This window comes from Sphaerodactylus townsendi, linkage group LG11 (genome assembly GCF_021028975.2).
Source record: "Sphaerodactylus townsendi isolate TG3544 linkage group LG11, MPM_Stown_v2.3, whole genome shotgun sequence".
NCBI classification, from domain to species: domain Eukaryota; kingdom Metazoa; phylum Chordata; class Lepidosauria; order Squamata; family Sphaerodactylidae; genus Sphaerodactylus; species Sphaerodactylus townsendi.
In genome coordinates, this window is record NC_059435.1 from 20,454,984 (window position 1) to 20,597,531 (window position 142,548).

At 51.4% G+C, this 142,548-nt stretch overlaps 1 protein-coding gene across 3 annotated transcripts; it reads left to right on the top strand.

Moving 5' to 3' along the window:
- Nucleotides 1-12,714: 12,714 nt before the first annotated feature.
- AMPH (amphiphysin) lies at nt 12,715-85,729 on the top strand. Of its 3 annotated transcripts, XM_048510972.1 has the most exons (21): nt 12,715-12,765; nt 29,204-29,298; nt 34,324-34,419; nt 38,445-38,552; nt 40,031-40,116; nt 40,863-40,938; nt 43,607-43,689; nt 47,403-47,541; nt 51,593-51,721; nt 53,249-53,356; nt 56,644-56,667; nt 60,810-60,833; nt 61,075-61,590; nt 63,291-63,320; nt 66,155-66,205; nt 67,777-67,908; nt 73,021-73,077; nt 77,378-77,536; nt 81,334-81,582; nt 83,221-83,319; nt 84,209-85,729. In XM_048510972.1, the coding sequence occupies exons 2-21, from the start codon at nt 29,206-29,208 to the stop codon at nt 84,314-84,316; spliced, it is 2,367 nt and encodes a 788-aa protein (XP_048366929.1). In that variant the 5' UTR covers nt 12,715-12,765; nt 29,204-29,205; the 3' UTR covers nt 84,317-85,729. The 3 variants fall into 3 exon arrangements, with proteins under 3 accessions (XP_048366929.1, XP_048366930.1, XP_048366931.1); XM_048510973.1 differs by lacking the exon at nt 73,021-73,077; XM_048510974.1 differs by lacking the exon at nt 67,777-67,908.
- The last annotated feature ends 56,819 nt before the right edge of the window (nt 85,730-142,548 follow it).

The following is a 142,548-nucleotide window of genomic DNA, read 5'->3' on the forward strand; positions in this document are numbered from 1 at the left end:
GGGGGGGTTGGGGGGGGGGGGGGTGGGGGGGGGGGGGGGTGGGGGGGGGGGGGGGTGGGGGGGGGGGGGGGTGGGGGGGGGGGGGGGTGGGGGGGGGGGGGGGTGGGGGGGGGGGGGGGTGGGGGGGGGGGGGGGTGGGGGGGGGGGGGGGTGGGGGGGGGGGGGGGTGGGGGGGGGGGGGGGTGGGGGGGGGGGGGGGTGGGGGGGGGGGGGGGTGGGGGGGGGGGGGGGTGGGGGGGGGGGGGGGTGGGGGGGGGGGGGGGTGGGGGGGGGGGGGGGTGGGGGGGGGGGGGGGTGGGGGGGGGGGGGGGTGGGGGGGGGGGGGGGTGGGGGGGGGGGGGGGTGGGGGGGGGGGGGGGTGGGGGGGGGGGGGGGTGGGGGGGGGGGGGGGTGGGGGGGGGGGGGGGTGGGGGGGGGGGGGGGTGGGGGGGGGGGGGGGTGGGGGGGGGGGGGGGTGGGGGGGGGGGGGGGTGGGGGGGGGGGGGGGTGGGGGGGGGGGGGGGTGGGGGGGGGGGGGGGTGGGGGGGGGGGGGGGTGGGGGGGGGGGGGGGTGGGGGGGGGGGGGGGTGGGGGGGGGGGGGGGTGGGGGGGGGGGGGGGTGGGGGGGGGGGGGGGTGGGGGGGGGGGGGGGTGGGGGGGGGGGGGGGTGGGGGGGGGGGGGGGTGGGGGGGGGGGGGGGTGGGGGGGGGGGGGGGTGGGGGGGGGGGGGGGTGGGGGGGGGGGGGGGTGGGGGGGGGGGGGGGTGGGGGGGGGGGGGGGTGGGGGGGGGGGGGGGTGGGGGGGGGGGGGGGTGGGGGGGGGGGGGGGTGGGGGGGGGGGGGGGTGGGGGGGGGGGGGGGTGGGGGGGGGGGGGGGTGGGGGGGGGGGGGGGTGGGGGGGGGGGGGGGTGGGGGGGGGGGGGGGTGGGGGGGGGGGGGGGTGGGGGGGGGGGGGGGTGGGGGGGGGGGGGGGTGGGGGGGGGGGGGGGTGGGGGGGGGGGGGGGTGGGGGGGGGGGGGGGTGGGGGGGGGGGGGGGTGGGGGGGGGGGGGGGTGGGGGGGGGGGGGGGTGGGGGGGGGGGGGGGTGGGGGGGGGGGGGGGTGGGGGGGGGGGGGGGTGGGGGGGGGGGGGGGTGGGGGGGGGGGGGGGTGGGGGGGGGGGGGGGTGGGGGGGGGGGGGGGTGGGGGGGGGGGGGGGTGGGGGGGGGGGGGGGTGGGGGGGGGGGGGGGTGGGGGGGGGGGGGGGTGGGGGGGGGGGGGGGTGGGGGGGGGGGGGGGTGGGGGGGGGGGGGGGTGGGGGGGGGGGGGGGTGGGGGGGGGGGGGGGTGGGGGGGGGGGGGGGTGGGGGGGGGGGGGGGTGGGGGGGGGGGGGGGTGGGGGGGGGGGGGGGTGGGGGGGGGGGGGGGTGGGGGGGGGGGGGGGTGGGGGGGGGGGGGGGTGGGGGGGGGGGGGGGTGGGGGGGGGGGGGGGTGGGGGGGGGGGGGGGTGGGGGGGGGGGGGGGTGGGGGGGGGGGGGGGTGGGGGGGGGGGGGGGTGGGGGGGGGGGGGGGTGGGGGGGGGGGGGGGTGGGGGGGGGGGGGGGTGGGGGGGGGGGGGGGTGGGGGGGGGGGGGGGTGGGGGGGGGGGGGGGTGGGGGGGGGGGGGGGTGGGGGGGGGGGGGGGTGGGGGGGGGGGGGGGTGGGGGGGGGGGGGGGTGGGGGGGGGGGGGGGTGGGGGGGGGGGGGGGTGGGGGGGGGGGGGGGTGGGGGGGGGGGGGGGTGGGGGGGGGGGGGGGTGGGGGGGGGGGGGGGTGGGGGGGGGGGGGGGTGGGGGGGGGGGGGGGTGGGGGGGGGGGGGGGTGGGGGGGGGGGGGGGTGGGGGGGGGGGGGGGTGGGGGGGGGGGGGGGTGGGGGGGGGGGGGGGTGGGGGGGGGGGGGGGTGGGGGGGGGGGGGGGTGGGGGGGGGGGGGGGTGGGGGGGGGGGGGGGTGGGGGGGGGGGGGGGTGGGGGGGGGGGGGGGTGGGGGGGGGGGGGGGTGGGGGGGGGGGGGGGTGGGGGGGGGGGGGGGTGGGGGGGGGGGGGGGTGGGGGGGGGGGGGGGTGGGGGGGGGGGGGGGTGGGGGGGGGGGGGGGTGGGGGGGGGGGGGGGTGGGGGGGGGGGGGGGTGGGGGGGGGGGGGGGTGGGGGGGGGGGGGGGTGGGGGGGGGGGGGGGTGGGGGGGGGGGGGGGTGGGGGGGGGGGGGGGTGGGGGGGGGGGGGGGTGGGGGGGGGGGGGGGTGGGGGGGGGGGGGGGTGGGGGGGGGGGGGGGTGGGGGGGGGGGGGGGTGGGGGGGGGGGGGGGTGGGGGGGGGGGGGGGTGGGGGGGGGGGGGGGTGGGGGGGGGGGGGGGTGGGGGGGGGGGGGGGTGGGGGGGGGGGGGGGTGGGGGGGGGGGGGGGTGGGGGGGGGGGGGGGTGGGGGGGGGGGGGGGTGGGGGGGGGGGGGGGTGGGGGGGGGGGGGGGTGGGGGGGGGGGGGGGTGGGGGGGGGGGGGGGTGGGGGGGGGGGGGGGTGGGGGGGGGGGGGGGTGGGGGGGGGGGGGGGTGGGGGGGGGGGGGGGTGGGGGGGGGGGGGGGTGGGGGGGGGGGGGGGTGGGGGGGGGGGGGGGTGGGGGGGGGGGGGGGTGGGGGGGGGGGGGGGTGGGGGGGGGGGGGGGTGGGGGGGGGGGGGGGTGGGGGGGGGGGGGGGTGGGGGGGGGGGGGGGTGGGGGGGGGGGGGGGTGGGGGGGGGGGGGGGTGGGGGGGGGGGGGGGTGGGGGGGGGGGGGGGTGGGGGGGGGGGGGGGTGGGGGGGGGGGGGGGTGGGGGGGGGGGGGGGTGGGGGGGGGGGGGGGTGGGGGGGGGGGGGGGTGGGGGGGGGGGGGGGTGGGGGGGGGGGGGGGTGGGGGGGGGGGGGGGTGGGGGGGGGGGGGGGTGGGGGGGGGGGGGGGTGGGGGGGGGGGGGGGTGGGGGGGGGGGGGGGTGGGGGGGGGGGGGGGTGGGGGGGGGGGGGGGTGGGGGGGGGGGGGGGTGGGGGGGGGGGGGGGTGGGGGGGGGGGGGGGTGGGGGGGGGGGGGGGTGGGGGGGGGGGGGGGTGGGGGGGGGGGGGGGTGGGGGGGGGGGGGGGTGGGGGGGGGGGGGGGTGGGGGGGGGGGGGGGTGGGGGGGGGGGGGGGTGGGGGGGGGGGGGGGTGGGGGGGGGGGGGGGTGGGGGGGGGGGGGGGTGGGGGGGGGGGGGGGTGGGGGGGGGGGGGGGTGGGGGGGGGGGGGGGTGGGGGGGGGGGGGGGTGGGGGGGGGGGGGGGTGGGGGGGGGGGGGGGTGGGGGGGGGGGGGGGTGGGGGGGGGGGGGGGTGGGGGGGGGGGGGGGTGGGGGGGGGGGGGGGTGGGGGGGGGGGGGGGTGGGGGGGGGGGGGGGTGGGGGGGGGGGGGGGTGGGGGGGGGGGGGGGTGGGGGGGGGGGGGGGTGGGGGGGGGGGGGGGTGGGGGGGGGGGGGGGTGGGGGGGGGGGGGGGTGGGGGGGGGGGGGGGTGGGGGGGGGGGGGGGTGGGGGGGGGGGGGGGTGGGGGGGGGGGGGGGTGGGGGGGGGGGGGGGTGGGGGGGGGGGGGGGTGGGGGGGGGGGGGGGTGGGGGGGGGGGGGGGTGGGGGGGGGGGGGGGTGGGGGGGGGGGGGGGTGGGGGGGGGGGGGGGTGGGGGGGGGGGGGGGTGGGGGGGGGGGGGGGTGGGGGGGGGGGGGGGTGGGGGGGGGGGGGGGTGGGGGGGGGGGGGGGTGGGGGGGGGGGGGGGTGGGGGGGGGGGGGGGTGGGGGGGGGGGGGGGTGGGGGGGGGGGGGGGTGGGGGGGGGGGGGGGTGGGGGGGGGGGGGGGTGGGGGGGGGGGGGGGTGGGGGGGGGGGGGGGTGGGGGGGGGGGGGGGTGGGGGGGGGGGGGGGTGGGGGGGGGGGGGGGTGGGGGGGGGGGGGGGTGGGGGGGGGGGGGGGTGGGGGGGGGGGGGGGTGGGGGGGGGGGGGGGTGGGGGGGGGGGGGGGTGGGGGGGGGGGGGGGTGGGGGGGGGGGGGGGTGGGGGGGGGGGGGGGTGGGGGGGGGGGGGGGTGGGGGGGGGGGGGGGTGGGGGGGGGGGGGGGTGGGGGGGGGGGGGGGTGGGGGGGGGGGGGGGTGGGGGGGGGGGGGGGTGGGGGGGGGGGGGGGTGGGGGGGGGGGGGGGTGGGGGGGGGGGGGGGTGGGGGGGGGGGGGGGTGGGGGGGGGGGGGGGTGGGGGGGGGGGGGGGTGGGGGGGGGGGGGGGTGGGGGGGGGGGGGGGTGGGGGGGGGGGGGGGTGGGGGGGGGGGGGGGTGGGGGGGGGGGGGGGTGGGGGGGGGGGGGGGTGGGGGGGGGGGGGGGTGGGGGGGGGGGGGGGTGGGGGGGGGGGGGGGTGGGGGGGGGGGGGGGTGGGGGGGGGGGGGGGTGGGGGGGGGGGGGGGTGGGGGGGGGGGGGGGTGGGGGGGGGGGGGGGTGGGGGGGGGGGGGGGTGGGGGGGGGGGGGGGTGGGGGGGGGGGGGGGTGGGGGGGGGGGGGGGTGGGGGGGGGGGGGGGTGGGGGGGGGGGGGGGTGGGGGGGGGGGGGGGTGGGGGGGGGGGGGGGTGGGGGGGGGGGGGGGTGGGGGGGGGGGGGGGTGGGGGGGGGGGGGGGTGGGGGGGGGGGGGGGTGGGGGGGGGGGGGGGTGGGGGGGGGGGGGGGTGGGGGGGGGGGGGGGTGGGGGGGGGGGGGGGTGGGGGGGGGGGGGGGTGGGGGGGGGGGGGGGTGGGGGGGGGGGGGGGTGGGGGGGGGGGGGGGTGGGGGGGGGGGGGGGTGGGGGGGGGGGGGGGTGGGGGGGGGGGGGGGTGGGGGGGGGGGGGGGTGGGGGGGGGGGGGGGTGGGGGGGGGGGGGGGTGGGGGGGGGGGGGGGTGGGGGGGGGGGGGGGTGGGGGGGGGGGGGGGTGGGGGGGGGGGGGGGTGGGGGGGGGGGGGGGTGGGGGGGGGGGGGGGTGGGGGGGGGGGGGGGTGGGGGGGGGGGGGGGTGGGGGGGGGGGGGGGTGGGGGGGGGGGGGGGTGGGGGGGGGGGGGGGTGGGGGGGGGGGGGGGTGGGGGGGGGGGGGGGTGGGGGGGGGGGGGGGTGGGGGGGGGGGGGGGTGGGGGGGGGGGGGGGTGGGGGGGGGGGGGGGTGGGGGGGGGGGGGGGTGGGGGGGGGGGGGGGTGGGGGGGGGGGGGGGTGGGGGGGGGGGGGGGTGGGGGGGGGGGGGGGTGGGGGGGGGGGGGGGTGGGGGGGGGGGGGGGTGGGGGGGGGGGGGGGTGGGGGGGGGGGGGGGTGGGGGGGGGGGGGGGTGGGGGGGGGGGGGGGTGGGGGGGGGGGGGGGTGGGGGGGGGGGGGGGTGGGGGGGGGGGGGGGTGGGGGGGGGGGGGGGTGGGGGGGGGGGGGGGTGGGGGGGGGGGGGGGTGGGGGGGGGGGGGGGTGGGGGGGGGGGGGGGTGGGGGGGGGGGGGGGTGGGGGGGGGGGGGGGTGGGGGGGGGGGGGGGTGGGGGGGGGGGGGGGTGGGGGGGGGGGGGGGTGGGGGGGGGGGGGGGTGGGGGGGGGGGGGGGTGGGGGGGGGGGGGGGTGGGGGGGGGGGGGGGTGGGGGGGGGGGGGGGTGGGGGGGGGGGGGGGTGGGGGGGGGGGGGGGTGGGGGGGGGGGGGGGTGGGGGGGGGGGGGGGTGGGGGGGGGGGGGGGTGGGGGGGGGGGGGGGTGGGGGGGGGGGGGGGTGGGGGGGGGGGGGGGTGGGGGGGGGGGGGGGTGGGGGGGGGGGGGGGTGGGGGGGGGGGGGGGTGGGGGGGGGGGGGGGTGGGGGGGGGGGGGGGTGGGGGGGGGGGGGGGTGGGGGGGGGGGGGGGTGGGGGGGGGGGGGGGTGGGGGGGGGGGGGGGTGGGGGGGGGGGGGGGTGGGGGGGGGGGGGGGTGGGGGGGGGGGGGGGTGGGGGGGGGGGGGGGTGGGGGGGGGGGGGGGTGGGGGGGGGGGGGGGTGGGGGGGGGGGGGGGTGGGGGGGGGGGGGGGTGGGGGGGGGGGGGGGTGGGGGGGGGGGGGGGTGGGGGGGGGGGGGGGTGGGGGGGGGGGGGGGTGGGGGGGGGGGGGGGTGGGGGGGGGGGGGGGTGGGGGGGGGGGGGGGTGGGGGGGGGGGGGGGTGGGGGGGGGGGGGGGTGGGGGGGGGGGGGGGTGGGGGGGGGGGGGGGTGGGGGGGGGGGGGGGTGGGGGGGGGGGGGGGTGGGGGGGGGGGGGGGTGGGGGGGGGGGGGGGTGGGGGGGGGGGGGGGTGGGGGGGGGGGGGGGTGGGGGGGGGGGGGGGTGGGGGGGGGGGGGGGTGGGGGGGGGGGGGGGTGGGGGGGGGGGGGGGTGGGGGGGGGGGGGGGTGGGGGGGGGGGGGGGTGGGGGGGGGGGGGGGTGGGGGGGGGGGGGGGTGGGGGGGGGGGGGGGTGGGGGGGGGGGGGGGTGGGGGGGGGGGGGGGTGGGGGGGGGGGGGGGTGGGGGGGGGGGGGGGTGGGGGGGGGGGGGGGTGGGGGGGGGGGGGGGTGGGGGGGGGGGGGGGTGGGGGGGGGGGGGGGTGGGGGGGGGGGGGGGTGGGGGGGGGGGGGGGTGGGGGGGGGGGGGGGTGGGGGGGGGGGGGGGTGGGGGGGGGGGGGGGTGGGGGGGGGGGGGGGTGGGGGGGGGGGGGGGTGGGGGGGGGGGGGGGTGGGGGGGGGGGGGGGTGGGGGGGGGGGGGGGTGGGGGGGGGGGGGGGTGGGGGGGGGGGGGGGTGGGGGGGGGGGGGGGTGGGGGGGGGGGGGGGTGGGGGGGGGGGGGGGTGGGGGGGGGGGGGGGTGGGGGGGGGGGGGGGTGGGGGGGGGGGGGGGTGGGGGGGGGGGGGGGTGGGGGGGGGGGGGGGTGGGGGGGGGGGGGGGTGGGGGGGGGGGGGGGTGGGGGGGGGGGGGGGTGGGGGGGGGGGGGGGTGGGGGGGGGGGGGGGTGGGGGGGGGGGGGGGTGGGGGGGGGGGGGGGTGGGGGGGGGGGGGGGTGGGGGGGGGGGGGGGTGGGGGGGGGGGGGGGTGGGGGGGGGGGGGGGTGGGGGGGGGGGGGGGTGGGGGGGGGGGGGGGTGGGGGGGGGGGGGGGTGGGGGGGGGGGGGGGTGGGGGGGGGGGGGGGTGGGGGGGGGGGGGGGTGGGGGGGGGGGGGGGTGGGGGGGGGGGGGGGTGGGGGGGGGGGGGGGTGGGGGGGGGGGGGGGTGGGGGGGGGGGGGGGTGGGGGGGGGGGGGGGTGGGGGGGGGGGGGGGTGGGGGGGGGGGGGGGTGGGGGGGGGGGGGGGTGGGGGGGGGGGGGGGTGGGGGGGGGGGGGGGTGGGGGGGGGGGGGGGTGGGGGGGGGGGGGGGTGGGGGGGGGGGGGGGTGGGGGGGGGGGGGGGTGGGGGGGGGGGGGGGTGGGGGGGGGGGGGGGTGGGGGGGGGGGGGGGTGGGGGGGGGGGGGGGTGGGGGGGGGGGGGGGTGGGGGGGGGGGGGGGTGGGGGGGGGGGGGGGTGGGGGGGGGGGGGGGTGGGGGGGGGGGGGGGTGGGGGGGGGGGGGGGTGGGGGGGGGGGGGGGTGGGGGGGGGGGGGGGTGGGGGGGGGGGGGGGTGGGGGGGGGGGGGGGTGGGGGGGGGGGGGGGTGGGGGGGGGGGGGGGTGGGGGGGGGGGGGGGTGGGGGGGGGGGGGGGTGGGGGGGGGGGGGGGTGGGGGGGGGGGGGGGTGGGGGGGGGGGGGGGTGGGGGGGGGGGGGGGTGGGGGGGGGGGGGGGTGGGGGGGGGGGGGGGTGGGGGGGGGGGGGGGTGGGGGGGGGGGGGGGTGGGGGGGGGGGGGGGTGGGGGGGGGGGGGGGTGGGGGGGGGGGGGGGTGGGGGGGGGGGGGGGTGGGGGGGGGGGGGGGTGGGGGGGGGGGGGGGTGGGGGGGGGGGGGGGTGGGGGGGGGGGGGGGTGGGGGGGGGGGGGGGTGGGGGGGGGGGGGGGTGGGGGGGGGGGGGGGTGGGGGGGGGGGGGGGTGGGGGGGGGGGGGGGTGGGGGGGGGGGGGGGTGGGGGGGGGGGGGGGTGGGGGGGGGGGGGGGTGGGGGGGGGGGGGGGTGGGGGGGGGGGGGGGTGGGGGGGGGGGGGGGTGGGGGGGGGGGGGGGTGGGGGGGGGGGGGGGTGGGGGGGGGGGGGGGTGGGGGGGGGGGGGGGTGGGGGGGGGGGGGGGTGGGGGGGGGGGGGGGTGGGGGGGGGGGGGGGTGGGGGGGGGGGGGGGTGGGGGGGGGGGGGGGTGGGGGGGGGGGGGGGTGGGGGGGGGGGGGGGTGGGGGGGGGGGGGGGTGGGGGGGGGGGGGGGTGGGGGGGGGGGGGGGTGGGGGGGGGGGGGGGTGGGGGGGGGGGGGGGTGGGGGGGGGGGGGGGTGGGGGGGGGGGGGGGTGGGGGGGGGGGGGGGTGGGGGGGGGGGGGGGTGGGGGGGGGGGGGGGTGGGGGGGGGGGGGGGTGGGGGGGGGGGGGGGTGGGGGGGGGGGGGGGTGGGGGGGGGGGGGGGTGGGGGGGGGGGGGGGTGGGGGGGGGGGGGGGTGGGGGGGGGGGGGGGTGGGGGGGGGGGGGGGTGGGGGGGGGGGGGGGTGGGGGGGGGGGGGGGTGGGGGGGGGGGGGGGTGGGGGGGGGGGGGGGTGGGGGGGGGGGGGGGTGGGGGGGGGGGGGGGTGGGGGGGGGGGGGGGTGGGGGGGGGGGGGGGTGGGGGGGGGGGGGGGTGGGGGGGGGGGGGGGTGGGGGGGGGGGGGGGTGGGGGGGGGGGGGGGTGGGGGGGGGGGGGGGTGGGGGGGGGGGGGGGTGGGGGGGGGGGGGGGTGGGGGGGGGGGGGGGTGGGGGGGGGGGGGGGTGGGGGGGGGGGGGGGTGGGGGGGGGGGGGGGTGGGGGGGGGGGGGGGTGGGGGGGGGGGGGGGTGGGGGGGGGGGGGGGTGGGGGGGGGGGGGGGTGGGGGGGGGGGGGGGTGGGGGGGGGGGGGGGTGGGGGGGGGGGGGGGTGGGGGGGGGGGGGGGTGGGGGGGGGGGGGGGTGGGGGGGGGGGGGGGTGGGGGGGGGGGGGGGTGGGGGGGGGGGGGGGTGGGGGGGGGGGGGGGTGGGGGGGGGGGGGGGTGGGGGGGGGGGGGGGTGGGGGGGGGGGGGGGTGGGGGGGGGGGGGGGTGGGGGGGGGGGGGGGTGGGGGGGGGGGGGGGTGGGGGGGGGGGGGGGTGGGGGGGGGGGGGGGTGGGGGGGGGGGGGGGTGGGGGGGGGGGGGGGTGGGGGGGGGGGGGGGTGGGGGGGGGGGGGGGTGGGGGGGGGGGGGGGTGGGGGGGGGGGGGGGTGGGGGGGGGGGGGGGTGGGGGGGGGGGGGGGTGGGGGGGGGGGGGGGTGGGGGGGGGGGGGGGTGGGGGGGGGGGGGGGTGGGGGGGGGGGGGGGTGGGGGGGGGGGGGGGTGGGGGGGGGGGGGGGTGGGGGGGGGGGGGGGTGGGGGGGGGGGGGGGTGGGGGGGGGGGGGGGTGGGGGGGGGGGGGGGTGGGGGGGGGGGGGGGTGGGGGGGGGGGGGGGTGGGGGGGGGGGGGGGTGGGGGGGGGGGGGGGTGGGGGGGGGGGGGGGTGGGGGGGGGGGGGGGTGGGGGGGGGGGGGGGTGGGGGGGGGGGGGGGTGGGGGGGGGGGGGGGTGGGGGGGGGGGGGGGTGGGGGGGGGGGGGGGTGGGGGGGGGGGGGGGTGGGGGGGGGGGGGGGTGGGGGGGGGGGGGGGTGGGGGGGGGGGGGGGTGGGGGGGGGGGGGGGTGGGGGGGGGGGGGGGTGGGGGGGGGGGGGGGTGGGGGGGGGGGGGGGGGGGGGGGGGGGGGGGTGGGGGGGGGGGGGAAGCCCCTGCCAATTGGCCATGCTGGCAGGGGCTGATGGGAATTGTAGTCCATAACATCTGGAGTGCCAAAGGTTCGCCACCACGGGCTTAGTATCCGTAGAAGCAACAGGAATAAAATTTAGGGCCGTTTCCCATTGCTTTGGAAAAATGGGGCCTTCTAACTCCTTAATCTATTTATTTTTAAGGCTGATTCCGCATGGGCCAAAAACAGCAGTGTGAAAACAGTGTGAAGACGGTATAAACCCTTTTACACTGTTTTAAACCCTTTTACACCACTTTCACACCGTTTTCACACCACTGTTTTTGGCCCATGTGGAATCAGCCTGAGACTTTGTGTATCACATTTATTAATCAACATCAAATAGTTGTAAACAAACATCGTAGGTTTAATTTTCTACATTGATTCAATGAGGGTTTCCAACAGTAAGAAAACTGCTGGAATGTTAGTCAAGGTATTTAGATCCCAACAAATGTTGCAGTTGTTAATATCATCATTCAACTGAAGTTGACAAGTCAAAGCTAGACTTCAGCTGAGGAAATAACAAAAACTCATTGCCATTGTCTATGAATTGGTCCAAAGTGGAAAAAAAAATCCCCTCTCCATCCATGCACGTTTGGAGATGCTCCTTGCATTGCTGTGAGTTAAATTCTCCGTATTTGTAGGAAGTTGTAGTGCACGTTAGAGCATTTGCTGGTCTCTAAAGTGCTGCAGCAAATTCTTGACTGAAGCAATCCTATTGACCATTGTGGAACAACATATGGCACAAAAATGCCTAAAAAACCCATAATACTTGTGTCAAGACCTGTTCCGTTCTTGCCAAACCTTCTGGATGGGATGTGACATCTTTACTACTGGACTGTTATTATAAATGTTTCTGATTTGCGTGTCTGGTTACTTTCACTTTTCACCGCTTTTGCTAGTACTCTAGTATGCTTCAAGGATGGAGAGATAACACAGCTGTTCTCCACTTGGGAACATAGCACAGCTTGAATAATGACTGTATAAGACAGGGGTGTCAAATTCACGGCCCTCCAGATGTTCATGAACTACAATTCCCATCAGTCCCTCCCAATATGAGCATTGGCTAATTGGCAAGGGCTGATGGGAATTGTAGTTCATGAACATCTGGAGGGCCGCAAATTGTGGTATAAGGGGACTGAATTGCATAGCAATGGGAGGGGCCACAGAGCTGTATAGCTGGATGATTTGGGTGTCAGAAAGTAATCTTGTCAAAGATTCTAACTGGGTAGCATTCTTGGGAGCTGTCTTTCAATGAAAGGATTTCTTTATTAATTGATTATTGGACAACCTGGGACCACGACAACTTGCAGCAGAAGGAGCTGTGAACTGCCATTTCATGCTTCTATCATCTTTTAAGTTGTTATTATTATCTGATGATTTTAAAATAAAGCTGAAGGCAATAACTTCAGCTGAAATTCCGAGGGGCGTATTGCAGTATAGAGAGGTGTTGCTTTCCCTGCTGAAAGTCTGGCTCTTCCTGAATCAACTGTAAATTGCATAAGAGATACAAGTTATGTATTCATTGCTTTTTAGATGAGTAAGTGGCAGAATTACATTGATGTCTTCCCCACCCCCACAAAGTTCCTTCATCTTATTTCAGAGCCTTCACAGCTTTGAGAAAAATGTCTGCCCTTAGCCCAGGAGACTGGTCTTTAAGTTTCACAGATGACTCATTCCAGAATGCATCACTCCCTTATTGAAGCTGGTTCTTTGCCATAGCTCAGGATCCTGCTAACAAACAAAAACAACATCTAGATGCAAAAATAGAACCAGAATTTACTTGCATCGAGACTTAGAGCAACAGATTTGGGACTTATAATAACCAATGAATTCATAATTAGTGATGCTGTATCATTAAATGAGGCTTGTATCATCTCTAATTTCATTTCTAAAGAAGAAAATTCCCTGTTAAATTAATTTAACACTGTAAAAGAGACTGCTCTGACCCAGAGAGCCCAGGCCAATTTGATTTGGTCAGATCTCAGAAGCTATGCAGGGTTGGTTTAGGGCTAATACTTGGATGGAAGACCACCAAGGAATACCAGAATAGCTATGGAGAGGAAGAAGGGTCATTAGGCATTTTAGGCACAGTGTCTCGGGCATCCAAAAAATTTAGGACCTACAATAACAGGATTACCTGTCCTTTAAGCTTTCTTTAAGTTATATGAACACAGTGCAGAAGATGTCTCTGTGTTGTCATTCAGCAAAACCAGTCTGAATTGTACTGTTTAAATACTGTTGGTAGGAGCCTTCCAGGTTCTCCACTGAGGCTAGATGGGGAGAGATGCAGTCTCATCTGATTGCTCAAACTTACTTCTGTTTGTGTGACAAAACTATGAAGAAGTAATGGGGGGAGGGAGAAAAGGGGGGGAAAGTATTGTTTGAAAATGTATGAAGAAGGAAATTACTATAAACTGTAAAATTCAAATGATACAATAATTTTTTTAAAAAAAAATACAATCTAGTCATGCATGCATAATCTCCAGTTTACCCCATTTCCTCCACCAACAAATTAAAGAAGCTGTGTAGGCCATACACCATTTACTGACCACTATATACGCCCTGTCTATTTCACTGAATGTAAATATAGATTTGTGTGAAGGAGTCATTTATGTGGAAGTATATATATATTTTTCTGTTAACTGTAGAAGCAAGCTACAGATACATTTCACTCAGGGAGTATCTTGTAAAATGGTGTTTCTTGTTAGCAATAGCACAGCATCACGCTCTTTAAAAACATTAAAGATAAACACTGCTTGTCTATGCAATTATATAAGATGTCGGAAACAGAATTCTATTTTCTGAAGAGGTCGTGTTCATTCTGCTGGATTATAGCAATGCTCTAATGTGTGTTTCAGGCAGAAGGTTCCAGGCTCCAAAAAGAACTCCGGGGATATTTAGCGGCAATCAAAGGTAATAACATTCAAAGTGATCATTTTCTTCATTTTTCTTTGTCATTTTGAAACATTCCCATGAACCAACTGTATTGTGAAGAGCATATTATGCACCCAAGTTGCTTCCAGACAATGGTCAACTGGAGAGAAACCAGTCCCCTTTCTGATTGCTGGAAACCCTCCTAGACCAACAGGATCAGCATAATCGGAAGGGCCATAAACAGTAGCAGAAGCTCAGACTGCCCGCCCCCAAGTTGAAGTATGTCTTTAATAAAGCATTTTCATTCTGTCCAATCTCTTTCTGCTCCTGCTTAGCACCTCACACCATCAAGAAGTATACCCTGCTTACTAGTTTTTCCCCATATGAGCTCTGTAAAAAAAGGGGGAGGCTGTGTTCCCTCTACAAGTTAGAGTTATGTGCAGATTTTAAAAAAAATGTATAACCATATTTAAGGGGATGGTCTTACATTCAGAGTGGAACACTGATTGTGTTTACTGAAAAACAATATCATCAGACTTCGTCTGTTTCTGCATGGCACAATTAAACCGGGTTAGAACCGGGATCTTACATACCAGGTCTCTTTTATCCCAGTTTCTGCATCCGCATGGCTCCCCGCTTCTTCCCAGGAGGCGAGTTAGGACCGGGAGGTAATACTCCATTTTGTTCCACACGAGCACAGGACATTTACATTGCAGGCAGATCTGAGCGTGCCCAGTGTCCCGCATTCTGATTGGCTGTTGATTTTGAGTGGCAGCTTGAATGGATGTCAGGCGGGGAGATCAGGCAGCTGGGTGGGAAAAATAAACTGGGTCTGCTCCTGATTGGTGTTTGCACAGTAGCAGGCACAAGCAGGGTCACATTGGGATTTTAAAAAAGAACCTCCAAACGGGTAATTTCTGAAAATCCTAAGGTAAGGGAAATATTGTGGAGCGACACTGGGGCAGGCCCACTTTAGCACTGGGAACTTGCGGAATTCTTGGCTGAACAGTGATATTTTTCTTGGTCAACCCAGGATATTTTGACTGTGCAAAAATGGCCTCCATCTACATTCTATACAGTGTTGCAAGCCTTAATAATTTTTGCAAATATGCTGGTGAAAAAAAGATTTAGAACCCATCACAAGTGAAAAATTCTGTTACAGCATTTTTCCTGGGTAAAGAATAACCTGAAGAGCACAATTTGCATCTTCCTAAGGGCCAAATTCTGCTTTTTGATGGCACATCACACTGGCCTGGGATTCATCTTGAGCAAGGGGCCAGTTATGAATCTAGTAAAGTTCAGAAAGACTCTTGTTTTGAGAATTTGTGTGACCAGGACTGTAGGCCTTCTTCCTGATGCATCTGCTTCTTTAAATAATGCAGCACACTGTTATACACTTAGAGCCCGCCCGCCCACCCACAAATTAGTTCTGGCCTTGCATTCTTTGTGCATGGACCAGCTCTCCCATTGAAAATGAATGGGTAAGATTGCCTTATGTGCAATCTTGGATTGGATTGGGATATGGGTTTAATGATTATGGATTGGGAGTATGGGTTGAGATATGGGTTTAATGATGATGTACCAAATTAAAATGTCAAAGTTGATTGGGTGCCGCAATTCCAAACTGAAGCAAATATAAAAGACGAAAAGACCATGTTGTGCGCTATGCTGCTATTGATTATCATTGTCCTTAATGTTGTGGGCTGTGATCCATTCATATACGTTGCAACAATGTTATACAATCTCTTACTGTACAGATCAGAACAACGTTCTTCTCTCTAAATGGGATTAGACAGCTTCCTATACTTTTCACGCTTGCTTTGCGCTAGCTTTACATTTAGAGACACTGAGACCTGTAGCTTGTATGCCATATGTTTTTGTTAACAGTAGTATGAATTTCTTCCCCCTCTTTGGCAGATGGGCTTTCCATTGTGTGGGCTAAGTGTTTGATTCTGTGGATTTTGGCGTAATGGCGCTACTTTTCTCCTTCATATTTATTTATTTATTTATTTATTTATGCTTTTTAACTTCTGTGCAGTTTGCACATATGGGCTTTGCTTTAGCAGCTATTCACATAATTACCTTTTGAGTCACTGTGAATTGTTGACAGTCCCCATGTCATGGTGAAAACACAGGCATGAAGGTCACTTTTCAAAAGCTTTATTTAGCAGAAGTTTGGTAAGAGACAAAGAAAGATCTTTTCCACAGATTTCTACACCAGCGTGACTCAAAAGTTTTGCCTCGTCTCATCAGAGCTTGGGAGCTAATCAGGGTCCGCTGTGGTCAGTACATAGATGGGAGACAGTTGAGGAAGACCAAGGCTGGTATGCAGAAGGCAGTGGCAAATCTCCTTTTCCCTCACCTTGGATGGGGTCACCTTGAGTCAGTTGAGACTCAACAGTACCTTCTTAATCAGATACTACTAGCACCAATATTTAACAATGAATTATCTCTGGGGGAATTTGATCCAGATGCGAAAACACAGGCATGAAGGTCACTTTTCAAAAGCTTTATTTAGCAGAAGTTGGGTAAGAGACAAAGAAAGATATTTTCCACAGATTTGTACACCGGCGTGACTCAAAAGTTTTGCCTCATCTCGTCAGAGCTTGGGAGCTAATCAGGGTCCGCTGTGGTCAGTACATAGACGGGAGACAGTTGAAGAAGACCAAGGCTGGTATGCAGAAAGCAATGGCAAATCTCCTTTTCCCTCACCTTGGATGGGGTCACCTTGAGTCAGTTGAGACTCAACAGTACCTTCTTAATCAGATACTACTAGCACCAGCCCAACAATGGTGTATCTGTGGGAAGGGGGGAATTTGATCCAGATGTGAAAACACAGGCATGAAGGTCACTTTTCAAAAGCTTTATTTGGATGGGGTCACCTTGATGGGGTCACCTTGGATGGGGTCACCTTGAGTCAGTTGAGGACGCTCAACAGAACAGCTAACAATCAGATACTACCTTTTCCAGCCCAACAATGGTGTATCTGTGGGAAGGGGGGAATTTGATCCAGATGTGAAAACACAGGCATGAAGGTCACTTTTCAAAAGCTTTATTTGGATGGGGTCACCTTGATGGGGTCACCTTGGATGGGGTCACCTTGAGTCAGTTGAGACTCAACAGAACCTTCTTAATCAGATACTACTAGCACCAGCCCAACAATGGTGTATCTGTGGGAAGGGGGGAATTTGATCCAGATGCCATTCGCCTGGATCACGTGGGGGGCGCATTTTGGCCACCTGCCCTACCCTCCTCCCTCCCTTCCCCACCAGCAGGCCAGGAAGGCCCTCCTGTTGACGGCCCTTTGCAACGCAGCATCTGTCCCCTCCATGGCAGTGGTGGCAGAAATTCCCCAGCCAACTGTTGGGACACTGCTGACGTGTGTCTCTGTGCCACCCCTGGCTGTCTTCCAGAAAAGCAGCTGTGCAGCTGCAGGTAGGGAGCGAAAGAGGAGAAGGAGCAATGGTGGGGAGGAGCGGCTTCTCCTGCATCACAATGGCTGGCAATGGCCTCTCTAAAGACCCTCAGTGGCAGCTCATCCCTCAAAGGACAGCCAGAGCCCCTATGGTGGTGCCAGGAACTGGCTCTACTCCCTCCGACAAGCCTGGTTCAGCACCATGTAGCTGTCCCCTGGCAGGCTGTGCGGCGTGGTGGGCACATCAGTTCCGGGCTCCCCCTCCATGACCAGCAGCAGCAGAAACTCCACTTACCATCTCTTCTTTCTGTGCTAGTGCTCCCACCCACCAGCCTGCCACCTAGGCTACCACTCTTTGCTGCTGCAGGCCACCTGCCAGCCCTGGCATCCTCCATAGCGAGGGGGGCGCCAGCCACCACACCACACGGGGGCACAATTTCACTCCTTGCCCTGTTGGATACACCCCTGCAGCCCAAGCAATGTTGTAATTCTAATAAGGATGATACTGTAAAACAACTTTACAGAGGTGTAGACTTAATCTGATATGGGAAAGATATTCACATATTTACATAAGGAACCTATTGGAAAACAACCCTTGTCCAAATAATAACACAAGTGATTTCTGATCCATATTTTTGTGTGTGAGTTTTGCCTATCTGCCGTATATAGGATTGACAGGTCCCCCCAGCCACCAATGCTGGATGGGGACCTGTTTCACTACATTGAATCATCTGCTCTTCTACAGGAGGAGCAAATTCTGTTCTCCATATTAAGAAGTACCTCCTAGAGGCAGAGCACAGGCTGTGCGTGCGGAAGGTCTTGGGTTGACTCACTGGCCCTTTCCCCACTTACCTTAAGCCCCGCGCTACTCTCCTCAAGTAGCGTGGGGTCCCCCTGCACTCCCCACTACAGGGGCGGCGACAACACAGCCGCCCCGACGCTGCCGCTCTCGCACCCCCTCAGCGCGTGGCATCCCTGGCGCTCCTCAAAACGGCGCCTTTTGATGACCCCGCGCAGAGCGTGGGGTCATGGGGACACCCAGGCACATGCCAGAGAGGCCGCGCGCTGAGAGTAGCGCGCAGCAAAGGGCAGCAAAGGTAAGTGGGGAAATGCCCACTGACTCCTTCAGTTGAAGGAAAACAAAATTGAAAGCTGAAAAACGCTTGCCTGTGCCTGTGATTTTTTGAAGTGTCCCTGCCAGTCAGATTAGGTGGCACAGAAGGGTTAGGTGAACCAATGATAAGCATTGAATTAGAGCATCTTTCTGCCCTACTCTGCTTTTGCTGACTTGTTTCTTTATTTCTGCTTGTTAAATAGAATGATCCCGTTTACTAGCAACTACCAATTTAGTAATTAATGCTGCATTGCTGTTTCATTCATGCATATAATTCCCCCCACCCCCCCACCCAACTTTGGCGGCAATTAGAAGAAACATGAGCAAGGAACCTAATACGAAACATAATTAATTGGCTATGAATTTGATTCCCCCCCTCCTCATTCTGTTGTATAAAAAATACAAGAGAGTGTTCTGTGTTCATTATAAAATCAAGGGTGCATATTAAAGTGATTGCATCTAAGTGATCTTGTACAGATATATGGGGAAAACTGAATTTGTAGAAATAATTTCACAAGACTGACTTAGCATTAAACAACTCCCTTTTGTGTAGGTATATTCCTGTAGTCTCTGGGTAGCCCTCATACACATCTGCCTGTTTGTTCCAAGTCAACAATTTCCAACACTATTGTCTGTAGGATCGCCAGGATCCCCTGGCCACCGGTAGGAGATGGGGGGTAAGATTACCAGATACAAGTTGGGAAACTCCTAGAGATCTGGGGATGGAGTCTGGGGGGACAAGGACCTTAAAAGGGGTACAATACTATACAGACCAACCTTCAAAGCATCAATTTTCTTTAGGGGAACTGATCTATGTTGTCTGTAGATGAACAGGAATTCTGGGAGATCCCCAGGTCACACCTGAACACATCCCTAACTATGGGATCCTGGAAAGCAATTTTTGCAAAATTAATGGCTTTGTGAGGCCATATATAGAGATGTACAATTTTCAGAAATTTTGAAGCCATTGGAGCATGGGGAATTTTTTAAAAGGAAATTTGGGGGAAATGTCAATGCATGTGATATGCAAACCTTAATTTATTGTACTGATTTTACAACATAACACATACATTTACATTTAGCATCTGAGATTGTACTATTTCTGACACGAATTTGTGAAGCACGAGTATCTTAGTTTTTGCTACCTGAGAGGGAGGAACAAACAAAAAGTGAAGGCAGGAAACAAGTTTTGTATTAAAGAAAAGCAAATGTGTTGTTTGGACAGAAGCTCTCTCATAGAATTACAATATGTGGGGCTGCTAGCATATTTGGACATCTCTGTTAAACTTTATAATGTCAAAATCACAGCACTCTTTACTATTGTACTATAATTAAGCCCATTATATCATAGGGGTCCCCAGTCTTTTTGAGCCTGTGGGAACATTTGGAATTCTGACACAGTCTGTTGGGTGCAGGAACAAAATGGCTGCTGCGGGAGGCAGAGCCTGCCACAAAATTATTGCCACAGTTTAACTTCAGCAGCACAGTGCAGCTCCTTCTGCTGTGGTGGCAGCTTCTGCCAAAGCAACATTTTAAAAAAATCTGTTGAGCCAAAATCCTTGTTGGGCAAAAGCTCAACCTGGCCTTGTTCACTTCCTGAAAATACTTGCTTGGTTTCAGAAAAGGTGTTGGCAGGGCACCCTGGCACCCACAGGCACCAGGCTGGGGGTCCCTGTTGTAAAATATCAACTCATATACCAAACTTATTCACATTTAAACAATATTTGTTCACATTTAAAAATCAGTTGTGTGTGTCTACACCAAACTCTGGAATTATGAATATTTAATTCTCCAGATACACTGTAGTCTTGCACCCAGTGGTGGGATCCAAAAATTTTAGTAACAGGTTCCCATGGCGGTGGGATTCAGAAAAGCAATGATTGTTAATGGCCAGTGGGGCTGAAGGCGAGGAGACTGCTTGAGGGGGCTTGGCTGGGCATTATGGGGGTGGGGCATTCCTGGGTAGGGCTGTGGCAAGGACGCAGCCGCTGCATGTGAGAGAATCCTTGGGCCCGAGGAAAGCGAATGCACTTGGCTTGAGCTGCCACGTACGCTGGTGCACCTCCCCTGCTAGTCTACTTCAAGTTCCTGCTTTTCTACTGCTTGCTGAGAGGAGGGGCATAACTAAGGCAAAAATCACGTGGCAAAATCACCAATTAGTAACCCCCTCTCGGCACACACAAATAATTAGTAACCTACTCTCGGGAACCTGTGAGAACCTGCTGGATCCCACCTCTGCTTGCATCATTTTTTTCATACTACACATCTTGAGTATGTCCTTGCTATGGTGGGACCCTTCACCCGCTCAGCTTTCTGAGGCAAACTAAACACACTGTGACTGAGCTAGTCAGATTTTTTGCCTTTTCTCAGCGATTGGGCTGCTTGGGATGGTAGCATGAGGTGATTTAAAATACTATTGCTCAGCCCTTTACAGGAGGTGAAAGAAACCTCTGGCAAAACCCTTTTATCAAGGCAGCAAAGGAGGCAGTTTCAACAAACAGAAGTAAAATTTATTTAACAGATAGGATAGGAGAAAATTAAAATAGATGGAAAGTAGGCAGGAGATAATTAATGTACAATATCAGTTTTGTTTTCAAATTTCAGTTTTCAGATACTGGCACAGATGTTAATTGGGCTTTATATGTTTCAATTGCATAGCTGTTCTAGAAGTTTTCATTTCAGATGCCACAGTTTGATGTTACTGATGTTACTAGTTAATTGATTACCACGGACTTTGGGCCCTAACAGGCTTGTACCTTTTCACAGTATACACACACACCCTTGACTTTGTTAGCGACCCAATTCAAACATAAATCTCATTCTTGAGTTAAAACTTGAAGGAAAACCCTAATACACCAGATAGGGGGCCTTTCCCCACTTCCCTTAAGCCCCGCTCTACTCGAGGAGAGTAGCGCGGGGTCCCTCGGCACTCCCCACTGAGAGGGGCGGCGACAGCGCAGCCGCCCCGAAGCTGCTGCTGTCGTGCCCCTCAGCGCGCAGCATCCCAGGTGCTCTTCTCAACGGTGGCACGATGGCCCAGCGCCAGAGCTGGCGAGTCGATGAAGAACGGACGGTAGCGCCTGGGATGCTGCACGCTGAGAGCAGCGCGCGGCATAGAGGGGAAGGACGAAAGTGGGGAAAGGCCCAGAATCCACCTAATCCCGCACTAACAGGTTCAGGAATTCTCCTATTCCAGAAAATCTATTCCTATCCCTGTTTATATTTATGGCCATTTGTGGAAAATCTGTGCTCTTTCACCTCAACTCTGGTCACTAAATAAAACAACTAGATCTCCTTGTATTGTCAAAGGCTTTCACAGCCAAATTCAACTGGTTGTTGTGGGTTTTCCGGGCAGTGTGGCCATGGTCTGGTAGATCTTATTCCTAACGTATCACCTGCATCAGTGGTTGGCAGATGCACCTCTGAATATGCTCACTCTTAGAATCAAAATCCAAAAGCCTACTAAAACTCTTTCTGACAAAGAGATGAGCTCCTTCCTCTCAGAGTCATCTGGTTGCTGCACCGATCAGAGTGCAGGTTAGTGTATCCAATCAGGGTGTTTCCCCTGTTCCTTGGGGATTTATTTTCCCACCCTGATATGTAAACATCCTGTCTTCAGACAGACTTCCCTTGTAAGCTCTCTTTTACTGAGTAGCCCATCATATTTGTCTAAAAACCTTTTCACTCAGTCCAAAAGGAATTCTTCGCAAGACTTTTTTTAAAATGTGCTTCTCCAAAATTTCCTTTCAAAACCTGCATTTTTCCAAAATTTACCACTTCCCCCCTCCCTGGCCTTCACATCCCTAGCCATACAGCAGGGGTTAGCAACCTATGACTCAAGATACAAATATGGCTCAGTGCAGAACCATATATGTCTCCTTAAAAAAGAGAATAGAATCCTCAAGTTAAGATTTCTCAGACAGTAGGTAGGTGGTAATCAGTATGTGTAAGAATGGCAGGCAAAGGCCAAGGGCCATCTTAAAGATGCTTTACCGAATGGGAAACACTAGAGCAATGGTGGCGAACCTATGGCACGGGTGCCAGAGGTGGCACTCAGAGCCCTCTCCATGGGCACGCGCAAACAGAGTGCCCCCCCCCAGCTGGCCTGGGCCACTGGGCTCGATTATTAGCATTAAACTTAAGACCTAGTTTTTGGGGAAGCAGTGTAGGTAACCCTGTTAAGCACTGTTAAACCCAACTGATTTTCATGCAAAGAACTAAAGCATGATCCTTTACCTGGGAGTAAGCTCAGTTGCTGTCAATGGGGCTTGCTTCTGAGTAAACCCTCCTAGGGTCGTGATTCACCCATTGGAAGAGTTACACGGTTGCTTCAAAGCAAAGCCACCAACTACCACCAAGCTTACTCCTGAGTAACACACGCCTCGGAGCCAACCGTTTTTTCTAAATTAAAACCTCAGTATTCTGGTTAAATTGCCGTGTTGGCACTTTGTGATAAATAAGTGGGTTTCGGGTTGCAATTTGGGCACTCAGCCTCGAAAAGGTTCACCATCACTGCACTAGAGGTTAACGACTGTAAGTAATCCATATGGACCATATACAGATTTATGACACTGCACCAAAACAGTGAATCGGGGTTCTCCTATGTATATTTTGTCTGTACCACTTCCTAATAAGGGACACCCAAGTATTCTTGGGCTGCAGATATTTCATAGATCAACATGTCAGTTGTCACGAATGCAGAGTTGCATCGTTTCAGTTATGTAAATGGATCTTCTTATACTAGCTGCTTGTTGATCTCTTGCTCTGACTGTTGACTTGTTAGGCTGCTTCATTCTGAAACGTGGCCAAGCCCTGACATACAGCCAACAGCCCCCGCTTAATTATCTTTAGGTCTGTTGCGACTGGTGACAGATTTGCTAATTTAGCCAGGATTAAGTCAAGACGTCAGATGTCTTGACTTAATATAGCTGGAAGGCTGGTTATCTGTCCGCTGTTGAGCTGTCAACCAGGAACTCATGGAATCAGCACACCCAGTTGTTGTGATTTGCACAGTCATGACAGCTTGAGAAAGGCCTGATGTCACTGTGCAGTGGTTAGCATGAGCCATGTGATCCATGTGATCATGACTTGATTGTAAACCCATTAGAGGCACCGTTTACTGACAGTGGCCCTGGCATGGGAAGAGGCATGTTGTCTGAAAAATAAATGTGCTGAAATTAATTCAATTTAATTTCTGTGATAGGGAGGGGGGTGTCAAGTAAGGTCACCAGCTGTTGCCTAGCAGTCTTCAGTAGTACGGGGGGCGGGAAGGGTGGATCATTCTGGGATGTTGCTTCTTGTTTTGGAACAGGAAGTGACATGACATTCTGGAAATTCCAAATATTTCTATGGTTTTTACCACAGAGATTTGAAAATTGGTAGAGCATCCTGATATCACTTCAGGCATCTATGCCTTCCCACCACCCCCAGCTTCCACTACTTTACTGAGTGAGGGCAGAGAACGAGGAGCTTTGCCAATCCCCTGCCAGAACAAGGTAATTCACAGTCCTAAAGCCAAGCATACGGCTGAAGAATAGCTTCTAATCAAGTTTTTTTAATGTTTGCAAAGTAGAGGCATAACTAGAATACTGAATAATAAAAAAACAAAAACACCATGTGTATATGGATTCACTCATTCTTTTTTATTTGCCCAGTATCCGAACTGTGATTGAGCTGAATTTTCATTCTGGTGCGATAATGAAAGAAACGCATGTTATGTTGCATATTCAGTATGCTCTGGAGAGAGTTGAGCAACATTGGCTAAGAATAGGACAGGTGTGAGTAGAAATTCCTCTGTAATATGTACATTTTTTAGCCATTGAGCCCTCTGAAGACAATATATTTATGCTCAGTCATGCTTTATTGTCTCTTTTCTTACCATCTGGACAGATTAATTTGTAGCAGTGTGAAATAATAGTTCCCCAGAGCAATACGAAAATCAGCCTCATTTGGGTGTTTGTGGAATCCATAATAGCTGCCACAGCTATTATGGAATCCATAATAGCTGCCACAGGACCCAAGCCAAACACAATACTTCCCTCCTCACTTTGTAAAAGAATAGCAGAAGAAGGGTGGAAGAGGAAGGAAACCCCAGTGGAGAAGGAGAAAGAGACTGAGGATTTAAAGAAAACAAAGGAAAGCCTGAGAGGAAACTGGGGCCAGACACTGATTGAGCTATTTCCTCCTCATCCTCCAGTAGCGCCCACATCTGTGGAAAGCCATTTCATGAGAGTGAAGGCAGCCAATAACAAGCCCTCCCTTACAATGACCCTGCCCACTTTCTGAAAAGATTGGCAGGTGCCAGGGAAAGTGCTGGTAGGTCCCATGGCATCCACATGCACCATGTTGGAAGGTTCTGGACTGGAGCCACTGTTGTACATTTTAGTTATTTATTTAGCACATTTTTCTCGAGATCTTATTCCTCCAAGGAGCTAAACGTAGTGTATTACCATTCTCCTTCCTTCCAGTTTATCTTCACAATAACCCTGTGAAGTAGGTTGTGCTACATGAGAAAGAGCAGCTGGCATGAGATCACGCAGTGAGCTTTGTGGCTGCGTAGGAATTTGAATCTGGGTCTTCCCAGTTGTAGCTTGGTACCTCAACCGTGATGCCACACTGGATCCATTCCTTGTTTTTCGTACCTGCTGGGCTCTGTGGTCATATTGGTTTTCTACATTTTTAGCACGCCAAAATCAATTGCTTCAGCTTGTCTGTGCTATATACTTACAAAAGTACTAGAGCATTTTAACTCTCATGGTTTTCCTCAAAAAATCTTGGGGATTATAGTCTGTTGAGCGTTCTAAGAACTTTCTGTTAGAGTTGTCTAACTTCCTTTGGAGAACCATAATTTCCAGGGTTTTCTTAGTAGGACTATGAAATCTGTTCAAGTCTGTTCTGTCAGAAGTGGGAGAATTCTTGAAGAATCTGTTGAACTGTAGCATCACAAGAATAGTTTGTCCACTGCATCCAGCCCATGCATAATATAACGAACCTCTATCATTCATTCATTCATTCATTCATTCATTCATTCATTCATTCATTCATTCATTCATTCATTCATTCATTCATTTAGACTTTTATACCGCCCCATCCCCAAGGGGCTCCGGGCGGTGTACAACATAAAATCTCGATACAGTTATAAATATAATTGCTAAAACAGCAGTAAGAATAATAAGAGGCGTCCAACAAAATCCCATTTTTAAATCCTCCCCAAGAGGGAGGGACGGCGAGTCCCATTAGATGAAAAAGGGCCCAGATGTAAAGAGCCCAAAAAGGGGGACACATCATGTCCCCCACCCCAATAGTCATCTCTTTCCTAAACTGAAAGGTCCCAGATTGTTCAACCTTTCCTCATAGGAAAGGTACCCCAACCCGTTAATTATCTTGGTGGCCCTCATATGTACTTTTTGAGATACAGTGACTAGAACAGCACTAGGGTTGGTAGAAGGGCAAAAAATTCGGCCCCAGTTCGGATTTGGGCCAGCTTGGATAGAGGAGCTCGGATTGGCCGAGCTCCGAGCCTACCAGGCTCGGATCCATCCGATCCTGCAGGAACATCCGAGAAATTCGGATGTGGTTTTATTTTTTGTTTTGTTTTCACATTTTGTCCTGCAGGGGGCGCATTTTGGGGTTTATCGTCACCAAAATTGCAGGGTATCATCAGGAGACTGTCCTGATGATACCCCCCAATTTTGGTGCAGTTTGGTTCAGGGGGGGCAAAGTTATGGGCCCTCAAAGTGGGTGCCCATATCCCCAGTTTTGCAGCAAATACGGCAGCCCAGCCTAGCCTTGCTTCATTCATTCATAATTCAGTCATCAGACGGGGAAGCAGCAGCAGCTTAACGAGTGTGATGAGTATAGGGTCATTTTGGGGCTGTTACATGGGGTTATTTTCCCCAGGTTGGGGTGTTGGAGTTGTGTTGCCGCAGGAGTGTGTGTGTGTCCCCCCCCCCCCAACCCTCCCACCTAGTGAAAGCAGCTGGCGCCTCCCCTTTTCCCCGCTTTTTTTTTTTTTCTCACGAATGAATGGAGTTTGCTGGGGGAATTTGGGGGTTTTGCGGGGATTATTTTGGGTTGGGGTGCTGAAGTTTTGTGCCACAGGTGTGTGTTTGTGTGTGTGTCTGTGTGTGTGTTCCCAGCCAAACCTTGCCAGCTGGGAGTGTTTGCTTTCTTTTTTAAACTGCCGGCTGGGAGGGGTTTTTTCCTTTTTTGCAGGGCTCGGCTCAGCTGCGTGCGCCCGGAAGCGTTTTTTCTTTTGCCGGGGCAGGGATCCCACGCTGCCCTTGCAGGGCTCGTCTGCATGCACGCAGTGGAGGGTTTTTTCTTTATTGGGGGCAGGGATCCCACGCTGCCCTTGGAGGGCTCCTCGTGTGTGCAGAAGGATTTTTTCCTCCAGAATCACGGTGAGCTGCAGTTGGGGGATCCGCCGCTCCGAACCTCATGGATTCGGAGCGGCTGATGTTTGGAGGGCCTTTGCTCGGCCCAGCAGCACCCGAGCTTGCCCGAGCCACGCCCAGCTCGGGCCGAACTGCTGGATCGGAGCTCCAGAACCGCCATCTCTAAACAGCACACAGCGTTTCAAATGACGCTACACTGTGAAACTATACAGGAGTATTATAATATTGGCAGTTTCATTTACAGTTGCTTTCTTAATAATTCCCAGCATACATTTTGCCTCATTCACCACTCTGGTGCACTGGGTTGATGTTTTCATTGATCTGTCAACTACAGTGCTGATTTCTCTTTCAGTAAGCTCTAACCCTATTAGTGTGACCAAATTCCAGTGTGTATCACAATTTGTGAAGATCTTCCTGGACCTCTCCACAGTTGACCATAATTTGCAACCATCCTAAACAACTTTGGGTCATCTGCAAACTTGGCCACTACAGTGCACATACCCAGTTCCAGATCATTTAGGAACAAAGTAAAGAGCACAGGTTTGGAGAACTGGGTTTGATTCCCCACTCCTCCACATGAGCGACGGACTCTAATCTGGTAAACCAGATTTGTTTTCCCACTCCTACATTCCTATTTGTTCAGAACTCTCTCGGCCCCAACTAATTCACAAGGTGTCTGTTGTGGGGAGAGGAAGGGAAAGGAGTTTGTAAGCCCATCTGAGTCTCTTTACAGGAGAGAACAGGGAATATAAATCCAAACTCTTCTTCCAAGATCCTCCTCTTCAGCCTGATACCCTCCAAACTCAAGACACTCAGTCTCCACAACAGTAGAGGAGTTGTACAGAAGTGCGTCTGTGCTAGTAGATCCCTGAAGGTCTTGTATACATACCTGTTCATGTACACATACCTGGCTCACCTTGTCCAGGTTGACAACCCTAGCTTCAAAGAACTGACCTCCTCTTGAGTGGCAAGGACTCATGTATTAAGCACATACCCATGAATTCTGCCCCGTAGGTCAGATAACCATACATGTGGTGCTTCCTGCAAAACACTGGGGAGTTCACATATCCTGGCTGGCTTTCTACATTCTTAATAGGCTTGGTTGTTGAATCATGTTTTAGGGTTGAAATAAGGTGCTCATCTGAATTGGTCCAGATTTATATTGCAGGAAGGATAATGTGGTACACTGACCTCCTTGATGGTGTGGAAATTTCGGCCAGATGCTATTATCAGACACCAAAAGATGAGCACTTTTATATCTGTGGATGTTTAGCTCTGGAGGATTCACCCCATTATATATTTGATTGTCCACTGTATGGTGAACCCAGGCTAAAGTGTCTGATCTACTTTTAAAAAATTGTTTTAATGGTTTTAATGGATTTTAATACATGTAATAATTGTTCATTTTGTGATAAACTGGATATATGTTGATGTTGTTGTACAATGCCCAGATCCCCTAGGGGATGGGGCAGTCTACAAATCTAAACAATAAATAAATAAATAAACATATATTAAACAAACAAGAAAAAAGCAGAAGTAATAGAAAAGAAACAAGATTACATCAAAGAAAAAAAACTCTACCCCTCATTATATTAAGTACATATTACATAATGGATCCCAATATAACATTTTCTATTTATTAGAGAGACTTTATATCGAATCTTTATCATTTATTTACTTCTGAGCATTTTTACTAGTCCATTTATTATATCTTAAACATTATTGAGTTTCAGTCTTCAAGTTATTTTGCTTTTAGTGTCTGATCTACTTTTGACATTGAGAAATTAATGAGAAATCAATAATTTCATTATCAGATTCTGATGAATATGTTTTTTATGGAATGTCTTTTTATGCCCTGGCAGCAAAGAAAATAAGGTCCAATATGGTTGCTAAGAGAGCAGTTTTTTTAAGAGATGATTTTATTGGTGGTTATGTTTTATTGTTGTATTGTTGTATATTTTATTTAATGTTGTATATTTTATGTCACTAAGTACACTAATGTTTTTGATATAATTATTGATGTTTTTGTAATGGGTTATGGTTACTTACAAATAAGTAAATCCATTCATATCCTGGGGGGAGGAGATTCTCTACTGCTTCACTTGAACACACAAAGGCCCCTTCCGCACACGCAGAATAATGCGTTTTCAAAGCACTTTCACAACTGTTTGCAAGTGGATTTTGCTATTCCGCACAGCTTCAAAGAGCACTGAAAGCAGCTTGAAAGTGCATCATTCTGCATGTGCGGAAAGAGTCTTACTTTACTCCCAAGCTCACCTCTCCTATTAGAAGTCCCTGTCCAAAACCATGAATTCAATCATCTTTGTGCCATCTTATCGAAACTGCCTTCCGGTAAACACTGAGATACAGCTGTGTCTGTGGTTCTACCCCCAGGAGTTAGACAAAGGCCCTTTCCACACAAATCCCCTACAACATTTCTAAAATGTTTACAGTCCCCTCCCCCTTACAATGATGTATGTCTGCACTCACCTTTTTGAAACAATTCCTGGCTGTCATTACATGATTTCCCCCCTCCTTTTTTTTAGTTCTTGTATGTGCTATCAGTGATTCAGTGCTTCCCAGCCTTGTGCTGCATTCTGTACTTCTTGTATGCTCAATGCTTTGGAGACTGCCCCCTCCAAATCAAACAAACAAACAAACAGAAATGCTGTCAGTTTCATTTAAAACATTTTGAGGCTGGAAATAAAACATTTTGGGGGTAAAAACAATGCAGAACTCAATGGAGGAACTCTTTTATTTCCTGCCTCAAAATGTTTTAAAAGGTTGTGCGGAAAGGGCCAATAACAGTCAGCTCGTTCACCTCAATGAGTAGAAGCCCCTTCCTGCAGGACCATGAGTTGAAGTGCATACTAAAAAGAAATTTTCTGACAGAATCACTCCAATGCTCAGGAACCACCCCAACCTCAAGCAAAAAGACAGCAACTAACCCCTCTTTTCCCTTCGTGCAAATCATATTTTTGTTTGTTTGTCCTGCCATCCTCACCATAAATAGATACTCATGGTGCCTTCCAAAGCCCACCAGAGCTAACGCCAGGACATTAAAATTGAAAGCTTCACTAAATTAAAAACTGCAGCAGCCATGAAAGTTTCCCCTAAAATAGGCTGACCAGAAGTCCCGCTTTTGGCGGGACAGCCCCACCTTAAAACAATTTCTCCCGCGTCCCGCGGGTTTTTTCAAGTGTCCCGATTTTTGGAAGGCTGCCACATTGCCTTCCAAGGCAAAACAGATGCATTGGAACAAAGAGTCTGTTTTTAAAAATATGACAGGAAAAAACTTCATTTTTAAGAAATTGCATTTTTGTTTTTAATATAATATTGTTATTTTTATTTAAAAGGTATTGTATGACTTTCACTTACATTAGTTCTAATTCCAGGCTGGTCCTTGACCTTATTTCATCTGTATCGAATTGTGCATTGGTATTATCTTTATTTTAAGCAGTAGTGGTAGGTCTGTATGCTATCTCAAATGGTAATCCATCTGTGAGGCAGTCTTCCATCCAACTATAAATCCGTTTTCTTCCCATTGTCTAGGCATGCAAGATGCTTCTAAGAAGCTTACAGAGTCGCTGCATGAAGTCTATGAACCTGAATGGTACGGTCGGGAGGATGTGAAGGTGGTTGGAGAGGTAAGAAGCGCAGAACTGAGAAGCAATGTTGCGGCTGAGGAACTTTCTGGCTGGAGATGGAAACTTTACAGGACTGGATAGACTTTATTATACTTAAAAAACTGGATTTTTTTTTTAACAAGGCACAAATAAAGAATAAATCTGGTTACTTTGAAAAGATTGGTTCACATTTCATGGGAGCAAGGAAGTGATTTAATTTTACCAAGCTTGGAATTAGCCCTGATGTTGCAAAGGCATTGGATTGCCTTCTACGTGATCTAAATATTTGCCTCAAAACATGTGACTTGTTTATTCAAGCAAGTCCTGTTAATATATTGGAAATGTCCACGGTTTTGATTTATCTGGAACATCTCTGCAGATTGACGAGGAAAATTGACGAGGGTCGCTGTTAATGTGCTTCGATCTTGTAATCACTGCCATACTGTGCGTACGGCTGTGATTAAATATTGCTCAGCTAGAAGCAGAATTTATTTCCTTGGCAATACTTCCTTGGTTCTTATAGTTATTTGTAACCTTCTGTGAAAACAAGAGGACATGGAAGGGAGCTGCAGTTTGTCCACCATGTGTCTGCTTATCTCATAAACACCCTTTTGGCATCACTGGATAGTAGACTTGGAGGTTCTTGTGTGCATGGGATGGGGCAAAGTTCTATTATTATTATTATTATTATTATTATTATTATTATTATTATTATTATTATTATTATTATTATTATTATTATTATTATTTAGTATACCGCCCTACAATAATCCTTTTCAGAAATTTCAGTTATGTGTCAGAGGATCCCGTTAACTGCATTGGGAGTAACGTCATTTAGGATATGGCCAATTGCCATGTTGTTTAATAGGGGCAACACACGGCTTTTGCACATTTATAGAGCCTCTGCACATACTACATAAAATCCTAATTTTCAGGATTCTGGTTCAGATGAGCCAAAACTGAAAATCTGCACACTGCCCCTGTCCCGCAACATGGTGACAACACATGTTGGGAGCATCTATACACTGTTGCTAGCCTCTCAGTACATGCAGAATGTAATATCTGATAAGGACTGTAATTTCTTAATTCTCTTGGTCCTGGGATATTCTCTCCTCCTCTTAAACACCCTCTCCTTGTCGCTTTTCCTTTTGTTAGTAAGTGTGGAAATACTGGTTAGTCACATCCTTAAAGCTGATGTACTGTACTGAATTGGGGCCAAAAATATAACAAGAGATTGATAATCAGAACTCAAACATTTCCTGTAGGTTATCCCCACAGGTTTCTACTGAAAGAGTTTGGGAAACATTTTATTTTTCCTCCAAACATTTTATTCTGAAAACGCTGAACTAGCAACTTTTTTACGTTTTATAATCGTTTCCTGCTTGCTGTGTGGAGTGCAGGAAACATTTTATGTTTCCACCCAATTTAGAAGCTCTCACTTTTGTTTTTATTGCCATTTTCTGCCATTTGAAATTCTCTGTGCTGTCCACCATTTGCTGTGTTTCCCATGGAGGTTTCCTCTTGCAGCTTGCAGCACAGCTACCCACCATTTCAATGTTTAAAGTACACGAATAAAGTTAGTTTTGCTTCTACTGCCTGCCCAACTATCCTATCTAGAAACTCTTCCCCCCAACCCCGGTGGTTTTTCGGGCTCTCTCTAATTTTTTAAAAGACATTCCTCACAGCTGCTGTGGCTGTGGGGAACCTGGGTTGGGTCCAGGGAACTTCTGGGGAACCTGAACCCAACTCATTAAAACATGTAGCTCAGTTTGGTCCTCCGTCAAACTACTTAACCTTATTACAACTTCAGTAAACAGTGGTCTAATTTTTTGGTTGGTGTAAAGATGTGTAAGATAGCTGGATGCAAACGTGGTCTACTGCTATTTAGAGGTGAAATGTTGATGGTAATCGTACATCCTGGCTTCGAGAAAGACACCTGTGAATTACCATGAGACGAGGTTGCTGCTCGGGGTGGGGAGAGGCGAAACAAGCACCTGCCGCCCCAGTAAGGGCGGAAGGGGCAGGGAGCCATGCTAGGAAAGGGCTAGCATCACTGGAAGAAAGGAGGGGTGAACCAAGACTTTAAGAGCTCACCCTTCTCCTGGCTCCAACCTCAAATGTCCAGGAATTTCCCATCCTGGTTTAAACAGTGGCCTCTGGTTTAAACTGTGGCCTTCTCTATGTGCTGCATCAGTAGCATTTTAAATGTAACTGAAATGGCTCTTTTAATTTGGACTGGCACTGTCGTGTTGTATCAAGTGGATCACTGCTCCCGCCCACCAGCACAAATGCAATCAAGGACAGGAAGGTGGCTGAGAAAATTGCCCTGTAAGGCTTTTGCTGGGGACTAAGCTATAGCTTATGCAAAGAACTGTTTTGTTTTTAGTCTGCTGAGGATGTAGTGGCTCATATCCAAATTCAGCATCACAGAGAGGAACTTCAGTTTCCCTATTCCACATTACAGTTCTAATATGTGCTTTAGACCAATGACGCAGATGAAATGGGCCTTTGTGCTTATCATTTTAGTTTACTATGTGTAAAAATGTGTTCCCTTAAACTTGCAAAAATGCAGCTGTCAGTCTTGTGTGTGCACACACACACACATTTTGATGCCCTAGGCACTATGCCTGAGTGGATTTGTTTTTCGGCAGGACATAATATTTTGTATGAATCAGGAATGGGTTTTGTACGGCTTGAGCCAAACTCTGTAATGGATTGTAGAATCCAGAATCCGTGCTTGGCTGGCACAGAGGCATCTAGTATTTTTGCTGGGATATCTTCCCACTGTGGGCATCCTTGCTCTGCCCTTTGAATGTTTTGATCTAAACAAATTATGCCCTGCTGTTTCTATCTCCCCAAGGTGTCCAGAGTTGTTGAAGCACAATAAAAATCTGCTGACAATCATAAAATGATTTAAAAAGACAATAAAAGGCAAAAAGGTGTGTCGCCATATTTTCACACTCTTGTCAGAAATAATTTGGCGCCGAAGGCTTTTGAACAGTCTAAAAAGGAACTATAAAAATGTATTAAAACTAACTAAGTGGTTTGGCATCACAAAGGGAAAACAGGTAAGTATCAAAATCAGGCAGTTATTCACAGAGTGATGTTGCTGTTCTGTTTAGATGCTGTTACCAGATTTGGACACGTTTCTTGGTCCCTGGCAAGAAATGACAAGTAACTTAATTTACAGAAAGCTTCAAAAATATTAGTTTTTCTTAAGAATGTATAATTCCACTTAGGTTTGTGTGCCTCGTGACAATAGAGTTTTTGGAATTCCTCTAGCTTGAGAGGTAGCAAGATAGCTCAAAAGCATACATTTACCCTTAGGCAGAAGCATTCTTCCCATTGGACAAAGTGGGCAGTTGCCAAGGGCGCCCCCTTGTGGTGAGCGCCAAATGCAGATTCGTTTCTGGGTTTTTTTTGTATTTTCAGTGTTTTTTCCGTTTTTGGCCTTCAGGGGGTGCAGTTTTTAGACTAACAGCACCAAAATTTCAGGGATTTTTCAGGAGACTCTCCTGATGATATCACCCAGGTTTGGTGAGGTTTGGTTTAGGAAATCCAAAGTTATGGACTCCCAAAGGGAGTGTCCCACCCCCCATTGTTTTCAATGGAAGCTGATAGAAGATGGGGGCTACACCTTTGAGGACCCCTGAACCAAACTTCACCAAAACTGGATGGTATCATCAATAGGGGCTCATGAAGATACTCTGAAATTTTGGTGCTGCTATCTTAATACTTGCACCCCTGAACGCAGGCACCCCCTAAATTTCCCCAGATTATCCTTTTAAATCCACCCCCTTCCTGCCAATGCTTGTTTTCTTTCTTTCTTTTATTCTCTCAATGCCTTATAAAGATGATGATGATCATTATCATTATCATTATTATTATTGTAGATTTCTCAGCTGCCAGATCTTTAGCTGGTTGTTGGCCTTCATTACAATTTGAGCCTCACCCAGAGGCCTAGGAAGTTGTAATGTATCGGCGTAGTATTCGTGCGGATCCCAGCAGGGCTGCCTTCTGAATTTGACAGATGTTAATTTTGTCAATTCGAAGATGTTTCAAGTGCTGCCCTGTTACTACTACTACTACTACTACTACTGCTGCTGCTGCTGCTGCTGCTGCTGCTGCTGCTACTACTACTACTACTACTACTAAATCCACCCCCTTCAGCATGGATTTAAAGGGAGAATCTGAAGTCCCCAGTTTAAACATTGAAAGTGATGTTGTTTCAGGGTGGGGGAGAATCCACCCCCAAATAGCATCACTTTCAATGTTGTTTAAACTAGGGACCCCAGATTCTCCCTTTAAGGTGGATTTAAAAGGAGAATTTGGGCTCTCTAGTTTGAACACCATTGAAAGTGATGCTGTTTGGGGGTGGATTCCAGCATCACTTGTTTAAATAACATTGAAAGTGATGCTGTTTCCCCCAATTGGGGGGACTGGATACAACACCATAAAATGTTTTCATAGCAGAAATAAAACATTTTGAAAGCATTTTGAAATTGTTTTAAAAATATTTCTGCTGTGTGGCATGGCCCATTGCTATGTTCAGATTTGTGAGTTGGGGCATGTTCTATAACATGATGGTGACTTTGAAACGACCTGGTGGGGAAAAAAAATCATTGTTTGGTCATGGTGGGGGAGGGTGGCTGCCCATGGTGGGAGCATCAAACTCAGGTTTTGCCCAGGGCTCCAGTTTGCCTAAATACGCCACTGCCCTTAGGAAAATCTTAGCAGTTTGACCTAAGGTCAAACTACCATACAATTAGACCTTCTTCATAAGGATTATGATCAGGATTTTCCCTCTCCCCCTCAGAAGAATCTCTTCCCTCTTTGAGTACTGACTGAATGTTTGAACATTTTAAATATACTTTTTCAGAACTCTTTAAAAATCAAAGCAAGGAAGTGTGTACCAATCACTGGTCTAGGTGCCGTACATATAAGATGTGAGTGTGACAAATACATTTGCAGACATGCACACCAATACATATGGATTATAACAGTTTTATTGATCTTCGCTATGCTATATTTCTTCTCGCTTCACAGAAATGTGATGTGCTTTGGGAAGATTTTCATCAAAAACTGGTGGATGGATCATTGCTGACCTTGGATACGTATCTGGGACAGTTTCCTGATATTAAGGTATGACAAATGTCTCCATTCAGGCCAGTTCACATAGTGGGCAACATAAAAACATTGCACTCACAGGGTTGCTGAGCCAGTGAACAAATCTATTATTGCACATGTAACATAAGCATATGTCATGTGACCCATCCATAAATGGGAACGTCTCTTTCCTATGACCTTCTCCTGTCATGAAGCTTTGTGAATCTGCCATACACAGTATTTCTACATTTCTGATCTTGTGAAAGTTAACAAGAATTAATTTAATATAATTAACCACTGCATCCCACTGGCTCTCCCTGGAGCTATATGATCTCATCGGTGCTGGGATTCAAATAATTTAACAACCGATTCCAGTGGTGGGATTCAAATAATTTAACAACTGATTGTTTACAAGCACCATTTTAACAACCAGTTCTGCCGAAGAGGTGCGAACCAGCTGAATCCCACCACTGGACCCCATCCTATTTCTTTTTCCTGCAGGTATAAATTAGTAATCCTATTATTTGTGGCAGATGCTTTAATGTTCAATTGGTATTTTGCTTTTAGAAGAAGAAGAAGAAGAGTTTGGATTTATATCCCCCCTTTCTCTCCTGCAGGAGACTCAAAGGGGCTGACAATCTCCTTGCCCTTCCCCCCTCACAACAAACACCCTGTGAGGTAGGTGAGGCTGAGAGAGCTCCGAGAAGCTGTGACTAGCCCAAGGTCACCCAGCTGGCATGTGTGGGAGTGTACAGGCTAATCTGAATTCCCCAGATAAGCCTCCACAGCTCTGGCGGGTGAGATGGGGATCAAACCCGGTTCCTCCAGATTAGATACACGAGCTCTTAACCTCCTATGCCACTGCTGCTCCTTAGATATGTTGTGAGCCGCCCGAAAAGGGAGGAGCAGCATATTAAATCTAAAAAAATGAATAAAATATACTTGAGATTATATGCAGTTGCATCGGCTGGAGAATGGGTTCTAACGTAGGGGAATGAGTGACCTGATCACTCCCCTTGCCTCAACTCCACAGTTCTTGAGATCTGTCTAGTAGTACTTTTGATTAAACCAGTTCTAGTTTCCATTCATTTTCAACATTTTTTTTAAAAAAATTAGAGTTAATTACACTATGACCCACGCAAACAGATAAGTCTGACAAAACATTTATTTCATTCCAAATTATAACAAGCAACAACTGATGTTTATTACATAGGTCAGGCTGTCAGGAATTACCCCTTCTAGCTCTCTGATAATACGTTAATCTTGTCAGACCAGATGTTATTAGATCATCTAGTTATAAAGGGAGATTCTGGTTTTTTTTCCAGTTTGCTGCTGTGACATAATAGCAACAGTGAATAAATTTAAGACTAATTCCAAATCGGAATCACATCCTTTTTTTTGCCATCAAGTCACAGCTGACCTGTGGTGATCCTGTAGCGTTTTCAAGGCAAGAGATGTTCGGAGGTGGTTTGCTATTTCCTCGGCATCACAACCCTGGTATTCCTTGAAGGTCTCCCATCCAGAGGTGGGATCCAGCAGGTTCTCACAGGTTCCCGAGAGTAGGTTACTAATTATTTGTGTGTGCCGAGAGGGGGTTACTAATTGGTGATTTTGCCACTTGATTTTTGCCTTAGTTACGCCACTCCTCTCAGCAGTAGCGCGCAGAACTTGAAGCAGTCTAGCAGGAGGTGCACTGGCGTGCGTGGCAGCCTGCGCCTACGTGCATTCGTTTCCTGCCCAAGGAATGCCCCGCCCCCGGAATGCCCGGCCACGCCCCTGTCGTGCCCCACCCAGCCCCATTGGCGCTACGCCACAGTTTGAATCCCACCACCATGGGAACCTGTTACTAACATTTTTGGATCCCACCACTGCTCCCATCCAAATACTAGCCAAAGTCGACCCCATTTAGCTTCTGAGATCTGATGAGATCAACCAACCTGGAGCTGTTCAAGTCAGTCTTTTAAAAATCCTAATAGAATTGGTTCTGGTTCAAAAGTTATCTTCTTTATACAACATTTTACTAGATTTCGGGCATTTTTTCAAAAAATTCTTTCTTGAAAGACATTTGTGCTGTAGAACTGAAATCAGTCCCAGAAAAAAATACATCTCGTGTTTGAACTTGTGGGAAACTTTCAAAACGTTTCTCTGCCACAGGATTCCCTAACTGCAATATTCGGGCGACATCCTATAGTTATATGAAAGAGTGGGATTTTATTTCACTTTTTTCTGAGACAAATATGGCTTTATTTATTGTGTTTACGTGCATATTCAGTGGTGGGGTTCAGCCTATTCGCACCTATTTGGTAGAACCGGTGGCTAATTTTTTGCCTAGTTCAGAGAACCGGTGTAATCCCACCACTGACTCCTTTCGGAACCAGTTGGTAAATTATTTGAATCCTACCACTGTGCATATTCTATATAAACTTTTGCAGCCTGATTGCAATTGGGGTGGGGGAGGGGTTAGATTGCTCGCTTTCCACTGGTATACTTTTTTGTTGAGCTGCTTTTGACTGTTCCTGGTGCTCTTTTTAATTTATCTTTCACATAGTTTGACCTTAAGGCAATTCAATTCAGTGCTGAATTTCTTCCTAGTAAAAGTGGACCTGTAAATTCTAAGAATAACACATCGTAGGAAATAATGAGCCTACCCAAAAACAGATGCCTGTGGAGAACACTGGTACACTCTGACTGAAATTACACCTTTGTACTAGGTTGGTACACCTTGGTGAAAGGTATTAGGTCCTAGGCTGCAGGTTTGTTTAATGTGGGGCGCCTCAAACTGGTTTCAACCTTCTTTTTTATTTATTTACTTCATTTATAACCCGCTTTTTGCCCAATGGAGACCCTAAGTGGCTTACATCTTTCGGCATTCCTCCATTTTATCCTCACATCCACCACCCAGTGAGGTGCATTAGACTGAGAGTGTGACCAGCCCAATGTCACCCAGTGAGTGGGCGTAGTGGAGATTTCAACCTTGGGTTTCCTAAATCCTAGTCCAGTGATAGCGAACCTTTTCGAGACCGAGTGCCCAAATTGCAACCCCAAACCCACTTATTTATCGCAAAGTGCCAACACGGCAATTTAACCTGAATACAGAGGTTTTAGTTTAGAAAAAATGGTTGGCTCCGAGGCATGCGTTACTCGGGAGTAAGCTTGGTGGTAGTCGGTGGATTTGCTTTGAAACAACCGTGCAACTCTTCAAACGGGTGAATCACGACCCTAGAAGGGTTTACTCAGAAGCAAGCCCCATTGCCAGCAACTGAGCTTACTCCCTGTTAAAGGATCGTACTTTAGTTCTTTGCATGAAAATCAGTTGGGTTTAACAGCGCTTAACAGGGTTACCTACACTGCTTCCCCAAAACTAGGTCTTAGGTATAATGTTAATAATCTAGCTCAGTGGCCCAGGTCAGCCTAGATGTGTGTGGGGGGCATTTCCCCCCCACATGACAAACTCTGTTTGTGCGTGCCCACAGGGAGGGCTGTGCCATTGGTTCGCCAACACTGTCCTAGTCTGATCCTCTAACCCAGTGGTGTCCAACTCTGGCACCGCAGGTGTTCATGGACTACGATTCCCATCAGCCCCTGCCAGCATGGCCAATTGGAAATCATAGTCCGTGAACAATCTGTGGTTCCAGAGTTGGAAATTCCTGCTCTAACCTCTACATCACATTTTATTAAGCAACTGATAAGCAACACATCAGAATGGAATTTGATGATATGAATAAGTTTCATGTAAGTTCTGTGCTGGCAGTTTCTCTATTACTTATTCAGAGACTCTGATGTGAAATTTTGGAATCCAGCCTTCATCACATTGTTGACATTGTGTTTCATCCGTAGTCTGAACTGAAGCTCAAAACTTTGCACTTACCAACACTTTTTCCCATTCAATACATTTATTTGCAGACACTATAGCTGGAAAATGTAGGTCTCCATGATGAAAGAAATAAATATGGAAATGCATTGTTAAAGATAGAACATGCCAACATTTTTAAACGCTGCATTGTAAATGTCCTGGGTGCCTCCGAAGAACAGTGTGTTTTGACTGTGTCGACTCTTTGCAGAATCGCATTGCAAAACGGAGTAGAAAGCTGGTTGACTACGACAGCGCAAGACATCACTTGGAAGCTTTGCAGAGCTCAAAGAGAAAAGATGAAGGCAGAATTTCTAAGGTAGAGTATGTCTCTAAATTACAACAGGCACCAGAATTTCCAAGTGTAAGTAAAATTGCCAGGAGCTCACAAAATCCAGTGTGTGTGTGTGTGTGTTTAATGACAGATTTCACTGCACCGGAAGGGCAGGGCATGAAAAACTATTGATACATCAAACACCTGTTAAGCTACAGTACGCTAATATTGCACCAGTTATGGCTGAGTGCCAAAACTTCCATAGGCATTGTTTAGAGCTGTGCTTCTAATGTCAAGACAGGCCTCCTGCAAGAAGTGGGGTTACTTTTGTAATATTAAATGTGCCAGGCATTTCCCTTCCTCAGTTCAGAGTAAGTGGATATGTTGCCCACCTCCATCCATAATTTGCTGGGACTGTCATTCCTTCATGGTGGTTTACAGGATATGCTTCCTTACATCTGTAGAGAGGAATTGGTATAGGTCAACAGCACAGTCACCTGGTCCTATAAAGGAGAAGCACGGAACCCCAGCATAGTATAAATTAAGAGCCAATCTGGAACTGCTTTCTTTCCCCACAGAATCTTTCGATTCGCTGGGTGTATTAAACATGCTGTTCATTACATTTTTAAAATCTACCCAAATTAAATTCAGAGGTTTCTGGGTTGACAGCTGACAACCTTATCTCATCATCAAGTTACAGCAGAAACCATGTGTTGTTATCTATCTGTGATGATTGCTGCTGTCGCTTCACTGTCTGGATCTTCAGTTTCCTTTTGTCTTGGATTTCCTGTCTCATGAAATGAAGGCAGTTGATTTGTGAGCCTACCCTCAAAAAGAAAACATAAGCTTGTAAGATGTGAGACTGCGGACTGTCGTAGCAGAACCTACATTATTCTGCATGCTGCTCAAAAAGCAAGAGTAGTCGAAGGATCTAACAACTCTCTTTCTGTTGCTCTCCATCACTTCCGCTGCAAGTGGCCGAAGTATAGCATTACAATGTGTTGTCGAAGGCTTGCACGGCCGGAATCACTGGGGTGCTGTGTGGTTTCCGGGCTGTATGGTCGTGTTCTAGTAGCATTCTCTCCTGACATTTCGCCTGCATCTGTGGCTGGCATCTATCAGATCCTCTGAAGATGCCAGCCACAGATGCAGGCGAAACGTCAGGAGAGAATGCTGCTAGAACACGGCCATACAGCCCGGAAACCACACAGCACCCCACTATAGCATTACATTTCTTCACATGGATCAATAAAAGTCAAGCAACGCAAAGGTCCAGAAGAGTTCCACCTGCTTCTGTAAAGCTGCTGCCTCAGCTCTTCAATCTCTGCTCAGGCAGAGTTCTGGGTTTTCATATAACCCAGCATACCTTCCTTTTGTTATCTTCCTGTTTCCTAGCTGTACTTTAAGATTATCAACTCTAACAAAACGCATCAGAAGCTGCCTGTATCTTTTATTACCTGGTATCGTTTTGGAGGGGGAAAGGGTCAGAGAAATGCTTGCTAACTGATTTAGTTCTGTTCTAGGCAGAAGAAGAGTTTCAGAAAGCACAGAAAGTATTTGAAGATTTTAATACTGATTTACAAGAAGAGCTGCCGTCTTTGTGGTCAAGGTAGGTATGATGAATGATTCTTACCCTTCAGTGTTTCACAGCAGACCAGAGGAGATGGGTGGGCACTATCTCTTTCCGACTTATAATTTAGTTTTCATTAAATATTTAGACCCTGTCTCTTAATATGTCACTCTTAAGATTTAGGCGTTAACATATACAGAAGTGGCAGTGTTGTATAGTGATATAGAGCATAGGTGTCAAGCTCGCAGCCCTCCAGATGTTATGGACTACAGTTCCCATCATCCCCTGCCAGAATGATGCTGGCAGGGGATTATGGGAACTGTATTCCATAACATCTGGAGGGCCGCAAGTTTGACACCTGACTGTCAGATTAGGAAACCCAGTTTTGCATCCCTTTTCTGCCAAGAAAACCTTGCACCATTCACATACTCAGGGTAACCCAATAGGGTGGTTGTGAGAAGGAAATAGAGGTAAGATGGATGACGTAAGCCTCTTTGGGGAGAAAGATGGGTCATAAAAGAATAAATACATAAATAAAGAATAAAATTAAAACTCTACAGAGGTGTTACAAAACTTTTGTTTTTGGGTCTTAACATGAATCACTGCTACTGGTAGGGATGCCTGACTCCAGGTGGGACTCAGAATTACAGGTCATCTCCAGACTTCAGGTTTTCTCTGAGTTTTGAAGCCTCAGGGGGAAACCTTCTGTTGTTTCAGCTCTGCAGGAAAAATACACTTCATTATTTCCCTTTCCCTTTTACAACCTTTTCATTTTACCCCCTTAGACGAGTTGGCTTTTATGTGACCACATTCAAAAATATATCCAGCCTTGAAGCCAAATTTCACAAAGAAATCACTTCGGTGAGTAAAATTAATTGTGGGCTAGAAGCAGCTAAAGAGTTGGAAATATATGAAAAAATAAGATGTCATGTGGTGCACATTTAAATTTATTTTGCCATTGCTTTGTTCCCTTTCTGGTAATTAAATTTATTGAGTGTATTAATCCAGTTAGCATTAGTGAATGAACTGAATGGTAATGTAACTATTATTATGGTATACCTGTAGACAACAGAATTTTACAGAGGTGTTGGGAGACACCAGGTGGGCAGGTGGGCTGTGATTTGTTTTTGTGCCTGAGTTCTGTTGTCAAGCTTACCACCAACCCATGAGCCTCAGGGCCAGATCCTGCTTTCTGTTTGCTTCTTAAAATGCTTTATGTACACTTATTCAGTTGATCAGTTTGATAGCATCTTCGGCTTTTAGATTTTTGATCTGGTACCTTGAACCTTTTCTAATTAGCTGCTTTTAGATTTCTGGTACACGTATTATAATATTTGTGATGGTTTTGATTCTAATTGGAGAATATTTTGGTAGAAACTGGGATCTACACTTCCCAGGTAAATAAAATAAACGAATGTTTGTTCATTGCTTTAAAAAAAATCCAGCACAAACATTTTAAATTTTAGTTACAAAGCAGCTCTGAAGAACAGAGGTGGAGGAACTTGTGAATTTATAAAGGCTGACCAATCAGTGCCATCCAGTTTCTGCTACAATTGCACACAGGTGCTCCCCCCTTCCCTCCAAAAAAGAAAATACCCATTTGGACTTGGTGCAGTTGTTACCACTGCTGCTGGGGTAACAATAAGTGATTTCAGCTCAGCAACGTAATGAGACTCAGGAAGCCGATGTTCTTCAAAGCAAAGGATTTTATTCTGAGGTGATGGTCACAGCTCGGGCAGGAGAATCGCGCCTTGCAAACAAGCGCAAGAACTTTTATTCACAAACATCAAAGGGGGCAAGGGGGCAGGTAGAAAGGGGAGGTTAAGGGGCAAGTCCCTTACCAAACACCAAGAAGAAAACAACAATACAAGAAGAAGATACAATTACAACTTTTGAATGGGATCACGAAATCCCACTGTCAAACGTCTTCCTGTGAGATCTCGCAATGGTGCTGAAGGGAGAGCAGATAAGGTCCATTCAGAGAATCTGGGTGGGCTCGCTACCACACCCAGCTATCTCCTTTATCAGATGGCTGTTTCCTTCAGTTATGTCCTGAGGCTCCCGCGCCTCAGCTTCTGCAACAAAGAAAAGTTCAAACTGTCCAATGGTGGTCCCTGCACGTCTTCCAATGGCTGGGGACCTCTGGGTGCTGCCATCGGATTTTAATTTGCAAATCCAAAGGGGGTCTTTGTCCTCGCTAAGGAGCTGGCTGGGTGTTGGTCTGAGCTGCATTCCAAGGCTGACTTCCTTGTCCCTTAATATCAGTGTCTACAGGCTACTGCTGTTACTAACAAACACAAATATCTAAAATAACATTTCTAAACTTAAGCATTAGGGAAACCTTAAGGAATAAACACATACACTTATAGGCAAGAATCTCCTAAATTAACAATAACAAAACCTTAAACTAGTTGGAGATACTAGCTAAAATATAACCTTAAACAGCGGGTAAATCATAAATTCAACTCTAAAGGGGCTTTCATCACATCTTACAAGGGCGGAAGCAAGAGGGAAACCATATAACATCGGCACAATCACATGTTTATGTCCTTTGCAAGTCTTATGGGGGCTTCTGAACCACACAGGTCTCTGCGTCCTGACACGGAGCCAGTGCAGTCGGGTAACTTGACTCAGGAAAATATTTTAGCTACTTTCCTGGGCGGTAACACGGTGAGGGTGCTTCCATATCAGCATCCCTTTGTTTTACAGCCCAATCATAGGAGCAGGGGAGGGCCACGCTGATGCATTTTCTCCCTCTGCTGGTGCAAGGGCACACCTGCCAAAGGATGGGGCAGAGGCACCAGCGGCCAACTACCTCTCAGCTCTGCAGCAGCAAAACTTGGAAGTCCAACCTGCCATGGAGCAGCGCCTGGGTCCACTCAGATGCCAGCATTGGGGGTGTGGTGTAAGCCATTGGCTGCAATGGGGCAACTTGGGAGGTGGCAGGAATTTTGAGTTTCCCTCCCTTCTGTGCTGCCCAATGTCCCTTTGGCCCAGTGCTGCCTTAGCTGCGCCACCTCCAGCCACTGCAGCGCTTCCCCCGCCCCCCTCCGGTCCCTGATCTGGATTGCCGTGTTAATTTGCTGACCAGAGTGTCCTGCTGAAATTGCAAATTATAAATTTCTGTTCTTTATTTGTGAAGACAAAATTGCATGAATGTCAGGTGGGAAACAAAATGGGTTTGAAGCAACTGCCGCCGGCTCAGTGCTGAAACGATCCGGGTGCTTAGCGTATATTAGGTCATTATGTTAATGGCAGCAACTGACAAAGCAACTAGCAAACTGCTTTATGTTTTCCTTTTTGTCAAGAAATGCTCCTGGCACAAAACTTTTTATCGTCCTAAGAATACTTGTAGCACATCTTAACCGGTGAAGTGTGAAACTGCAAGTTCCGTGTGATGTCCCTGGCTGATTAGCATCCCATTTTTAAAAAGATGGCTAGTCTTAGGCCCATTCTTGGGCAAAGGTGTGATCTTAATAGATCCTGTTTTCCTCTAAAATAGCATTAATAATGATGACTGTCTCTTCAGCTATGCCACAAACTTTACGAGGTGATGAACAAGTTGGGAGAACAGCATGCTGACAAGGCCTTTACCATTCTCGGAGCTCCCAGGTGAAGAATTTTCTGTCAAATTGCAGTGTGTATACCCTAAGCTAAGTACAGCAATCGTTCCACTGGTAACTTGGGGGGAAGCAAGCTAATCAGAGTTTAGCATTTCTATTGTGTTTGCCTATTTCACTTAGTTTTTCCACTATTATAAACTCATCTGCTTCTGCTTAAATAGTGTACTGTTCGGAATATATGAAGCCAGTTTTATTTATATAATCAGTATAAAATTTTGCTACCGTGTTGATTTGTCATGTTTGGGAAGATATGGTGATGTTCCATATAAGCAGTGTGGAATATATCACACATTGGTTTTGTTTTATTTAAATATTTGTTTGCATACTTTAGTTATAGTTCCCCTTTTGCACTGTGTGGATTACATAATGAGAAAACCCTTGCAATAAAAAAGGTCCAAGACATACCATAAACAATGAAGGGGTGCCTGAAAGAGCACTGCAAACTAGCCTGCTAATAGCTAAATTAATAATTATTGCTATCAAATGGTGTCTGTTGTTGTTGTGTCCAAACCGCCCTGAGCCTTCGGGGAGGGCGGTATACAAATATAATAAATAAATAAATAAATAAATAAATAAATAAATAAAGGCAAGATTTAAGCAATCCTTTTTTTTACATACCTGTATAATGTCATTGAACCCCTAACCCAAGCCTGTGCGATCTTGATGAAAACTCCACATTTCTAAACAGAGGCCTTAAGCTATAGGTGTCAAACTACATAGGTGTTCATCTACTATGATTCCCATCAGCCCTTGCCAGTATAGCCAATGCTTATGTTGGGAGAAACTGATGGGAATTGTAGTTCATGAACATCTGGAGGGCCACGAGTTTGACACCTCTGCCTTAAGCTTTGACATTAATTTGTAGAGTGTGTAATATAGTATAGCAGTAACCATATCTGAAAATGATAGAACTGAGCTCAAATGAGGAGGATGTATTACAAAGCATCCCTTTGGGTTTTTCAGGGGACTGTTAATAGGGATGAAAGTGTATGCAATACAGTCAGTGCCCCTTACTCTGAATTGGCTTTGTGAAGATGTCATGTAGCCAAATCTTGTTTGTTTTGTGATCCTGATGTGAAATCTTCAAATTGGGTTGTATGACTTCGGATTGGTTGGGATCATGTGACCAGGAAGAACTTGTTTAAACAACAGCTACAAAACTATGCAGGAGCAGTAGCTGAGAGCATCTATAGGTACCCCAAAACAGATATGAAGAAAGGCACTGGCGTAATGCCCATTGGGCAAGGTGGGCAGCTGCCCAGGGCATCACCTTGTGGGGGGCATCAAAATGCTGGGTTCGTTTTTGGGTGTTTTAGTGGTTTTCCATTTTTGGCCTGCAGGGGGTGCAGTTTTTAGGCTAGCGGCACCAAAATTTCAGCGTTTCTTCAGGAGACTGTCCTTATGCTACCCCCCAAGTTTGGTGAGGTTTGGTTCAGGGATTCCAAAGTTATGGACTCCCAAAGGGGGTGCCCCTATCCCCCATTGTTTCCAATGGGAGCTAATAGGAGATGGGGGCTACAGTTTTGAGAGTCCATAACTTTGGCCCCACTGAACCAAACTGCACCAAATTTGGGGGGTATCATTAGGGAAGTCTCCTGATGAGACCCTGAAAGTTTTGAGACTGTGCCTTCAGAAATGTGCCCCCCACAGCCTGCAACCTCCGTTGACAGCAATGCAGAAAACTCAATGCAGAACAAAGATTCTTGGGCAAATTTCTGGGATGTTCCTGCAGGGGGTGCATTTTTGGATGTATCGGCACCAAAATTTCAGGGTATCATCTGGAGATGATGGCACCCCCAAGTTTGGTGCAGTTTGGTTCAGGGGGGCCAAAGTTATGGACCCTCAAAACTGTAGTCCCCATCTCCTATTAGATCCCATTGGAAACAACGGGGGATAGGGGCACCCCCTTTGGGAGTCCATAATTTTGGACTCCTTGAACCAAACCTCACCAAACTTGGGGAGTAGCATAAGGACAGTCTCTTGATGATATGCTGAAATTTTGGTGCTGATATGTCTAAAAATGCACCCCCTGCAGGCACCAATGTCCTGGTGCAAAAAATTTTTGGTCATGGTGGAGTGGCCGCCCATGGGGGGGGGGGGGCATCCAACTCAGGTTTTGCCCAGGGCTACAGTTTGCCCAGGGCTGCCTCATTACGCCCAAGAAGAAAGGTAAATATGGGGGGTGAGGTGAGAAATTTTTCATCTGTTTCCCTCCGAAAGGTCCCTTTTCTCACTGAAAATGTTCACAGGAAAAATTCAACAATCCCAAACAATATGTTTCTTTCCTGAGTAACTTGTAAAGTAACAGCAGCAAAATGGAAAGAACAGGCTAATTTCTGCATCTTTTTTTTTTTATTAATTCCCAGACAGAGGTGGTGAGTGAACCCCAAGATGTGTCCTGGTGTTTGAGAATAGCTTTGTTTTGCTTTAGGAAATAGAACATGATTGAGGTCTTAGCAATCATGTTTTACTAGTTCTCCACAGTAATGCCTCTCATCTTTTTGAGTTAGGGTGCTTATAGAATGCTATAGTTCTAGGCTTCTTCAAAATACAGCACAGTAGCTTTTTTTTATAAATCATAGAAGTTCTTAGACAGCAGAATGTTTTCTAGTTTAGACTTCTGATTCCTCAGTCCTTGTTATTTAACATGGTATCAACATAGACAATGAGACTAGCTATTTTCGCTAGCTGGGAATGTGCTTCTTTTTTTAATAAATTGCTTCTTTTTAATTATGTGATATAATAGCAGTTATACCGTGTCTATCTAGATATGTATATTGCCTATAGCATATTATAATGTATAAGTCACAAAAATGTTATGCTATTCAAAGGTGGTAGCCGCAATCATAGATAAATATTGTGAATGTCTGAAAAGTCAGAGATCCACTCCTGAAACAATTTCAGGTGCAGCATTATATAAAAATGTAACGTTGCTTTATTTCGAGGTTATTGGGGAGAACTCTAGATAATCAAGGGAAAAAAAGATTTTTCAAGATTCTGGGAAGTAGAGTCCCTATAAAATAACTGTCGGTTCTGATAGTCCCTGTTCACTATCTAAGGCCGTGGTGGCGAACCTGTGGCACTCCAGATGTTATGGACTACAATTCCCATCAGCCCCTGCCAGCATGGCCAATTGGGACTACAATTCCCATTGTAGTTATTCCCATTGTAGTTATTGTAGTTATGGACTACAATTCCCATCAGCCCCTGCCAGCATGGCCAATTGGCCATGCTGGCAGGGGCTGATGATCTAAGGAGTCATGTTCCCTTGTTAGAGGTGGAAGGGCCCCTCCTAGCAGAGGGAAGTTGTAGCATCAAATCGTAACTATTTAATTCTGTATGCGATTGGTTTCCAGGACTGAATCCACTTTTTAAATTTCCACCTGTAATATAGTAGACCAAATTTAACTTTCATAAATCTAGAAGCATTGTGTAGACCAGTGGTTCCAAACCTTTTTTCACTTCCATACCCTTGGCAACCCATTTCCCTAAATTGAACCCCCATTTTAGTAAAACCCATTATGGAACTTTTTTGCATACCACAAAATGCTCTGGCACGTACTCTTGGGGCACATGTACCCCAGGTTGGGAACCACTGGTGTAGAAGATATATATGGATATTCCGTGTGGATGCTGAAAAGTAGCCCAGCGTATTAAGACTGAGGACACTGTGCCTAACAAATTTATTTTGCATCCATCTAGTGATTCAGGCCCACTCCGAATTGCGAAAACTCCATCTCCACCTGAAGAAAACTCACCTCCACTTAGTCCTGAGGCCAGCCCTAACCATACGTTGGCACCAGCTTCTCCAGCACCAGCACGGCCTAAATCTCCCTCACAGGTATGGGTGAAATTAGTAAAAATTTGGGTTGAAGTTATGTTAAGGTTGCATGGATTAGATTGCCGAGCTGTGATGGGAATTTTTAATTTTAATTATTGAATTTATTTCCTGTACTCTCAATTTCCTATACTCTCAAGCAATGGCTTATTAGATAAAGACCAAATAACAAGTTATGTTTTCCCACACTTTCCAAGCATCATGAAGGCCAAATTAAGGGTAGGACTTCAGCTTTCCCCCCCCCATGTCACTGTGTAGCCCCCCAATGGGGGGACACCCAGAAGTGGTTAGGGTTGGGCAAATAGCACAGAGAAAGAAGAAGAAAAAGAAGAGTTTGGATTTATACCCTGCCATTCTCTCCTATATGGAGCCTTAAAGTGGCTTACAAACTCCTTCCCTTCTTCTCCCCACAACAGACACCTTGTGAGTTGGGTGAGACTGACAAAGTTCTGAGAGAACTGCGGCTGGTCCACGGTCACTCAACAGGAATGTAGGAGTGGGGAAACAATTCCAGTTCATCAGATAAGAATCCACCGCTCCTTTGGATGAGTGGGAAATCAACATAGTTCTCCACTCCTCATAACAGCTACACCATGCTGGCTCTCTGTCATTTAAGCATTCATTTTATGAGGGAGAGCAGCTTTCCTTTTCAGAGATCGTGTCAACTAGCCTTTCTGTTTAAAAAAACAAAACTTTGTTTTAGAAATTACCTGCAGCCTTCAGTTTAAGAGTTTCCAGAATAGAGTTTTAAAAAAAAGATGAGCAAATCCACCTGGGATAATGAAGCCGAACAGCAGTAAGAGTCTACTACAAATCAATACTGAAGCAGTAGTTTAAAACATCTTGTCCAAACATCTGGACAATTCAATGGACACGTCAATGATACGTATAAACAGATATATTTTAATTTTAATAATACAAAAAAAATTTCCCCTGTACTCTTACTCCTGTGAAATCTCTGAAGACTAAATTAAAGTCTGCCAGCAGCATCTGGCATCAATCCAAGGAGCGGATTTACCAGAGCTATTTTTATCCTCCTGATATAAAAGGAATATAATTTCCTTTCCTGCAGGGTAAATGTGATGTGATTTCTATTGTCACTGGCTCTCTGCTGGCCTGTATGAAATGTGTCAGCACAGCACGCTTCTCGCAGCTGCAAAGATCTGTAATTCCTGAGGACTACCTGAAATTTGAACGGATGCTCCATCTGGCCAGATCTAGGGCGCTCACTGCCAAGTATCGAAGATTTGCCCAAGTCTTTTACTTTTTGGCTGCTGTTGCTAAATGTACATTATTTATTTGCTTAAAATATTTGCATGCCACCTTTCCAGTCTGATTTGGTCCCCAAGGTGGTGAACATCAAACGGTAACATTTCAACAATAATTCAGTGCAAGCATATAAACACGCAGAAGATCAAAAACCCGGGAGGAGGCCAATAACAGTTATTGGGGAGATGCCAACAGAACCTTTAAACATCTTCACCCGCTAGTGGAAGACAGCAGTAGAGGGAGACAGATGAATCTTTCTGAGGAGGGAGTTCTACAGTTTTAGTGCTGTGACCGAGAAAGCCTTTTCTTGGATTGCAGCCCATCTAGCCTCAGGGAGCTGCAGTTGCAGAACATGGCTTAAACAAAACTGGGCATAGCATTTTATTTGAAAACACTGAAATTCTGGACAATTCAGAAGGAGGCCACTGAAATTCACAAACACCAAGACAACTTCCACAGGAAATAAGAGACTCTGAGAATTAACAAAGCTTGGCTACCAGTACTTAAAAAACACTAAGTTCATGAACAGTGGACTCCACCCAAACACAGGATTTGCATTCACCAATACTGCTGCTGCTGCAGGGCATGAAAAGGTGAATCACTCCCTGGACTGAAAAACCCCACCCGCAATACAATACTATCAACCACATCTTTGCATAGCAAGTTTCACCCAAACACTTACTGATTGGTTCCCCACCCTGGGACATGGACAATATATACCCCACTAAACATTCCCTTCTCACTGGACACCGTGTGTAACAGATTTCCCTCTGTGATACACCTCTGAAGATGCCAGCCATAGATGCAGGGGAAACGTTAGGAACAAGATCCACCAGACCACGGCCACAACCCGGAAAACCCACCACAACCAGTTGAATCCGGCTGTGAAAACCTTTGACAATACAATAGGGCAACACTACAAAGTCGAAAAAACAAGGGAGGGGGTGTAAGAGAAGCCATCGTAGCTCGAGCAGAAGGGAGGCACAGGAAGGCCCAGCCTGTCCTTATAAGGCCACGGCTCTGCCCCCTCCACCTACATCAGGTGCTCACGCCAGCAGCAGAATGACCCCGCCTGCTGGGCTGGACGTCCGCACTGAGCCTACCTCCCCTCCCTACCCACTCCCTCGCATTAACAAGGTAATTCTCAGTCACGCTTTCTCTTCCAAATACCTGCAACATAAGTTCAAAGGTGTTTCTTTCTCGCTTAGAGTGTGTCCCTGTAACTTTCAGGTCACGGAAACTCTCCAACACGTTCTTTTAGACTGTAAATTGTTCAGTCGTGAGCGCCAACAAAGGATTTTTCCCTTGTTGTTGAACCGGAGAAGAAGCTCAGTTCAGTCCTGTGTCCATTTGCTTCTAGAAGATAAAAGTGTCAGGAGATAGCAGAATGTTTGGCAGAGGTATTTAGATTGAAAAACCAGCGAGCCTCTGATGGTGATTCTTTGCATAAATAGTTTTGTATTAATTAATACTTTATCTCTAGCGCGAGTTTATTTTTAAAAGTGCTGTTCAGCTATTTGACCAGTATTGTATTTATGATTTTTACATGGTTATTTTTGCTTCTATGGGTCAGTAGACTGTAATAAATTATTATTATTATTATTATTATTATTATTATTATTATTATTATTATTATTATTATTATTATTATTAATATTATTAATATTATTATTATTATTATACACATAACAACATAGCACAAGTGTCTGGAATTCATCTCTGAATATCGAGTCCTTCCCAAGGACCTAGGATATTAGAGGTATTTGCGCAGAATATGTGCAGTTCCTAGAAGTGCTGCTTTCTGCAGCATGTGGACTGATGTTCTGTCCAAGTTTAGGCTTTCCAGATGTTTTTCAAGATTTCTTGGGATTCCTCCTAGAGCACCGACTACTAGTGGGATTACTGTTGTTCTTTTTTGCCACAATCGTTCAACTTCAACTTGTAGATCCTTGTATTTTGTGATCTTTTCCAGCTCTTTGTCTTTGTTTTTTCTCTATCACGGTTATATCTGGGGTGTTGTGTGCCTGGTGTCTGTCTGTCTGTATTCTAAAGTCCCAGAGTATTTTTGCTTCTTCATTTTCTGTGGTCTTCTCTGGCTTGTGCTCGTACCAGGTCTTGCTACAGGGCAGGCCGTACTTTTTGCAAAGGTTCCAGTGCACCATTGCTGCTAGCCTATTGTGATGTTCGAGATAGTCAGTTCAGGCTATTTTCTTACAACAGCAGATGATGTGCTCCACGGTTTCATCACCCTCTTTGCAGAGACGGCACATTGGGTCATTGTAGGACTTTTCAATACGTGTCTTTATTGCATTTGTCCGTAATGCTTGCTCCTGGGCAGCAAAAATCATCATCATCATCATCATCATCATCATCATCATCATCATCATCATCATCATCATCATCATCATCATCATCATCATCATCATCATTATATAGGAGAAGTTGGTCCTTCTGCGTATTCTCAATCATTCTCCCATAGGACATCTAATAAACATCTCTTGATGTCAATCGATTTTAAAGGATTGGGTTTCCTTTAGGGGTGCTCACAAATCAGTTATATACTGTTGTTCGAAGGTGCTTTTTCTCAGTGGGACAGTGGGATTTATTGGCATTGCTATTCCTATGAACAGAAAATGTGGGGAATGTGATATGATATGATGGAACTGGGGGACATGTTCCCCTTTGCTAAGCTGCAATTCATGTTATTTTATCCCTGCTCCAAATCAATTCCGGTGTGTCTTTGTGTTGGAGATCTTACTTCCCACTGTGTTTGTTCATTGTTTAGCTGAGGAAAGGACCTCCCGTCCCACCGCTGCCTAAACTCACTCCAACTAAAGAGCTACAACCGGAGCATATTATCAGCTTGTTTGATGACAACTTTGTTCCAGAAATAAATGTCACAACTCCTTCACAGGTGAGCCAAGAAGTTCATTCTGTCTGACACAGGCTGTTCATTTCACTTGAGTACCCTTCAGGTGTCATATTCGTTCATAGTGTTTGAAGTCTGCAATTACCAGTGTTGATGTGTTTACTGGCTGGCCTGTTCAGCAATAGAACTTTGTTGGAGGAAGAGGAAGAGGAGGAGGAGGAGGAGGAGGAGTTTGGATTGATATCCCCCCTTTCTCTCCTGCAGGAGACTCAAAGGGGCTTACAAACTCCTTTCCCTTTCCCCCTCGCAACAAACACCCCATGAGGTAGGTGGGGCTGAGAGAGCTCCAAGAAGCTGTGACTAGCCCAAGGTCACCCAGCTGGCGTGTGTGGGAGTGCACAGGCTAATATGAATTCCTCAGATAAGCTTCCACAGCTCAGGCGGCAGAGCTGGGAATCAAACCTGATTCCTCCAGATTAGATACACGAGCTCTTAGCCCCCTACGCCACTGCTGCATGACCCAGTGGTAGAGTACCTCTGTTGCATGCGCAGGTTCCCAGGTTCTATCCCTGGCATTTCCAGTTAAAAGGATCAGATAACAGGTGATATGAAAGACCTCTACCTGAACACCTGGAGAATCACTGCCAGTCTGAATAACCAAAGCAGGCCTTGATAGACCAATGGTCTGAGCAGAAGACAGATTCACGTGTTCATAACTGTCTGACTAGTGCCCTGATCAACTCATTCTACTGGTGTGCCATTTTGAACAGAACGTAGAGGATTGTGGACATACTCTCCTCCCCATTTTGACTGCCAACAAGTTCCATAACCCCAACTGAACTATTTCCTAGGCATTTGGTTGAGGCCGGCTTTCTCCTATCTCCTCCCAGTCTTCCATCTGTAACCTATTATTGCTGGACTCTCCTTGGAGAGTGGGAGTACGAGAGGTTCGGTCGCTTGTCTTTTAAATTGTGTGTATTTGTTTGAATAGTTAGCAGTTTTATTGAGTTAGTATTTTAGATGAAATTGTATATTTTTTGTATTTTACGTTGTGAGCCGCTCTGAGCCAATTTGGAAGAGCGGCATATAAATCAAATAAATAAATAAATACCCCCTCCACTCCCATCATATGGAGTTGGAAAACAGTTCCTGTTGAGAAGGCATCCCAGTTGCTCATGACATCTGGATCCAGATGCCTCTTTGCTCCAGCAACCTGGGATTCGAAGCCAGAGTTTATTTTCATACCACATGAAAGGGGAGATGGGGGAAGTAAGGGGAGTGTGTAAGGGACAAACTACCTTCCTATCTGTCAAGGCAAATTAATCGTGTTTGACATAATGCCTGAAGTCAGCTTCCCAAAAAGCAGTTAGCATCACCTTACTAATTTATCCTTTCTTTTCAGTGTGTGTTGTGTAACTTAATTGGTCACCTGTGCTTTTCTCTGAATCCTTTTAACACTTTTGAAAAGTGGTTAAATTATATTTTTAAAAAAACAGGGTTTTTTGCACGGAGGAAGGAATTGTCAATGTGGCTTCTGAATGAATTTGTGATCCAGTCTACCTTCCTTAACAGAATGAAGTTCCTGATGCGAAGAAAGAAGAGTCTTTGTTAGATCTGGATTTTGATCCATTCAAGCCCGATGCTGCAGCTGCTGTACCAGTCCCTTCACCAATGTCTCAGGTATTTCTCCTGCTTGAAGGGTGCCATTCTTAAATGCACCATGTAAACCATAATTGAAATGTGCTGTGCTCCCACAGAACTGTGGCAGGTGCCCAGTGTGTAGAATTTAGGTTTTTGAGTATCTGGTTTCTAATTTAGTCCAAACAAAACAGAGATTTGTTGCCTCGTGATCATTAATGTGTGCTTGAATGTATTTAGACAATGCCAGATGAAGTCTCAGGTTTCTAATAAAATCCAAACAAAACAGAGATTGTAGACCTCGTGATTGTTAACATGTGCTTGAATGTATTTGGACAATGCCAGATGTAGTCTCAGAACCAAAAAAGGTGGCCAGTTTTATTTATTAAAAACGTTTATGCCCCATCTTTTCATGTAAACAAGACCTCCAAGGTGGCTTACAAGATTTATCTCTATTCAAATATTTGTAGTCCTTCTCCTTTCAAACATCTTGTCCCTGCAAAAAGCTTGTGGATGCTTAAAGATCCAGTATGAAAATGATACATCGAAATAAATCAATGGTAGTTAAAATATTACAAAGTCATTAAAAATCATGCTTCCACCCTAGTGCTGCTTTCCCAGACACTGGAGAGTGCATTGTCCATGCATTTTAGCAGTTGTTCACAATTGGATTTTCCTGTGGGAAACAGAAAAACCAGTTGCTGTTGATTGCAGAAATTGCATTATCCAGCGGGTGTGAAAGTAGCCTTGGTCGGACCTCATCTAAAATACTGGGTTCAGTGCTGGATGTTAAGAAAGTTGTAGACAAATGGGGATGGGTTCAAACAAGGTCAATGAAATGGGTCTGGAAAAGAGGGTGGCTGAAAGAAGGCGGGGTGGAGGATCATGGTTGTGCTCTTGAAGGTCTTCATCAAGGGTGACAAAGGGCCTTTCCCCACTTACCTTAAGCCCTGCACTACTTGAGGAGAGTAGCGCGGGGTCCCCCGGCACTCCCCACGAGAGGGGTGGCGACAGCGCAGTCGTCCCGACGCTGCTGCTGTCGCGCCCCCTCAGCGCGCGGCATCCCTGGTGCTCTTGCAAAGGGCGCCTTTTGATGACCCCGCACAGAGCGCGGGGTCATGGGGACGCCCGAGCGCGTGCCAGGGATGCCGTGTATTGAGAGCAGCGTGCGGCATAGGGGGGATAGGGGAGAGTGGGGAAATGCTCAAGAACTTGTTGACTGTGTTGCATCAGAGGGCAAGATTAAATCTAGTGGGGTTAAGTGACAATAGGGTAGGTTTCAGTTGAGCATAAGCAGAAACTTCTCGACAGTGTGAGCCAGGTGACAGTGAACCCATCACCACTCAGGGATTCTCCCTCTTTCCAGTGGTTTCTAAGCCAAGGCTGAACAGAAATTGGTAGGGAATATTCTGGTGTTCAACATCCTGCATCAAGGTGGACTAGATAACTTACAAGGTCCCTTCCAACATTGTGATTCTATACTAGGCACCCTTTTTTGGTAAATAATGTAGATATTTATGAATAGGGTAAGTCTCAAGGCTGCAGTTAAAAGATCTGAATGGCAACCACAGAGCCTTATTTCATGGCAAATCAGGAAATAAGAGTGATCCAGTCCAAGTTGCCGGTTCACTTGTCATTGGCAAGAGCTTATGTAAGACACCACACGCTAACCCCGGCCACGTAGCGAGTTCAGGGCACTTTACGTCAGACCGCACAGCACAGCAGTTATCTGATACGTACATTCCACATGATCGGATTGATTTTCATCACATGGCAGAGGGAGTGCAAAAGGTTATAGTCCTTGCTTGTCCTCTGTGCCATGGAAAACAGCACTGCCTCTTTAAGGCTACAGTATACGTAGCTCGATACAAATATGAAGCATCCCCTTACAGTGGGAATTAAAGGTGTTTCAAAATACCTTTGTTCTGATATCTGATCAATAGCGGCCCAGTTCTCATTCGTGCTCTGCTAAATTGATAGTCCCGTAATCAGGAAAGAACTTTTACGGAGAGAATAGAGTTTATTTTTAATATTTCTGCAGCGGGGTGAAATAGGCAGTTTTTATATTATACTACTGATGTTCTTATTTAATGTTCCTCCTTTTTGTAATTCACGTTGGTCACATTGTTTGTTGTCTGTACTATAAGCCCCCCCCCCTTTTTTTTTTGCATTGTTTTCTGACTGACTATAAGTGAGCTAAATAAATGACAACTGCTTCACTTCAAGGAGTCTGTGAATTAGGCCTGAATCCTTTCTGCAGAAATGTGGTTCTTATTAAAATCTATTATGCTAGCATTAAGAAAGCCTTTGTAGTTTTGAGAAGTATGACCAACAGAGGCCCACCACAGAAGCAAAACCTAGATTACTTCTGTAGCAGTTAAGAGCAGGTGGTCTCTAATCTGGAGAACCAGGTTTGATTCTCCTCTCCTCCACCTGAGTGGCGGATTCCTACCTGCTGAACTAGATTTGTTTCCGCACTTCTACATTCCTGCTGGGTGACCTCGGGCTAGTTACAGTTCGTTCAGAACTCTCTCGGCCCTACCTACCTCACAGGGTGTCTGTTGTGCGGAAAGGAAGGGAAAAGGAGTTTGTAAGCCCCTTTTAAGTCTCCATACAGGAGAGAAAGAGGGTATAAATGCCTACTTTCTCCAATGAGAAGCTTGAGCCAGACTCATCTCCTGACACAAGTGTATTTGTATGACAATGTGTTTGTGAACACTTTCTTCCTCCATACACACTTTATGTTTTAGATGGTCATGTACAAATATCTTGGTAAATATCTGAAGAACATTGTAAGTGAAGAGCTGCAAAGGTCCTCTGCTTCAATGCTATTGTAAGTGAAGAGCCGCAAAGGTCCTGTCGAATGTATTGCCGAAGGCTTTCACGGCCGGAATCACTTGGGTGCTGTGTGGTTTCCGGGCTGTATGGCCGTGTTCTAGCAGCATTCTCTGAAGGATCCTCTGAAGATGCCAGCCACAGATGCAGGCAAAACGTCAGGAGAGAATGCTGCTAGAACACGGCCATACAGCCCGGAAACCACACAGCACCCAAACTCCTGTCGATTTCAGCTGGGCTCACCCAGGCAAACTTTCCAGTTTATTATATCTTTAAGAGCAGAGTTCGAATCCCTTGTTCTGCCCCCTTGGTGGGCAGGACAAATAAGCTGAGAGTGTATTATAAAATCCACTGTCAAATCTCCTAAAAGAATGCTAAACAAGTTCTATCTGGCACATGAATACAATCATGATACTATCTAATTATGCTTTTCAGCACATACAAAAGTTTATGAATGAGGTTTTCAACACTGTCCTTCTTTCCCCTGCTCTCAGACGCTACCCTGGGATCTATGGACGGTAAGATGGTTTTGTTTATTTGCACTCAGTGTGTTTATGGTTTAGTTACGTAGCATCATCAGCATTTGTGCCGCATCATCCAAGGGCAATGTGTATTACACAACAATGCAAGCAAAAAAGATGGGGCCTGTTCAGAGGTGGGATCCAGCAGGTTCTCACAGGTTCCCAAGAGTAGGTTACTAATTATTTGTGTGTGCCGAGAGGGGGTTACTAATTGGTGATTTTGCCACGTGATTGTTGCCTTAGTTACGCCCCTCCTCTCAGCAGTAGCGCACAGAACTTGAAGCAGACTAGCAGGAGGTGCACCGGTGTGCGTGGCAACCTGTGCCTGCGTGCATTCGTTTCCCGCCCAAGGACCGGCGCAGCGGCTGTGTCCTTGCCACAGCCCTGCCCAGGAATGCCCGGCCACGCCCCCATCATGCCCGGCCATGCCCCATTGGCGCTACGTCACAGTTTGAATCCCACCACCATGGGAACCTGTTACTAAAATTTTTGGACCCCACCACTGGGCCTGTTTGAAGATATTTGAAGATATGAAGATATTTGCATTCTAAATTGGACAGGGGAAGGAAGTAAAGGGAGGTAGCTGGGGTCATATATCTACAAATACAGATGTGGGGGCTTTTATATTAAACCAGATGCTTCACAGAAGAGACTTTTTCATAACTGCCTGGGAGTTTTTAAATCAAAGGAAATACATGTCCCTGGACCTCTTATGTGTAATGGAGTGGGAACCATGCCCCCCCCCCCACTTACAAATTACCTGGTACTCATTTGTGTCTTCCTCAGAGCAAAGAGCAGGACTGTATTTTCTCATTTCACTGCAGGTGGTTCAGAAGAGCCTAGGAGGCATGGCCTTTGCGCCTGCAGGGAGAACCCATTTGGAAAGAGCTGCCTCTTCTTGGCTTGAAACAGCCTAACGTTTTGTGGAATACCCCAATGTTTTATCTTTGGACCTGGCCCCTATGATGACCATTTTGTAACAGTCTCCTCCACTCCAGCCCAGGCAGCTATTTTATTACTATGTTCGCTGCCTGTTCCCAAAACTATAAAAGCATTCACAGGTTCAAGAAGGATGCCAAACTATGCAAGATTATTAGCCAGGACAATACAAGCATTTCTGTAACCTACCTTGCCCTTTAGACTGTGCCTTGGATCATCGTTCTTCGCTGTTGTTTGTTAAGAGAGAGAGAGATAGCAGAGACTGAAGGGGTGGGGAGAAGAGTCATAACCATAAGTCATGGAGTTCTGGTGAGATTTATCACCTTCACAAATGAAGAGATCGATACAAACACTGTCAAGCTGGCACAGAATGAAGAGTTTGAGACTTTAGGCCCTTTCCGCACAGGCGCAAAAGAGCACCGCAGGGTTGCTAAAAACAGCATCCCTGGGGAGAGGTTCACACAGCCACTGCTGCTGCATCGCAACCCCCAAGCAGTGCAAAGACGCTGCTTCCGAACCTTGCTCCCTGAGTGAGGTTTTCTGGAAGCAGCGTCTTCCAACTGCTGCCATGCGAACAGCAGCAGCTGGAAGGCGCCATTCCCCTCCCCCTTTCCCGAATGCCTTACCGTCCCCTCTGGCCTTCCCGCACGTCGCACAGGCCAGGGGACACGCCCCCTCTGCCCTGCAACTCCAAAGCAGGGGGGTGTCCCCTGGCCTGTGCGATGCGCAGGAAGGCCGGAGGGGACGGTAAGGTGTTCGGGGGATGGCGCAGCCTCTGCACAGGCTGCGCCGTCTTCCCCACTCCTATCGGGACCGTCCATGCGAATGGTCCCTGGGGGGTGCGTTGGCGTCGTTTATGCCAACACACCCCCGCAGTGTGGCCGTGCGGAAACGGCCCTATTCTGATGACTCCATTGAACAATCATATTCCACACATGAAGTTGCATTTTACTGAATCCAACCACTAGTCCAAGCACTGTCCATCAAAGTGAAGCCTGTCTATTCAGACTGATCGTGGCTCTCAAGAGCCATAGAGGTCTGTCACATCACTTACTACCTGATCCTTTTAACTGGAGATCCCAGGGATTGAACCCTTGACCTTCTGCATGCCAGGCAGATATTCTATGCTAAGCCATGGCCCCTTCCGTGTTGGACTTAGGCCCCTTCTGCACATGCAGAATGATGCACTTTCAATCCACTTTCAATGCACTTTATGATTTTACTATGCAGCATAGCAAAATCCACTTGCAAACAATTGTGAAAGGGGATTGAAAGTGAATTATTCTGCATGTGTGGAAGGGGCCTCATTAAGACTGAAATATGAACAATTCTGAATGAGTTTTTACAGAAAATCCTGCATCTGTGGCTGAGCAGAAATATTGTTTTCAAATATTTGTGGTTGAATTCAGAACCAAAGCACTGATATTTCTTGCTATAAAGACTTCAACACACTAAACTAAAAAATGAGAGGAAGAAAGGCGGCAGGAAACGGCTCCCTACCGGCATAATTCATGCCGGTGGAGCATCGGGACCGCTCGCACAGTAACGTGCGGCCGACCCCGAAGTTGCTGTGATCCACAGAGGTGGCTCCAAGTGGAGCCGCCCGCAGGTTGTCCCACTTATTTACATCCTCCTTGTGGAGCTCTGGATGGCTGGAGGGACACGCCCACGCTACCGTCCGATCTCCGGGGGTTGGAGGGCAGCATGGGCATGTCCCTCCAGCCGTCCAGAGCTATGCAAGGAGGAGAGGTAAGTAAACGGGAAACTGGAGGGGCAAAAAGCGGCGTCATCATGCCGGTGCGCTTCACACCACGCCAGCGGGAAGATGCCACTTTTGAAAAACCTCGCTCAGGGATCAAGATTCAAAAGCAGCGTCTGCACTGGTTGGGGGGGCGAGCACACCACTGCTGTGATGCAGTAGTGCCAGCTGTGTGAATAGCGCCCCAGGGACGATGTTTTTACCGTCCCTAGGGCGCTGTTTTCCGCCCATGCGAAAACATCCGTAGATACCATGAACTTGTGAAACTGGTGTGAGTGGTTTCTTTCATTTCTGGTGAGTCCCTGTTTGCTTCCTGCTGTTGTTTTCCTCAACACAGTCAAACCCACTTTCACCTGCATTTTAGAAACAGCACAGATGCCCTCTGAATAGTTCATAGAAGCTGATCCTTCTCATAGGCATCCTGCAAAGACCTTGAGAGCGTCCCAAGGTCTCTTCAAGCAGGCGGAGAAGATAAATAGGCTTTGGGTGACTTGAGGACAAAAATAGGCTAGTCTGACAGGGATGGGAGCTGGTTGCCTCTGTTCGGAAAACGGAACACCTGTGAACAGCAGGAACACACAAGGTACTGGTTAGAAGGAGACTGGAGTCGAATCCCCACTGAGAAATTAAGCCAGATACATCCCAGTTCCAAAAGAAACAGCACCTTTTTCATCACAGTTTCTCCCTCCCCACATGTGTCTAGTGAAGACCTCAATGTCTATCGCGGTTTCAAACAATGTAACACTCCCCAGGAACATGCAATCTGCTCGGTGGGTCTGTTCTTCTTCATCCTTGGCAGTTGTGTTATCAAAATCACTGTCCCGTAGTTTTGTATTTACGTTCTTTTGTAGTCACACCCAGCTCGGCACCAAAAAAAGGCTGCATGCGCTCTGCGCACAGCCCACTGTGCTCTGATTGGCTGGAAGTTTTCAAGGGTGGGAAGAATAAGCCGGGTGTCTTATCTGGAGAACTGGGTTTGATTCTGCATTCCTCCACATGAACAGCAAACTCTTAACTGGTGAACCAACTTTGTTTCTCCACTCCTACATCTCTCTTCTTTTTCTACTCTGAGGGCCCTTCCACACATGCAGAATAATGCACTTTCAATCCACTTTCACCATTATTTGCGAGTGAATTTTGCTATTTCGCACAGCAAAATCCAGCTTACACCCAAGTAACTATTCCTTGGATTGCATCCTTAGTAATGCTTTCCTATTTCTGTTCAATGCTGTTGCCTCAAAATGTCTGTGGTTGCTTGAAATCCTTTCTAAATCCTTTAGAGGAGAATCAGGTTGATATAATTAGATGTTTCTTTTTAACCAGGCCCTAATGTGACAACTCCTTGTCCCAAGGAGTAGTTTTTTTTTAATGTCAGGATGTAATGCCCTTGGATGTAGCGGACTTGATCCTTGATTTATTAATATGTCTTTCTTCCACACAGACAAGCAACGATTTGGTGCAGCCGGTAAGCAGATCTTCTCTATTTCATCTGCAAAGCTGCTCTTTAGATTTCTAGCTACCATCTCCAAATGTATGTTATCCTCCAAATGTCATGAGTTGCATTAATTTCTTATTTTAGTCATATTTTGTTCTTAAACATAGCGTTGCCTCAATAAAATATTGAATGTTGTGTTTTCTCATCAAGACCATCTTTTATCTTTTTTTCATCTTGTTTTTTTCTTTTCCCCTTTTCTGTCTGCCAAAAGCCCGATTCTTCAAAAAGTCTTTCCCTATGTAACCTGGTCATGGAGAATAACCCAGACAGTGGGTCAACAGAAGATATTAACAAACCCCAAACTGATCTAGGTTTGCCTCACTGGGGCCTAGGTGGTAGTACAGCCGATGAGAGCCAGGAAAGAGCGGCAGATGTCCCTTTACAGTTTCCCGAGGCAGAACAAATTTCAGCTGAATCATTTGTTACGTTGGCTAATACTTCTTGGTCTGAAGTTGATGAACAAGAGGATGGTGTATCTTGGATGACCTCCACAGATGAAAACCAAACCGCTTTTGCTGACACTTACTTGGACACAGGCCACATTGTGGAAAGTGGCACAGATTTGGTGGAGGTGAACCAGCCTTTAGGGATTGAAACTCTGGCACAGTGTCCTGAACTTGGAACGGATAGCATTTTGGATGGAGCCCTGTGTAGTATGGAAAAGACAGAAGAGGAGAAAAGGAAAACAGAAGAGTCTTTGTGGGCAAATGTGGAACCATATGAAAAGGTAGAAACCAGAGCTGTTAACCTCAAGGAGCTAGACCATACAGAGGAGTTTGAAGAGAGAGATTGTCACAGTGAAACGGAGCATCTTGAGGCCTTAGCAAAAGTAGACTCCAATCCCCTAAAAAACACTAAGGTAGACATTTTAAGGAATTCAGAATGCAGTAATGGGCAACCAGAGATAACCACTGATAGTTACCTTGAAGAATTCAGCTTAAAACTTAATGGAGAAGATGTGATTCAAAAGACAGGTGAAAATGATGCCAAGAGTGTAGCAGACATAAGTTTGGGGTATGAGATCAGTGATTATACAAATGTAGAATTCAGTAAGTTGGAACCTGAGAATAGTTTAGGGTCCTGGAATCAGGACCATGGAACACAAGGTAATGATTTAGCCTTTGCTGGGAATATAGCCATAAAATACATACAAGAAGGGGAAATGGGAAATCTTGCGGGATTAGTTGACTTAGATATCAGAGACAATATAACTGCAGAGTTTGAAGAACCTGTGTGTGATGATGAGTTATGTGGGACAGAAGAACCTGTTAAAGAAATGGAAGACTGTAGCTACAGCATCACTCAAAGTGATGTTGTTAGTGAATATCAAGCTACTGTTATATCCTTTGAAAAGGATGTGATTCTGCCCCCTGGGTCTACTAACACAACAAGCTTCAGTGATTCTTGCCTAGGGAATGAGGAAGATAAGTTTGTAGATAGGGAAGCATTTTCTATGGGTGAAGAACTTCTTGACATTACTGTCCTTGGATTGACGGAAACAGATCCCTGGCAGGCCAACTGGGATCCAACAGTTAATAGTGATTCATTCGGGGTTTCTGGCCAGACAAATGGATGTGGGAACTGGCCCTTCCCACCAGAACAAGACTCTGTGGATGAAAACACAGAGAGTCCTTGGCCAGAGAGTTTTACCGACACATGGTCTTCACAAGATTTGGGAAGTTTAGGTCACTGTTGGGGAGTTACGGGGGTAAAATCAAGTCATCAAAATGAGGAGACACCTCTAAGGTCATCCGGGCAACTGGCAAATATTAGCAGCAGTGGAGAACCCAAGGAGATAGGGAGGCCATTGGCTCTGTTCCAAAGGGGAACTTCCAGAAATGCTAGCACGGAGAGCTCACCTAGCCCGAAAGACAATGAGACCAACAGTTCAGATTTATCTGAAGATGAAATTGCTAATCGGAGATATGGATTGTTGTACCAAGAAATTGAGGCTGATAAAGAAGAGGTACCTACCCCGCTGTGTAGCATAGTCTAGAACTGAGAGTTCCTTAGGATTTATATCCTTGTGTTTTATTAACAGTCCTCTTATATGTTCTCCCTACCTCCCTCTGCTAACCTAGTGATCACAGAGACATTCCAAATATGGTACAGTTCAACCATTGACCAGATAGACATTTTAAAAAAGGTTGAATGTCGCACACATCTTCAGATTTCTTTGTGTCTCGTTTTTGCATTTTCTAATACAGTAGAAGCATCATCAGTCTATTCAGACGTTGCACATGTATCATCATTACCCCTTTCTCTTTTTTAGCTTGTTAAATAACGTCATGCCATTTGTGAGAATTTTCACTTTTTAGCTGTTGGTTTTTTAAAAAGTGTTTCTTGTAATATTCAAACAAGATTTTTGTGAAACCTGACTTGTACTTAATAAAAATTATTCGTTTCCTACTTTCTGATTTTGCTTAGGCATCCAGTGCTTTTAATGGATTCACACAGGTAAGAGACATTTTCTTATTTGAAAGGTACCATTTCTTGTCAGCTCCTGAGATGGCCTTTGAAGTGCCCATGGTGTGGAATTTTGAAAAATAAAAGATGAATACTGGTTGTGGTGGGTTCTCTGGACTGTGTGTGGCCGTGGTCTGGTAGATCTTGTTCCTAACGTTTCACCTGCATCTCTGGCTGTCATCTTCAGAGGTGTATCACAATGTGATACACGCACCTCTGAAAATGCCAGCCACAGATGCAGGCAAAACATTAGGAACAAGATCTACCAGACCAAGGCTATACACAGTCCAGAAAACCCACAACAACCAGTTGAATCCTGCTGTGGAAAGCCTTTGACAGTACTAAGGATGAATAATTTGCTTTTGTCAAGGCAGTAGCCCTGTACTACGGCATATTTGTCTACATGTGCTGATGCAGAGAGTCTTAGGTGACCCCTGTGAAAGGGCCATTCGACCCCCAAAGGGGTCGCAATCCACAGGTTGAGAACCGCTAATTTAAACTATGGTAGAATACCTTCCTAGCTCCTATGTGGAGTAGAGACTTCTGCTAGCATTTAGGAAACCAACAATTCCACAGGAATTAATAAGAAGATACTTTTGAGCATCTTTCAATGTCTCCTTGGCCAGAGTCTTTGAAGATAACATTATAAACGCTCTCTTCTCACTATTCCCACATTTATGTATCCAAAGAAGCAACTTGATGCATTAGGGAGGCACAGATTAGGTATCACAGTGGTGGCGAACCTTTGGCACTCCAGATGTTATGGACTACAATTCCCATCAGCCCCTGCCAGCATTGGCCAATTGGCCATGCTGGAAGGGGCTGATAGGGAAATCTCTTGTCCAATCCTGGCATATCCTAGATTATAAGGTTCCTACCCTGGAAAATATCAGAATCAGTGTGTTGTAGTAGATAGAGTGTCCAACTAGGATCTGGGAAATCCAGTTTAGAATCCCCACAGTGCCTTGGATGTTTTTGCATGACCTTGGGCCCATTACACTCTTGCAGCTCAGCCAACCTTACGGTGTTGTGAGCATAAAATGGAGGAGACAAGGTCAGATGTAAGCTGCTTTGGGTCCCCACGGGGGAGAAAAGTAAATAAAGTAAATAAATCTGTGTAATTTAACCCCCTGTTGGATGGTATGTTCCACAAGAGGTAGCGCTGCCTCAGCTCTTGGATTAGCCGAAATCACTAATAAGTTACTAGAACGAATCCATTTGGCACAGCATGGTAGTAAAAGCTCTATCGATTCTTTTCTGATAGGTTTGGTCTGGGAAGTGATTCAACTGCAACAAATGTGTTGCTGATCTAAATTATTTCTGTTTGGGGGGAGGGAAATCCATCCAATTATGTGCAGTATTCTTTTGTTTCAGAGTTATGGTACAACGTGAAATTATTTTTCTGCATCATTTGCCAATGTCAGTTGATGGTTTTGCGATATTTAATCAGCCTCTAATGGTTCCAGGGAAAATGCCCACAGCAAAAATGCCCATGCAAAAAAAAAAGCCCACACGGAAAGATGCCCTCATAGAAAAAATATAATTAAAATAATAGAAATTATTTAAAAAAATATGTGATATAATTAAAAAGAATAATATAAACAACATAATAGAAGCAGAAGACCCAGTGACCATGACAAGGGACCACCTAACCCTGAAACAACCCTAACCCTAATAATTAAAACAACAATTATTTATTACTGAAAAAATTAACACATAATGAGAGAGGAAAGAACAGATATGAACGAACTACACTAAACATCACCATTGTACATACAAAGAAATATAATTCTTTATTGTAAATTAGCCAGTCTCCTTAAATAATATAGTTTATCTTCCGCTTGCACACACCCCCCACCACTGCACCCACACCCACAGCTTTGAAATCGTAGCAGAAGTGGCAGGCAAGCAGTGGGGGGGGGGGGTGGAAGAAGCAGCAGGGAAATGGCAGGGGGCGGTAGAACCGGCAGGGCATTTGGAGTGGCTGAAGCATTGGACAGGTGAGCGGCAGAAGTGGTGGGTGAGCAGCAGGGGGCAGCAGAAGCAGCGGGTGAGTGGTGGGGGGCAGCAGCAGCAGGTGGCAGGAGAAAAAACAGCAGGCAGGTGGCAGAAGTGGCAGGCAAGTGGCAGAAGGAGAGGATGGACAACAGAAGCACAGGGTGAGCAATGAGGGGGGACCGGCCCAATGCACCCCCCACATTATGCTTGAAAGTGGTGCCTGGGTCATTTGCCCCTTAGATACACCATTGGGGAAGGCTGCAGCGGCTGCCCGCTGGTGGATCCACCCCTCTGCTGGCGCAAGTGCCCCGGGAGAACAAATCCACTGGCATGACCCCACTCTGCTCCCAGCGGCAGATTTGGGAGCCCCTTTGGATAGGGCCGTAAGAGCACTGTGAAATTTCCCACAACCGTTTGTAGTTTTGGGTAAGTGTTCCAAGGCTGCGTAACACTTATCATATCTTTGATTGGGACAAAAGCTCATGCAGCAGAAGACTTCAGTGTAATATGTAATATTAGTTTCACATTCAGTCTTCAAGCCAACATTTTTTATTTTCCTGAGGAGACTCTGACACCAATTAAAATAACTCCCTTTGACCTCAGTGTGTGGAAAGGCAGTTCACGCTGCAGTCATACAAGCCTTCTGAAAATCCTGTTGGCATTTTTCCATGTGGGCAGTTTTCCTGAAGGCATTCATGACTGTGGGCTTTTTTCTTGTGGGCATTTTTCCTGTGGGTTTTTTTCTGGTCACCACCTCTAGTAGACCAAACGCTGACAAGCTTGCTCTTAACCCTGTATGCCTATCTGTTTTATGTCTCCGTCCTTAGGATACATCCCTGTTCTCAATGCAATCAAATCAGAATGTGATGAATAACTTGGTAAGTTGTTGCTGTGGTGTTGCTTATTCAATTGGGCCTAGCAGTTGGCTTATTCTTCTGGGTCTCTCGCATCACAATCCTATGCAGTCGCATCAACCTGAGCCCACTGATTTCATTACTGGAGACAATTTGCACGGGATTGCACTTGATGGCTTTTTTGCTGGGAGGACTTTGGTTTTACCGGCTGGCCTTTTTCATAACCCCTGCCCCATTCTCCTACTGGAGCTTAGAAGATGGGAGTATGGGCTAAGGATAGAGGCCTCTGTTAATGGAAGGAACGGGCTGTGGCTCAGTGGAAGAGCCTCGCCTTTGCATGCAGAAAATTCCAGGTTCAATCCTCGGCCTCTCCAGCAAAAAGAACTAGGGCAGTGGTGGCGAACCTTTTGCACCCCAGATGTTATGGACTACAATTTCCATCAGCCCCTGCTCACATGGCCAATTGGCTATGATGTCAGGGGCTGATGGGAATTGTAGTCCATAACATCTGGAGTGCCAAAGGTTCGCCATCACGGCACTAGGGGGTAGGTGATGTGAAAGACGTCCACCTGGGCCTCTGGACAGCCATTGCCAGTCTGGGTAGGCAGCACTGATTTGGGTGGATCAGTGGTCTGATTCGGTATAAGGCAGGTGCAAAAATAAGTATTCTTATTGCATGCCAAAATGCAGATAACTGGAATTAGGACAACGATGGTTGTTTCTTTGAACCAAATACAGTTAAGAGTAAACTGACAGGAGTGCTGACATTATTAATGCAAAGGGTGCCTTGTGAACTGTTATCAGGATGGGTCTGCAGTAGAGTTTGGAAGCAGGGCTTGGAAAGGTCCGTATTCACTTCTCAGCTGGCTCTGTGCCATTAGACCTCCATCAAGGCAGACATGTTTTGTATACTACATCCAGTAAGAGTTGCTTTGAAGCAGAAAGAGGGAGGTGTGTGTGTGGGGGGGGTCTATGTTTCTTCTCCTTGTTCTCCTGAGGACCAAGCCTTGTGTGATGCTGGTGACCTGTGATTACCTCCTCTGACAAGTATTTTAGCTACAGATCTAATGGGGTGGGGATGACTGGGGCTTATGGTAGAAGTTTAACCCTTTCCCCTCTTCCCAGGTGTCGTCTTCCAAAAAGACTCCCACCTTGGCTGCTTTAAGCTTTGGGATGGAAGAAAAATGCAATTGAAATAACTGTCCTTTGCCTCTTCCAAGACTTAAAGGTTGGAGGGGTGTGGGAATATTTCCAGTTGGATCTCCAGCACCATGCATGGTTGGGTTCTCAGACGATTCTGAAGTAGAGTCACATTTTACTCCTTCCCTGCCCCCTCTCACAACAAGCGTTCATACAAGGGAGAAGCATGGACCTCCTTGAGGGAGAAATGCACTTTCCCACTAACCTTTTGCAAAAGACCTCAAAGCTTGTGAACAAGATACACAAGTCTTTCTCCTGCTTTCTTGGAACATCCATAGTGGCTGTAGTTGATAATAAATGTAGAATTGCAGCGTTGTTCTGAGTTCTGCAGTTTGCAGTGTTCTTCAATGAATGTTGCTTGTCTAACTTTTTTTTAATGGGCACAATAACTAAAGGCTGAGGCAGAAGAAGCTCCATCTTTAGAAGTCCAGGCTGAGGAAGACCTCAGTGCCCCTGATGAGGCTGCCTCTGCTACCGAGCCAGAAGCTCAGCCTGTTGAGGCTGGTGAGCCACCCACAGAAGCTGTGGTGAGTGAATGGGATATCACGTGCCCTGGTACTCATCCACATTGCCTCTCGTCATTTGTGTCATTGACCCATTTCATCCATCTTGTCCATTTTCATCTCATTTTGGAGCTCTCAGAACTGGCTAGCGGCAAAAGTCTGGACCACTGAGAAGAACACTCTCCTTATGGAGAAAGTGGACTATATGGACTACCAGAGCTCAGATTTCATCCTTACCATGAGTTTTTAAGTAGAATGACATTATATCAAGTTGTTTCTATCTGAGCGTCTTAAATAGTTCCATGTATTAAAGGTGGCGGCCTTGATATAGCTGTGGGTTTTTTTGTGCTGCAAGTTCCCAGCTGAGGGGTGAAATTGTATGAATGTTCCCCTCAACAGTGCGAGATGGATAGCCTTGAGCTGAAGAGGCATCATGGTGCAGTTGTCCACCCAAATCACAGGGCCTTTCCCCACTTACCTTAAGCCCTGCGCTACTCTCCTGAAGTAGCGCAGGGTCCTGGGGCACTCCCCATGACAGGGGTGGCGACAGCGCAGCTGCCCCAACTCTGCCCCTCTCGCGCCCCCTCAGCGCGCGGCATCCCTGGCGCTCTTGTAAATGGCGCCTTGTAAATGGCGCAGTGGGGACGCCCGGGCGCGCGGCATAGGGGGGATCCTTGAGAGTGAGGAAACGCCCCCAGCCTCCCTTTGTTCTTTGCAGTTCATTTCTGGTGAAGGCTGGGCTGGACAAACTACTCTTGACTAAGCTGATGAACGGCGAAAAGGGATTTTGGATGTGACACCAGCCATTTTAGCTACACAGCACAGAGGGATTTTAGCCAGATATTAATCAAAATACCCTATTCTTAATATTAAAACATCTATTAGACCTCTTCCGCACACGCAGAATAATGCACTTTCAATCCACTTTCACAATTGTTTGCAAGTGGATTTTGCTATTCCACACAGTCAAATCCAGCTGCAAGATGCATTGAAAGTGGATTGAAAGTGCATTATTCTGCATGTGCAGAAGGGGCCTTGGAGTTATTCACTTTCAATCGTTTGTCAGTGAAGTTACAGACTGTGATTTTTGTTGTTGATGGTAAAAGTGCAGCAATTATTTTTCATCAAATAAGTATGTTGCTATTCTTAGAAGAAGAAGCAGTAGTAGTAAATAAAACTGCCCTGACTTGAATCACCCAATTTTGTCAGATCTTAGAAGTTAAGAAGAAGTAATTTACTGTATATGGCCATAGGCCATCACAATAAGTCCAAATACATAAAATACAATTAAAAAAAACCTTTAATGTATAAAGTACAAAATTTATAAAGTACAAATCTTGTTCATGGAATCTTGTTCAAGAAATTATACCGTACGATAAAACACATCAACACACAGTAAATGGCATTCAGTTCATAAAAGTTTTATAATCTAGTTGGAGTTTTTGGCCACACACTTATATCCTTACCTAACTCATAGGCCCCTTCCGCACACGCAAAATAATGCGTTTTCAAACCACTTTCACAACTGTTTGCAAGTGGATTTTGCCATTCCGCACAGCTTCAAAGAGTATTGAAAGCAGTTTGAAAGTGCATTATTCTGCATGTGCGGAATGAGCCATAGAGTTTTTGTGAAGATAAAATGGAGGAGAAGAAGACAATGTAAATCACTTTGGATCCCTATTAGGGATAAAGGTGTGATATAAATTAAGTTAAAAAAATAAGAAGACTTTAGATGCAGCATGAAGGGATGCATTAGTAAGGAAAAACTGGCAACTCTGCTTCAATTGTAGAAGTGTTTTCTGCTTGCACTTGAGGCTCTTTGGATCCTGGCTAATATTGCAATGATAATTTAATAGTGTTGCAGTCAGATCAAGTTCCATTTCTACCGCTTCATTTTACTTGTTAATTATATATGTGTGTGTATTTTTAACCTTGTCGATCGCAGGTTTGATTCACTTATTAAAAATTAAAAGATTGTGCACCATTGGGGTATAAGCACCAAGTTAGATGTTCTCTGGCTGTAAACCTTCCCCTGTTCATGTTGTTAATAATCTCAGGAGATGGTCAGTACAAATTGCTTGGGTCTGTCTGAACCAGCATTCTCGGGTTTCTGGTTCTTTTCATTGTGTTATGTCCTTTGTTAACCCTAGGCTGTTGTTTGTGCAGTTCAAGGACTTATGTACTTTCTTCTCCCAGGAAAGCAAATCTTTTGCCTAAGGCTGAAGTCCTTAAAGTAGTCTCAGTCTATTTAATGCCAGTGATGCTTTTGCTGGCAATGTTGCTTTGATGATCTGAATTGAAATAGTTAATCTCTGCTGACACTATCCAAACATCTCTGGAAATTTGACATTACAGACTGGAAGGCCATCGCATGGGGATAGTTCAAGTCTAGATGCTGCTGTGTATTCTGACAACAGAGCTGGAGGAATGTTGTAAATCTTTGCCAGCATGGTGTAGTGGTTAAGAGCAGGTGGACTCTAATCCACAGAACCAGATTTGCTTCCCCTCTCCTCCATTCCAACTGGGTGACCTTGGGCTAGTCACAGTTCCCTCAGAACTCTCTCAGCCCCACCTACCTCACAAGGTGTCTGTTGTGGGGAGAGGAAGGGAAAGGTGTTTGTAAGCCACTTTGAGTCTCCTTACAGGAAAGAAACTCTTCTTCTTCTTTGCTTCTGACTCCACAATAACTCTTAGAACTCTGACAAGGTTTATGGACTTCCAGAAGAGTAAAAAATTAATGTTCTTCTGTCATTGGGAATAAAAGCAAATGATCGGACTTGACCGTACCGTAATGGAATAGCTCATGAATTTGGGAAATCTATGAATGCTGACCTCTTAGGGATCTGTAGGCCAGAACATTGCAGTTATTTTAAAAGCCAAATCAATGCATTTTCGCTTAGTGTAGTATAGAATGAACGTTCTCTTTGACATCAGGTTGACCTGAATAAGATCTCCCATCTCTTCATCACACTGAGGCTAAAAGTAGGCATTACAGAAACTGAGCAGTTATCACCAAAAATGGAAGCCCTGCTTCTTCCCTTCTGTCCCCTCCCCCCAGTAATATTTAGCCCTGCTAAATATATATGATGTTATCATGCTATGTGTTTCTTGAACAGCACAGTCATCCAGAGCTCAGGTGCCTAGTGGCGTCCATGTGTTGTGGTGCTAATTACCAGGGGCGGAGGAGGGAATGAGGAGAAGTGAAAGGCATGGCTCCAATAACATCTACTTTATATCTTAGAAACATGCATTTCCTGATATTTCTGACAGATAAGGTCTCTTTCTCAGTGTAAATCAATATTATCCAGATCTCTGTGTTCATATACATTTTTGCATGAAACTGGCTCTTGTATCTTAAAGCTTTTGTAAAGGTTTCCAAAGATGTTTTTGTGCAATGAACGACCAGAAGAGTAAATAAGAATAGTCCAAAAAGTCAGTTGTGGCAACTTCAAAAGGGAATTAATAATACGAAAACAGAGAGTTATATAATGCTATAATTTTTAATGGGATAAAAGCTGCGAGGGGTTTCCATAGCAACGCAGCTGACAGCAGCTGGGTTGGCCAGGCATTTGGACACGTTTCAGGTTTATGATGCAACTGCAGGCAAGTCCAGCAGATTACATTTTTTAAATGGCACATAAAGTTTTAGATATGACTTCCTTTTACGAAAAAAGAAGCTTTGGGTTTCAGCCTATGGAATCTTTTTCCCAGGAGGAATTAGAAATTCGGAAAGAGGACTGTCCTGGTCCCAGTTTTGAAAATCACTTTCAACTCAAAATTCTTGTCATGTACTTTCCATTTGTGAACAGATTTATTTCACAGGTTATCGTGCAGCCATGCTATCGAAACATTGCAGACATTTGCTGCCTGCATCTAAATTCAAAGATACAGTTCTGGCAAAACTAAGCACACCCACGTTCCCCAGATTTCAGTGGGAAAGTACTTCATTTCCTGCCGTTGGAATTAGTCAAACTGCAGTGATAATTTGACTGGAGCATGCCTTGGTAGCTGTGATTTAGGATCCTGGTTTGTAAACAAGAGAACAAACCACAGAGTTACCTGGTGTGAATGTCACAACAAACAGCGGTTTGTTTCAAAGCAGCAAGACTTCACTTTCTGTGCCATTCACAAACTGAAGGGGGGGAGTATGGATACAGACCTGAGAATTAATAGCTTTTAGCAAGCATGTTGTTTCACAGAGTTTTCTGTTGAACTGTGTCTGAACTGCTGATCCATTTTATTGCATGTTGGATGGAACGTCAGAGGGTTGTCCCATTTTTCTTATGTCACAAATAGTTATGGACTGGGATATTTTAATCATGACCGTCAAATTGGTTTGAAATACCTTGTATGCTGATTCATAATTGTTAAGCTTCTTTGTACCCCTCTTTTAGCGGGGAAAGTGGCATATGAGTATGTTAAATTTGTTGCTGATTACTAAATGTAGGTCAGTGAATCTGGTCGATGTTATATCAACACTCAGTTTCACATATATTGAGTCCTTTGGTTTGGAAAAGTAATTCAGATTTCTAATTGTCAGCATCCATTTTCCAGAGTTGGAATCCCAATTTTAGGCTCATTCCGCACATGCAGAATAATGCACTTTCAAACTGCTTTCGGTGCTCTTTGAAGCTGGGCGGAATAGCAAAATCCACTTGCAAACAGTTGTGAAAGTGGTTTGAAAACGCATTATTTTGCGTGTGCAGAAGGGGCCCATGTGACTAGTCCTGAAGTCCGCAATAAATGTTTCAGATTTCTAGGCACCAGAAATGATTGTTAGTGGATTCTATGCACCCAGTGTTTTTCACTCTGAAATGAGAAGTTGTCTCATCTGTTATAAAAATCAGTAGACATTTTAGCATGCTTTGCATCGGCATTCACTGCTGCTACCACCACCATCTTCATGGAACAAATCATCCCCCCCCCCCCTTCTCATTCTTTCTGCCTTTGGTCTGATGGCATTTGAATCAGCCTCCCTTGTATCACAGCTCTCAACAACACCTGCTTTATTATTTCTGCTGTAACATCTCTTCGCTGCTCCTGCTCCCGCATCTTCATACTGTGCTAGCTGTGCTGATCTTGCTCTTGTGAAAAGCTTTACACCAGTACTATAATCTTATTTCTGGTTTTATGAAGGATGCCGTAGAGGCAGGGGTGCAAGAGTCAACGGAGTATGCTGAGAAAGAGTGTGAGGTATGTATGAATGACACACTGGGAGCAGCAGAGAGAATGCTTAGAGAGTGTGGTTATACTGTGGTTCCATTTATAATATTATCCAGTCAAAGGTAAGGAACTGTACCCTACTATTGAACTCGAAATCAAATTTGTGGAGCCTTCCTTCATTCCCAGCTTTCTTCTAGCAGAAAACTCTTTGGAATGAAGGCATGGGCCAGCAGAAGGTTCACTGGGATGAAGGGATGCTCTAGTGGAAGGCTTCTAATGCCATTTGCTGAAATGAGTGATAGGATCCCACCCAAGTACTTTTAAGATGCATTGATTTCATTAGTTCTCCTGCGTCAAAAAGAACAAATATTATGCACAATATCTCACAAATCTCAAGGAAGCAAACCTAAGGAAATCATTCACTTCCCTGAGATATCAGACGTTTAAATCAGAACAATTACTGGGGAGATATGCTAAAACACCAAAAGAGCTATGTGTATGCAGGTCTAGTTTAAATCAGAGTGACGACATAATACACTACACACTTCATTGCCCTTTTTACTCTGCTATCTGCAACAAATATATCAATGATATCCTGTCAGGCCTGACAGGTAGTGAGGAAGAGAAAGTTTGCTTTCTGATGGCGGACATGTATCCTGAGGTTACATGTAAAGTGGCGATATTCATGTTTTTAGCAGCGAAAATCAGAGAACGTTTAACTGATGTTCAAAACATACAAGCTAAGTTGTAATAAAGGTGGGAAAAAAAACCTTTATAATCACAATCGGATCCTGCTGCGTGTGGATATATGATACTTGCTTTGGTGGTTTAACACTATTGGAACCGTGGTGCTTCTACACTCTAAAGCTTGAGAAAATCCTCACAATGTGTTTTATATTTTTGTAAACTGTGGGGAGTGGGGCTATGGTTGATTTCATTAGGAGAGTTCACCACATTCTAACTTGTACTTTTCCTGCTGACTCTGGCCGTTTCCGCACGGGCAAAATATGACGTCGTCGCAACGGAAAAACGTCAAGGCGAAGAAGGCGTTAGCGCGGCGGAGAGAGTCGCGCCAGTCAGCATTGCTATGGCGCTAATGGCGGTGTATTCATAAGCAGCAAAAACCACTCTTTTTCCCCATGTGACGCATGGACGCCGCACTCGATGCGAACAACCGCCACGCGAGCACAACTCGTCACAAATGGCGTCGAGCCTGCGACATGATTCGCAAGTGCGCCGCAACGTCGCTGAGACGCCGCTTCCGCAGCGCTGCCGTGCGAGCAAATTACCCATTTCTCTTGGGGCTGCGAACGCGCTCAACCTGTCTGTGTGGAAGCCTTTTTTTTTTTGGGATGCGTCGCAATTTGCGACGTCATCGCGTCGCTGCTTTTGGCCGTGCGGAAACGGCCTCTGATCTGGCCAAGATTTGTCTTAAGTTTACATCTCATTACATACAGCCTGTGGGTTTAATAGCATCTAAATATTATACATAATTATATGATAGTGCAAAGGGTTTCCAAAGCCGATATATTTCTTAGGTCTGGGTTACCATCGTGTACTCTGCAGCAGTGACCTACCTTAACTTTGCAAACCACTGTATCATGCAGTCATGATTTTGAAATTGCGCTCCCAAATGTAGCCACAGGAGACTGAAGTTGCTGAAGTTGCCTGCTTCGTGAACATACATAGTCTATAACTGCTGTGACCTTTTCCTGCAGCCATAGCTGAAAACCAGCTGCAAAACTATTGATTTTTCAATGCTACTCTAAGCAGAGTTAAGTTCCTTGAGGTTAATGGGCTTTGAAGGGGGTAATTCTGCCTAGGGTGGTACTGTAAGTCACTCGGCAGTTTTTCATGGAAATGGTCAAACAGGTCCCTGTGCACACTTCTTTCAACAGAACCTTTCCCTGTCTCACCTAGACATTTGTTTCTGCATTTCACAATTAAAGTCTGTCATGAAACGAGAATAACCAATTGAGCATGTGGGCATGGAGTGCCTGCGTTGATTGGTGGTGAACCCCGCCCCCTCCAATTGGCTGCAGTATGGCTCAAAAGCAGAAGTGAGGTGATGAAACCTAAAGTCCATCTATCTGCCTGATGTCCATGCTAGGCAGAGGACCCAACGGAAGAAGGAAACTATGGTTTGGTGTGGTCAAGCTGATTGTGATGGATGCACTCTGCTGAGTGGTTCAAGAGTCTCTGCTATGTGCTATTAATGGTACACTTATGACTGGCAGCTCACAGGCAAGCTCTAGGCAACAAAATCATTCCAAGTGGCACTACCAATTGGCTTTCAACTGCCGTAGGACACAGAGATAGTCCACATTTAAATGTTGCCATCCCTCTGTGACCTCTTGTGTATAATTTGCTAGCCAGAAACTGCTGTCTAGAGAACCAAGTAGTCCTGGAGAATATAGAAGGGGGGCTAAAATGGAAACAGCCTATAGGAATTGTTCACAATATATAATCAGACAGTTGAGTGGCAGAGGCGTAGCTAGGGAAAATTGGAGCCCAGTTCAAAATCTGAGTTTTGCACGCGCCCCCTCCCCATGGGCAGCTGCTGTGATGCTGGAATCTATCCCCAAACAGCATCACTCAATGGTATTTAAACTAGGGAGCCCAGTTTTTAAAAAAGAACCGGGGGAAATTTGGGGGAAATTTGGGGGGTGCCTGCTGTCAGGCATGCAATTGTTAAGCTAGCACCGTGGTGGCGAACCTTTGGCACTCCAGATGTTATGGACTACAATTCCCATCAGCCCCTGCCAGCATGGCCAATTGGCCACTGAGCTAGCAGCACCAAAATTTCAGGGTATCTTTAGGAGATTCTCCTGATGATACCACCCAGATTTGGTGAAGTTTGGTTCAAAGGGTCCAAAGTTATGGAGCCTCAAAGGTGTAGCCCCCATCTCCTATTAGCTCCCATTGGAACCAATGGGGGAGGGGGGCACCCCCTTTGGGAGTCCATAACTTTGGACTCCACCATTTTAGGCTGCAAGTGGGAAATCAAATATTGGAATTCTCTCGTCTGCTAAAGAATACAGCCATTGCAAGTAGAAAACAAGAACCTGTTGCAAAGAACTAGGATAAATATTTTTCCCTGTTGTATAGTCTTTCTATTTGCTGGGACTGTTCTTCAATAGAGGAATATTCAAAAACCAGAATACAACCACTTGCAGGGAGAAATCGTGCACTCCATTCTGCCATGTCATTCTTGTCACATGTAGACCAGGCCTGAGATGATTGGTACATAAGCACAGGTTCAATGCTTGCTAAATGCGGTAGAGGAGTACCAAAAATAAAAGCAAATGGGCAGTCTAAGTACCCCAACATTGTTGACCCAGCGGGCACTTTTGGAATTTTGAAAAAGAGTTATGAGTGTTTCCACAAAATGGCTGACATCGAAGGCGGGACAATATAAAAATGACGTTGGTGAGGAAATTCCAAGCTAAGTACTGTCCTGTGATGGATGCAGTAATTTGGGAATGTCTCCTGGAGTTATTGGCTTTATGTTATGTGACTATCATGTTAACCTCCCTGAGCCTGAAAGGGGAGGGATGGTCTACAAATTTAACAAATAATAATAAAGTAAGTATGTGAATCTTACTCCTTTACATTTACCCGATCTCCCCGATTTAATTAGATTACACTACTTGTTGGACAACCCTGATCCTTCTCTCTGTATGATAGTGGCAGGCTTTCTCCTGGAAATTACTAAATGCCAGTAGATTTCCTTCGACTTAACATTTATTTCCTGTATTGTATATGCTTTTTAATCCGTTTTTTATTGTTGTTGTGCTGTTGTCTATGCCAATAAAGGCTTGCTGCTGCAAAATAATAATAAAGTAGAAAAAAGCTAGGAGTTAATTTTGCTTTGGGAAAGAGGCACTTTGTAGTAGAAGTAAATGGGGAGGTCACTGGAGTAAATAGTTGCTGCAGCCCTTTCTCATCACGCTTGTTGTGGCAAGATAAGAACTGATTGTCCTTCCTGTAAGTCATTTTCAGTCATCATGGGTTGAGAAAGGAGCTACTTTCCCACAGTTTCTTCCCATGTAGCTGCAGAATCTTCTGAAACCCACAAAACTACATCGAAAGGGTCAGCCACCAACCTATCCCATTCCAGTCATTTTCTTTCCCTAGCCAAGGTCCTTAAATGTCTGTAAATCAGGATGGTGGAATTAGAAGTACAGGCTTGCTTTTTTCAGACTAGAGACCCAGAAATTCTGTCCCAAAAGCTGTGAACACCTGAGCTCTTTTGAAAAGGTATTTTTGTTGTGTGCGTTGGTCCTTCGCCAAAGGATACGTATGAAGAATGTTGTGGTTCTTGTGTTAGTTACAGATGGATTCTGTCATGGGAAGCCCACCTGCACCCGAGGATGTCAGTATGGCTCCCATCACTGAAGGTGGTGAAATTCCTGTTGTCGCTGAAACAGAAGACGTTGGTGACAGTGGCAAACCTCACACTGATGGAAAAGAAGCAGAGGCATCTCAGGTAAAGCCAAGAGAGTTTTTCAGAGCTTTTGGCCCCTTCCGCACACGCAAAATAATGCGTTTTCAAACCACTTTCACAACTGTTTGCAAGTGGATTTTGCCATTCTGCACAGCTTCAAAGAGCACTGAAAGCAGTTTGAAAGTGCATTATTCTGCATGTTCGGAATGAGCCTTTGTTTTGTTTTGCAGGAGCTTTTATGTTTCCAGTCACGCGCTTTGCTATACTAAACCAGTGTCAGTTTTATACCAGGAATGCTTTTATACCAGGAATGTTTTTCCCAAAAAATTCTGGGAATTTTCATTCGATAATGTGACAAATTGGTAGAGCTCCTGCCTTCCTCGATGATCTGTGTGCCTGATAGGTGCGTAGGTAACAACCAGTCAGCACCAGTGGGTGGCTGAGGAAATCTGAGAAGAGGGGGAAGGCCAAGAGAGAAATTGGTTATGCTATCAGCTCAATTCAGAAAGGGTCCAAACCTTCTGAAAGAGAGATTGGAAGGATCCTGTCTCAGAGTCTGCCTAGCATGTAAACAGGTTAAACCAGTGAATGTGTGTGGGTGTAGGGTTTGTGTCTTTATTTATTTATTTATTTATTATCACATTTATATACCGCCCCATCCCCTGAGGGCTCTGGGCGGTGAACAACAAAATAATGTTACATAAACAATAATGACAATAAATAATCAATATAAATATATAGCATCATTAAAACATAAAATTACAGCGTTCCACTTGGCGTCCAGTATTAAAATTATCAATAAAAACCCCTCCCAGAGAGGGGGCGGTAGATCTAGGTGTCACAGCTCCCAAGATGTTAAAAAGGGAGAGACAAAGAGGGCGCTCACCCTCAACGGCTGGCCTCCCCAAAAGCCCGGTGGAACAACTCGGTCTTACAGGCCCTGCGGAACTCTCCAAGATCCCGCAGGGCCCGGACAGTTGGAGGAAGAGCGTTCCACCAGGCAGGGGCCAGAACCTGTCTGAGGAGACTTTATAAGTCTCACAGCAGGCCACCATAGTGGATGCTTGAGGAAGAATCTGTAGCTTTCTCAAGGTTCATCTTCTGAGGGAAACTGGCTAATGAGTTGTAATTTCTGACAGGAGCTCATATTTACATTGGGGGAATCCTGAGGCTGAGGGAAGGCCAAGCTTTAGCACAAGATAAAAGCCCGACTTAACAATTTTGTAAACAGTTTTAAGTCTGATTACCAAATCCCCTTATTACTCCTGTTCCCCCCTCCCCTGGTGTCTTACATGTAAGAACTGCATTTAGAAGTCCACTTAGGATTCGTCTGTCAGTGTCACTGAGATAGAGACCACTCTGCCTGATCTGTGCAGCGTGCTACTACTTCTTAAATGGCTTTAAAAACCTTGACCTTCAAGATGAGATACTGAAAATGTGTTGAGCAATTCCCCCACCTCTGCATGCCATTACAATTCTCCGAGTTCCTCGCAAAGAGAGTATGGTTACAGTGTGGATATTCCTCCTGCAAAGTTGCATTCAGTTGAGGGCCTCTCCTCAAAACAACGGTCCTGCACTTGTAAATCCCTTGATTCCAGATCATTTTAATTATAATTGGGTTAATGGCATAATGAATTTTGAAGATGACAGTTTCATTTGGTGCGGGCCCTGGTAACTGGGGAAGGACTGTTTGAAATCAAGCATCTTCCAAAACCTCAGAAATAAGAGATGGTAGAAGTTTTCCAGTGACTGTGAGCAAGAAATAACTTGCCTCATTAGCTTTCCTCACCCCAGCTGTTCTTTCCATTACCCCCTCATTCATCTTTTTTATTTCAGCACATACCATTAAAAATAAGCCATATCCCAGTCATGTCTAACCTGTAGCTAGTTGGATACTGACACATCTATATCAAGTTCGTCCACTCGTGAGGGATTCCTCATTCAGTTCAACAGAGGTGAAGCCTTGAAGTGAATAGCTAAGGTAGCTTTGCTTAGGAGTTGGGCAGAAGAACGCATGTGAAGCTCTGGGAGCCAGCATGGTATAGTAGTTAAGAAGAACAAGAACAAGAAGAGGAAGAGGAGGAGGAGGAGTTTGGATTTATATCCCCCCTTTCTCTCCTGCAGGAGACTCAAAGGGGCTTACAATCTCCTTGCCCTTCCCCACTCACAACAAACACCCTGTGAGGTAGGTGGGGCTGAGAGAGCTCCGAGAAGCTGTGACTAGCCCAAGGTCACCCAGCTGGCATGTGTGGGAGTGCACAGGCTAATCTGAATTCCCCAGATAAGCCTCCACAGCTCAGGCGGCAGAGCTGGGAATCAAACCTGGTTCCTCCAGATTAGATACACGAGCTCTTAACCTCCTACGCCACTGCTGCTCCTAACATGGACTCCTAACATGAAACCTTGATCCAGTCATAGTTCTCTCAAAACTCTCTCAGTCCCACTTACCTCCCAAGATGTCTGCTGTGGGGAGAGCAAGAAGTTGTTTGAGTTACTTTGAGACTTCTTACAGTTGAGATAAGCAGGGCAGAAATGCACACTCTTCTTCTTCTGGACTTGTAACTTGCTTAGCAATTGCAATAAAATTTATTGCATTGGATCCCAGCAGAATTTTCAATGGTAGGAAGGGCCGCTTTTGACCCACCCCAGAAGAGCTATACTGGAGATCATGGGAGATGAATGGATAAAAGGCCAATCAAGATGAACTCTCCGCAGTCTTATCCTTAGGGAAAATGTTGGTAGGGTATAAGCAACCTCATGAGTACAATTTAGCCACACTCAAGCACTTATAGGTGCTATTGATTTCAGTGGGAAAGAAGACCTTGAAAAGTTGTGTCCCAAATTCCAGGAGGCCAGCAGCTATACATAGATTGTCCTGATACATTGGGCCATGACAATATCTGAACAGGGACAATATATGTATTTTGTATGTGTAAACTGATGTTACCATGATTCAGCTAACAGCGTGATTGTGTGCAACTGATGCACTACAGGTAGTTCACACTCCCAGTATGCACCAGGCTTCTGCCATGCATGGACATAATCTCTGAAAAGGGCAGGAGTCAACCATGTTAATTTGAAATGCATTGTACTGATAATTGGTAATTGGGTTTTTTCCGATTTCCAATTTGGAAATCTAACACACTGCTCCATTTCTCTGCAATCCATTAAAGTGACTATTGTTAGATCGTACATTTAACAGTTTCCTGAGTGTATTTTTTTTAAAAAAAACATGCATTTTGGGATATTGATTGTTCTAGCTGCATGGAGACCAAGCTCAGGAAGCGCTTGAGCAGTCTAGAAGACAATGTGTTCAATTCAATTCAATAAGCCTTTATTGGCATATACACGATAGTATAAAAATACAGTTCCAGTTGAAAAGTGAATAGAAAAAAACTTCACGTTTGTCATACATTCAGTTTACAAACTTCTGACAAAAACTTTGCCACTATAAGGCAACAATGAAAATCCTGACAATTTAAAAGCATAACTATTTTATTTGATTTAGTATAATCAATCATAGGGTTGGGATAGCAGGCTGGATCAGAGTTCTTGGTATAATACGCAGTTCAGGAGAATGTGTGGGATGGAATCCAGCTGTCCTATGCTAAAGGTACAGAACCTCTTATTGCTTGGAAGACCTTTAAGTCTTCCTCTATCTAGTGGAGATGGCCTGCTATCCCAAGCTATAGACCCTATGATTGATTATACTGTTAGCAATGGACTATCAACAACTGCAGAGCTTGGCAAATAAATCTTGTTCACCAACAAATATGAAGACAATGTGTTATTTTATTGTTGATGGTTATTGTTTCTTGTGTGGGTTTTCCCCCCTTAAGGAAAATCTCAGCAACATTCCTTCAGTGGTAATAGAGCCAGCCTCCAACAACGAAGAAGATCATGATGTTGTCGTGAATGAATCGAAAGACCCTGGGGAAGATGTCACTGGCCAGGGGGTGGAAGTCCTGCCTGGCGAACCTTCTGAGCCTGCAAGTGAGCCTACAGTGGTCAAAGACGTCCCACCAGCACCTTCTGAGGAACAGCCTGTAGCAGTAGATGACAGCATGCCACCTGGCTTCCTCTTCAAGGTTTCCCTAAGTCTTTGCCATTTTACTTCAGCATTGGGTTACTGAATGTAGACAAAGAAACACAAACAATGTTTCAATCTGTTTTCCCCCCACGTTTTATCAACAAAGAGACTTCAGGTTTGTCCACTACTGACCCTTGATGGCTTGCAGGCAATGCCTGCATTGGCTGTCAAGAATCTCAGTGTGATATTTGATACTTCCCTATCAATTAAGGCTGAAGTCACACATGTGGCTTGCCAGGCTTTCCACCATCTGCACCAGGCAAGATTATTGGCACTCTACTTGTCCCAAACTGACTTAGCTGCAGTGATCCATGCAACAGTCACCTCCAGATTGAACTACTGCAGCTTGCTCTACACAGGGCTGCTCTTGCTCCAACTGCTGCAAAAGTCAGCATCATGGGTCCTTACCAGGACCTCATGGCGGGCACATATACAACATGTGTTCTGCCTGCTGCATTGGCTCCAGGTGGAGGACCAAGTCAAGTTCAAGGTTCTGGTGTTGACTTTCAAAGCCCTAAATGGCCTGGGGCCAATGTATCTGGGGGACCACCTCTCCCAGTATATCTCCTGAGAGATGCTGTGATCTCCAGATAACAACCTACTGGTGGTCCCTCAGTTGAAAGACATCTGGCTGAGAATGCCCTAGCCCCAACCCAATGGAACGCTGTGTCTAGAGCAGTGGTTCTCAACCTGGGGGTCAGGACCCCTTTGAGGGTCGAACGCCCCTTTCACAGGGGTCGCCTAAGACTCTCTGCATCAGTGTTCTCCATCTGTAAAATGGATAAATGTTAGGGTTGGGGGTCACCACAACATGAGGAACTGTATTAAAGGGTCGCAGCAGTAGGAAGGTCGAGAACCATGGGTCTAGAGACCTGGGCCCTGTTCAAATTCTGTAATATTTGTAAGGCAGAACTGTTCCACCAGACTTATGATTGAGGCAGTTACAGTTGTGCCATCCGAGTGGCCTCCCTCTTCTCCTTCCCTTGGCAGGGTTATGTAATTGTGTTATTTTAATGGAATCCGATCTTATTCACAATCTGGTTTTTAATTGTCATTGTTCATGGTTTTATGTCTTAATTGTATTTTAAATGTTTAAAGTCACCTGAGCCCACAAGGGGAAAGGCGGCATCCAATATAATTAAACACACCATCGGATGACATCAACACAGCTGCACATTTGACCGGTCTCTTTGGGTGCCACTTTTTTTAAAAAATAACTTTTTAAAAGCTCATTTTTGTCCTTAGTGCTGCAAAGCTCTGTCTGAGAATGTTGGGTAGTGCTTGGGAAACCCACAGCAGCCAGAACAGTAATTGAATATTTTATTTATGGTCCACCTTTCTCACTTTACCTATGGTCCTCCTTTACATATGGTCCACCTTTCTCGCTGTATGTATGATCCACAAAACAGACAAAATAATTCAGTTCAGTGGCATGAAACAATACAGCAATAAGGCAATGATATTAGGATTATGGAATTAGGAGATAATGCAAACAAATAACTGTGTAAGGGGGACAAGAAGAGCATTTGAAAGAAAAGCGAAATCTGAGCAGCACAGAATCACTCAAGTGACATACACATGCCGTAAGAAACTCTGCTGTCGTCCCAATGACATCTGCTTGTTTTCTGCTGTACAGGTTGAAGTGCTACATGATTTTGAAGCAGCTAATACTGATGAGCTAAACTTGGTGTCTGGAGATGTCATATTAGTACTCCCGTCGACCACAGCTGATCAGGTAACAGGCAAAAAAACCTCATGCCCCGAAGTCATATTAGACTATCTTTAAAAAAAAAAAAAGGAAATCAACCCACTTCATGTTTTGCTTAAGTCAGCAGAGAGCCAGTGCGGTATAGTGCTTAAGAGCGGCAGATTCTCATCTGGGGAATCGGGTTTGATTCCCCACTCCTCCACATGAGCAGCAGACTCTAATCTGGTGAACCAGGTCCAATTCCCCACTTCTCCACTTGAAGCCTCCTGGGTGACCTTGAGCTAGTGACAAGTCACAGTTCTCTCAGAACTCTCTCAGCCTCACCTCCTTTACAAAGTGACTTCTGTGGGGAGAGGGAGGGAAGGAGTTTGTGAGCTGCTGTGAGGCTTCTTGTGGTTGAGAAAAGCAAGATATACACCCAAACAAACAAACAAACAAACAAACAAACATCAATTTGAAAGGTTGCTTGGGGAGAAGACATTATGTCTGGCTGCTTCTTCTTCTACCCCTAGTTGGGAGGGGGCTGTCAACTGGAGCAAGGCATAATAGGTGCCCTGACAGCCGCCTCCCCTCCTTTTGGTGGCTTCAGTCATAAAAATTGAAAAAATAGGTAGCTCTCAGCTAGAGCTGGATTCAAGCACAGGGATTCCTGTCTGCTGCTCCTTCTTTCTCCGGCTTCACCAATGGCAAGAATGCAGTGGCATAGCACCAAGGGGATGGGGTGCGCGCAATGCACTGGATGTGCGCCGTGGCTGGGCGGGCGTCATGTGGCAGGTGTGCAGAGTGCATGCGTGCCCCGGGCGCAGTTCCCCCTAGCTCCGGCCCTGCAAGAACGTTAAGCACATACACCAAAGCTCAGGTGAAAGTTTCTAACAGTACAGGCCTTTAAGTTGCCCTTTCTTCTTTTCCTTTGCAGGAGGCTGGCTGGCTAACAGGCGTTAAGGAATCTGAGTGGCTTAAGTACAGAGATGCAGCTACTTATAAAGGACTCTTCCCCGAGAATTTCACCCGCTCTTTGGAATAGGTCTCGACTCAGGCGTGAAGAGCAACTGTAAAAAGCTCGGCCCCTGCATTTCCAACTTTTGCAATATGCGGGCACCCAACTTTATAGCTGAGCCGTCCTGGTTTACAGACTGGTGCCAGACCCAAAACAAAACAATACACTACAAATAAAACCCGGACAACGCATATCAAACGAGCATGATTGCAAGACGTTAAAAGCTAGCATATTCTGAAGCAGTACATGGGGAAATTGTCCTTCTTTGTTCACATATACGTGGCAACAGGTTTGTTTGTACTTTTGTCTGAGCTATGGTGATCCTGTAACTTGCCCCTTTTCCCCTGCGAATCTGAGTAGCCTCCTTGATACCGGAACCTTAATTTCTCTGCACTAAGTGTATCGTATTGTTGCTGCACTGCAGAAGATTCCCCTAGTAATCCTGGAGTAATGAGGTACATCTGTGCTGATTTTCAATGTTTGGGGAAAAGAAATCTGCTGCAAAGTTTTCCAGTTTTCTTTTCAAACATACATAACAAATATATAGCTATATATATATGTATATACACACACATGCACGCAGATGTATTGTATGTGTATATAGAGCAGCGCATAATGTTCATCGGTAGCCTACCGACACGTATCTGCCACAGATGGAATGGGTTTCAAAAGTCGTAGCGAACCAGGAAAGGAGCTGGAAGACCCATAAGTCTGGGTCTGGCTACAATGTACAGGCAGGCCTAGGCTGCTGACTTCTTAGCAGACGAGGGGGTGGGGGGGGGAAGGCCCGGCTAGGTTTACGAAGGTTTGGGGTTTGTACAGTAAGGCTTTCTAGAGTGGTGTGCCATAGGCCAACATTGATGCGGATGCATTTACACATATCATTCCCCTTCATTGTAGCTCCTTGATGTAGCGTGGCTCATGCAAGCGTTTTGTTCTTATTGTCTGGTATTACAGTAGAGAATTCCTTTCCAAACGGAAAACCAGCTGCTCCTTTGCCAAAACATTAGACGAAGATATCTGCCTTTGTGATGCAAAATTACCATTCCAAGACGACCGACAAGTTATCAAAGCTCACGTTCAAAGCTGCTATTTAAAACAAAAAACACACACACACCAGGGCAGGCATGGCTCTGTCGCCTCTGTATTACCAACTGCTACAGCTAGGGATGAGATACTTCAGATTGGGAGGGCAGGGGGGTTGTGATGCTAATTTTTATTTTTAAATTTCATCGGCTGGACGAATAAACGTGATTCTCGTCTGAGAAAGAAAAGATGAATAAACACAATATATTTTCACTATATGTATTTATGCAGCGCACCTTTTAAAGATCCCTTGAAAGTTTTAAAAAAAAAGATGTATCCTGTATCCAAAAGTCATCCGTAACTCTTTATGTTTTTCAGTGTTGTCATTCAAAATAAAACCTTTGATCAGCTCCACAAGGATTTCAAGCGCTCCTGAACTGCTGCTTTTTGCATCTAGGCAAGCATCTTGCAGAGGCTGCTGGTGTATATACTACTAAACAGAGGCTCATTCCGCACATGCAGATTAATGCACTTTCAAACCGCTTTCAGTGCTCTTTGAAGCTGTGTGGAATAGCAAAATCCACTTGCAACAGTTGTGAAAATGGTTTGAAAACGCATTATTTTGCGTGTGCGGAAGGGGCCTGAGTGTCCTCTCCCTCACCACAAAAAATTACTTGGTTGTGTACAGCTGTAATTGTATAGCCAGAGGTTGACTATCTCAGAGGGTGCAGTGGTGTATCTGCAGTGGGAACATGGGGAGAGAAATTTGGGGGGCGCCAAAAATTCAAGTTCATTTGGCTGTTTTTTAGTGGTTTTTTTCAGTTTTTGGCCTGCAGAGTATGCAGTTTTTAGGCTAACAGCACCAAAAATTCAGGGATTTTTCAGGAGACTCTCCTGATGATACCACCCAGGTGTGGTGTGGTTTGGTTCAGGGGGTCCAAAGTTATGGACTCCCAAAGGGGGTGCCCCATCCAACATTGTTTCCAATGGGAGCTAGTAGGAGATGGGGGCTACACCTTTGAGGGTCCATAACTTTGGACCCCCTGAACTAAACTTCACCAAACCTGAGTGGTATCATCAGAAGAGTCTCCTAAAGATACCTTGAAATTTTGGTGCTGCTAGCGTAACAATTTGGCTCCCTAGTTTAAACATCATTGAACATCATCAACTAGCAAAATGAAAGTGCTTTAAGCCATGATGTAGTACTTGAGAGTGCTTTCACCATGGTGTAGTGGTTAAGAGTGGTGGACTTTAACCTGGAGAGCTGGGTTTCATTCCCCACCTTTCCACATGAGCGATGGACTCTTAACTTTGATGAACTGGGTTTGTTTCCCCTCTCTCACACATGAAGCCTGCTGCTCTCTCAGAACTCTCTCAGTCCCACCTATTTCACAAGGTATCTGTTGTGGGGAGAGGAAGGGACGGTGATTGTACACTGTTTGGAGACTCTTTACGATGAGAAAAGTGGGGTATAAATCCAAACGCTTCTCCTCAGTATTTAAAATTTTATTCCATAAATATAAACAGAACAGGCCGGAGCTTGCAAGGGAGTGTTGGGGGCATTAGAAAGGTACGAGTCCTCTGTCCTTGCAGCGCTGCTTGCAGTGGGTGTAGAGAAGGGCTAGTGCTAAGATAACAGTGACGGTCAGGATGAAGAGAATGATCGGATAGATTATGAGGAGCTTCAAAAATGTTCTAAGGTGAGAGAGAAACAAAGAAAAGTTGCTCTTAAATCTCTAGAAACAACATGATGGGCTGTTTTGCTCATTTGCTCATTCTCTACAAATGACTACAGGGTTGGGTGCTGTGTGGTTTCTGGGCTGTATGGCCGTGTTCTAGCAGCATTCTCTCCTGACGTTTCGCCTGCATCTGTGGCTGGCATCTTCAGAGATCCTCTCAGAGATGCCAGCCACAAATCTGGCATCAGGAAAGATACTACCCATTTTCCTAACCAGCTACTGTGCCGTGAAAGCCTTCGACAAGACTACAGGGTTCTTTTCTAGGTTTCTTTTTTCAGGCAGTGTGCTTTTTGAGAGAGGAATCCAGTTTCTGGTTTTTATCCAGTTGTTGGAAGAATCTGAGCATTAACACGTAACACATGTCTTTTTTCCCTGCATTTCAACCACAGAGTAGAATTACTTGGGAAGAATGGGAAGTTTTCCCCTCACACGGTGGGATCCAGACTGCCCCACTTCCTCAGCCACCTGTCAGACGGTGCCAGTGGCAAGCAAGAGAACTCTCTATACCCATGACGTTTTGGGCATAAATACTTCAACCCACTGTTTTGCTTTCCATTTCTCCCCCTTTGGAAGTGCATTGCTCCCTTTAATAGTTTTTAAGGGGTGCTTTTTGATTGCCCAAGGTAGCCCAGTCTTTCCAGATCTCAGAAGTTAGGCATGGCTTCTGTTGTTGCTTCCTCATGCTTTCTTCCCACCTGATTCTACTTTGTATGTCTCCTTTCTCTCTCCCTTTCCTTCAAAAGGACCCTTCACCTTTTAGAAAATACATACAAACAGAAATGTTACAAAACGCAAACTGTGAACAGTATACATGGTCATTTAGTGGGAGCCTCCAAGAAATCACACAGAAGGTCATGCTGAGGATCTCCACGGAACTGTTTCCATATTTTAGTTTCATTTAGTTTTGTGGCAATTGAAGCTCTGAGCCAGCATCGTATAATGGTTAAGAGCAGCACACTTGAATGTAGACAACCAGGTTCAATTATCTGCTCCTCCACATGAAGTCCGCTGGGTGACTTTGGGCCCATCACAGTTCTCAGAACTTTCTCAGGGCTCACACCTCTGAACTAGCGCCTCTTGCTTTGAAAGACCTGTAGGGTTGCCATTAGTAGCTGTGACATGATGGCATTTTACACACATAGACAAGCTCAGTTTGCCCTGATCCAGATGGCCCGGGATAGTCCCATCTCGCCAGGTCTTGGAAGCTAAGTAGAGTTGACCCTGGTTAGTATTTGGATGGGACACCTGCCAGGAACATCAGGATGGTGGCATGGAGGCAGGCATGACAAACCACCTCTGAATGTCTCTTGCCTTGAAAACCTTTCGGGGTCACCGTAAATTGGCTGCAACTGGATGGGACTTTCCACCACCAAAAAGCTCAGTTTGGTCTTGCAAACTGTCTGGTAAGACATTTGAAAACTCCCCAAGTCAAGGCTGTTGGATATAATAAAAGGAATTCACATACCTGTACTGGTAGATGGTGTTGGAGATGCAAGAAATCAACCACTATGAGCAATCCAGGGTAAGATTAAAAAAAGAGGGAGGGGGAGACATTTAAATTCTTTTATGTAAGTCAAAAGTACACTGCTATTAATGGTTAGAGTCGTATATTGTAACACTTGCCTAAAAAGAATGATTTCAGCAAGCGGGTGAATAGAACATTGGTTCAGATCCTCAAACGCAAGAGTTCCAAAACGGAACTGGCTTCGTGAAGACCTGACCTTGTTTTTTTACTGTAATCAATTATTCCAGTTCTTTCTAAGCTTTTGTTGAGGGATGACCCTGTTCATCCACTGAAGCAAGAATAACAGGAGTCTGGGTTTTAAATATGTTACACATTAAAAAGACCCCCACAAATCTAGCATGTATTCCAAGACCTGTTTCATCTAATGCACAAATGGGATCCTCAAAGGAAACCAGGGAACCCTGGACTCCCTGCCTCTCTGGGGTTTCCAAGAGTAACAATGCAATTCTAAATGGATTTAATTCCAAAGGGCCAACCGATTGCACTGTAGCTGTTTCACGGTTCAGGCATTTATAGAATCTGAGAAGTGTAAGAGCAATCCTACCTAACGGGATCTACATGACAGGTTAGATCCAACCACCTTTTCCTTCAGTGATAGAAGGAGGTGGCCCCTGTTGAGCCTGAAAAAGTCCTAGATGAAGACCATTAGATTTGTACACTCAAATGCTGAGGGAGATGGGAACTGTAGCAAGAAGGGTCTGAGAGTGAAGAACAAAGGTGGCTGAACCAACACAAAGACATCCTCTTCAAGGAAAGTGGTTTTCAGACAGATGGGTGCGGGAGGAGGAGAGTGGGCAGGCAAAGAGAGGGAGAGCAGCAGCAAGCCTTTATTGGCATAGACAATAGTGCTACAATAGTAAAAAACTGATTAAAAACATATACAATACAGGAAATAAATGTTAAATGGAAGAAAAGCTACTGGCATTTAGTAATTTCCAGGAGAAAGTCGGCCACTATCATACAAGGAGAAGGATCAGGATTGGTTTTGGAGGGTTTTCCGGGCTGTGTGGTCGGGGTCTGGTGGATCTTGTTCCTAACGTTTCACCTGCATCTGTGGCTGGCATCTTCAGAGGTGTATCACAGAGAAAAGCCTGTTTCTCACTGTGTCTAAGTGAGAAGGGAAAGTTTAGTGTGGTATATTGTCCATGTCCCAGGGTGGGGAACCAATCATTAACTGTTTGGGTGGAGTTTGCTTTGCAAAGGCGTGGTTGAGTGCATTGTATTGTGGATGGGGTTATCAGTCCAGCCAGCATCAGATGCAGGCGAACCATTAGGAACAAAATCCACCAGACCACGGCCACACAGCCCGGAAAACCCTCCAGAACCAGTTGAATCAGGCTGTGAAAGCCTTCGACAAGGATCAGGATTGTCCAGCAAGTAGTGTAATCTAAATAAATCGGGGAGATTGGGTAAATGTAAAGGAGTAAGATTCACATACTTGGATCTGATTTCCTTGAATCTGAAACAGTGTAGTAATTGGTGGGCCAGGGATTCAACTGAGCCATCATTACATGGGCACAATCTTTTAGCCTTTTCTTGCTTGTTAAATCTGCCATGTACAAGGCAGAAGGCATAACATTAAACCTGGTGAGCATTATGGCTCTCCTTTGAACAGGGTTTATTAAGCAATACAGGTAGTGTGCCAAGTGGCTCTGTTCAAATGGGAGAGAAAAATACAGGTGGGGGGCACATTTTTTTGGCTGTGGTGATTAGAGAACTCTCTATCCTATAGTTGACCTTTTAATTTTCTATAGGCTTCTGAATAGGACCAAGGGCAAAGTGAATCCACTGACAGTCCAATAGAAGCCATTTTTTCTTCGATTATGGAAAACCAGGGGTTGGAATGGGTGTCAAAGAGCAGATGGTGGACCAGGAATTACAGTCCGAGAGAAAATTAATTTGCAGCCAGAATCTAAAAGCCCTCAGCCAAGCGGCTGATTCCAAGGAGTTTTGACCTAACTCCAGACAAAGAGCTGCATAGGGCACGCAATTTGGGAGTCCAGTTATCTTATGAAAAAAAATTGGATTGAAGGGAATTCAAGGAGTGGTTAATAGCTTAAATCCAAATTGGGACTCTGTAAAGCAATCTCGAGGTGACTTTGGCACTGAAAAATTTGAGGGCAGGAAGGATAAAGGAAATGGCCACAGCTGTAGAAGAAATGTAGTAATGCTGACATACTGTTAGATGTAGCTAGGAGTGCGGCCTTCCTATGGGTTGCCCATGAAAGGTTATAGGAGAATGAAAGGCCAAGGTACTTATAGCACTTAACCTGTTCAATTAGGGTACTTTTCATTGCCCGTGTGAGCTTCTTAAAGCGCCTAGAGAAGACCAAAACCTTGTTTTTATCATAATTAATTGTCAGTCTGTTGGATTCACAGTAATCTACACAGCGCTTCATTAAGCATCTGAGGAAGAGGGGGAGAAGCAAGCACAATTACCCCTCCTTATGAGTTTTGCCTCTGGTGATCTGCTGTGGCCACCACCCTCTGCTCTTCCTGCGGCCACTATGGCAGCAGTACAGAAAGCTGGGGGGGTCAGAAGAACGGAGATCAGGGCCACTTCCACAGCAGTGCTGGGTATCAGTGGGGAAGGAGGAGCAGGCAGAGAGGGAGCTGCTGTCCTCCCCCTGCTTCCTGGGGTAGGCTGGAAGTGGCGGGAAAGAGGAGCAGGAGCCACCACTGATCTCACTGGGGTGCCTGATCCTCAGCAGGCTGATAGACATAAGGGAGGGAGGCTGGGGTTAGTTTCCTGGCCCTGGGTGAGCCAGTCAGTCACACTATCAAGCGAGTCCATGACTGATGGGTAAGCGAGTGGGCAAGGGGAGGTGGGAAAGATGGGATTTCGACCTCTCTGCCAGTCTCACAGTCCCCCCTTGTAATTGATCTAAGGTTAATTTGTGTTTGGTTTCACAATCCAGTTAAAGGAAGCATCACTTCTAGCACTTGTCGCGATGCGGAAACAGCATGCTCAAGTACACACCATGTCTGAGCAAATATTTATCCTTCTCATTTGACCTTTGCTCCTTCTCTTCCAATCCAACTTCCGACTAACCCCCAAGATTATCATTATAATATTATCATATTCCTTAGCAAAACATTTTCAGCTTTTTGGAAAACCTCAATATTGAAAACGCAATGTGTTTTCCCAGTGCAGAATTTGGATTTATAGGAAATCAGAAAGGAGTGCATTTAGTGCACTCACTGTATCGGACTAACCTTTGTGCTTGATGCAACTTTCTTGCAAGAACATGTTTCTTTGGCCCTTGTTGCCTGCAGAAAACCTTTGGGTGCTTCAGGGGTGATAATTATTTGAGGTGTTTCAGAGGCTTTTCCTTGATCAAAGTCTACCTCATCTTCCGCAGATATTAGTCTTATGTTGGAGTCATCAAAGGATACTTTTGATGAGCCTTGTTTTAATATTCTTCCATAATCTCTGGCCCTCATAGATTTGTGGGGGACTTCAATGGAACCCAGGTTAGACCTTGATGCTAAAAGACTTTCTTGTCGAAGAGTTGTCATGGCTTCTTTGATGTACTCCTGCAGGTTTTGCTTGGGCTCTTCAAGACTCCTTCGCGATGTTTCAAGCCATTCCTTCACATCAGCTCTGGATGATTTAGGATCTTCCGCTTGAAGTTTTTGCAAAGACAGTAAAAGCCATTCATCCACACTTGGTCGGGATGCTCCCCCTTTTATGGATGTTCCAGAACCTTCCGCTTGTAAACCCCTTACAGATTTTTGTTCCTCTGCTGCCACAGGCTGCCTGGGTGTTTCAAGGCATTCCACTTCCTGTTTCCGTCCAGATGCTGAAAGCCACTCCTCCACGCTCTTTGGGGAGGCTTTACGCTTTTCATCCTCAGAGGATAAATGAAGTGATTTCTCCACATTCTGCTTGGATGCTATAGAAAGCTCCTCCAGTTGCTTTGATGTGTACAATTCGTGCACAGTGCCACTGGGGATTTCTTGACCACGCCCTAGCAAATCTGTTGATTCAAACGATCCATGCACAGCTGTTGTGGATGCTTCGCGTTCTCCCACCTGCAAAGTGCCTTTCGATCCTTCGGGTCTTTGCAGTTCCTTTGATACTTCCACCCATTCATCTTTTCTGGAAGCTTCAGAAAATCCCTCTGGGAGAATTTTAACGGGTGCTTCAAGCCACCCTTTTCTGAGATGCTTTCTGGGAAATTCAGTCACTTCAGGACTTGCTCCTTCAATATCTTCCATCAAATCTGGAATGGGTGCTTCCAAATCTGTTCCTCTGGTGCTCTTGAAAGATGGTTCAGGTTCTCTCTTTCTTAGATGCTCTTTGGCCAATTTTTGCACTTCTGGTCTTGGCTGCTCCAGATCTTCCAGCAAATCCTGTCTGGATACTTCCAAACTTGTTTCTCCAATGCTCTCGAAAGGTGGTTCGAACCCTCCCTTTCTGAGAGGCTCTCTAGCCAATTTTGGCACTTCTGGTCTTGACTGCTCAAGATCTTTTGGCACATCCTGTGTGGAAGTTTCAAAAACTCTGATGCTCTTCACAGAGGAGATAGGTTCTTCTTTTGTTAGAGGCTCTCTGGCCGTTTTTGGCACTTCCGGTCTTGATTGCTGAAGATCTTCCAGCACTTCCTGTTTGGATTCTTCCAAATCTGTTTCTCTGATGGTCTTGAAAGATGGTTCAAGCCCTCCCTTTCTCAGAGGCTCTCTGGCCAATTGTGGCACTTCTGGTCTTGACTGCTCAAGATCTTCCAGCACGTATTGTCTGAATGCTTCCAAACCTGTTCCTATCATACTCTTGAAAGATGGTTCGGGCACTCTTTTTCTTAGGCGCTCTCTGACCAATTGTGGCACTTCTGGTCTTGGCTGCTCAAGATCTTCCAGCACATCCTGTGTGGAAGTTTCAAAAACTCTTCCTCTGATGCTCTTCACAGAGGAGATAGGTTCTTCTTTTGTTAGAGACTCTCTGGCCATTTTTGGCACTTCTGGTCTTGGCTGCTCAAGATCTTCCAGCACTTCCTGTCTGGATTCTTCCAAATTTGTTCCTCTGATGGTCTTGAAAGATGGTTCAAGCCCTCCCTTTCTCAGAGGCTCTCTGGCCAATTTTGGAACTTCTGGTCTTGACTGCTCAAGATCTTCCAGCACGTCCTGTGTGGATGCTTCCAAATCTGTTCCACTAATGCTCTTGAAAGATGGCTCCAGCCCTCCCTTTCTTAGAGGTTCTCTAGCCAGTTTTGGCACTTCCAACCTTGGTTGCTCAAGTTCTTCCAGCACATCCTGTCTGGATTCTTCCAAATCTGTTCCTCTGATGCTCTTCACAGAGGGGATAGGTTCTTCTTTTGTTAGAGGCTCCCTGGCCAATTTTCGCACTTCTGGTCTTGGCTGCTCAAGATCTTCTAGCACATCCTGTCTGGATGCTTCCAAATCTGTTCCACTGATGCTCTTGAATGATGGCTCCAGCCCTCCCTTTCTTAGAGGATCTCTAGCCAGTTTTGGCACTTCCGACCTTGGCTGCTCAAGATCTTCCAGCACATCCTGTCTGGATTCTTCCAAATCTGTTCCTCTGATGCTCTTGAAAGATGGTTCGGGCACTCCTTTTCTTAGGGGCTCTCTGACCAATTGTGGCAATTCCGGTCTTGGCTGCTGAAGATCTTCCAGGATATCCTGTCTGGATGCTTCCAAACGTGCTCCTCTGATGCTCTTGAATGATGGTTCGAGCTCTCCCTTTCTTAGAGGCTCTCTGGCCAATTTTGGAACTTCCTGCCTTGGCTGCTCAAGATCTTCCAGCACATCCTGACTGGATGCTTCCAAATCTGTTCCTCTGATGCTCTTCACAGATGAGAAAGGTTCTCGTTTTCTTTGAGGCTCTCTGGGCAATTTTGGCACTTCTGGTCTTAGTTGCTCAAGATCTTCCATCTCACTCTGTCTGGAAGTTTCAAAATCTCTTCCTCTGATGCTCTTGAAGGATGGTTCACGCCCTCTTTTTTTTAGAGGCTCTCTCGCCAAAGTGGTCCTTTTAAACCTTTCAGAGCTGACATCTGCATGTTTTTGCCGTATGCACACGTAGGGTTTCTGTGACCTTAAGTGGTCCACGTCAGCTTCATGCAGCCATGATTCATAGTGTTCCTGCCTGGACTCTTTTTGCCTATGAGAAGCAAATAATTAACATGTAGCACCTCTGGAGCAAATTATTTCTTTTAAAAATCTCTTTACATACCCTCTTTCCAGGTGGTTCAGGCCTTCCCTTTCTTGGGCCCTCTTTGGACAATTCAATCCTTTCAGGCTGAATGCTGTTTCTTTCCATCAAAATGTAATCCTATTTACAAAGCCCGTTTACACTGTGCCACACAGAGAAACACATCTCACTATGAAATGCCTCTGAAAATGTCAGACAGATGTGGGTGAAATGTTAGGAGCAAAAACTACCAGGCTATAGCCACATTGCCTGGAAAGTCCACAACAAACCTATTTTCTGATAGGAACCATTTTAGAACCTTGCTAAGAAAAAGCAGGGGAAAAATACACTCAAGCCCAGAGCAAATTGTAAAAAGTCTAACATAACCTCTCCCCTTTAGCCCCCCTCTTTCCACTGCCTCTCCTTCCCAAAAATGCCTCTGGACTCTCAGGCCACCAGAACCCAAACAACTTCCAAAGGTGCCAGTCAAGTTCAGATCTTGCTCTGAAGCAGATGCTGGGGGTGACTAAAAAGTGCTTCCTGGAGCAGAAGGAGGAGCCAGGGGGCCAGGGTTTCTTCCTAGCTTTTTTTCCTATTGCACAAAAAGGCAGTGCTAGAACTAAGTCCACAATCCCTGTTCTAACTGAAAAAAGTATAATGCGAATGAGACTTATCAACAATTTAAACAGAAGCTGGAAAACCAGGAGAACTGGCAGCAAAGAAAAGGCTAATGTGGACAAATCATACAACCTATTTTAGGTGATCCCCTTCCCTAATCCGCCATTCTGTCTTTTCCTTCCTTCCTTCCTTCCTTCCTTCCTTCCTTCCTTCCTGTTTTTTTTCCTTTTTCAGTTCAGCAGCTCCACCATTTCCACATGATGTGGCTGGCACCATGTAAAGTTAAATTTATGAATTATGTTACACTGGGGTGTTTTTGCCAGACCGTCCCACCTGCCAAAGGGTTCCAGTCAAAAGAAAATCAGACCTTTGGAACTGAGAGTTATTTTTAGGTATCTCAGTCTGTCTCGACTGTCTGTTCCTTGCCATCAGTACTCTACTTCCCCTTGTGTTTACTGATGCTCATGGAAGTACAGCTCTTTTTGGAAGCAAATTAGTGCTATGACCCCATGATAAAGAAGGAATGGGCTGAAATCATCATCACCCCATCATCCACATATGAAAATGCAGTTCTATCAGAGGGACTCCATGATACATGTCCCTGTAGTGGTGTAGCAGAGGCTTCATCTGTAGGAGTGGGGAAACAAAAACAGGTCACCAGATAAGAGTCTGGTGGTCAGGTGGCGTGGGGAATCAAACCCAGTTCTCCAGATTAGAGTCCAGTGCTCTTAAACAGTGGCAAACGGGAAGGAACAGTGAGAACCCAGAGCTATATTTTATGCACATGAAACTGCACCATTTCAAATGAAGTGAGGGAGGAAGAGAAAGTTCAACGGAAACACATTCGCTTTGCCAATACTTACAACAAAGCCGGTTGCTCATAGGTTTCCAACTCCTCCAGTTTCATATTGAGGTTCTTCAAAATCAAAACATGCAAAAGTTAGAAATTAATAACAATGCTACTATGCTATACCCACACGTATCTCCAGCATTGTCCTTCATCGGACTGACTGTGGGTTTGAGAAGGAAGGTCCAGAAAGGGTTTTTCATTCCAATTGGTTTTCAGTTGGAGGAAGGTTATCCAGTTAATAACTCCTTGGTAGAGTTCACTGAATAACCTTTAGGGCAGACCTGGGCATTATACGGCCCGCAGGCCACATCCGGCCCGCTGGATGACCCTGACTGGCCCCTGCTTTAGAAGAACCCATCATCATCTATGTTGTACACCGCCCAGAGCCCCTCGGGGATGGGGCGGTATATAAGCTCAATAAATAAATCAAAATGGCAGCCGGGAGAAGCGGCGCGAGACTGGGATTATTTTTTAAAAGCCTCTCTCGGTCATTCATGTGCGCGTGCGCACTTCCCCCTCTTGGGACCCCCGCCTTCTTATGCAGGCGCAGTGTCAGGAACAGACGGGGAGGATCGCGAGAGAGTTTTTAAAAAGCTGTAGTTCTCTCCCCACCCTCTGAATCAACGTAGGCCCTGGAAAATAACACCTGAGGATTTCAGTTCCCCAATGTTATGTTGGATTATCAGTCTTTTCTTTCATGCTGCTACCCCCCATAAGCGATGTGAATTATTTAAGGTGTTTTTCAAATTCTGGTATATTAGATATGAAAAATACTGGTATTCTAGATTTTTCAGGACCACAGGAACAATTTGGATCCAGGTTTTACATGGGATCCAAATTTATTTGGCTCCATTATAACTAATAGGAGAGTTGCCTTGTAGGGTTGGGGGCAGGGCTGGTTTTAAGCTAGATACACCAAAAATGTAGCTCAGCTGCTGGTGTCTGACCACAGAAGGAAGCCCAAATTTGAAGAAGATTGGGCCAGGGGGTCCAATTCTGTGCCTCTCTCGAGAAGGTGCCCTCATCCAACCTGCGCTGTTTCCAATGGAGGAAAAAACACCCCTTTTTTTTCCTCCAGGGCAAAAGCAGAGACACGCTTGCAGCGACCCTCGGTCAATGCCTTGCATGTCAAGAACCAAAGCCATCTCAACAGACCCAAAGCAGAACTCAGGAGTTCAAACAGAACCACAAGCCAATGTGGCAAGTCCAAGAGAACCATTGTCAAGCCTTAAAATCTAGCAGAACAAAAGGGGGGGCACTTTTGCCAGCCCAATAGAACCACTGTGTAATCGAGAAGCCCAGTAGAATCCAGGGCCATTGTGGCCATACATGCCACACAGAACCAATGTCAAACTAGAGAATCTGAACAGGGGTCTGGTGGGGTTGTGTTACGGAAAGCAAGGGAAATCTACGGAAGCCCAGCCGAACAATCTTATGCATCAAGTATGGCTTTGACAAACATGACAGAACCAGTGGCAATCCACTGACAATCATTTAATGCCATCACTTATTCAAGGAAACCTCAGAAAGAGGGGGGGGTTTCTGGGCACCAAGATCCTCCTCTCACAGCAGTCTGCACACCATCACTACCTCATGGGAGGAGCCCGTTGTCCCAACGGACAAATACAAAACATCTAAGAAAGCCATGCGTGTTGCCCGGCAGGAGAGATAAAAATGTCAAATTTGGTCATCACTGTATGGATCGAATATAATTGAATAAAACATCTGTACCTCAAGTTTTTTCTTATGTTTTGCCACGGTTTCTTTGATTTTAAGCATCAGCATCTGTCCCTGAAGCGCAAATGAAAACACAGCATTTTAAGGGTTTTTGAAAGAGAAATCAGTCATTTATTTAACATGGTACCCAATTTTTTAAAAGCTACCGTTTATCAGCATTCTCACTGCTACCTGAAAGTGCAACATCATATACAACAGTGTTTTAGGCCGCTTTTCTGAATTATACCTCTATAATTATTATCACAGACAGCTCAGGTGGAGGGAGATTACAGACAGGCCAGAGGGGTGGGGGCCAGGGAATCCTTCACAAGGAAAGGTGTCACACCTTGCCAGAGAGGAAGTGACAGGTTGAGCCCAGGTGAAGGGGAGAGCAACCAAGAGTTCTGAGGGGGCTTGCTTAGGATACACTGCCCCGCAGGACAACACCCCAACCCCTCTCTTCCCCTTCCCTCCTTGCCCACAACTGCCTGGTAGGCCAACAAATGGGGCATAGAGGCTCACTAACATTTGAGACTACATCCCTTCAGAAAAAAAGGAATACATCAAGTTGGAGAAAAAATAAGCCATGAACAGGGGCTGGGAGGGTGTGTGTGTGTTTCCCACACAAGGTGGGTTTTGTGGTTTCCTCATTGCTGGTGTAGCTGCAGATAAACAGCAGTAGCAATGGGGTTTCCACATAGCAGATTTCCCCCTCAGTTTCCCTGCCCAAGGGCCCTGGAAATGGCCATCCTCCCTCCTCTGGGCCACCAGGGTATTTGCCATTTTAAAAAAAAATCAACAGTAAGATATTGTCATATCAATACACTGTTGTAACTACAGGTATCGCAGGTCCTCTGAATCCCCCACTTTCATCTTTTAAAAAGCCCCATTGGTTGCACAGATAAACCTTTCCCCTGATATGTCCTGAAGGGAAAGGGCTAGAAATGAAAGCTGAAAATTCAGAGAATCGGTTGTACATATTTTAACAATGGTATGTCTGTGTCATGGCATTCTAGCATCAGTTTTCAAAAAAATAAAAAGCCCCTCAAAGGTGTGGGGAAGAGATGGTGCCGTGGCAAGGAAAAGGGGGAAAGGCTGCCATGTGGCCTGAAAATACAGATTTTTGTGCCCCCACAGCAACTATCTAGGCTTTCCTGTGGCTTTTCCAACAACTTTGGAGCCAAGCAGCTTTGTGAAAGGTGGGAGAAAAGGCACAAGAAACTGTCAGAAGTGCCCAATCGTGCTGTGATGTTGCAAGAAAGCAAGGGCAGGGGGACCCCACTTCCCAAAGCGTTGAAATTGTGGCGAGTAACCCATGTGGAAGACCATCAGGGAAAACCTGGAAAGTGGACAATCAAAGGATGGTGCCGTGCGGATCCTCCCAAACACAATGCTCCAGTTTGGAAGCAAAGATGGAGAAAAAGGTCTGTCTGATATTTATGGCAACAGAACATGTTCCTAACTGTATCTTCCAAGGTCAACCATCCCTCTGATAATTTCTTGTAGGCTGTGGTAAAGGCAGTCTAAACTTTCTCTCCTACCTCTTCCAGGAGGTCACAGATGTACTTTCTTCTTTCAACCAACAGATCTTCATTTTCCACATAGCCGATTCTTCTCAGGCAGTTCAGTGGGTATTGCTGCCTACGAAACAGAATAATAGCTTAGAATACTGCAGATGAGGGGAAATGAACTCTGAGGGTTTTTTTTTCATGTTGAAGAGTTTACAGAAAGTATTGGGGAACAAGAGAGTTTACATGATTTAGCTGCCACAGATTCTAAGACATGAACCAGAGTAAGGGCTTTCATGAACCAAAGATGTTGTGGCATAGTGGCTAAATTCAGTGGACTCTAATCTGGAGAAGCAGGTTTGATTCTCCACTCCTTCCCATGAGTGGTGGACTCTGATCTGGTAAACCAGATTTGTTTTCCCCACTCCTCCACATGAAGCCTGCTGGGTGACTTTGCGCTAGTCACAGTTCTCTTTGAACTCCCTCAGCCCCGCCTACATAATTAATTCAGCAAAAACTGATGTGCCAGCACTCAAGCATCTCTGTTCAGGTACAGATGTCCTATTCCAGGTTTATTCAGCTTCCAATTTGCCTTGGGGTCAGGCAGGCAAGATAGCAGAGAGAGGGATTCCTACCCTTCACCTTCCTGTTGATTTTGCTATCTGAACTGCGGTTCCTTGCTCTTGTTAATAGCTTTTAAAAGAATGCTGTCTTCTTAAAAGGCACATCTTTTTGCCTTTAATATACTAGGGAACCATTTACAGTAGCTGAAACAAGAAAGCAGTCAAAGGATTAGTTACACCCTTGAAAATCCACTGAAATCAAAGGGCTTAGAAAAGTGTGGCTGTACTTAGTTTTGCTTTGGGAACCTCCTCTGTCTTACCTGCATGACCTGTGGGCAAACTGAGGCTGTGCACAGAGATGCACCATCTTCATCCCATCTGTTTGAAGTTTCCACCAAGAATGACAGTGGCTACTAATCTGCCTATTCTAATTGCACCTAAAGCAAAACATGAGTTAGAGCCCAAGAGATGTGTGTATAAAGATGTCTGGGTAAATGATCCCTGTGCCAGGCACTCACCTCCACACAACTTGTTCATCTGAATAACTGGTTACAGAGCTCGACCGAGAAGAAACCACTCTGAGAGGAGGGCAGAGGAAATGGAACAATTAGCACAACTTATTCTTGCGCTCATTCGCTGAAAGATACGAACCTTCCCACATGACTGGGGTAGACACAAGTTTAAACAAAAATTCAGTACATTCCTCACCTCCTCATCTCGTCTCCGATGAATATCTGAAGCCACTGGTTCCTTCTGGAAGCCCCTACAAGCTCCTCTGAATCCATTCTCTATCAAATATGTGGAACGCAACAGCATTAGTGCCCCCAGAGGGGCCATTTTTATGTATGTTGTAAAACTCTTCACATCTATTTTCATTTCAATAAACAACATTTATATAGCCCTTCAACTATATAAAAGCAAGTTATAATGTGTACCTCATCATTTCGTTATTGACCCATGGGGCGGTATCACAGTGCAACACTTATTAGGCAGACTATGTTTAGGAAGTGGTTTGCCACTGCCTTCCCCAGTCACCTGCCCTTTACCCCAAGCAAGCCGGATTCAGCTTTCTAAAATCCTTCAATCAGTCAACTGATAGATTAAAAATAAAATAGCTGCAATCTCAACATTACTGTAACTCCTCACATTCAGCAGGTGTCAATCTCGTAGTTTCAGATAAAGTTATGGATCAGCAGTTCTATCATCCCCTGCCAGCATGATGCTGGTAGGGATGATGGGAACTGTAGTCCATAACATCTGGAGGGGTGCGAGTTTGACACCTGTGCACTAGAGGATGTGCACCACTGCTTCCAATTTATATTGTTACAGTAAACACAGAAAGAGTAGCTGTCCTCGCAATGAAGGAATGCACATGGTCTATTTTCTTCTGCTCCCAAATTTGCTAAAGCTGTAGTATTGTTAAGAGAAATGCTCTTAATCTTTTTATCTACCTTATATACTCGCGTATAAGACTACTTTTTCAGCACATTTTTTGTGCTGAAAAAGCCCCCCTCGACTTATACTCGAGTGAGGGTCCCACTTAATTCTTGTGTGGTGTTCTCCCTCTCCCATCTTCGCTCTCCTCTGCCTTCTTCTCTGTCTTCCCTCTTTCAGCAGCCTTCTCTGCCTCTGCCTTCTTCTCAGTGGCAGCCAGCCCCTGGCTCTTGGCGGGTGACAGCCAGTCAACCTGGGTGAGCTGGACAAGCTGCGGGACGGAGAGGTCGGTGGCAGTGACCTTGGGATTGGTGAGATGGGGGGTCAGTGGCAGAGACCCCCAAATAGTGCCCGACCATATCTATTTTTATTTTTGAAATTTACCAGTAGTTGCTACATTTCCCACCCAAGACTTATAGAGTCAATAAGTTTTCCCAGTTTTTTTGTGGTAAAATTAGGTGCCTCGACTTATATTCGGGTCGACTTATACACGAGTATATACGGTAAGTTCTCCCTGAAATCCTGCCTTGTGCCCATTTTCCTCTTTTGAGGAATTTGGAATCTGTTTCTAATCAATTCCATTTTGGATGAAAAGATAATAAACTTGAGAGGAGGGGCAGGAAGGAGAGTCTGCCAAATTTCAGAATTCCGCCATGCAGACGCTCAGAGGCCGGCAGTATGTTCCGAAAACTGCCTATCCAGCTATAGCACCAAATTCTGGTATGGAAGAACTGCAAGGGGTGAAGTTACAAAAGGGTGTGCTGATTTCTCTACAAAGAAAAACAAAAGAGGAATCCCTCTTTTAAAAAAAAGAAAAGAGAGACAGAAAATAAGGGAAATTGCCTGTATCTAAAAGAAGTGGATTGCAAAGAGACATTCCCTCTCCTAACAATACTGTATTGCCAGTGGGAGAGAAGTAATGAGCTCTGCTAATAAGACATGAAATCTTCCACTTGGGAAAAGAATCCCAGCTCACCTGTAAATTCATCTCCTAGGAGAATAGATCATTTCCCTTGTTGTATAGCAGTGGTTCTCAACCTTCATAATGCCACAACCCTTTAATACAGTTCCTCATGTTGTGGTGACCCCCAACCCTAACATTTATCCATTTTACAGATGGAGAACACTGATGCAGAGAGTCTTAGGCGACCCCTGTGAAAGGGTCATTCGACCCCCAAAGGGGCCCCGACCCACAGGTTGAGAACCACTGTTGTATAGAGTGAGCAAGCACCTGTACTCACCAGCTACTTGCCTCTCTCTCCTCTCCCAGTCCCACTTGACTGCAACTTCTCTAGTGGCTACTTTTAGTGAGGGAAAGCACAATGGCTCTCAGTGATCTCACAGCAGCCACAGCCAATCACTCACTTTTAACACAACACAGAGCTTTTGTGCATGATAAGCAGCATGTCTAAGGCAAGAAGAAGAATAGGGATTACTACTCTTGGTTTTAGCTTGATGTCCCAAAGTTGGGTTGGGTTGGGTCGATGTCCCAAAGTCCTAGTGTTCCCCTAACTAGCAGGGCCCAAGGACATTGCAGCTCAATAGCAATGAAGGGAAGAAAGGCTGGAAATAGGTGCCTAAGTTAAGGATAAATATAAGGTAATGGACAGAAGCTAAACAAACAAAACAAATCTGTAAATTGCCATGTTGTGGCTCTTAAAGAAAATAACGATTAGCTCCAGCAGCTCATAGATCCCTATCAGCTGTCATAATGGGTTTTAATCAAAATTGAGCTACTAATTTCAAATGCAGAGGAATATTTTCTGCTACTTCCTCAAATATTAGGACTGAACACAGTGCACCCCAGCATCATAGCTGCCAATTATTATTGAAATGACAGACATTTGCATTGGTATCAACCAGTAAGGCAGCTTGACCAGTTGAATAGCTGGCTGACCAGTTGGCATCAATTCCTCGGACCTTGCATATGACTTCTGTATAACATATAACGGTAGGACAAATAGCTCCTTTAATTTTTTTTTTTTTTTGGGTGCACAATAACCAGCAATATCTTCTTCACAGTGTTTCTACAAGCCATAAGGCAAAGACACCAGAAAGAGAATCGTTCTAAGTTAGGAACAAATGCAAAATATCAGGTTTGACAATTTGTCCAGTCTGTTTGATGATTGACCAACACCCCCCCCCCCCCCAAAAAAAAAATCTGCCTCCCGTGGATTTCCCCAAATAAGTGTGCTGGAAGCAGAGGACTGCTAGGGAACAGTATGCAAATAAAATGTTTTCAGGCTGGAAATAAAACATCTTGGGTTAAAATCATTGTGGAACTCCATGGAGTTTCTGCCTCAACATGTTTTGTGTTATGTGGAGTGGACCACTGCGGCCAAATGGAAACTTGTGAATAATGTATGGCCCTTTTTCAAAATGTATCAGTTCTGTCAGGAATGCCGCTGTCCCCAATCGCACCTCACTGTTTGTTAGTAAAACAGCACAATGATTTTCACAACAGAAAAGCAAATTTAATGATGCTTAGAGGAGGATGTCAGTTCATTTCTGGGTACAGACATGAGAGACAGTGTGAAGGCTGAAAGAAATGAGAGCGTGCGGGACCCTTGAACGAAAGCTCATGCATGCTGCTTTTCTTAACTAGCTGTAGTCAAAACAGCTACACTAAATCATGCCAAAACCAAACAGCCTCCCCAAAAGAACCCAGCAACTGAGGAATGCGAGTCAAACCAATTGGACCTGAAGCGCCACATCAAAAAATGACAGGTTTGTCAAAAATAATTCAGAAGTCATTAGCCTCTCCCCACCAACCCAAAGGAACTAATGCAAAGAGAGTACAGAGCAAGCTTCGCAATCAATTCCCTCAGGACGAGGAAGGATGCTGACAAAGTGGCTCTCAACACGTGCACGGCTTTTTCCTGTTGGTTTTGGTTTTTTTAAAAAAATCTTTACTGCAGCTAAACATAAAAATCTCAACCCACAATTCAAAAGGGCTGGGGAGAGGCCGGCACACACACAAAAGAATAAACTGATCCACTCTTCCGAAGAACACTATATGCAGCAGTGGTGTAGCGGTTAAGAGCAGGTGTACTCTAACCTGGAGGGATCAGGTTTGATTCCTTGCTCTGCTGCTTGAGCTGTGGAGGCTAATCTGGGGGATTCAGATTCGCCTGTGCACTCCCACACACGCCAGCTGGGTGACCTTGGGCTAGTCACGGTTCTTCAGAGCTCTCTCAGCCCCACCTACCTCACAGGGTGTTTGTTGTCAGTGGGGAAGGAAAAGGAGATTGTAAGCCCCTTTGAGTCTCCTACAGGAGAGAAAGGGGGGATATGAAGCCAACTCTTCTTCTTTTACTGATAACTCCAAGCTCTCTTCTTGCCGAAGTTCCCCATAAGGCATGGAATTGGATTTCCAACACTGCAGAACTAATCTTTTGGCTACTGCTGCCACCTGTAGGATCCATAATCGGTTCTCCTTCCCAAGGGAGTCATCAGATGAAAAGTCACCCGGCAATAAATGCACTGCTGGAAACCCTAAAGATAACACCTAGAACAGAGTTCCTCTAATTTTTTCACTTCAGCCCCCAGCTGGGCTATCACTGGGCAAGACTATTGAGAAAGCGAGCTTCTGTTTTCTGACCGCCTCCAGGAGAACAGAAGATTACAAGTGGGAGACCACGAGAACCATGGGAGGATTCTCCACCACACCCATGCCAGTTTTGCAGCAGTGGCAGCAGCCCCCCCCCCGACCCCAGCTTAACTGTGGCTGTGGCTCTCCAGCCCTACCACCACTAGTGAGATGATGAACCTGGAGTTAGGCAGGATTGGGGGTGGGAGGTTGCTGCCGCTGTAAAGCTCTGGAGCCACACAGATCAGAGTGCACCTGCTCTTAACCACTACACCACACTGTGTACCCTCAGCCTCCGTGGGCCAACGATGGGGGAAACCATGCTGGTCATGCCAGTGATAAGGCTCCTGGACGCAAACTTAAGCAGTCAACCTCTCTCCTTTGGGCAGGATGGTGGATGCCACCAAATTTGCAGAGGCTTGCCTGCTATGGAGGTCGGGGGTGGCCCAACTTTGGGGGAAAAAAACCCTGCTCTTTGCCTGGATTTGAACTGCTTGAGGTATACCACTATTCCAATGTTCTTACTTATATGAAAACCCACGTTCCATGTACTGGCCCTATTTAAGGCAGTGTTACGTCTCACCCTATTCCGGGTGCTTGAGATTCGCTTTGAAACGCCAGGAGTTTAACTTGGAACGTGCTGCATGCGAAACACTGAAATGGGCACTCTTCCCCCTTCTGAGTCGCATCCTTTCCCCCTTCACAGCTGAAGCCCGAGCACTGCATAAAATGCAGATTTGCGTGTATGAAAGTTGCATGGAACAACCCGATTCAGAGCGGGAGAACAGTTTATGAACATCAAAAACACATACCCGATGTTTTCGGCATGCTTGAGCAAGCGATGCTTTCTGCACTTCGTGTTACCTTCTCTCACACAATGTTTACAGCAGCAACAGTACACTTTTTTGCAGAAGTATTATACACAGAAAACTGCGAGTTTTGCAATTAGCACAATTAACTGTATTGATTAGAAGTAGTGCAAGATTTATATATACACACATTTATGTACAAGAGTCACCCGTATGGGCTGCAGAAGCTGCCAGGAACAGGGAACAGTCCGTTAGCAGCAGCCCCAGTACTTAAAGCAGACATATCAGGTTACAGTCCTTCGTAAAAGGAAAAGCTTTCTCCTGCCTGTTTACAATTTACATACAAACCTGTGATGTCACATTTTTAGTAACGTGTTTAGTTTACAAAGAGTACATAATTCAATTTTTTTTTTAAAAAAATCTGTCTTGTTAAAAATGTAAAAATTAATAGGGACGAGGTAAAATTAAGAGGGTGTTAAGCATGATCTAGTGAATCCAAGCCGTAAGTGGACAGGTTTCTGCTCTAAAGCACTTCTTCATACAGTATTAGGGTTCCAGGGGAAGTTAACAAGCACACGTGGCTCCTCAGCAAACAGCTGACTCTTTGGGGGAAAAAAATCAGTTCAAACGGGACTGAGTACATGATGGAAGGACAAGAACTTTTCGGATTAGGCACGATCCAATCCAAGAGACGTTTGCAGACACAAGACAGGTTTCGTGAGAGGTTGCGGAGCACGGGGACAGTTTTCTCTTGACCAAATAAATAAATAAATAAATGTTCCTGCTCCGGCTTCCAGCAGCAAGTCCGCGGCAGGCGGCATTATAGTCCAAGCGTGACGAGTCCTGAGCAAATCTGGATTCGGGTTTTCACTCTGTCAAGGAAAGCCACACATTTGTGATCAGGAAAGGCACGCCAGAACAAGATGCAAACCTGATTAATTCACCGTCTGAAGTCTTGGGCCAAGTGGTCACAAAGTGCAGATAAGGGGACGGACCACTCCCTTGTCTCCGTGTTTCTCCATGCAACCCTTTTCTTTACCCACAGCAGACTTCTGTGTCAAAGAGAAGGCTTCAAAGTCTGTTTTTTCCCTTGTCTAGCACTTTTCTATGTTACCCTTTCCCCCCCGTATTGAGAAGCATTCACCCCCATGACCCCTCCACCTGCAGTCTGAAGCAATACAGCCAGGAAATAACAAAACCAAACCAGGTTTACTCTCTCATCTGCAGCTGCAAGATCTAGGCTGACCAAAAGCAACACACACTGGTCAGTGTCTTGTAACATCTATTCCTTCAGGGTGACAGCAAATAGGGAAAAAAATGCTGCAGAAATGCATATTTACTTCAATATTTTGGCACCCTTTCTGGCATTCAAGATTGATGTAACGATCGAGCAACTATAAACTAGGCCAGGGGTCGGGAACCCGCGGCTCCCGAGCCGCATGCGGCTCTCCCCTGCCCGTTGTGCGGCTCCCCACGTGGCTGTCCCTTCCTGGAGCTTTGCGAGCTCCCGTTGGCTTGCCGGGGCGGCCGGGAGTTAACAGCAAAGCCGGGCCGCCGGGGAGGCAATGTAAACAGAGGCAAGGCAAGGCGGTGGGCGGTGAGATGGCTCCTGGTGTGGCTTTCCAGCTCCCATTGGCTTGTCTGGGAGCAGCCGGAAGTCCCCGCCCCGGAATGAGCGGCGCCAATTTAAACTAAAGCAGAGAGGAACTTTCAGCCAAGACGAGGTGAGTGAGTGAGCGAACGGGGAAGGGGTGAGCCTTGGAAGCGCCCGGGAGGCCAGCATGCAGCCAAACAAGCCGGCGGGAGGGAGACCCTGCTCCCTGCTTTTGGCCCGGTGAGGTTGGGGGGGGTGGGGGGGGGGGGGGGGGGGGGGGGGGGGGGGTGGGTGGGGGGGGGGGGGGGGACGGGGGGGTGTAGGGGGGGGGGGGGGGGGGGGGGGGGGGGGGAGGAGGGGGGGGGGGGGGGGGGGGGGAGGTTTTGGGGGGGGGGGGGAAAAAAGGGGGGGGGGGGGGGGGGGGGAGGGGGGGGGTGGGGGGGGGGGGGGGTGGGGGGGTGGGGGGGGGGGGGGGGGGGGGGGTGGGGGGGGGGGGGGGTGGGGGGGGGGGGGGCTGGGGGGGGGGGGGGGTGGGGGGGGGGGGGGGTGGGGGGGGGGGGGGGTGGGGGGGGGGGGGGGTGGGGGGGGGGGGGGGTGGGGGGGGGGGGGGGTGGGGGGGGGGGGGGGTGGGGGGGGGGGGGGGTGGGGGGGGGGGGGGGTGGGGGGGGGGGGGGGTGGGGGGGGGGGGGGGTGGGGGGGGGGGGGGGTGGGGGGGGGGGGGGGTGGGGGGGGGGGGGGGTGGGGGGGGGGGGGGGTGGGGGGGGGGGGGGGTGGGGGGGGGGGGGGGTGGGGGGGGGGGGGGGTGGGGGGGGGGGGGGGTGGGGGGGGGGGGGGGTGGGGGGGGGGGGGGGTGGGGGGGGGGGGGGGTGGGGGGGGGGGGGGGTGGGGGGGGGGGGGGGTGGGGGGGGGGGGGGGTGGGGGGGGGGGGGGGTGGGGGGGGGGGGGGGTGGGGGGGGGGGGGGGTGGGGGGGGGGGGGGGTGGGGGGGGGGGGGGGTGGGGGGGGGGGGGGGTGGGGGGGGGGGGGGGTGGGGGGGGGGGGGGGTGGGGGGGGGGGGGGGTGGGGGGGGGGGGGGGTGGGGGGGGGGGGGGGTGGGGGGGGGGGGGGGTGGGGGGGGGGGGGGGTGGGGGGGGGGGGGGGTGGGGGGGGGGGGGGGTGGGGGGGGGGGGGGGTGGGGGGGGGGGGGGGTGGGGGGGGGGGGGGGTGGGGGGGGGGGGGGGTGGGGGGGGGGGGGGGTGGGGGGGGGGGGGGGTGGGGGGGGGGGGGGGTGGGGGGGGGGGGGGGTGGGGGGGGGGGGGGGTGGGGGGGGGGGGGGGTGGGGGGGGGGGGGGGTGGGGGGGGGGGGGGGTGGGGGGGGGGGGGGGTGGGGGGGGGGGGGGGTGGGGGGGGGGGGGGGTGGGGGGGGGGGGGGGTGGGGGGGGGGGGGGGTGGGGGGGGGGGGGGGTGGGGGGGGGGGGGGGTGGGGGGGGGGGGGGGTGGGGGGGGGGGGGGGTGGGGGGGGGGGGGGGTGGGGGGGGGGGGGGGTGGGGGGGGGGGGGGGTGGGGGGGGGGGGGGGTGGGGGGGGGGGGGGGTGGGGGGGGGGGGGGGTGGGGGGGGGGGGGGGTGGGGGGGGGGGGGGGTGGGGGGGGGGGGGGGTGGGGGGGGGGGGGGGTGGGGGGGGGGGGGGGTGGGGGGGGGGGGGGGTGGGGGGGGGGGGGGGTGGGGGGGGGGGGGGGTGGGGGGGGGGGGGGGTGGGGGGGGGGGGGGGTGGGGGGGGGGGGGGGTGGGGGGGGGGGGGGGTGGGGGGGGGGGGGGGTGGGGGGGGGGGGGGGTGGGGGGGGGGGGGGGTGGGGGGGGGGGGGGGTGGGGGGGGGGGGGGGTGGGGGGGGGGGGGGGTGGGGGGGGGGGGGGGTGGGGGGGGGGGGGGGTGGGGGGGGGGGGGGGTGGGGGGGGGGGGGGGTGGGGGGGGGGGGGGGTGGGGGGGGGGGGGGGTGGGGGGGGGGGGGGGTGGGGGGGGGGGGGGGTGGGGGGGGGGGGGGGTGGGGGGGGGGGGGGGTGGGGGGGGGGGGGGGTGGGGGGGGGGGGGGGTGGGGGGGGGGGGGGGTGGGGGGGGGGGGGGGTGGGGGGGGGGGGGGGTGGGGGGGGGGGGGGGTGGGGGGGGGGGGGGGTGGGGGGGGGGGGGGGTGGGGGGGGGGGGGGGTGGGGGGGGGGGGGGGTGGGGGGGGGGGGGGGTGGGGGGGGGGGGGGGTGGGGGGGGGGGGGGGTGGGGGGGGGGGGGGGTGGGGGGGGGGGGGGGTGGGGGGGGGGGGGGGTGGGGGGGGGGGGGGGTGGGGGGGGGGGGGGGTGGGGGGGGGGGGGGGTGGGGGGGGGGGGGGGTGGGGGGGGGGGGGGGTGGGGGGGGGGGGGGGTGGGGGGGGGGGGGGGTGGGGGGGGGGGGGGGTGGGGGGGGGGGGGGGTGGGGGGGGGGGGGGGTGGGGGGGGGGGGGGGTGGGGGGGGGGGGGGGTGGGGGGGGGGGGGGGTGGGGGGGGGGGGGGGTGGGGGGGGGGGGGGGTGGGGGGGGGGGGGGGTGGGGGGGGGGGGGGGTGGGGGGGGGGGGGGGTGGGGGGGGGGGGGGGTGGGGGGGGGGGGGGGTGGGGGGGGGGGGGGGTGGGGGGGGGGGGGGGTGGGGGGGGGGGGGGGTGGGGGGGGGGGGGGGTGGGGGGGGGGGGGGGTGGGGGGGGGGGGGGGTGGGGGGGGGGGGGGGTGGGGGGGGGGGGGGGTGGGGGGGGGGGGGGGTGGGGGGGGGGGGGGGTGGGGGGGGGGGGGGGTGGGGGGGGGGGGGGGTGGGGGGGGGGGGGGGTGGGGGGGGGGGGGGGTGGGGGGGGGGGGGGGTGGGGGGGGGGGGGGGTGGGGGGGGGGGGGGGTGGGGGGGGGGGGGGGTGGGGGGGGGGGGGGGTGGGGGGGGGGGGGGGTGGGGGGGGGGGGGGGTGGGGGGGGGGGGGGGTGGGGGGGGGGGGGGGTGGGGGGGGGGGGGGGTGGGGGGGGGGGGGGGTGGGGGGGGGGGGGGGTGGGGGGGGGGGGGGGTGGGGGGGGGGGGGGGTGGGGGGGGGGGGGGGTGGGGGGGGGGGGGGGTGGGGGGGGGGGGGGGTGGGGGGGGGGGGGGGTGGGGGGGGGGGGGGGTGGGGGGGGGGGGGGGTGGGGGGGGGGGGGGGTGGGGGGGGGGGGGGGTGGGGGGGGGGGGGGGTGGGGGGGGGGGGGGGTGGGGGGGGGGGGGGGTGGGGGGGGGGGGGGGTGGGGGGGGGGGGGGGTGGGGGGGGGGGGGGGTGGGGGGGGGGGGGGGTGGGGGGGGGGGGGGGTGGGGGGGGGGGGGGGTGGGGGGGGGGGGGGGTGGGGGGGGGGGGGGGTGGGGGGGGGGGGGGGTGGGGGGGGGGGGGGGTGGGGGGGGGGGGGGGTGGGGGGGGGGGGGGGTGGGGGGGGGGGGGGGTGGGGGGGGGGGGGGGTGGGGGGGGGGGGGGGTGGGGGGGGGGGGGGGTGGGGGGGGGGGGGGGTGGGGGGGGGGGGGGGTGGGGGGGGGGGGGGGTGGGGGGGGGGGGGGGTGGGGGGGGGGGGGGGTGGGGGGGGGGGGGGGTGGGGGGGGGGGGGGGTGGGGGGGGGGGGGGGTGGGGGGGGGGGGGGGTGGGGGGGGGGGGGGGTGGGGGGGGGGGGGGGTGGGGGGGGGGGGGGGTGGGGGGGGGGGGGGGTGGGGGGGGGGGGGGGTGGGGGGGGGGGGGGGTGGGGGGGGGGGGGGGTGGGGGGGGGGGGGGGTGGGGGGGGGGGGGGGTGGGGGGGGGGGGGGGTGGGGGGGGGGGGGGGTGGGGGGGGGGGGGGGTGGGGGGGGGGGGGGGTGGGGGGGGGGGGGGGTGGGGGGGGGGGGGGGTGGGGGGGGGGGGGGGTGGGGGGGGGGGGGGGTGGGGGGGGGGGGGGGTGGGGGGGGGGGGGGGTGGGGGGGGGGGGGGGTGGGGGGGGGGGGGGGTGGGGGGGGGGGGGGGTGGGGGGGGGGGGGGGTGGGGGGGGGGGGGGGTGGGGGGGGGGGGGGGTGGGGGGGGGGGGGGGTGGGGGGGGGGGGGGGTGGGGGGGGGGGGGGGTGGGGGGGGGGGGGGGTGGGGGGGGGGGGGGGTGGGGGGGGGGGGGGGTGGGGGGGGGGGGGGGTGGGGGGGGGGGGGGGTGGGGGGGGGGGGGGGTGGGGGGGGGGGGGGGTGGGGGGGGGGGGGGGTGGGGGGGGGGGGGGGTGGGGGGGGGGGGGGGTGGGGGGGGGGGGGGGTGGGGGGGGGGGGGGGTGGGGGGGGGGGGGGGTGGGGGGGGGGGGGGGTGGGGGGGGGGGGGGGTGGGGGGGGGGGGGGGTGGGGGGGGGGGGGGGTGGGGGGGGGGGGGGGTGGGGGGGGGGGGGGGTGGGGGGGGGGGGGGGTGGGGGGGGGGGGGGGTGGGGGGGGGGGGGGGTGGGGGGGGGGGGGGGTGGGGGGGGGGGGGGGTGGGGGGGGGGGGGGGTGGGGGGGGGGGGGGGTGGGGGGGGGGGGGGGTGGGGGGGGGGGGGGGTGGGGGGGGGGGGGGGTGGGGGGGGGGGGGGGTGGGGGGGGGGGGGGGTGGGGGGGGGGGGGGGTGGGGGGGGGGGGGGGTGGGGGGGGGGGGGGGTGGGGGGGGGGGGGGGTGGGGGGGGGGGGGGGTGGGGGGGGGGGGGGGTGGGGGGGGGGGGGGGTGGGGGGGGGGGGGGGTGGGGGGGGGGGGGGGTGGGGGGGGGGGGGGGTGGGGGGGGGGGGGGGTGGGGGGGGGGGGGGGTGGGGGGGGGGGGGGGTGGGGGGGGGGGGGGGTGGGGGGGGGGGGGGGTGGGGGGGGGGGGGGGTGGGGGGGGGGGGGGGTGGGGGGGGGGGGGGGTGGGGGGGGGGGGGGGTGGGGGGGGGGGGGGGTGGGGGGGGGGGGGGGTGGGGGGGGGGGGGGGTGGGGGGGGGGGGGGGTGGGGGGGGGGGGGGGTGGGGGGGGGGGGGGGTGGGGGGGGGGGGGGGTGGGGGGGGGGGGGGGTGGGGGGGGGGGGGGGTGGGGGGGGGGGGGGGTGGGGGGGGGGGGGGGTGGGGGGGGGGGGGGGTGGGGGGGGGGGGGGGTGGGGGGGGGGGGGGGTGGGGGGGGGGGGGGGTGGGGGGGGGGGGGGGTGGGGGGGGGGGGGGGTGGGGGGGGGGGGGGGTGGGGGGGGGGGGGGGTGGGGGGGGGGGGGGGTGGGGGGGGGGGGGGGTGGGGGGGGGGGGGGGTGGGGGGGGGGGGGGGTGGGGGGGGGGGGGGGTGGGGGGGGGGGGGGGTGGGGGGGGGGGGGGGTGGGGGGGGGGGGGGGTGGGGGGGGGGGGGGGTGGGGGGGGGGGGGGGTGGGGGGGGGGGGGGGTGGGGGGGGGGGGGGGTGGGGGGGGGGGGGGGTGGGGGGGGGGGGGGGTGGGGGGGGGGGGGGGTGGGGGGGGGGGGGGGTGGGGGGGGGGGGGGGTGGGGGGGGGGGGGGGTGGGGGGGGGGGGGGGTGGGGGGGGGGGGGGGTGGGGGGGGGGGGGGGTGGGGGGGGGGGGGGGTGGGGGGGGGGGGGGGTGGGGGGGGGGGGGGGTGGGGGGGGGGGGGGGTGGGGGGGGGGGGGGGTGGGGGGGGGGGGGGGTGGGGGGGGGGGGGGGTGGGGGGGGGGGGGGGTGGGGGGGGGGGGGGGTGGGGGGGGGGGGGGGTGGGGGGGGGGGGGGGTGGGGGGGGGGGGGGGTGGGGGGGGGGGGGGGTGGGGGGGGGGGGGGGTGGGGGGGGGGGGGGGTGGGGGGGGGGGGGGGTGGGGGGGGGGGGGGGTGGGGGGGGGGGGGGGTGGGGGGGGGGGGGGGTGGGGGGGGGGGGGGGTGGGGGGGGGGGGGGGTGGGGGGGGGGGGGGGTGGGGGGGGGGGGGGGTGGGGGGGGGGGGGGGTGGGGGGGGGGGGGGGTGGGGGGGGGGGGGGGTGGGGGGGGGGGGGGGTGGGGGGGGGGGGGGGTGGGGGGGGGGGGGGGTGGGGGGGGGGGGGGGTGGGGGGGGGGGGGGGTGGGGGGGGGGGGGGGTGGGGGGGGGGGGGGGTGGGGGGGGGGGGGGGTGGGGGGGGGGGGGGGTGGGGGGGGGGGGGGGTGGGGGGGGGGGGGGGTGGGGGGGGGGGGGGGTGGGGGGGGGGGGGGGTGGGGGGGGGGGGGGGTGGGGGGGGGGGGGGGTGGGGGGGGGGGGGGGTGGGGGGGGGGGGGGGTGGGGGGGGGGGGGGGTGGGGGGGGGGGGGGGTGGGGGGGGGGGGGGGTGGGGGGGGGGGGGGGTGGGGGGGGGGGGGGGTGGGGGGGGGGGGGGGTGGGGGGGGGGGGGGGTGGGGGGGGGGGGGGGTGGGGGGGGGGGGGGGTGGGGGGGGGGGGGGGTGGGGGGGGGGGGGGGTGGGGGGGGGGGGGGGTGGGGGGGGGGGGGGGTGGGGGGGGGGGGGGGTGGGGGGGGGGGGGGGTGGGGGGGGGGGGGGGTGGGGGGGGGGGGGGGTGGGGGGGGGGGGGGGTGGGGGGGGGGGGGGGTGGGGGGGGGGGGGGGTGGGGGGGGGGGGGGGTGGGGGGGGGGGGGGGTGGGGGGGGGGGGGGGTGGGGGGGGGGGGGGGTGGGGGGGGGGGGGGGTGGGGGGGGGGGGGGGTGGGGGGGGGGGGGGGTGGGGGGGGGGGGGGGTGGGGGGGGGGGGGGGTGGGGGGGGGGGGGGGTGGGGGGGGGGGGGGGTGGGGGGGGGGGGGGGTGGGGGGGGGGGGGGGTGGGGGGGGGGGGGGGTGGGGGGGGGGGGGGGTGGGGGGGGGGGGGGGTGGGGGGGGGGGGGGGTGGGGGGGGGGGGGGGTGGGGGGGGGGGGGGGTGGGGGGGGGGGGGGGTGGGGGGGGGGGGGGGTGGGGGGGGGGGGGGGTGGGGGGGGGGGGGGGTGGGGGGGGGGGGGGGTGGGGGGGGGGGGGGGTGGGGGGGGGGGGGGGTGGGGGGGGGGGGGGGTGGGGGGGGGGGGGGGTGGGGGGGGGGGGGGGTGGGGGGGGGGGGGGGTGGGGGGGGGGGGGGGTGGGGGGGGGGGGGGGTGGGGGGGGGGGGGGGTGGGGGGGGGGGGGGGTGGGGGGGGGGGGGGGTGGGGGGGGGGGGGGGTGGGGGGGGGGGGGGGTGGGGGGGGGGGGGGGTGGGGGGGGGGGGGGGTGGGGGGGGGGGGGGGTGGGGGGGGGGGGGGGTGGGGGGGGGGGGGGGTGGGGGGGGGGGGGGGTGGGGGGGGGGGGGGGTGGGGGGGGGGGGGGGTGGGGGGGGGGGGGGGTGGGGGGGGGGGGGGGTGGGGGGGGGGGGGGGTGGGGGGGGGGGGGGGTGGGGGGGGGGGGGGGTGGGGGGGGGGGGGGGTGGGGGGGGGGGGGGGTGGGGGGGGGGGGGGGTGGGGGGGGGGGGGGGTGGGGGGGGGGGGGGGTGGGGGGGGGGGGGGGTGGGGGGGGGGGGGGGTGGGGGGGGGGGGGGGTGGGGGGGGGGGGGGGTGGGGGGGGGGGGGGGTGGGGGGGGGGGGGGGTGGGGGGGGGGGGGGGTGGGGGGGGGGGGGGGTGGGGGGGGGGGGGGGTGGGGGGGGGGGGGGGTGGGGGGGGGGGGGGGTGGGGGGGGGGGGGGGTGGGGGGGGGGGGGGGTGGGGGGGGGGGGGGGTGGGGGGGGGGGGGGGTGGGGGGGGGGGGGGGTGGGGGGGGGGGGGGGTGGGGGGGGGGGGGGGTGGGGGGGGGGGGGGGTGGGGGGGGGGGGGGGTGGGGGGGGGGGGGGGTGGGGGGGGGGGGGGGTGGGGGGGGGGGGGGGTGGGGGGGGGGGGGGGTGGGGGGGGGGGGGGGTGGGGGGGGGGGGGGGTGGGGGGGGGGGGGGGTGGGGGGGGGGGGGGGTGGGGGGGGGGGGGGGTGGGGGGGGGGGGGGGTGGGGGGGGGGGGGGGTGGGGGGGGGGGGGGGTGGGGGGGGGGGGGGGTGGGGGGGGGGGGGGGTGGGGGGGGGGGGGGGTGGGGGGGGGGGGGGGTGGGGGGGGGGGGGGGTGGGGGGGGGGGGGGGTGGGGGGGGGGGGGGGTGGGGGGGGGGGGGGGTGGGGGGGGGGGGGGGTGGGGGGGGGGGGGGGTGGGGGGGGGGGGGGGTGGGGGGGGGGGGGGGTGGGGGGGGGGGGGGGTGGGGGGGGGGGGGGGTGGGGGGGGGGGGGGGTGGGGGGGGGGGGGGGTGGGGGGGGGGGGGGGTGGGGGGGGGGGGGGGTGGGGGGGGGGGGGGGTGGGGGGGGGGGGGGGTGGGGGGGGGGGGGGGTGGGGGGGGGGGGGGGTGGGGGGGGGGGGGGGTGGGGGGGGGGGGGGGTGGGGGGGGGGGGGGGTGGGGGGGGGGGGGGGTGGGGGGGGGGGGGGGTGGGGGGGGGGGGGGGTGGGGGGGGGGGGGGGTGGGGGGGGGGGGGGGTGGGGGGGGGGGGGGGTGGGGGGGGGGGGGGGTGGGGGGGGGGGGGGGTGGGGGGGGGGGGGGGTGGGGGGGGGGGGGGGTGGGGGGGGGGGGGGGTGGGGGGGGGGGGGGGTGGGGGGGGGGGGGGGTGGGGGGGGGGGGGGGTGGGGGGGGGGGGGGGTGGGGGGGGGGGGGGGTGGGGGGGGGGGGGGGTGGGGGGGGGGGGGGGTGGGGGGGGGGGGGGGTGGGGGGGGGGGGGGGTGGGGGGGGGGGGGGGTGGGGGGGGGGGGGGGTGGGGGGGGGGGGGGGTGGGGGGGGGGGGGGGTGGGGGGGGGGGGGGGTGGGGGGGGGGGGGGGTGGGGGGGGGGGGGGGTGGGGGGGGGGGGGGGTGGGGGGGGGGGGGGGTGGGGGGGGGGGGGGGTGGGGGGGGGGGGGGGTGGGGGGGGGGGGGGGTGGGGGGGGGGGGGGGTGGGGGGGGGGGGGGGTGGGGGGGGGGGGGGGTGGGGGGGGGGGGGGGTGGGGGGGGGGGGGGGTGGGGGGGGGGGGGGGTGGGGGGGGGGGGGGGTGGGGGGGGGGGGGGGTGGGGGGGGGGGGGGGTGGGGGGGGGGGGGGGTGGGGGGGGGGGGGGGTGGGGGGGGGGGGGGGTGGGGGGGGGGGGGGGTGGGGGGGGGGGGGGGTGGGGGGGGGGGGGGGTGGGGGGGGGGGGGGGTGGGGGGGGGGGGGGGTGGGGGGGGGGGGGGGTGGGGGGGGGGGGGGGTGGGGGGGGGGGGGGGTGGGGGGGGGGGGGGGTGGGGGGGGGGGGGGGTGGGGGGGGGGGGGGGTGGGGGGGGGGGGGGGTGGGGGGGGGGGGGGGTGGGGGGGGGGGGGGGTGGGGGGGGGGGGGGGTGGGGGGGGGGGGGGGTGGGGGGGGGGGGGGGTGGGGGGGGGGGGGGGTGGGGGGGGGGGGGGGTGGGGGGGGGGGGGGGTGGGGGGGGGGGGGGGTGGGGGGGGGGGGGGGTGGGGGGGGGGGGGGGTGGGGGGGGGGGGGGGTGGGGGGGGGGGGGGGTGGGGGGGGGGGGGGGTGGGGGGGGGGGGGGGTGGGGGGGGGGGGGGGTGGGGGGGGGGGGGGGTGGGGGGGGGGGGGGGTGGGGGGGGGGGGGGGTGGGGGGGGGGGGGGGTGGGGGGGGGGGGGGGTGGGGGGGGGGGGGGGTGGGGGGGGGGGGGGGTGGGGGGGGGGGGGGGTGGGGGGGGGGGGGGGTGGGGGGGGGGGGGGGTGGGGGGGGGGGGGGGTGGGGGGGGGGGGGGGTGGGGGGGGGGGGGGGTGGGGGGGGGGGGGGGTGGGGGGGGGGGGGGGTGGGGGGGGGGGGGGGTGGGGGGGGGGGGGGGTGGGGGGGGGGGGGGGTGGGGGGGGGGGGGGGTGGGGGGGGGGGGGGGTGGGGGGGGGGGGGGGTGGGGGGGGGGGGGGGTGGGGGGGGGGGGGGGTGGGGGGGGGGGGGGGTGGGGGGGGGGGGGGGTGGGGGGGGGGGGGGGTGGGGGGGGGGGGGGGTGGGGGGGGGGGGGGGTGGGGGGGGGGGGGGGTGGGGGGGGGGGGGGGTGGGGGGGGGGGGGGGTGGGGGGGGGGGGGGGTGGGGGGGGGGGGGGGTGGGGGGGGGGGGGGGTGGGGGGGGGGGGGGGTGGGGGGGGGGGGGGGTGGGGGGGGGGGGGGGTGGGGGGGGGGGGGGGTGGGGGGGGGGGGGGGTGGGGGGGGGGGGGGGTGGGGGGGGGGGGGGGTGGGGGGGGGGGGGGGTGGGGGCGGGGGGGGGTGGGGGGGGGGGGGGTTGGGGAGGGGCCGGGGTGGGGGGGGGGGGGGGTTGGGGGGGGGGGGGGTGGGGGGGGGGGGGGGTTGGGGGGGGGGGGGGGCCCTGCCAGCATGATGCTGGCAGGGGATGATGGGAACTGTAGTCCATAACATCTGGAGGGGTGCGAGTTTGACACCTGTGCACTAGAGGATGTGCACCACTGCTTCCAATTTATATTGTTACAGCAAACACAGAAAGAGCAGCTGTCCTTTGCAATGAAGGAATGCACACAGTCTATTTTCTTCTTCTCCCAAATTTGCTAAAGCTGTGGTATTGTTAAGAGAAATGCTCTTAATCCCTTTTTATCTAAGTTCTCCTTGAAATCCTACCATGTGCCCATTTTCCTCTTTTGCCGAATGTGGAATCTGTTTCTAATCAATTCCATTTTGATGAAAGATAATAAATCAAAGAGAGGAGGGGCAGGAAGGGAGAGTCTGCCAAATTTCAGATTCCGCTCGCGAGACGCTCAGAGGCCGGCAGTATGTTCCGAAAACTGCCTATCCAGCTATAGCACCAAATTCTGGTATGGAAGAACTGCAAGGGGTGAAGTTACAAAAGGGTGTGCTGATTTCTCTACAAAGAAAAACAAAAGAGGAATCCCTCCTTTGAAAAAAGAAAAGAGAAAGGGAGAGAATAAGGGGAAATTGCCTGTATCTACAAGAAGTGGATTGCAAAAAGAGACATTTCCCTCTCCTAACAATACTGTATTGCTGGGGTGGGAGAGAAGTAATGAGCTCTGCTAATAAGACATGAAATCTTCCACTTGGGAAAGAATCCCAGCTCACCTGTAAATTATCTCCTAGGAGAATAATCATTTCCCTTGTTGTATAGAGTGAGGAAGGCACCTGTACTCACCAGCTACTTGCTCTCTCCTCTCCAGTCCTACTTGACTGCAACTTCTCTAGTGGCTACTTTTAGTGAGGGAAAGCACAATGGCTCTGTGATCTCAGCAGCCACAGCCAATCACCACTTTTAACACAACACAGAGCTTTTGTGCATGATAAGCAGCATGTCTAAGGCAAGAAGAAGAATAGGGATTGGGCTACTCTTGGTTTGGCTTGATGTCCCAAAGTTGGGTTGGGTCGATGTCCCGAAGTCCTAGTGTTCCCCTAACTAGCAGGGCCCAAGGACATTGCAGCTCAATAGCAATGAAGGGAAGAAAGGCTGGAAATAGGTGCCTAAGTTAAGGAATATAAGGCATGGACAAAAGCTAAACAAACAAAACAAATCTGTACTGCTATGTTGTGGCTCTAAAGAAAATAACGATTAGCTCCAGCAGCTCATAGATCCCTATCAGCTGTCATAATGGGTTTCAATCAAAATTCGGAGCTACTAATTTCAAATGCAGAGGAATATTTTTGGTACTTCCTCAAATATTAGGACTGAACACAGTGCACCCCAGCATCATAGCTGCCAATTATTATTGAAATGACAGAATTTGCACAGACAACCAGTAAGGCAGCTTGACCAGTTGAATTCCTCGGACCTTGCATATGACTTCTGTATAACATATATCGGTGTGGACAAATAGCTCCCTTAATTTTTTGGGGTACACACCAGCAATATCTTCAGTGTTTCTACAAGCCGAAAGGCAAAGACACCAGAAATAGAATTGTTCTAAGTTAGGAACAAATGCAAAGTATCAGGTTTGTGTGATGTTTGCCATGTCTGTTTGATGTTTGACCAAAAAAAACACCAAATCCCTAAATCTGCCTCCTATGGATTTCCCCCAAAGAAGTGTGCTGGAAGCAGAGGACCGGATTGATGAAGGGCCCACCCAAGACTGTGATTCGGAAGCCCTCCATTCTATCTGAGGAGCTCTGAGGAGCAAGATCTTCCAAGGACATTCCTTTCCTTCTTTCCTTGTCATGTGTAATAGTCAGATTGTTCTTCATGTGTAATAGTCAGATTGTGACCTGAAAAGGCATGGTTATTTTGGATTATTATTGGATTAATAAACAATTAATTCAGTACTACTTTATGTCTTACACTGTAGGTGTAACTGCACTTGCAAGAATGTGTACAGGACAACACCATGCTTTTAGATTTGAGTGAAATGTTTGAGCCTTACATAAGAACATAAGAACTGGCCTGCTGGATCAGACCAGAGTCTATCTAGTCCAGCACTCTGCTACTCGCAGTGGCCCACCAGGTGCCTTTGGGAGCTCACATGCAGGAGGTGAAAGCAATGGCCTTCTGCTGCTGCTGCTCTTGAGCACCTGGTCTGCTAAGGCATTTGCAATCTGAGATCAAGGCAGATCAAGACTGGTAGCCATAGATCGACTTCTCCTCCATAAATCTATCCAAGCCCTTTTTAAAGCCATCCAGGTTAGTGGCCATCACTTACCTCCTGTGGCAGCATATTCCAAACACCAATCACACGTTGCGTGAAGAAGTGTTTCCTTTTATTAGTCCTAATTCTTCCCCCCAGCATTTTCAATGAATGCCCCCTGGTTCTAGTATTGTGAGAAAGAGAGAAAAATTTCTCTCTGTCAACATTTTCTACCCCATGCATAATTTTATAGACTTCAGTCATTTCCCCCCTCAGACATCTCCTCTCCAAACTAAAGAGTCCCAAACGCTGCAGCCTCTCCTCATAAGGAAGGTGCTCCAATCCTTCAATCATCCTCGTTGCCCTTCTCTGCACTTTTTCTATCTCTTCGATATCCTTTTTGAAAGCCTTGTACATGTGCAAAAGTTGCAGCATGTGGAAAAGAAACTCCGCTGTTTCAGGGAGTGAAAAAGATGGGAGTCCGTTTTTAAGAACATAAGAACAAGCCAGCTGGATCAGACCAGAGTCCATCTAGTCCAGCTCTCTGCTACTCACAGTGGCCCACCAGGTGCCTTGGGGAGCTCCCATGCAGGATGTGAAAGCAATGGCCTTCTGCTGCTGCTGCTCCTGAGCACCTGGTCTGCTAAGGCATTTGCAATCTCAGATCAAAGAGGATCAAGATTGGAAGCCATAGATCGACTTCTCCTCCATAAATCTGTCCAAGCCCCTTTTAAAGCTATCCAGGTTAGTGGCCATCACCACCTCCTGTGGCAGCATATTCCAAACACCAATCACATGTTGCGTGAAGAAGTGTTTCCTTTTATTTGTCCTAAATCTTCCCCCCAGCATTTTCAATGAATGCCCCCTGGTTCTAGTATTGTGAGAAAAACCTTCTCAGGTGTGTGTTGATACAGACCACGTCAAACAGAAGGTGGGGAGGATGGCATATCCATTCCAGAATCCTCCAACAGAACCATTTTATCCTCTTCCTGAACAATCACATCCTGAGGGAAGAATGATATGTGCGCTCTTTGAATCTTTTTGTCAAAATGGCACTGTGGTCCAATAGTAACAGTCAAACTAGGGTGTTTTTTCCCCCTCCTCATCAGGACGTCCAGGGATCCAAGACAGCCAGGAAGGGCCATTTCCAGGGATTAAACAGCAGTTGTATATACGAACTTACTTCACTTCAATAAAACTGAACAATGACCGGGATCTGAAACCCTGGCTTAGGATGAAATGAAACATTATGTGTGATTCCTTGGTCATATTAAAAGATGCGTTTTCTTTGACATATGGGGGGTGGGGGGGTGGGGAGGACAGATCATCCTTCCCTTGTGCGATTTTCTTTCCAAAAAATCACCACATCAAAAATTGATGTTGCCCCCTGCCATTACCCACATATCTCCTCACACACACGTACTTGCGCAAATACCGTGTGAAAGTGGCAGTTTTCAGGGGGATAACTCCTGGAGAAGGATATGATGAAATCCCTATTCCATCACACTTGTTTGCATTCTTTGAACAGGCTGTTTAGCAGAAGGAGCTAAGTGTAGGGTTGCCAAATCTGGGTAAGGAATTTCCTGGTGATTTGGAGTGGAGGTGGAGCCTAGGGAGGGTGGGGTTTGGAGAGGGGAAGGAACTCGCCAGGATGGTCTTATGACCATTGAATTCACCCTCCAAAGCAGCCCTTTTCTACAGGGGAATTGATCCTTGTTGTCTGGAGATCAGTTATAATCAGTGGCGTATCTGCCTAGGGACAAGGGGTACCCCTGGTCCCCGGGCGCCACTCTTCTGGACACGTTGGGGTCGCAAAATCAGCCCCCTCATGACCAGGAAGTCCTGCTGTCTCGTTTTTGCATGCCTCGACCCCATCCGAGGCACACAAAAAGACAAGACAGCAGGACTTCCTGCTGCCTCCAAGCGCCCTCAATCCTGTCCTGGACTCCCCCCCCCTTCCTTCCTTCCTTCCTTCCCCCCCTGCCGGCTGGGCTCCCAGCCAGCAGCCTGCTTTTATAAGCACTCAGACTAGGGATGGGGCTGGGAGAACAGGAAGGGGTGGGACTTCCTGCTCCACAAGCCCCACCCCCCCAGCCTCAGTGCTTATGAAAGAAGGTCTCCGAGGCCGGGACTGCAGCCTCTTCTGGTTTGCCCAGAGGGAAGGTCAGAAGAGACTGCAGGCTGGGAGTCCAGCCGGCAGAGGGAGTCTGAGGGGGGAGGTGGGAACCCTAGACCTTGCCCATGTCCATGGTGACATGGGTGGGGTTGAGAGCAGTGGGAGGCAAAGTTGGGATGGGGGCAGAGCCTGGGGGTGGGGCAGGGGGGGAGGGGGGCAGAGCCTGGGGGGCATCCTGGAGACAATTTGTCTCCGGGCACCATTTACCCCGGTACGCCTCTGGTTATAATTCCAGGAGATCTCCAGGCCCAGCCTGAAGGTTGGCGACCCTTGCTAAGAGCAGCCTGAGCAAGACAGGAGGTGCTGCTATTGGGAAAACCAAGGAAGTGACCTATGATACTACAGTTAAATGATTTTAAGAAGACAGAGCTAAAAAGGAGTGCTGGCTTCACCTGCCACTGCCCATACCACTGTTGATACTACTGCATGTCAGGTCAGAGGTCAATAAGAATACTGATCACAGGCCCAATGGCCAGGCACCCACAATGTTATGTGTTGCTGCTGTGTTGGCCTTTCTGAACAAAGTATTGTCAAAGGCTTTCATGGCCGGATTCAACTGGTAACAGACTTCCCTCTGTGATACACCTCTGAAGATGCCGGCCACAGATGCAGGCGAAACGTTAGGAAGAAGATCTACCAGACCATAACGACACAGCCTGGAAAACCCACAACAACCTTTCTGAACAAAATTTCTCTACCTATTGACTCCCTTGGCTGAGCTGACAAAGCTGACTGTCTTAGACAAAGGCCTGTACAACCATGGGTGCTGTAGGACTTCAGTTATTTTTTCTGATAGGTTTCTCCAAGCCATGGGGGCACAATGGTGGGGATTTCATACATTTCTCACAGGCACATAAGCACTCGATCTGGTTATCAGCTACCCATACAGTGGTACTGGCGGAACGTGTGAGTCCCAGTTATTCCACCTTTGGTTCAGAACGTTTGTTTGGCAGCGGAAAGTAGTTCCATAGGCTCAAAGTGCAGCCTACTATGTAATAAGGACTTTTCACAACTGTGTGTGCAAACTTGTGTGGCATATGTATAATATTCTCATATTCTATATGCTAATTCATTATGCATATTCAAATTCTGCCCAGGAATGAGGTTCTCAGGAAGAGACTCCCTGACGGTCCTTCCTGACAAAGATGCTTGTTTGTTGGGTACATCAGAAAGGGTCTTTTCGGTAGCAGCCCCACAATTATGGAACAATCTTCCCAGGTAGGGGCACCTGGCCCTCTCACTTTTGATCTTCAGGAGCCAGTTGCAGATGGTTTTACTTAGAACTGCATTTGACTAATTTAGTTTTCATTCATTGGCAATCCTAATGGGAGGATTTAAATTGGGGTTTTTTATGGGTTTTTAAAATAGTTTTGTTTTATTTATATTGCAAGCTGCCTTGAATTCCACAGGGTAGAATAAACAAACAAACAAATAAATAAATAATAGTAGAAGGGTAGACCTTGAAACCCAGCCTATGGGATCTGGGTCACTTTTTGGCATGAATGTGAATACTTTGCCCCAATTTTAAAATCTCTCTTTAATGTAGTTATTATACATGGGTTTATTTTAATGTTTCCATTTCCCCCAGTTCCAATGAGAAATGTAATACCACTATCCACTCACCCCCCACATCCAACTGACTTCCAATTTTCAGAAACTGCATCACTTTCCGAATAATCCTCCCTCACACATTTGAAGTGAGGGGGGGGGGGGACATCTCCAATTAATATACAATTAAACTTCTCAGCTGTTCAGAGGGATTCTTTGGCAATGTTATTTCCTTGAGTTTTCAGAAACAAGGTCAGTCCAAATTGTTCTATGGGTCTATGGAGCAGCAGTGGCGTAGGAGGTTAAGAGCTCGTGTATCTAATCTGGAGGAACCGGGTTTGATTCCCCGCTCTGCCACTTGAGCTGTGGAGGCTTATCTGGGGAATTCAGATTAGCCTGTACACTCCCACACACGCCAGCTGGGTGACCTTGGGCTAGTCACAGCTTCTTGGAGCTCCCTCAGCCCCACCTCCCTCACAGGGTGTTTGTTGTGAAGGAGGAAGGGCAAGGAGATTGTAAGCCCCTTGGAGTCTCCTGCAGAAGGGAAAGGGGGGATATAAATCCAAACTCCTCTTCCTCCTCCTCCTCCTCCTCCTCCTCCTCTTCTTCTTCTTCTTCTTCTTCTTCTTCTTCTTCTTCTTCTTCTTCTTCTTCTTCTGTATTTGTGACCTGAAATCCTTCTTGAGAGGACTGGCAAGTGTTTTATAGATGCCATATTTACAATAGAAGTCTTTAGGATTCTTAAGAGATGATTTTGATTATATTGTGGGAAGATGATGTATTTTGTCACAGGAGAAAGGCAGGCTGTAAATGCCATCACTAACGAAAGATTCCTCTCTATACATTCTCGCCATTTATTTATTTATCTGTGGTGTTAAACTGTACCAAACTGCCTCAAAATTATTAATGTCTTCCCTTTTCTTGTGATTCTTTTGGGTGAAATGTTTTTTTAAAGGCTTCATTTGTGTGCTGTCCCTTTAAGGTGCCATTTTGTGAGTTCAGTCTTTGCTTGCAGAAGCCCCTTGCCCTGTTTTTTGAGTATTTCAGAGAATTTTTGAGGGTTTTTTTTTAGTTTAATCTTCACAGCATCGACTGCAGAAGACTCAGGGAACTGCAGCATGAGGCTAAGAAGCATGAAGCACCAATTTGTCCACACAGTGGGGGGAAAAAACAGGGGAACACAAAATGACGGCCAGGAATAGTTTCAAGGAAATGCATGCGAACAAAAGAGGAAGAATTGAAAATGTTTTACTAATGTTTTACAAACATTTTAGGAGAATTTGTGGAGAAAAGGCCACTTTAGCTGTTTGACAATTACCACGTCTACAACTAGACCAACTCTGTCACAGAACAGGACTTTGCAGACCTGAAACTTATATATCCTCTGCCAAGGGGACTTCTTCTTTCAGATACATCTGACCCCTCAACTCCCCAGCCCACAAGCTTCACCTTGTGGAGCAGCAGTGGCGTAGTGGTTAAGAGCAGGTGTACTGTAACCTGGAGAAACCAGGTTTGATTCCCCGCTCTATCCTTAGCTCAGAAAACTACATCTATTTCTGGCCTTCTCTCTCTCTCCTTTTTCTTTTCTTTTCTTCCTCCCCAGCAGTGGCGTAGTGGTTAAGATCAGGTGTACTCTAATCTGGAAGGACCAGGTCTGATTCCCAGCTCTGGCATCAGAGCTCTGGAGGCTTATCTAGGGATTCAGATTAGCCTGTACACTCCAACACATGGCAGCTGGGTGACTTTGGGCTAGTCACAGCTCTATGGAGCTCTCTCAGCCCCACCTACCTCACAGGGTGTTTGTTATAAGGGGGGAAGGGAAAGGAGTTTGTAAGCCTCTTGAGTCTCCTTGCAGGAGAGAAAGGGGGGATATAAATTCAACTCTTCTTCTTTTTCTTCCTTCTGAGGTATAATGTTATAAAGGGCCTCAGAATGGGCCTTTATTGGCATAAACAACAGTACAACAATAGTAAAAAACTGATTAAAAACATTTACAATACAGGAAATAAATGTTAAGTGGAAGGAAAACTACTGGCATTTAGTAATTTCCAGGAGAAAGTCTGCCACTATCATACAAAGAGAAGGGTCAGGGTTGTCCAACAAGTAGTGTAATCTAAATAAATCGGGGAGATTGGGTAAATGTAAAGGAGTAAGATTTACATACTTGGATCTGATTTCCTTGAATCTGAAACAGTGTAGTAACTGGTGGGCCAGGGATTCAACTGAGCCATCATTACCTCACTAGCATCTCCTCACAAGTCTTGAGTGATTGTATGAGGCCTATATTGTTGAAGTTCAGGAATCCCCACTTTTTATATTCTGGTTCCAAACAAGCTGCTTTGAGCGCTTGTCACAATCAAGGTGAATACAGGTGAGCAGGAGAGAGGGGCTGTTCAATTAATCACCCAACTCTCCAAATATTCCAGCTCTCAGCCACCAAAACTGGGTGGTCTGTGCAGAGGCGAAGCTACCAGGAGATGGGGGAAAGGGGGTACGCGTTGTACTGGGCGCCCCATTGTGGGGGTGCAAAAATTGCAGGTTCGTTTTGGGGTTTTTTGGGTTTGGGGTATTTTTTTCAGTTGTTGGACTGCAGGGGGCGAAGTTTATAGGCTAGCAGCACCAAAATTTCAGAGAGTTTTTGGGAGACTCTCCTGATGATACCAACCAAGTTAGGTGAGGGTTTGTCCAGGGGGGCCAAAGTTATGGACTCCCAAAGGGGGTTCCCCATCCCCCATTGTTTCCAATGGGATCTAATAGGAGATGGGGGCTACACCTTTGACGGTCCATAACTTTGGACCCCCTGAACCAAAATTCACCAAACCTGGGTGGTATCATCAGGAGACTCTCCTAAAGATAACCTGAAATTTTGGTGCTGCTAGTTTAACAATTTCACACCTGACAGCAGGCACCCCCCAGATTTCCCCAGATTCTCCTTTTAAATCCACCCCCTTGGCATGGATTTAAAGGAAGAATCCGAGGTCCCCAGTTTGAACATTGAAAGTGATGCTGTTTCAGGGTGGGGGATAATTCACCCCAAAGCAACATCACTTTCAATGTTGTTTTAACTGGGGACCCCAGATCCTCCCTTTAAGGTGGATTTAAAAGGAGAATCTGGGCTCCCTAGGTTAAACTCCATTGAAAGTGATGCTGTTTGGGGGTGGGTTCCAGCAACACAGCAGATGCCCATGGGAGAAGGGGGGCGCAAAACTCAGATTTTGCATCAAGCTCCATTTTGCCTAGCTACACCTGTGGCTCTGTGCCTATGTATGTCCCTACGCAATCCCACGCACAGCATTGCTACCTTCCACCTGATTAGAAGTCTTGCTAGGAGGTGCAATTCTGCCCCTTTTTGTCATAACATGCATACACTTGTGGATCACATTTAATGAATATATAGTGTGAAAATGGAGAATAGGCCTAAAATTGTATTTGATATTAAAGAATAAGGGATTTCTAGAACCAAGGTTTCAAGAAGGTTTTCTCTATAAAGGCCAGCGGGTCAGCAGTTCCACAGCAGAGAAGATTTTATCACCAAAGAATTTATAACATCACGAAACAGATTTAGAGAGGTGAGAGCACATATCTAATCGACTGTTTAGGCCTACGTAAATAAACACAGGAATGAAGAGATCAAAGGTTAGAATAGAGATGAATGAACACCGACATTATAATAAGATATATAACAATGTATTCTACTAGAATCACATATTATAATTGTCAAAATTGCTTGCAACCAACTGATTTCTTGTCTCAGTTAGCTCTTCTATCCTTTCATCACTCGGGCTGCTCGGTTCAGTAGCTGTAAGAGCCGGTGCTTGTCCCAATTCATACAGATTTTTTCCTTTTCAGCAAGTAACGCCCTTCTTTTTCCGGGAGCGCATTAATTTTTCCGCTGCTTAAGGCTGCTTTCTTTTGCTAGACCATGAGCACAAGCCTGTGCTCCTTTCCAGATCTTGCAGGTACAATCTATGCTTGCAACCAACTGGTTTCTTGTCTCAGTTAGCTCTTCTATCCTTTCACCACTCAGGCTGCTCGGTTCAGTAGCTGTAAGAGCCGGTGCTTGTCCCAATTCATTCTGATTTTTTCCTTTTCAGCAAGTAACGCCCTTCTTTTTTCTGGGAGCGCATTAATTTTCCGCTGCTTAAGGCTGCTTTCTTCTGCTAGACCAGGAATCGGGAACCCGCAGATCGCGAGCCGCATGCGGCTCTTCCGCCGCTGTTCTGCGGCTCCATGAGCCGAGCCGCGGGGCCCATCTTCACCCGCCCTGCAAGGAGAAGGGCGGGCGCTTCACTCGCCCGGCGGCCGGCCAGGCTGAGCCGCCGGTATCCTCTTCACCCGCCCTGCAAGGAGCAGGGCGGGCGCTTCACTCGCCCGGCGGCCGGCCAGGCTGAGCCGCCGGGATCCTCTTCACCCGCCCTGCAAGGAGCAGGGCGGGCGCGATTTACTTCTGCCAGCGGCTGCCGGCCAGGCTGAGCCGCCCGGATCTTCGCCTCGTCCCTGCTCCTTGCAGGGCGGGCGCTTATTTGCCCTCGGGTGGCCGGCCAGGCCGAGCTGGGATTTCTTCGCCCGTCCCTGCCTCTTTGCAGGGCGGGCGCTGATTTGTTTCGGTGGCCGTTGTGTCGAAAGCCGCTATCTCTTCGCCCGCCTCCTGCTCCTTTGCAGGGCGGGCGTCACCACTTGCACCCTCCTCGCCCGCTGCCGGCCAGTTGTGCCGAGCCGCCGGTACCCCGCTTCGGCCTGCTCCTTGCGGGCGGGTTGCCTGGCGGCTGGCTGCCGAGCCGCTGGCACCTCTTCGCCCGCCCTGCTTCCCTGCAGGGCCGGGCGCTGAACTTCGCTCTGCGGTGCCGGCCAGGCCGAGCCGCCGGACTTCCCCGTTCGCCCCGCCCCCGTGCAGAGCAGGGCGTTTCACTTCGGCGCTGCACTTCGCCCGGCTGAGCCGGCAAGACCGGTGCCGCCGGAGTTCTTCGGCTTCGCCTCTGCAAGGGAGCAGGGCGGGCGGGTTGCCACTCGCCGAGGGCTGGCCAGGCCGAGCCAGCTGGGACCCCTTCGCCCGCCCCTGGACCCCTTCTTCGCCCGCTTTCCAATCCGCCTTCCGCCGGCTGGCAAGGCCGAGCCGCCGGGATGCTTCGCCCGCCCCTGCAAGGGAGCAGGGCGGGCGCCACCTCGCCCGGCGGCCGCTATTGCCAGGCCGAGCCAAAGCCGAAGTCTCCTTTCGCCTTCCCTGCAAGTGAGCAGGGCGGGCGCTTTCACTGCCGGTGGCCGGCCAGGCCGCAGCCGCCGGACCCCTCGCCCGCCTCTGCAAGGACCCCGCCTGGCGTTTCACCGCCTCCGGCGGCTGGCAAGGCCGAGCCGCCGGGATTTCGCCTCGCCCTGCAAGCGGAGCAGGGCGGGCGCTCACCCCCGGCGGCCGGCAAGACCGAGCCGCTGGGACTCCTTTCGCCTCGCCCTGCAAGTGAGCAGGGCGGGCGTTTCAATTCGCCCGGCGGCCGGCAAGACTGAGCCGCTGGGGACTTTTCGCCCGCCCCTGCAAGTGAGCAGGGCGGGCGACGCCTCGCCTCTGGCGGCCGGCAAGACCTGAGCCGCTGGGAGTTTCGCCCGGCCCTGCAAGGAGCAGGGCGGGCGCGACTCTCTCGGGCGGTGGCCGGTGGCCAGGACCGAGCCGCCGGGATTTTTCGCTCGCCCGCCTCTGCAAGGGGAGCAGGGCTGGCGCTTCACTTCGCCCGGCGGCCGGCCAGGCCGAGCTGCCGGAACCGGTGGCCGCTTTCACTCGCCCCGCAAGGAGCAGGGCGGGCGCTATCACTTCCGGGCGGCCGGACAGGCCGAGCCAGCCGGGACTTCTTTCGCCTTCGCCCTGCTCCTTGCAGGTGGGTGGCGCTTTTTACGTTCTGCTCCTCGGCTGCCGGCCAGGCCGGTGAGCCACTGACTTTCGGCCTTCCGACTTTCGCCCGCCCTGTAAGGAGTAGGTAGGGCGCCACCCCGCCCTGGCGGCCGGATAGGCTGAGCTGCTGGAACCTTTCTTCACTCGCCCCAGGCGAGCAGGGCTGGCGCTTCACTTCGGCGGCCGGACAGGCCGAAGCCGCCAGGGACTCTCTTCAGCCTCTGCCGGCCTCCCCAGGGCCTTTCTGTATGGAAAAGAAACTGTTCGGGCGTCGGGTTAGGCCGGAAAGCCGGCCTGACCCTTCTTCACTTCGGGCTCCTGCAGCGGGAGCAGGTATGCCAGCTTTCAGCTCTCGGGCGGCCGGTAAGGCCGAAGCCAGCTGGACCCTCTTCGCTTCCTCGCCCTGACCCTCTTCGCCCGCTTCAATCGCCTTCGCCGGGCTGGCAAGGCCGAGCCGTTGGGACCGCCTTCTTCGTTCGGGCCTCCTGTTTCCTTTTTCTGCAGGGCGGGCGCTCACCCCTTCGGGTGCCGGCTGCCAGGCTGAGCCGCTGGAGTTTCTTCGCCTGCCCTGTAAGGAGCAGGGCGGGCGCTTATCTCGCCCGGCGGCCAGCCAGGCCGAGCCGCCGGAACCCTCTTCACCCGCCCTGAAAGGAGCAGATCTTGCAGGTACAATCTATGCTTGCAACCAACTGGTTTCTTGTCTCAGTTAGCTCTTCTATCCTTTCACCACTCAGGCTGCTCGGTTCAGTAGCTGTAAGAGCCGGTGCTTGTCCCAATTCATTCAGATTTTTTCCTTTTCAGCAAGTAACGCCCTTTTTTTTCTGGGAGCGCATTAATTTTCCGCTGCTTAAGGCTGCTTTCTTCTGCTAGACTGGGGGCACACCTTTCCAAGATCTTGCAGGTACAACTCTATGCTTGCAACTAACTGGTTTCTTGTCTCAGTTAGCTCTTCTATCCTTTCACCACTCAGGCTGCTCGGTTCAGTAGCTGTAAGAGCCGGTCCTTGTCCCAATTCATTCAGATTTTTTTCCTTTTCAGCAAGTAACAACACCCTTCTTTTTTCAGGGGGGCGCATTAATTTCCGCTCAGCTGCTTAAGGCTGCTTTCTGCTTTTGACCGGGGTACAACCTGTGCCCCCCCTTCCAAGCATCTTGTGGCAGGTACAACTCTATGCTTGCAACCAACTGATTTCTTTTTGTCCTCAGTTAGCTCTTCCTTTCTATCCTTTCACCCACTCAGGCTGCTCGGTTCAGTAGCTGTAAGAGCCGGTGTTGTCCCAATTCATTCAGACTTCTTTTCCTTTCCTCGGCAAGTAACACCCTTCTTTTTTTTTCAGGGGCGTATTAATTCTTCCGGCTGCTTATAGGCTGCTTTCTTCTCTGCTTTGGACTGGGGCCTTTCCAAGATCTTTGCAGTGGTACAACTCTATGCTTGCAACCAACTGGTTTCACCTGCCAGTTAGTTTTCCTTTCTATCCTTTCACCACTCAGGCTGCTCCGGTTCAGTAGCTGTAAGAGCCGGTCCCGTCCCAATTCATTAAGACTCTTTTTTTCCTTTTCGCAAGTAACACCCTTTCTTTTCTGGGGCTTATTAATTTTTCTGCTGCTTAAGGCTGCTTTCTGCTTGACTGGGAGATCTTTGCAGGTACAACTCTATGCTTGAACCAACTCGGTTTCTTGTCTCAGTTAGCTCTTTCTATCCTTCTTCTTCATCACTCAGGCTGCTTCGGTTCAGTAGCCAGGTAAGAGCCGGTCCTTGTCCCACCATTCAGACTTTTTTTCCTTTTCGGCAAGTAACACCCTTCTTTTTTTCAGGGGCGTATTAATTTTCCGCTGCTTAAGGCTGCTTTCTTCTGCTTGACCGGGGGCACAAGCCTGTGCCCTTTCCAAGATCTTGCAGGTACAACTCTATGCTTGCAACCAACTGATTTCTTGTCTCAGTTAGCTCTTCTATCCTTTCACCACTCAGGCTGCTCGGTTCAGTAGCTGTAAGAGCCGGTGTTGTCCCAATTCATTCAGACTTTTTTCCTCGCGGTAACACCCTTTCTTTTTTTTTCAGGCATTAATTTTCCGCTGCTTAAGGCTGCTTTTCTCTTGCTTGACCGGGGTACAAGCCTGTGCCCTTCCAAGATCTTGCAGGTACAACTCTATGCTTGCAACCAACTGGTTTCTTGTCTCAGTTAGCTCTTCTATCCTTTCACCACTCAGGCTGCTCGGTTCAGTAGCTGTAAGAGCCGGTGTTGTCCCAATTCATTCAGACTTTTTTCCTTTTCGGCAAGTAACACCCTTCTTTTTTCAGGGGGCGCATTAATTTTCCGCTGCTTAAGGCTGCTTTCTTCTGCTTGACCGGGGGCACAAGCCTGTGCCCTTTCCAAGATCTTGCAGGTACAACTCTATGCTTGCAACCAACTGGTTTCTTGTCTCAGTTAGCTCTTCTATCCTTTCACCACTCAGGCTGCTCGGTTCAGTAGCTGTAAGAGCCGGTCCTTGTCCCAATTCATTCAGACTTTTTTCCTTTTCGGCAAGTAACACCCTTCTTTTTTCAGGGGGCGCATTAATTTTCCGCTGCTTAAGGCTGCTTTCTTCTGCTTGACCGGGGGCACAAGCCTGTGCCCTTTCCAAGATCTTGCAGGTACAACTCTATGCTTGCAACCAACTGGTTTCTTGTCTCAGTTAGCTCTTCTATCCTTTCATCACTCAGGCTGCTCGGTTCAGTAGCTGTAAGAGCCGGTCCTTGTCCCAATTCATTCAGACTTTTTTCCTTTTCGGCAAGTAACACCCTTCTTTTTTCAGGGGGCGCATTAATTTTCCGCTGCTTAAGGCTGCTTTCTTCTGCTACTCTGGGGGCACACCTTTCCAAGATCCTTCGTGTACAACTCTATGCTTGCAACCAACTGGTTTCTTGTCTCAGTTAGCTCTTCTATCCTTTCATCACTCAGGCTGCTCGGTTCAGTAGCTGTAAGAGCCGGTCCTTGTCCCAATTCATTCAGACTTTTTTCCTTTTCGGCAAGTAACACCCTTCTTTTTTCAGGGGGCGCATTAATTTTCCGCTGCTTAAGGCTGCTTTCTTCTGCTTGACCGGGGGCACAAGCCTGTGCCCTTTCCAAGATCTTGCAGGTACAACTCTATCCTTGCAACCAACTGGTTTCTTGTCTCAGTTAGCTCTTCTATCCTTTCATCACTCAGGCTGCTCGGTTCAGTAGCTGTAAGAGCCGGTCCTTGTCCCAATTCATTCAGACTTTTTTCCTTTTCGGCAAGTAACACCCTTCTTTTTTCAGGGGGCGCATTAATTTTCTGCTGCTTAAGGCTGCTTTCTTCTGCTTGACCGGGGGCACAAGCCTGTGCCCTTTCCAAGATCTTGCAGGTACAACTCTATGCTTGCAACCAACTGGTTTCTTGTCTCAGTTAGCTCTTCTATCCTTTCATCACTCAGGCTGCTCGGTTCAGTAGCTGTAAGAGCCGGTGCTTGTCCCAATTCATTCTGATTTTTTTCCTTTTCGGCAAGTAACACCCTTCTTTTTTCTGGGAGCGCATTAATTTTCCGCTGCTTAAGGCTGCTTTCTTCTGCTTGACCGGGGGCACAGGCCTTTCCAAGATCAGGCCAAAGCCAGATCTTCAGCGGCCTATTGCCAGTGTCGGACATGATGGCACGCTGCCCCATGGCACTTATATGATAATGCTGAGTGAGGGTTTAGGCATGTAGCTCTGTTGGTCTCTTATGGCAGCATTGGCTAGACACAGCTGCAGGAAAGTCCTGGCTCTGCTAGTATGCAAGTCAGGAACATGCGGGTTTAATTTGATTGCTTCAGTAAACAGGGCAATGGCCCTTGGCAGTTGGCAATTCTCCACAGCAGCAAGGGTCTCCTCCTTTTTTTTGCTTGCCCGCTTCCATGTCTGAGCTGCAATCTCCATATTTTCATGTATCATCTCTTGCAGTTAACCAGGAGTACTTTTCCTCGCAATTTGAACGGCTGTGATGCACTGGGATTAAGTTGAATGGCTGCATCACAGTCTTCAATGGCAGCCTGCAGGTCTTCCAGCTGCACAAAGAAATTGACTCTGCTTAGATATAAATTGGGAATATGTGGATTCAACCCAATGGCTTCTGTAAACAACCCAATGGCTCTCTGAAGCTCACTGTTAGCCAAAGCTTCAAAAGCCTGCCTACTTTTTTCATTGATTAGATCCACTTTCTCATCAGGTGCCCCATCCTCCACTGTTTCCAATAGGAGCTAATAGGAGATGAGGACTACAAAACTTCACCAAACCTGGGTGGTATCATCAGGAGAGTCTCCTAAAGATACCCTGCAATTTTGGTGATGCTAGCTTCACAATTGCACCCCTGACAGCAGGCTCCCCCACCCAGATTTCCCCAGATTCTCCTTTTAAATCCACCCCCTTCGACATGGATTTAAAGGGAAAATCTGAGGTCCCCAGTTTAAACATTGAAAGTGATACTGTTTCAGTGTGGGGAATAATGTTGTTTTAATTGGGGACCCCAGATTCTCCCTTTAAGGTGAATTTAAAAGGAGAATCTGGGCTCCCTAATTTAAACACCATTGAAAGTGATGCTATTTCGGGGTGGATTCCAATATCACAGCGGTCGCCCATAGGGGGGGGTTTGCGCAAAGCTCAGATTTTGCACCGGGCTCCATTTTCCGTAGCTATGCATCTGCCCAGAGGGGAGGGCAGAAGGGACTGCTGGCTGCCGGCCGGGAGATCAGCCAGTGGGGGGTGGGGCGGGGTGGGGTGAGGTAGGATGGGATGGCGGGGCGGGGCGGGGCAGGGCAGGGCGGGGCAGGGCAGGGGAGTCTGCCATCCCTGGCCTCGGAGTGCTGCTTTTATAAGGACTTAGGCTGGGGGCAGGGCTTGGGGAGATGTGGCCATGCCCCAAGAGGCGGGTGAGGGTGTGGCCCCACTCCCAAACCCACTCCATTAAAAAATCTATACCTACGTCACTCAGATGGGAGGGAATTTTCTTCCCTGGGCTCCTTTAGCCATGTACCTGCAAGCATAAGAGAAAAGACGTGAGCCATTTAAAATAAAAATTTATGCTCAAGGTTGTCACTAAAAAAAGTGGTTATGATGTGCTTGGAACCCATATCACTGTAGGTCACTGTCCATTCAAAACTGTGGGAGTGCCCCTACATGTCCTCAGCTGGGTGCCAGCTGCCAGTCAGTTACCCTAAAGTGATATCCCCAGTTCTCCCAGAAATATGGCTGATCTCCAGTCTACAGGAATCTGGAGATACCATAGAGTCTATGAGAAATACAAGTCCTGGAGTGGCAACAGAAGGAGGATGCTGTGGGACTTCTGCTTCTCATTTATATCCTGAAAGCTCTTATGGTATACTACAGATACTAGGAAAAACTGATAAAATTTCTGTAAAGTTATTAAATGCCAGAGGCGACTGGTGTTGGTTGGCATCCTCCTTTGGGTTTTCAGAATAGATTTTTCTCCTTAACTGATCCCTGAAGGAGGGGGCTAATATTTAGAGGCCACAGCCCCATTGTTTGGAGCCTGAGTTCTGTGGAACATTTCCCCCGGTGGAAAGGGAAAGAGCCTTCTTGCCAGTCGCCTTTCCCTCTGTGGATCCCCAAATCCCCCCTCATTCTTTTTCTGCCCCTTAGGAAGAACATTTCAGTAATCATTTTGGGCTACAGCTGGAGGAAATGAGCAAATCCTCTTCTGCTGATGTAAGTCCCAGGGAAGCCGGCCAGGTGGTTCCGAAGACAGGGACACCTTGGGCTACATCAGGGTCTCAGTTGTGGGGAAAAGCGGGGTATCAGTATCTAACAGAAGCACCAACATGATGTAGTGGTTAAGGTGACACACTAGGCTCTGGGAAACCCAGGTTCGAATCCTCACTTTGCCATAGAAACTTGCTGAGTGACCTTGGGTCAGTGGCGCTATCTCAGATCTGACGCTGGCTAGTATTTGAATGAGAGGACACCTAGGAAGTCCAGGGCAATGGCAGACCACCTCCCTATGCCCTGTGCCTTGAAAACCCTCCTGTGACTTGACGGCAAAAATAAAATAAAAATAAAAAAGGTATCTAATGAGAACAGTCAGTGAAATGTGTTCTACAAGAGCACGTGCCAGACAGCGGGGATTGGCAGCTGCTCCCAGCCAAGTTTGTACTCAGTAGGAAATGTACACAGGCATTGTGTGTGGTGTCTTATCCAAAAAGCAAAGGAATGTGCAATCCATGGTCAGAAGCGAACTGATGACACTGAATACACAAAAACACACGTCTGGTGTCCCTTTCGGAGTCGGTAGATGCGCACAGAGGCAGCTTCATGGGTTCACGTGTTCAGCATGGCGAAGTTGTTACGAGCAGAGGACTGTAAACTGGAGAACCAGGTTTGATTCTCCTCTGCTGCACACAAGTGGCAGACTCTTAACTGGTGAACTAAGCTTGTTTCCTCACTCCTACACATGAAGCCTGCTGGGTGACCTTTGGGCCAATCACGGTTCTCTCGGGACTCTCTCAGCCCCACCTACCTCACAAGGCATTGCTTGCGGGGAGAGGAAGGGAAGGCGTTTGTGAGCCACGCTGAGATGCCTTCTGGTTGAGAAAAGTGGGGTATAAATCCCAGCTCTTCTTCTGCTCCCCCTGACTCAGTCTCTCTTGGGCGGAAAGCGTATGTGTGCTCTGTCGTTCTGACCTTTTCCACAGCTCTGCAGCACAACTCACCATCCTGCACAAAAAGGTCTCTGATCTGATCTCTGGATGAATCAGTTTCAGCTGGAACTGACAGAGCTGCCAACTCCAGGCTGGGAGATCCCTGGAGATGTGGGGGAGGGAGGCTGTGGAGGGCAGGGTTCAGGGAAGGACAGGCTGAGAAAGCTCTGAAGAACTGTGACTAGCCCCAGGTCACCCAGCTGGCATGAAGGTCTTTTCTCACCCATTTCTTGGTTTACGGCCGCCAGGAAGAGGAGGCAGAGCTGTTCTTGAGGTCTAAAAGGAATTCAAGAAGAATAAGAGTTTACAAAAGAGCCTCAAGGAGGTTGGAGTTAACTTACTGAACAGAAACGCTCCATGGCATAGAATAAAAAGTGCCAGAGAGAGAGCTGATAGAATCCACCGGGCAACCTTGTTTAACCCCAAATTAAAAAGAACAGGAACAAAGGATGCATACCTCATTAGAACATGCAGAAATTAGTGGAACCATTAAATAATAATAATAATAATAATAATAACAACAACAACAACAACAACAACAACAACAACAACAACAACAACAACAACAACAACAACAACAACAACCCCCCAAAGGGCACTACCTTGGTGTGGTGGTGGGGCTTGTGTGCTCCAATGAGTCAGAGGGCTGTGCTGGAGGGCCACCCAAACCAGAGAGGCCTCTGATGAGGAGCCAGACTAAATGTGTCCAAAACCCAAAACCATGGTGAAGACAAGAAAAAGAAACTTTATACCGGATCGGTCGTCGCCCGGGTCAACAAGGAAGCGCTCTAGTGCTGGAGTACCTGGGCACTTGGCGGAAAAATGGGCTACAGGACTCAGGATCTTCAGCTGAGCAACCAGGGCTGAAGACTGCAGGGCTACTGGAAGTACCGAACAAACGCCAAAATATTAGGTGTGCAGAGAACAGAGAAATTATGGCTTGCTACTACAAATCAAACCCATCAAAAAAGAGGATACCTCAAACGAGATAGTACCAAGTCTGGAAAGAACTTCACCCAGACACAGAAATTACTGAGCAAAGACTTGCTGATCAAAGAAGATATATTGAAAGGAACAAGGTTTTTTAGTGCACTAGAGCTAGCAGAAATCCAGCAGAAAGCACAAGACAATGGTATTGAAAACATACCAAACAACACTCAAGGAAATTCAACAAAATTGGCATACAATTCAAGGACTACAAGAGACAGAGGAGGAAGAGGGAGGAAGAAACAACAATAATCACACCTCCAAAGGAGCCAACCCAAACAACCCAAAGTTCCCAATTGACAAAAAAGCAAGAAGAACTGATGCAGAAGATCCTAGATCACATGAACAATCCAAACTTAACGCATTACAAGATTGCCACCATTGAAGATTGTTCCAAGGAAGGATCTGCTCAATTCACTGAAGGATGCAAACAAGGTCATTGCTGGAATCCAAACAATGTCACTGCATGAAACAAACCAGCTTATGTACAGCACTGCAGTAGTGATTACTAAAGAGCTAGGGGTAAAGATTCATCACCCAGAAAGAAGGCCGAAATAGGTACTCCAAAGTGGAAAATCAGACTGGGAAGAAAAAAATCAGCAAACTCCACGCATGGGATGCCAGCAAACTGAAAAGCATGAAGGAGAAGAAGCTGAAAAATGAGAAAATCAAGGCAGACCTAGTTAAGAGGTACCACCTGGACAAGAGGAAACTCAATGAGGCAATAGAGGTGGTCAAACAACAGCTGGTGGCAGTTTCAAAGAAGATTGCAAGATTCGAGCAAGGGTTGCTCAATTCAAGCAGAATCAACTTTTCTACTCCAACCAGAAACGATTCTACCAGAATGTAAGTGGAGATGTGAAACGAAACACAGGAGAGCTTCAGACAGAGAACAAACGATTGAGTTCTGAGGAAACATTTGGGACAGCCCAAAGAACTACAACCAAAATGCAAGTTGGGCCAAAGATGTGGAGGCTGAACTGAGCAGCAACAACATGGACAACCTGGTAATAACAACTAAAATGGTTGGAAAACGAGCAAAAGGTGAAGAACTGGACTGCCCCAGGCAGTGATGAACTACATGGATTCTGGCTGAAGAAACTGACCAACTTGCATGAAAAGAATTGCCCAACAGTTGAATCAAGTGCTGCAAACAGGCCAAATTGGAAGAATGGATGACAACAGGGAAAAAACTTTTCTGATAATGAAAGACCAAGAAAAGGGAGCAATCCCTAGCAATTACAGACCAATCACTTGCCTACCAACAACCTTTAAGCTTTTACTGGCATATTAGCTGATGCAATACAAGACCACCTGGAAGGAAAGAAATTGCTGCCCCTAGAACAAAAAGGAAACAAACGTAAACAGTAGGGGAACAAAAGATCAACTGCTCATAGATAAAATGATCCTTGAGAATTGCAAAAGAAGGAAAACCAACTTGCATGTAGCTTGGATTGATTACAGGAAAGCATCTATTCACTGCCACACAGTTGGATACTGCATTGCCTGGAGATAATTGAGTCAGTGAAAACATCAAGAAATTGGTCAAGAATGCAATGCACACTTGGAAAAACAGAATTAATAGTCAATGGAGCAGGAATAGGGGAAGTCAACATCCTAAGGGGAATATTCCAAGGAGACTCCCTGTCCCCACTACTCTTCATCATTGCTATGATTCCGCTCTCTATAATTCTAGAAGAAAACAGGTCAAGGATATCAGACAGCAAGAAACTCACCAAATACATGGATGACCTAAAGCTCTATGGAAAATCAAAAGCAGAGATTGAGTCACTACTGAACACAGTGAGAGTCTTTAGCACTGACATTGCAATGGATTTTGGACGGATAAGTGTGCAACTTTGGAACTCAGTAAAGGTAAACTTGCAACATTCGAAGGTGTGAATATGCCAAATGCCATAGAAATAAAGAGCTTACCAGTGAATGAAAGTTACAAATACTTGGGGATACTCGCAAGCAGAGAACATCAAGCATGCAGAAGTCAAAGGCGTAATTAGGAAGGAATATCTTAGAAGGGTCAGAAAAATTTTGAAATCAAAGTTAAAATGGAGGAAATACAATAAAGGCAATTAATACTTTCTACGGTGCCTGTAGTACGCTACACTGCTGGCATAATTAACTGGACACAAGCCTAATTGGACATCCTGGACAGAAAAACAAGGAAAATTATGACCATCAATCGAGCACTGCATCCAAGAAGTGATGTAGACAGACTCTACCTGGCAAGGTCAGAAGGGAGGAAGAGGACTGCTCCAGGTCAAGCAATCAGTAGAGGAAGAGAAAAGAGGCCTGAAAAGAATACATCCAAGAAAGTCAAGAGCCAGCATTGAAAGAAGTCCACAAGGCTGAGATGCTGGAAAGCCAAAGAATCAAAAGAAGAGTATAGAGTCCAACAGTTTAAAAAATAAGAAAGGAGCAGTGGCTAAACAAGCCACTCCATGGGCAGTACTTTAAGAACATTGAAGGGAAGGTTGACAGCAAGCAAACATGGGAGTGGCTCAGAAGGGGAACTCTAAAGAAGGAAACTGAAGGCCTGAGTTTTGCTGCTGCCCAGGAGCAAGCATTAATGGACAAATGCAATAAAGACACGAATCGAAAAAAGTCCTACAATGACCCAAAGTGCCGTCTCTGCAAAGAGGGTGATGAAACCGTGGAGCACATCATCTGCTGCTGTAAGAAAATAGCCCAAACTGACTATCTCAACGCGTCACAATAGGGCTAGCAGCAATGGTGCACTGGAACCTTTGCAAAAGTAATGGGCCTGCCCTGTAGCAAGCCCTGGTTAATTACAGAGCCAGAGAAGTCCACAGAAAATGAAGAAGCAAAAATACTCTGGGACTTTAGAATACAGACAGACAGACACCTGGCACACAACACCCCAGACATAACAGTGATAGAGAAGAAACATGTTTGGATCATCGATGTTGCTGTGCCAGTTGACAGCAGGGTAGAGGACAAAGAGCTGGAAAAGATCACAAAATACAAGGACCTACAAATTGAAGTTGAACGATTGTGGCAAAAAAAAGAACAACAGTAATCCCACTAGTAGTCGGTGCTCTAGGAGGAATCCCAAGAAATCTTGAAAAACATCTGGAAAGCCTAAACTTGGACAGAACATCAGTCCACATGCTGCAGAAAGCAGCACTTCTAGGAACTGCACATATTCTACGCAAATACCTAGGTCCTTGGGAAGGACTCGATATTCAGAGATGAATTCCAGACACTTGTGCTGTGTTGTTATATGTATAATAATAATAATAATAATAATAATAATAATAATAATAATAATAATAATAATAATAATAATAATATACACCTACCCCGCTTCGTTTGATTTTAGGCTCTGTAAATTCGGAGCAGATGGGAAAAATGGTTATCACTATGGGGCCTTTCTCTGTACTCTTCAAAGTGGTGGTGACTTTCTCCACCGTTTTCTAAAAAGGCATGGTGATTTTGAATTATTACCAATATCAGGTATTACAAAAGACACATCTAGGAAAAGAGTTACTGTGTTTTGAATGTACTTTTGATTTGTACTTCAGAAATGTCTGTAATGCTCTGGAGCCTTATTTTAATATGCCTAATAAAGGTAGTTGTCTTGATATATTGATTGCAGATTTTTACTTTTACAGAAGAAAAACCTGCATTTGAAATATCTGTTTATTTCAGGCTATTGATATAATATAATAAGTTTTCATGGGAGAGCATTTATAAATTTATAGTTGTAACACGATATAATCATATTTATATATTTTTGGTTTTATACTTATTTTTGCAGATTGGCTTGACAAAGAATACGAAATAAAACATTATCCAGAGGTTTTATAGCCTCTAAAAAGCCTCATATAAGTTTCTTGGTCCTTCACCTGTTGGATTTCAATATCCCTGGATTTACGATTTGAAGAAGTGAAGATTGGAACTGACACAATTACAAATCCTTTTTTACAATTGAAAATCATTTGTTTATGACTCGAGTTTTTGTACAGTGTCGTATAGTGTAAAGCTCTGCTACAGTGTCTTCTATACACCTACCCCGCTTATACCTATACACCTATACACCTACCTGCTCTGCAGGTAGAGTGGGGACGCAGAGGCCGTTGCGTAACAAAAAGAGGACATCATCCACGGTCCTCCTATTTGATTTTTCTTGTTCGGGGGAAAGTTGTATAGCGGGAAACCTGGCACACAGTTTTTCCGTTGTTTCCTGAAAAGGCATGGTTATTTTGAATTATTTCCAATATCAGGACATAACTGAGTCAAAAGAAGATCTTGAGCAAACTCCAAAGAGGTACAAGCAGTGGTGGGATTCAAATAAGTTAACAACCGGTTCCAGTGGTGGGATTCAAATAATTTAACGACTGGTTGTTTACAAGCACCATTTTAACAACCGGTTCTGCCGAAGTGATGCGAACCTGCTGAATCCCGCCACTGGGTACAAGAACAATTTTACAAGGAAACAACATATCACTTTAAGGGAACTAGCAACAGATGAGTCTGTTGTCATTAAGCCAGCTGACAAAGGAGGGGCAGTGGTGATTATGGATACTGCAGAATATCAGCAGGAGGCCATTAGACAATTATCTGAAAGGAATTGATCCACTGGTTGTTTACAAGCACCATTTTAACAACCGGTTCTGCTGAAGTGATGCAAACCTGCTGAATCCCACCACTGGGTACAAGAACAATTTTACAAGGGTACAACATATCACTTTAAGGCAGACCTGGGCATTATACGGAGAGAAAGTAAATTTTTGGGACTTGAAAGTTTCTGTAGACAAACATAGGCATATCCAGTTGTATAAAAAACCCGCAGACAACTCTTATTTACCTTGGGACTCTTTCCGTTTACAAATCTCCTTGGTGGTCCAGGATCCCGAACTTCCTTTTTGATGTTTTCTCTGCTGTTTCATTTATTAAAAATAAAAGAGAGGAGGAAATTTAAGTGCTTAAACAAAATGTACTGTGTGAGGTCAGAGGCCATAACAGTATAACCAAAGTAACTGCCCAAGCAATAATAAATATAACATTAAAAGACACAGCTACGTTAAAAACCGTTTTAAAACTGTCAGGACCAGGGCATAATATAGATTGCAGCCCGTCAAACATCACAGTTTGGCATGTATCTTCTTGGCTGCCAATCCATACAGTGACATTATATCAGGGGCGTACCTAGGCAAACTGTAGCCCGGGGACAAAACTTGAGTTTGGCGGGGGTCTCCCCATGGGTGGCCACCCTCCCCCATCACGACCAAACGATGTTTTTTTTGCACCAGGTCATTTCTAATCACCATCACATTATAGAACATGCCTCAACGCAGCAATAGTCCATACCACTCTGCAGAAATCAAACATTTAGGCAATTTTTTCAAAATGC

Bases quoted from the DNA above. Each gene is read 5' to 3' on its own strand.
- AMPH (XM_048510972.1), top strand. From the start codon at position 29,206: ATGCAAGATGCTTCTAAGAAGCTTACAGAGTCGCTGCATGAAGTCTAT. The intron at 34,420-38,444 runs GTATGACAAATG...GACTCTTTGCAG, and splicing joins GACAGTTTCCTGATATTAAG to AATCGCATTGCAAAACGGAG. The intron at 40,939-43,606 runs GTGAGTAAAATT...CTGTCTCTTCAG, and splicing joins TTCACAAAGAAATCACTTCG to CTATGCCACAAACTTTACGA.